At 46.1% G+C, this 106,602-nt stretch overlaps 2 protein-coding genes and 1 non-coding gene across 5 annotated transcripts; 2 read left to right on the top strand and 1 right to left on the bottom strand.

Annotated features, from left to right (window-relative positions):
* Positions 1-434: 434 nt before the first annotated feature.
* ABRAXAS2 (abraxas 2, BRISC complex subunit) lies at positions 435-34,437 on the bottom strand. Its single transcript, XM_062213984.1, has 9 exons — positions 34,339-34,437; positions 29,153-29,243; positions 23,952-23,988; positions 21,785-21,851; positions 13,207-13,397; positions 12,243-12,362; positions 9,462-9,546; positions 6,664-6,778; positions 435-3,246 (listed from the first exon to the last, which is right to left on the bottom strand). The coding sequence occupies exons 1-9, from the start codon at positions 34,435-34,437 to the stop codon at positions 2,777-2,779; spliced, it is 1,275 nt and encodes a 424-aa protein (XP_062069968.1). The 3' UTR covers positions 435-2,776.
* A 6,622-nt stretch (positions 34,438-41,059) lies between these two features.
* EEF1AKMT2 (EEF1A lysine methyltransferase 2) lies at positions 41,060-86,438 on the top strand. 3 transcript variants are annotated; one of them, XM_062215383.1, is made up of 7 exons: positions 41,060-41,201; positions 42,354-42,419; positions 43,683-43,797; positions 71,688-71,759; positions 74,803-74,910; positions 78,938-79,154; positions 86,073-86,438. In XM_062215383.1, exons 1-7 carry the CDS (start codon positions 41,095-41,097, stop codon positions 86,165-86,167), a joined length of 780 nt encoding a protein of 259 aa, XP_062071367.1. In that variant the 5' UTR covers positions 41,060-41,094; the 3' UTR covers positions 86,168-86,438. The 3 variants fall into 3 exon arrangements, with proteins under 3 accessions (XP_062071367.1, XP_062071368.1, XP_062071369.1); XM_062215384.1 differs by lacking the exon at positions 71,688-71,759 and having other exon boundaries at positions 86,073-86,434; XM_062215385.1 differs by lacking the exons at positions 41,060-41,201; positions 71,688-71,759 and having other exon boundaries at positions 43,683-43,801; positions 86,073-86,436.
* A 6,180-nt stretch (positions 86,439-92,618) lies between these two features.
* LOC133776451 (U1 spliceosomal RNA) lies at positions 92,619-92,782 on the top strand. The gene has a single exon (XR_009868397.1). It is a non-coding gene; the product is annotated as a U1 spliceosomal RNA (small nuclear RNA).
* Positions 92,783-106,602: the final 13,820 nt, after the last annotated feature.

The raw sequence follows: 106,602 nt of genomic DNA on the forward strand, positions 1-106,602 counted from the left end.
ACTGCTGGAGGGTGACCCTCTCCTGGGCTCCAGGGGTCAGAACAGCCCCAGAGAAACCAGTTTAAACACATTCAATATGCCGACACACTTGTCTTATTTGGGATGTAGCAGAAAAGGAAGATGGTTAAGTTAAAAACCCGGAACTTTCCCGGAATCTGCTTATCGTAACACCGAAAAGTAAACATTTTCCATTATTTATTAGCACCACATTTGCAGAACCATTCGCCTCCAGGCTTCCTGTCTGGCAGAATTCGTTTGTTGTGGGAAAGGATGAAGAACTTGTCAGACTGAAGATCTAGTAACTGGAATGAAACCTGCACGGCAAATCACACCCAGAACACAGTTAACCACTGTTCCTTTTTTCTATTGTATTTTAATTTTACATTCTTCCACTCTGTCTCCTTAAAATAACGGGCTCACAGACAGCCATTTACATCTGTTTATTAAAGCGGTTATTGTCACTGCCCCCATTGTGTCTGGAATTTAAAAATATATGCCCTGAATATTTGAGGACAAGATTCCATTTTTTTTTGTTTTCACTCTACTCCAGATAAAAACAATTACAATGTGTAATTAAGCATTTCCAGACTTCTACTTAGAAGTTAAAAGAATCCAGTCTCCTTTTCTCCAAATGGTTGGAGACTAAATCCTGCTTAAAATGGGTATTTTGGATGATGGGAGAGAGACATCATTCGACTGGAGCGGCTCCCACAGAATCCAGAACACTGGTGGCCAGCAGGTGCTGGTTCTAAGATGATCCCATAATTCCAAGGCGCCCTAGAAGCATCGACATCCACAACACCCCGGTGCTGGGTGCCCCCTGCTCGCGAGCCACTTCAAACAAGATCAGTTTTTCTGTAAAAGTTATCTTTAGGAGACCTTCCCAAGATCCAGTTTTATTCTTAATTCATGTTTAGTTCTTTAGGCAACTTGGTATGCAACACATCTCCCTGAAATCAACAGCAACATTTAGTAGGATGTGTTCCTGGACTTCCCCTAAACCCAGCCTGACGAGCAGTCTGTATCCAGATGGGATTTAAAGCCCTCTTTAAAAACTGTCACCTACTGCAGACTGGCAGAATGAGTATATTGAGACAAGACCTGGCCGGGTGCTGATTCAGACATTCAAACAATGGTATCATGATTAAATAAGTTTTTATTGTCACATTTAACTGCTTTGTCAGATATACATTGTAGATCTTGGTATGGCATAAAAATAAAAATATTTTCCTGAATGTCAAAATCTGAACAGAGGAGATGGCAATGGCACTTAAAAAAATTAAATTCACACTGGTGCTAAAGCTTCTAGAAGGTAGCTGATAAAAACTGGAACACAGTTGCAGATAAAGGGGTCTGCAATAACTCAAACCAAACGGCAGTGGTATAAGGCCAACAGGACCGGGACAGCAGGTAAGACAGTCTCCCAGAGAGTGGCGATCGAAGAGTGGCAGTGTTAGCATCTCATCTCAGTCCATATTATACCGTGTCACTTAGTTGGAAGTGGCGCTCAGCAAGTAAACGTTTATCCTAGAAAATGGAGCTACGTTTCTGGAACCAGATTTTAAGCCTCTCTAACAACCTCCTTATTCTTCCAGGTTTTAACTGGTCCTAGGGAAACGCAGTTGAACAGCAGGGACTAGCTTCGTGGGCTGACCTTGTCACACACAGTAGGTCCTGTCATTTCCAAACTAGGAGCCCAACATGCTCACATCCCTCTGAGTGGTTTCATACATTCTGGGCAAAACTAGAAAACAAGCAGTAATTAAATAAAAATAAGTGCATCCCAACAGTCTCTACACATTCTACAATTATCCCCTGAGGGACAACTTAAACAAATTAAGTATGGTTATTCAGATTTAAGATGAATCTTTATTCACCAAGATTCCCACACAAAAACGTCTCTCCTCCACAAATAAAGCTAACACTAGGATTTGTCGGAAGACCTAAATGAGCATGAACTCAGCGAAATCCACCGTTCCGGGACCCGCTCGCCGCAGGACTCGGGTCTGGTCCGCAGCTCCCTCTGCGACTTCAGAACAGAGACCACAAGTGTGCTCGTGCAGCACAGCTGTCGCTGTCAGCCGCCAAGAGAAAAGGAATCATCTATTTACTTTATGACATACTTATTTTGATGATTACTTACTGGTAATTAGTTTTTCTACTTTTTTTTTTAAAGGCAACCATTTTAAGTGACAATACGTATCAGGCTAGTAGAAAAAGTTGAAACAAAGCCTTCTCTTTCAATCTCACAAAGTCATGCAGATAAGAGAAGGTGCATCTGACTGTTCCAATCAGGCTTCTTGGAATTAACAAAATTTCTTTTCTGGCAAAGATGAATTTGGCTCATCATAGAAAGAAGTTCTTTGAAGGCTGCTGCTAAACTCATTTCCCTTTGAGAAAGTAAATTTCAAGGCATGATAGTGCAAGAGGTAAGTTTTTGATTTATAGAACATTTATAGACTAATTGTGCTTAGTCTCTAATTTCCAATTTATTGTAAAGAACAGAAACTATGCTGATAAGTTTTGCTTTGCCTAAATTTACCAGTACATCCATGAGTCGCACCAGAATTAGGACAATTTGATTATCTTAATGATTCTGTTGTGAAACCTGCACGCTGCATCCGAGGGCGAGGACCAGGGATGGAGGCTGAGGAGCTCTGTGCGCGAGGGCTCTCCTTGGGAGTCAGGCAGCTCTCCCCCAGAGTCAGTCCTCAAACAACTCTCTCAACAAACAATTAAGAGAAACAGTGCTACACGGAGAGCGTCTTTTGTTTAGTCAAATCTGGGAGGTCTGAGTGTTCCTGGGGTCCTCACTGGGATGTGTCCCGGGTTGCGAATCCTTTGACTGTGAATATTCGCTATGAGAGGGCTCTGCAGGGTCAATCAGGTTCTCGTAATCACTGTCGTCCGACTCCTCACCACTGTCTCCAGCTGCTCTCTGGGAAGGAGGGAGGTCCACTCCGCTTCCAGGGTACTTCAGTCCGGCACTGGTGGAAGCATGATTGGAAGAGCCCACGGCTTGAGGTCGAGGCATAAAGACACTCCTCTCCATGTGGGAATGGCTCGGAGCACTTTCTTGATTGTTGGGGTGAACATCAGAATAAGGGGGAGGAGGATCAGCGGCCTCGGTATCCCCAAGCGTACTTCTGCCTTCAGCTGCGAACCCAGAATAGGGCAGCCGAGGACTGAACCCAGGATCTGGACTCTCGGACGGCACTTGTCTGCTGAACATGGCCTGCTGCAATCCTGGGTGAAAACAGGAAGAACACTGTAACACTGTCTGGCTGGATTTCTACAGCTTTCCATCTCAGTGCACTACACAGCCCGCCTGAATGTTCTGGAAAACAGCAACAAGGCAGTGAAGCTGACTGTTAACACTTAACTGACAGTTACCACTAGTTACTGTACACCTGCGTAGGACTGTATCATTTACAGAACATTTTCCTGTTAATGTATATAAGTCTCAAAGCAATCTTCTCAAGTACTATTATCATCATCATTAATATTATTTCCATTACAGGCAGAGAAACCAGAGTTTGGAAGGCTGAGGGATCTGACTGCAGAGGCCCGGGCTGCAGAATGCAGGCCTGGTCATCCCAGGGCCTGTTCTCCTTCCACCTTACCCTCTGCTCAAAGCCTGAGGACCAAAGCGATCCCAGTCTCCGTTTTCCTGGAAAGCCTCGGAGCCTCCATCACACACGCTCATCCTTTCTCCTGGACAGTTGAAGGGCCCTGCATGGGGCTGGCACTTGGCCTAAAGGTTATACATACGCTGCTTTGGATGCCCACATTCCATGCCAGCGTGCCTGAGTTTGTGTCCCAGATCAGCCAGTGTGCTTCCTGGGAGACACTGGTGATGGCTCAAGTGGCTGAGTCCCTGCCACACACATGAGAGACCCAGTCTGAGTTCCTGGCTCCTGGCTCGGGTCTGGCCAAGCCCTGGCTTTTGCAGGTAGTGGGGAGTGAACCAGCAGATGGGAGAGTCTTTCCCTCTTTTAAATAAATGCTAGCGCTGTGGCGTAGCAGGTAAAGCTGCCGCCTGCAGTGCAGGCATCCTATATGGGCGCCGGTTCTAGTCCCGGCTGCCCCTCTTCCAATCCAGCTCTATGCTGTGGCCTGGGAAAGCAGTAGAAGATGGCCCAAGTCCTTTGGCCCCTGCACCCACGTAGGAGACCTGGAAGAAGCTCCTGGCTCCTGGCTTTGGATAGGCACAGCTCCGGCTGTTGTGGCCGTCCAGGGAGTGAACCAATGGAAGGAAGACCTTTCTCTCTGTCTCTCCCTCTCACTGTCTGTAACTCTACCTCTCAAGTAAATAAAATATTAAAAAAAAAAAAAAAAAAAAAGATCTAAATGTGAAATATCTGTCTACTTCTTGCTATCTAAGGTACCCAGTCAATTCACTAATACTTTCTGAACTTCAGCTTTATCATCTAAATTCACCTGTGTTTTTATGTATACATATATAATTTATGTGTATGTACTTTAAACATTTTAAACATAGCTGATATTATACTGTTTAAAATGTTTTACAGGGGAGAGCACTGTAGCACAGCAGGTTAAGCCTCTGCCTGTGATGCTGGCAACCCATACGGGCGCCAGTGCACTGCACTTCTGTTCCAGCTCCCTGTTAATGTGCCTGGGAAGGCAGCGGGAAATGGTCCAAGTACTTGGGTCTCCTACATGGTTGGCAGGGGCCTCTGTGGGAGACTGGGATGAAGTTCCAGGCCCCTAACTTCAGCCTGGCGCAGCTCTGGCCATTGTGAATATTTAGGGAGTGATTCAGTGAATGGAAGATCTCTCTCTTCCTCTCTTTGTTACTCTGCTTTTCAAATAATAAATTTTAAGGGGCCAACTCTGTGGCATAGTGGGTTAAGCCATTTCCTGCAGTGCCAGCATCCCATATGGGCAGCAGTTCAAGTCCCAGCTGTTCTACTTCCCATCCAGCTCCACGCTAATGTGCCTGGGAAAGCAGCGGAGGACAGCCCAAGTGCTTGGGCCCCTACATCCACGTGGGAGGCCTGGAAGAAGCTCCTGGCTCCTGGCTTTGGCCTGGTTCAGCCCTGGCCGTTATGGGCATTTGGGGAGTGACCAGCAGATGGGAGAGATCTCTCTCTCTCTGTTTCTCCTACTCACTCTAACTCTGCTTTTCAAATAAATAAAAAATAAATCTGAGGCTGGCGCTGCAGCACAGCATGTGAGGCCACTGCCTGCGGTGCTGACATTCCATATGGGTGCTGGTTCGAGTCCCAGCTGCTCCACTTCCATTCCAACTCTCTGCTGTGGCCTGGGAAAGCAGTGGAGGATGGCTCAAGTCCTTGGGCCCCTGCACCCACATGGGAGACCTGGAAGAAGCTCCTGGCTCCTGGCTTCAGATTGTCACAGCTCTGGCCATTGCAGCCATCTGGGGAGTGAACCATCAGATAGAGGACCTCTCTCTATATATATACCTCTGCGCCGTTCTGTAACTCTGACTTTCAAATAAATAAATAAATCTTAAAAATCTTTAAATGTGTATTACCCAAATTCACTTCAATGACTGTATAATATTCCATAATATATGCACCATGTATTTTTCATTTTAACTGTAAATTGACAGTTATATTGTATATATTTACAATTATGTATTTCTTATTTACATTTACATAATTTATTCAACTAATCTACTGCTGTTAATTCAACTACTCTAATTCATGTTCTGCATTTCTGTTTCCAGAAAAATATAACAGTAAAAATCAATCAGACATAATTTTCTGGGCAGGGAGAAGAACAGGGGGAGAAGAGAGAGAGAGAGGTTGGAGGGGGATCTTTCATCAGCTAGTTCATTCCCCAAGCGGCCACAATGGCCAAGTCTGAACCAGGAGCCAAAGCCAGGAGCTAGGAGCTTCGTCTGAGTCTTCCACATGGGTGGCAGGATCCCAAGCACTTGGGCCATCTTCCACTGCTTTTCGAGCCTTTAGCAGGGAGCTGGATTGGAAATGGAGCAGCCAAGACATGAATCAGTGCCCATGGGAGATGCCAGCGCCGCAGGTGGCTGCTTTACATGCTATGCCACCTTATGTCTTTTAAACGTGGTATGATTTGCCAGATACTTTATATATTTTATGTACAAATGTTAACTGTACAGATGTTACAGCAAATACGTCCATTATCTTGCTGGTATTAAATTACTGGGCCTGGTTCTCGTTCAACCAGCAATTCCTTAGTTTATTGGTATGCATTCATCCACAGCTAGCCAAAGACCACACATGTACAGCCTTTACCATGATCTTGAGGCTGAATCACACACATGCATGAAGCTAACAGAATTTTAGTGTCCTTTCTGTAGTTGTAACCAACACAGTCCTTCTGCGCAAGGGACGCCAGGCTTCACTCGGGGGTAACCATTGCTGCCACCAGAGAGGTCACACCGGCCAGCACACACACACATCTGCATCCATCATGCTTGGTGAAGCTGACTCAGTTTTTCTACTTATCCTCCTTCCCTCGGTTTCAGAGACTCGACATGGAAACTGAAAAGCAGTAACTCTCTCTAGAAAAATGTAATGACCAGAGAACTCGACCTGCGGCTGGCAGAGGGTGGGAGTCTGTTATTTAACGTGTAATTTGATGTTTTAAAAAAGACACTTCCCTGATACTGAATTGTAAAATTAGTAGGATTCTTACTTCTTTCTTGTTCCTTTTCATTTTTCCTCTGCGTGATTTGTCTTCTTAATTTGTTCACTTCTGCCTGACAGGATTCAACAACTCTCTCACTCTTCTCTACATCAGCACACACTGCCTGAGGGGAAAGATGACAGCAACAAAGGTTAGCTTCAAGTCCGAGCGCGAGGCGTGCCACAAATCCAGCGCCGATGACAACCCCGGGAGAGCCCAGGTGGCTGGCTGAGCTCAAACGCAGACACGTGAGTCAGAACAGAATCATGAAGGCCAAGAGGCCAGTGCTGCTGTTATCATTATTCACCAATCTGCTTCCTGAATCTTAAGACAATTATGCTATTTAGCTCATAGACTCTTGAAAAATAAAAGATGGGAAAATTTAATCTTACCCCTTGATTAATTCTTTTTATTGAAACGAAAAGGGAATTTTTTGATACCAGTCTAACTTACAAAGGAAGAACAAAAGATAAGACAGGAACAAAATGCTTTCAACTTTTATTTATAATCAGCCATCAAAAACCAAGATAAGATAGATTTATTTAATAGAAAATATTTATAATGAGGGAAAGTTGAAAAACAAAGTAAGTTTCAAAGTCAAGGTTTAATAAAAGATAACTGAGACTGCATCTATGTAATTTAGCCAAGAATAATCAGCACACTCTATGCGGTATCGATGTTTACAGAGCCACCAACAATGGATGTGAACAGCCACTCCGAAGGCCTTCGTCCACCAACAATGACGTGGAACAGCCACTCCGAAGGCCTTCGTCCACCAACAATGACGTGGAACGACCACTTTGAAGGCCTTCGTCCACCAACAACGACATGGAATGACCACTCTGAAGGCCTCTGGCCAGGCTACAGCCTCAAAAGGGCATGGTAACGACTTCAGAACAAAAAACTGTTTTCTGCCACACGTTCCTCCCATAGCAGAAATACCAGAAACTTCCAGAAAGTAGGCTGGTCACTTGCAAGCCTGTATCAAGCTCCCCGTACTGCTGGACGTACAGTGACCCAAATCTGGAACATTGTCACTGGCAATTGCCCTTGTATGCATTCTCTGTTTGCTTAAGGCTGACCTTGGTCTGCTTTCTGGTTTGCTAGGAGCTGCCTCCACTCCTCTATTTGTGGTTGCCTTCTTCCTTAAATCCAGGTCTGGGAGAGCTTCCTCAACTTCACCACTGTCCTCAAGGTCAAGGTCAAAGGCTCTTTTGTTCTTGGGACAGCACCTGTAGCACCCAGCTCAGTATCTGGCTCCCAGGAGACATTTCCGTAACATCTGTTGCATGAATGAACAGGCTCCACTGCAATCCTCCCACTCAACAGAGGCAGCTGGGGGCAGCGGGTGAATGGAATGAGGGAAGCAGAGCTAGATCAGGTGCACGTGACTTTTAACGTTGTCTCTACTTAGAATGTAACTGATGAAGGGGCTGGCATTGTGGCACAGCGGGTTAAACTGCCACCTGGGACCCTGGCATCCCAGATGGGTGCCGGTTCAAGTCCTGGCTGCTCCACTTCTGACCCAGCTCTCTGCTAATGTGCCTGAGAAAGCAAGGGAAGTTGGCCCAAGTACTTGGGCTGCTGGCCCCCACATGGGAGACCGGATGAAGTTCGAGGCTCCTGGCTTCAGCCTTGCCCAGCCCCCACTGCTGGGGTTATTTGGGGAGTGAACCAATGGTTGGAGGATACTTCTGTCCTCTCTCTTTTTCTCCTCCTCTCTCTGCAACTCTGCCTTTCAAATAAACAGATCTCAAAAAATAAATAAATAAATAAAAGTAACTGGTGGAAAAGGTTGTATTCTTAGCAACCCTTCTTTAAACTCAGAGTACATTTTCCTAGGAAAAAAAACACTACTACAATGGGGTCATGAGGATTAAAACAGTGTTTTTTTTTTTTTTTTTTTTTTTTGACAGGCAGAGTGGATAGTGAGAGAGAGAGAGACAGAGAGAAAGGTCTTCCTTTGCCGTTGGTTCACCCTCCAATGGCCGCCGCGGTAGGCGCGCTGCGGCCGGCGCACCACACTGATCCGATGGCAGGAGCCAGGTACTTATCCTGGTCTCCCATGGGGTGCAGGGCCCAAGCACTTGGGCCATCCTCCACTGCACTCCCTGGCCACAGCAGAGAGCTGGCCTGGAAGAGGGGCAACCGGGACAGGATCAATGCCCTGACCGGGACTAGAACCCGGTGTGCCGGCGCCGCAAGGCGGAGGATTAGCCTAGTGAGCCGTGGCGCCGGCTTAACAGTGGTATTAATAATAATGAACTTGGGGCTGGCGCTGTGGCGCAGTGGGTTAACGCCCTGGCCTGAAGCGCTGGCATGCTATATGGGCGCTGGTTTGAGACCCGGCTGCTCCACTTCCAATCCAGCTCTCTGCTGTTGGCCTGGGAAAGCAGTGAAAGATGGCCCAAGTCCTTGGGCCCCTGCACTCGCATGGGCAACCCAGAAGAAGCTCCTGGCTCCTGGCTTTGGATCGGCGCAGCTCCGGCCATTGCAGCCAATTGGTGAGTGAACCACTGGATGGAATACCTCTCTCTTTCTTTCTCTCTGCCTCCTCTCTCTGTGTAACTCTGCCTTTCAAATAAATAAATCTTGAAAAAAAAATAATAATGAACTTCAGAGTCTCTGCTCAGGCACATAATATATGAAACTGGCATGGGTACCACTACAGATCTGATACTATTTTTGGAAAGCACCTTCTGACTTTTGAGCCACAATTCATCTGGCAGTTGGAAGATGATTAAAAATTAAAGTAAAATTAAAAGCATTTAGGTCACACAAATAAGATGAAAACACAGATCCGTTACCTGCACTTTCTCCTGCAGTGCATTGTACACCTGATAAATTGCCCTGATGTCTTTCATGACTCCATCTTTATCAAAAAAGTCAGTACTAGAAGACAGGGAGAAAAAAGATATCACAAAGTTATTATAACTGCCATGAACAAAGAGCATTTCTCCTGTGACTTCTACTTTAATCTATTATTTAAATGTGATTTCAAGTGACAATGCCTATGCAACGTCCACATGACAACAATTACAGAAGAGAAATAAAAAAGAACTCATGTGTCCAAGACAACTTTAAAATCAACAAAAAGCTATATATTTTTAAGTAACTATGTTGATTTTAGAACTTCAGAAATACATATACTCTATCCACACTTTTTTTTTTAGCAACTGAAAAACAAGTTGTGGCAACTAATTTAAAAATAGGGGCAGGTGTTGTGGCACAGCAGGCAAAGTTGCTGTTTGCTACACTGGCATCTGTGTTAGTTCTGGTTTGAATTGTAGCTGCTTTGCTTCCAGCTCCCTGCTCATGTTCCTGGGAAGGCAGGGGAAGACGGCCTAGGTACCTGGGCCCTGCCACCCACATGGAAGACCAGGATGGAGTTCCTGGCTCCTGGCTTCAGCCTGGCCCAGGCTGTTGTGGCCATCTGGGCAGTGAACCAGTGGATGGAAGATCTTTCTCTGTCTCTCTCCCTCTCTCTGTGTCACTCTGACTTTCAAATAAATAAATAAATCTTTTTTTCAAAGTTTAAAAATAAGGTAAATGTAAAGTATCTTCTATTTTGTTATTTTTTCTTTTCTTAAAGATATGTTTCATTTATTTAAAAGACAGAGTGAGAGATAGAAAGAGAAAGATCTGCCACCTGCTGGTTCACTCCTCAAATGACTGTAGTGGCCAGGACTGGGCCAGGCTGAAGCCAGGAGCCAGGGCCCAAGTACCTCAGCCATCTTTCACTGCTCTCCCTGTGCATTTGTAGGGAACTGATTTGGAAGCAGAGCAGCCAGTACTCACACTGATGCTCGAGTATGGGATGTTGGCATCACAGACTGTGCGCACCACAAAGCTGCCCCTAAGCTGTTTTTAAACAAGAATGAAAGTTTGGTATATGAGGTGGTCAAGGAGCTACCTTCCTGCATTCTCCCCACTGAGTCATGTCAGTCCAAAACCTGACTTCACATTTCCCTATGCACCTTTCCGTGCTAATCTGTCCACAATAAACCTTTCACACACGTTGAATGTTATTTAATTCTATGGAGAAAACAAATTTATTACATTCCTTTTTGAAATGGGGAAAACTGTACGAGTGAGCATGACCAACCCTCTGCCAGAGCTGGTTAATTCTACTAGTTTGTTATCGCCTCGAAGCCTCTAGCGGTGTCTGAGAAGCCACGTGTGAGGTCCAGCTGCCGGAAGCAGCTCTGAAAAGGCAAGCAAGGCCGGGCAGAGGCTGCGGAGGACGTGTGGGGAGCTGGAGCTCGCTGTTTAAATCATCAGGTTGAGTCTGCAGCATCTCATTTCTTACACACCTTCCAAAGCCAAAGCCTTCCTTGGGACAGTGTTACCCATGTTTAAAGGCTTATCTGCTATGCAGTTTGAAGGCTTTCATAAATTAAGAAAGTAAAGAAATAAAGAGTGGACAGTATTGAAGGCTTAAGAGTAGGGCTATGTAAGACTCAGTACTGCTGAGTCCCCACATGAAAACACACAGCCCCGCCCACCCCAAATTCTGTATGTAGAGAAAATGCATAGCCAGAAGCATTGAAGAAGAGCATGAGGCCGTGAAGAAATCACACACTGCACAGCCTAGAAACCAAACATGCACACACACAAGCCAAGAAGCATCCACCCACCCTGTCTTAGGGTGAACAGCTCTATTCTAGTGAAATCTAAGTTATGAAAACAACTCATCTGTTTTTTTGAGTCAAAAACTGTGTTTCCCATCATGCTCCACTTTCTAGAACCTACCCCTTTTGACTAGTTGGTGTAAACAAAAAGCAAAAAAAACACATGCACGTATGCACACAGGTGCACAGGTACTCCCTAATAAGATGTGAACAATGCAAATAAGAAAGGCTGGCATTAGAAACCACTTCAGCTTTATACTTAAGAACTTATAGGGGCTGGCACTGTGAGCTGGCACTGTGGCGTAGTGAGTCAAGCTACTGCCTGCAGCACTGGCATCTCACATGGGCACCTGTTCTAGCACTGGCTGTTCCACTTCCGATCCAGCTCCCTGATAACACACCTGGGAAAGCAACAGAGGATGGCCCAAGTGCTTGAGTCCCTGCATCCATGTGGGAGACCTGGAAGACACTCCTTGCTCTTGGTTTCGGCCTGGCCCAGCTCCAGCCAAGTAGCCTTTTGGGGAGTGAACCAGTGGATCTCTCTTTCTGTCTCTCCCTCTTTCTCTTTGTAACTCTCCCTTTCAAGTAAATAAATAAAACCTTAAAAAAATTTATAGGCCCTTGATTTGTCCCCCAGAAATATTCTTCCTTATCCTCAGAACGTCCAACCACCAAAAGAAAAAAGGAAAAGATAAATGGCTGTAAATATACACATTTCAAGTCAGTGTCTTAACAGAAAAGGTAGCATTTTCTTCACATTGCCATTGTTAAAGATGCAGGCACAGAGCAGGGAATACAGACTAGCAGGAACTTCAAAACTGCCACCTCACAGAGCATGTCTCTCAGAAAAGATTTAAACTCGAACAAATACAAGTCAACACAGCTTTTAGTTGTAATAACATAAGAAATGCTATTGACAGAGAAAGGAAAACACTCTCATTTGACCGTCCAACTTACCCGTGTTCTTTAATAACTTTGGCATAACTCTGAGAAGTGTTTGGCACTGAGGACACTTTGTATTCTTGCTGGCTAGTATTGCCTAGATTGGGAATAGCAAGTGATATCCTTTGATTATACCTATAAGGAAAATGGAGAAATAGATCACATTAACAATACTTCTCTAAGATCAGGGCTCGGCAATAGGTGTTAGTCTCTGAGGATAACGCGTTGACAGAGGCACCATGGAGCATCTACCCCTACGACAACCGAAAGATGCAGAAACTGGCACTTCCTGCCCGCTTACTGAACCCAGAAGCGCAGCTGTAAACTCACGAAGGGCAGAGGCCCTGTCCTATACGTCTCTGCATCTCCCAGTGACGGACACATGGCCGGCTTGTTTTACGTGCTAAAGAAGTACCTATGGACTAATCAATGAAAGCTTCCAAAGGTCACTTAACGACTGTTGGTGATTTCCACTGATGCTGATTTGATGTGTCCCACAAGTGAATTTTCAGAGGGAAGCCTTTCTGCTATTTCCAGACAGACATGATCAGAGAATCACACTTTGTTGGCTCTAAGTTCATAATGCGAAACCCTCATTAACCAGGAGGTGGATCAAATTAGACAATTCTGTCTTCGAAATCTACATTGTAATTATAATCAGACTTCTGTAGCAATGTAACTGCCTTTCTACGTGATGGGTTATGGAGAAGCAAATGATGACTTCTAGCTATTTATTCGTAAGAATTCGTGTGTAATAAATAAGTCGTACTAATGTTGCTTGACGCAAAAATAATTTTAATTTATACAAATAAGTGAAAAGGAAAATACTTTCTCTACTTACAGAGAATCAGCTAAAAAGAATAAAACCTTTTAAAGATGCTGTAAAATACACTGTTGTGCACATTTTCAAAGTCATGAACATCATTCTCATGAACCAACATCTTTCAGTGTGTGTGAAGCTGGGGGGAGTTTGCTTTACCTTCGATTTGGTCTAAAGAGAACGTATTCTAGAGCATGAGTGGAATTGTTGGCAGTAGAGATGAAGCTGAAGAGGAGGAAGACAAGGTCGGGCACACCGAGGATGCGAGTGAGTTGCTTATGGATGACTTGCTCCCTGTATGACATCTGCTGCTGTGTGTTTCGCCGGAATCGGTACCATCCAATAACTTTCTGCAACAAAAACAGAAGAAAAGAAGCATTGTAAATTCTATAAAATCTTAGAAATTTTATTCTGGGAACGGGTGTTGTGACACTCACAACCCAAACCAGAGTGCTGGTTCAAGGTCAGGCACCCTACTTCTGATCCAGCTCCCTGATAACGCACCTGGGAAACAACAGATAATGGCCCAAGTACTTGAGTCCCTGACACCCACATAGAAGACCAGGATGGGGTTCCTGGCTCCTGGTTTTGGCCTGACCCAGCTCTGACCATTGCAGGCACTGGGGAGTGAACCAGCAATGGAAGATCTCTGTCTCACTCTCTATCATGCTGTCTTTCAAATATATACATATATACATAAATCTTTTAAAAGGTACAGTGAAATATTTTTAAGAAAAAAATTTAATTCTGAATGTATCCATAAAAACCCTTGTACACAATGTCATAGCAGCTAACTGTTCACCAACAGGTGAATAGATTAAAAAAACTGGTACATCACAGATTCCTACTCAGTAATAAAAAGAAACAAGTTTCTAATATATACCGCATGGAAGAACAGCAAAATAATTATGCTAAGGGAAAGAAACCAGACCTTTCCAAAATCAGGAGTGCCGTCATCTCTTGGTATCCACAAGGGACTGGTTCCAGGACACCCCACACCCACAGATAGAAAAATCTGCTGGTCTCAAGTCCCTTTGTACATAAGTGGACTTCAAAAAGTTCATGGAAAATGCGTAGTATGAAAAAAACTAAATGTAGATTTAAACATTTTTTATTTTTTAAATAAGTTTTTTTTTTTTTTTTTTTTTTTTTTTTAATTTGAGAGGCAGAAAGGTCTTCCATCCACTGGTTCACTTCCAAAATGGCTACAACAGCTGGAGCTGGGCCAACCTGAAGCCAGGAGCCAGGAGCTACTTCTAGGACTCCCACACCGGTGCAAGGGCTTGAGCACCTGGGCCGTCTTTGTGCAGCCAGGACATGAACTGGCACCCATGTGCGGTGCCAGCACTGCAGCAGGAAGCCTGAGCTTACTATGCCACAGCGCCAGCCCCAAAAAACTATTCACAGATCTAAACATTTTTTTTTCCACAATGAATTTATCTTTTCACTCCATTTTCCACAAACTTTTTGAAGTACCCTCAAAAAATGGGATGGCGTTTGCATATATATCTAACACACTCTCCCATATGCTTATATAATATTAATACAACATTTACAGAGCTTTTACACTGTATTATGTAGGGAAAAATGAAAGGGGGAAGCGTATATGTTCAGTACAGATGCAACCACCACAGGCCTGAGTACACAGTATATGAATGAAATGTGTGTTCACAAACAATGTCAGAGAGAAACTGAGCATCTAAGACACAGTGGAGGCCATCACAGGATGTGCCTGCATAGAGCTCCATTTGCACAAACTCGGTGTGGTGCTTGGCATGCAGCTAATTCAAGGTTTTTGGTTTTAGGTTTTTTTTTAAGATTTATTTATTTGAAAGGCAGAGTGACAAGAGAATGAGAGAGACAGAGATCTTCCATTCATTGGTTCACTCCCTTAATAGTCACAACAGACAGGGCTACAGCCAGAGACTCCATTCGGGTCCACCCTCTTGGGTGGCAGGGGCACAAGCATTGGACCATCGTCTGCTGCCTTCCCAGGAGCATTCACAGGGAGCTGGATTGCAAGCAGAGCAGTCAGGCCTTGAACCAGCGCTCCAATATGGGACGCCAGCTCCACTGCGACACAATGCTGGTTCCATAGAGGTCTGGCTTTTAGGGGCCGGTGTTGGGACACAGTGGTGAAAGCCGCTGTCTGTGACGCTGGTTTCCCATAAGGGTGCCAGTTCAAGTCCCAGCTGCTCCACTTTTGATCCAACTACCTGCTGATATGCCTGGGAAGGCAGTGGAAGATGGTCCGAGTACTTGGGTCCCTGCACCCACGTGAGAGACCTAGAAGTCCCAGGCTCTGGATTTGGCCTGGCCTAGCTGTGGCTGTTTTGGCCATCTGGGGAGTGAACCAGCAGATGGATGATCTCTCTCTCTCTCTCTCTCTCTCTCTCTGAAACTCTGCCTTTCAAATAAACAAATAAATTTTTTTCTTTTTTAAGATTTTACTTATTTTGGCCGGCGCCGCGGCTCACTAGGCTAATTCTCCGCCTGCGGCGCTGGCACCCCGGGTTCTAGTCCCGGTTGGGGCACCAGGTTCTGTCCCAGTTGCTCCTCTTCCAGTTAGCTCTCTGCTGTGGCCCAGGAAGGCAGTGGAGGATGGCCCAAGGGTTTGGGCCCTGCACCCGCATGGGAGACCAGGAGGAAGCACCTGGCTCCTGGCTTCGGATCGGCGCAGTGTGCTGACTGTAGCGGCCATTCGCAGGGTGAACCAACGGAAGGAAGACCTTTCTCTCTGTCTCTCTCTCTCTCTCTCTCTCTCACTGTCTAACTCTGCCTGTCAAAAAAATTTTTTTTTAAATTTTAAAAATATTTTATTTATTTATTTGAAAGGTAGAGTTACAGACAGAGAGAAAGGTCTTCCATCCACTGGTTCACTCTCCAAATGGCTGAGGGTTGGAGCTGGGCTGATCAGAAGCCAGGAGCCAGCAGCTTCTTTTTTTTTTTTAATTAATTAATTTTTTTTTTTGACAGGCAGAGTGGACAGTGAGAGAGAGACAGAGAGAAAGGTCTTCCTTTGCCGTTGGTTCACCCTCCAATGGCCGCCGCGGTTGGCGCGCTACAGCCAGCGCACCACGCTGATCCGATGGCAGGAGCCAGGTACTTATCCTGGTCTCCCATGTGGGTGCAGGGCCCAAGCACTTGGGCCATCCTCCACTGCACTCCCGGGCCATAGCAGAGAGCTGGCCTGGAAGAGGGGCAACCGGGACAGAATCCGGCGCCTCGACCGGGACTAGAACCTGGTGTGCCGGCGCCGCAAGGTGGAGGATTAGCCTAGTGAGCTGCGGCGCTGGCCCTTGCAGCTTCTTCTGGGTCTCCTACATGGATGCAGGGGTTCAAGGATTTGGGCCATCTTCTACTGCTTTCCCAGGCCACAGCAGAGGGATGGATAGGAAGAGGAGCAGTGGGACACAAATGTGCCTATATGGGATGCTGCTGCCACAGGTGGAGGTTTAGCCTATTATGCCACAGTGCTGCCCCAACAAATAAATCATAGAGAAAAAGAAAAAAACACAAGAAGAAAGTTTTTGCTTTTGAAACTTTCTGGAATATTTCATTTTTTTTTATTATCTTTGATGTATGCACCGATGCAGAACCCGCAGACATGAAGGGCCAATCGTGTATGTGCTACAGGATTCTATTTGTACAGAATTCGTGAAAACGGTAGCTGATCTACAGTGACATAAAGCACATCAGTGGTTGAGAAGAAGCGAGGAGGGGAGGTTGAGAAGACAGGATTGGAAAAGTGCATGAGGAAACTTCTGCAGGTGATGGATGTGTTCATTATCTTATCATGGTGATGGCTTCATGGGTACACACATATATCAAACTGATCAAAGTGCACAATCTAAATTTGTGTGGTTTATATGTCCATTATACCTAAAACAACTATTCCAAGTTTAGCTTTGTCAGCTCTAACAACAGCATAACTGAACTGTTTAAGTGAATTAAACTGCTTCATTCTCAGGAAGCATACTTCCATAATGTGATTTCACTGGACATCTGGAAGACAGACGTCATGAGAAGCTTCTGGGAGCTTGCCAAACTGTAGATTCCTGGGCCCAACCCAAACCTGCAGAGTCAGAATCTAAGGGTACAGCCAGGAATCTGAATTTAAGGTAAGTTCTTTGGGGGCAGGCGCGCTGGGTTATAGCCAATGCTTGGGATGCTGGCATCCCTTATTGGAGTGCTGGTCTGAGACCTGGCTGCTCCATTTCTCCATTCCTGCTAATAAGCCTGGGAAAGCAGCGGAAGATGGCCCAAGTGCTTGGGCCCCTGCACCCACATGGGAGATCTGGATGGAATTTGAGGCTCCTGGCTTCAGTGTGGCCCAGCTCCGGCTGTGTGGCCATTTGGAGGGTGAAACAGTCGACAGAAGAGCTCTCTCTCTATGTAACTCTGCCTTTTAAATAAATAAACAAATAAATTTTTTTTAAAAAAAGTAAAGGTGATTTAAAACTGTTAGTATCTTTTAAAAAATAACAGCCCATCTAGATAATGATCTGGTACTTTCATGTAGAAAGGGAACCAACTCCTTGCTGAGCTCCTGGGCCAGGCCTCCTGCTAGCCACATGATAAATTGCAACAACCGCCCTGGGAGGTGTGGGACACTCCCTCCACTGAGTTCCTATCACCTGCAAGAAGTACAAGGGATGAAGAAATAAGCCATGGTCTCCCGACCTCAGGGACTACTACAGAAGAGAAAGCATAACTTCCAATTAAATTAAAGAAAGTAGTTACTTTTGGTATCCTTTAAGTGGACAGAAAACGTGTCAATTGGCTGGACCTTCTGATACTTGTGAATGTGGCCCAGTTCACACCAACACTCAAAACCACAGGTAGGGCAGAAATGATCTCTGGAGGACGGGGCACGTCTCACCTCTGCCTCTGCCAGACCTGCCTGATGCCCAGCTCCATGGCTGCTTTCATGAAATACTCATTAATTCAATAACAGGATCTTTCAAATGGCTACTGGGTGAATAACAGCGTTTTTCAGTTATAATGATTCCAACAGTTTTATTCTATTTGTATTTCTGAGAAATGAGGGTGTTATCAATTTATGCCAGGTACCAAGTAACAGTAATCAACTCAGTGATCTGATAGTCATCAATAGTATCTTATACTTACTTTTTTGTTTGAGGGAGAAAGAATGAGTGAGTAAGCAAGCAACAGTGCACTCCCATCCACTGGTTCACTCCCCAAATGCCTGCAATGACCTTGGCTGGGCCAGGCAGAAACAAGGGATAACTCAATCCAGGTCTCCCACAGGGGTGGCAGGGACCCAGGTACTTGGGCCATTGCCTGCTACCTCCCAGGGTGTGCGTTAGCAGGAAGCTGGAGTCGGGAGCAGGAACTGAGACTCAAACCCAGGCACTCGGACGTGGGATCCAGGTGTCCCAAACAACATCTTACCTGCTGTGCCAATGCACACTCCTTCCCATGGTTTTAAACAGACTCCCCATCATTCTGATCAACGAAGGAAGAAATGCCGAATTAATTTGCATTAGCAATATCTAAAACCCTGCCCTTTAAAGCTAACAAGCTGGCTGTAAAGCTCCGGGGAAACTAGGTCACTGGGGTTGAAAGCACATTTGAATAGCTATGCCTGGGTGAGGGTGAATTATGGGTATCTCTCCCTGAAATCTTATCTCTGCTGAAGTTCCATAATCAATCTTTCACAGACTTTCTTCTCTGTTCTCCACGCGAGACATTCACTTCCAGAGCCAAAGCAATCACAGCACCCTGGGCACACTCATCACCTTTCATCTGTGTTCCTCTGGGCCTATGGTGATACTAGGACGGCTGGGCCTATGGCGATATTAGGGTGGCTGGGCCTATGGTGATATTAGGGCGGCTGGGCCTATGGTGATATTAGGCTGTTATGTTTGCTGTTGTCCATTTCAGAGCAGATGCTTCCAGGAGGCCGAGATCTCCCTTTGTATTTGCTTTGTGCGGCCTTAGTCTAAAACCTGAGGCCTGTGGAAACTTCATAAACACAATATGCAATATTTATTCTTCTAGAACAGTAGTTTAGCCCATATTCATGCTGTACTTCAGAAATTTGATATAAAAATTTGATATAAAATTTGATATAAAAAATGTTAGCCTCTAGCTTAAACCTAACACCTTAAATGTACCTTGGCAGGCACAGACAACCTTTAAAGCTAAAGATATATATAATCTTGTGCCTTTCTTGTATGTGTGTGTAGGGGGGCAGTTCAAATTACACTCAATTATAAAGATCTTCTTGCCTGAATATTATAAATATCATCTCTGCTTCTGTGCTAGAAAGTTGGGAGTTTAAAGAAAAAGTCCCCACAGAACTCATTTTATGTACAAGGCAGCACAGGAACACAGCCAAACATAAAACATACTTCTTGTCCTCAACAAAGATCAGGGAAAATGGAACATATTTTCCAAGTAAAGTGAAGCAACAAATTCATATCTTTAACTGCAAAGGAAAACGTTAACGTTTGCTTTAAGGCACAGTTCTGTCAAACCAAAACTACAGGTCAACTCTCACCTTTCAGACTCCAGACTTCAGGAGAAGCAACCTCAACTACAGGTAAAAACCTACGACTGGTCTACTAGATACCAAAGTGGCAAATTCTATTTTAAGATCCCAACGTTAATTCGGAAGTTTGTCCTTACCTACTGCTGAAAAGATTACATAAGTGAGTGCTCTTTTTTCAAGTTATCTCAATTACAGCTCACATGGTCATCAAAAAAAATCAACTTTTTCAAATAAAGTCCGTCTTTAGTGGTATCACCCACCCTTTATCAACTCCCTTTCTCAAGTTTGCTTGGCTTCCTTCCAGATCTTTCTGGATACATCTGAACACTCATTCAGACTTCGGTTTTAAATAAAATGGCTCAAACCACATCATTTAACTTGGAGATATTTTTATGTTATTACCTCCCTCATTCTCTTTTTAAATGTTTAAAGGTTTTCAAAATTTTTATTTATTTGAGGGGGGTGGGGAAGGACAGAGAGAAAAAGAGATTTTCTCCCACCTGTTCATTTCCCAAATGCCTATGACAGCCAGGGCCAGGGATGGGCCAGGCCAAAGCCAAGAGCCAAACTCCGTCCAAATCTCCCATGTGGGTGGCAGAGGTTCAACCACTTGAGCTGTCAGTGCTGCCTGCCAAGGTCTACAATGGCAGGAAGCTAGAATCAGGAGCCAGAGCCAGGAACCGAACCCAGGCCCAGCCCAACATGGGATGCAGGTTTAACTGCTAGGCCAAATGCCTGCTCTTATTCCACAATATGGAAGCATGAACCTAACAGAATTAAGCATTCCTGAATGCTAGACATTTGCTCTAAAAACTCTCACTATTAAACAATGAAGCAACAACTTTGTACACTGGATCAAGATGCCACATTGCTTGGCCTAAAAGTTGGGCTCCATCATTAATCGGTGTTGACTTTGGGCAAATTATTTAACCATAGTTGCTTCCACAGACTTTGAGAAATTTGCCTCGGAGGGATGCTACAAAGATTACATGTGACAGTACACTGAGTTCTGAGAACACAGCCTGGCACAGGGCTACAGTGTTCAATGACTCCAGTTTCTTGCACTTTTGTATCCAGGTTTAATTGAATTTTCAGGCTACCTGAGGTGAAACTACATATTTAAAATTTGGGGGGGGGGGGGGGGGGCCAGCGCTGTGGCATAGCAGGTAAAGCAGCCACCTACAGTGCTGGCATCCCATATGGGTACCGGTTCGAGTCCTGGCTGTTCCACTTCTGATCCAGCTCTCTGCTATGGCCAGGGAAAGCAGTGGAGGATGGCCCAAGTCCTTGGGCTTCCACCCTCGTGTGGGAGACCCAGAAGAATCTCCTGGCTCCTGCCTTTGATCAGCATGGCTCCGGCCATTGTGGCCAACTGGGGAGTGAACCAGCGGATGGAATACCTCTTTCTCTCTCTCTCTCTCACTCTGAATTTCAAATAAATAAATAAATCTTAAAAAAAATGATAAACACATAACTTTGTGGAAAATCATCTGTGTTCAACTCTGAGCTTGAAAGAGTACCACATCCGAGTATGTTTGATTACCATTTACTTTTTTTTTTTTTTAAGATTTTTATTTATTTATTTGAAAGTCAGAGTTACACAGAGAGAGGATAGGCAAAGAGAGAGAAAGGTCTTCCATCCGCTGGTTCACTCCCCAACTGGCCGCAATGGCCGAAGCCGTGCCGATCCGAAGCCAGGATCCTCTTCAAGGTCTCCCACGCGGGTGCAGAGACCCAAGGACTTGGGCCATCCTCTACTGCTTTCCCAGGTCATAACAGAGAGCTCGATTGGAAGTGGAGCAGCCAGGATTTGAACCAGTGCCCATGTGGGATGCCAGCGCGTCAGGCCACAGCACCAGCCCCTACCATTTGCTTTTTAGAAATGCTTTTTCTTATTATAAAATTAATGCATATTTATTAAACGTTTGCAAAATTTGTTTTTCAGTTACATGGTAGAAAGGCAGAACCACCCAGAGTCAACTAACCTACTATTAATTTCTCAATTATAGTTTTCTTCTAATTATTACATAATGGAATTACACTACAAATATTTAAATTGTAAACACTGTCTCAAATCTGCAATTTATTTTAAAATCCACTTAACAGAACGCTCAGAATACAAACCACAAATCTCACTTTACATTCGTTTCTGGTTTTAAATTTGGGAGGTAAAATGAGAAATGATTTCTGAATCACAAATGGGCAACAGCCAGAACATACCTTTCTCCGATCTTTAAGAATTCTGTCCAAACTCTCTTCATTAACTTTGCTTGCGTAGTCATAAAAACTGTTTTTTGGGGGAAAAGTTAAAAAAAAATCTTGTTAAAACTACAGTTTTGTGACAAGGAGGTGCTTGGCTACATGTGTCTTATGGGGCTCCTAACTCTCATGAAGATATAATTGCTTGAATAGGTAAAGGGAAAGCAGTACAAATGCTTTACTGATACAATGTATCTTTTGTATCAAAGAATACTTAAAGCCATTGCTACATTCAAAAGATATCACTTCCCCATGTGGGAGGTGCTGATAACAAGTAATTACAAAATATGTGCCTTCAAATGGCTGTGACATCTTTTCCTTGTTTCTAAGTGTCAATTGCATATGAAAAAAGATACCATAGCAATTCATTTTCTGAGAAATGAAGGGAAATAAACATTTGCTGAATGATTAATAAGACACCCAGCTGTATGTTTCCCATGTTGTTTCATGTCATTCTTGCCACAAAGCTGGAAGTATCAGTTTAGCCCAACAATTCATCAAGTTTTATTCTCAGTTTTGTACATAAAGATACTGGGGTTAAGTGACTTGGCCCAAACCATACAGCCGGTAGATAGAAGGGCTGGGATTTGAAGCCAAATCTGACTAACTTCAAACCTAATGGGCTCACCTCCAAAAAAACCAATGTGCTCAAGATCCGGGGTTGGCTCTCCAGGTCTAAGTACACGCTGGCCTTTCCACCAATCGTGCCATTCCCTTGCCCTTCTCCCACCATCATAAGCCCAGGCCTTGTAAAGCAGGGAAGAGTTCAAGGTACAGCAAAAATATACCAAACTGGTAATCAGAAGATTCCAGCTCCAGCCCCAGTTCCGCTTCTCACGGTATGTTCTCAGGCAAGTCACTTTACCTATCTGGTCTCCATTGCCTTCTTTAGCAGAACAAGAAGTCTGGAGCAGACAGCTCATTTCTAAGGCTTCGAGTCTGTTACTTAAGGCCAGTTCATTCTTGTCTGGTTCTGTGCTTCTGACCATGTCCTAAGGAATCCCTCCGAAAGGTGAGGCAGGGCGCGTCCAACAAAGCTTTGGACGATCAGGGCCAGTCGGGCTCTTTCACAGACCAAACACAGGCAACGTGTGCGCCAGGCCCTGAATCGCTTCATGCGCTCTGAGACTCTTTCCAAGTGAACTGCCAGCAGTCTGTCCGACTCCCCTGATTCCTTTTCAGTTATATGTGAACCTACAACAGACCAGTTCTCAGCTCCTTCAGGGCTTCATTTGCAGGCAACCACCATGAAGGATGGCGATCCTCTGAAATAACCAATAGGCAGGGGTGTGTGTGTAGGGGCGAATACATGAATCCACAGGGATTCCCGGGTGCAGGGGAGGTGGATGTTTGGGCCAGGTGACAATGAGAGAGTGGTCAGAGTGAAAGTTGCAAGGAAAATACAGCAGGAGGAGCCACGGGCTTGGCAGGTGTGAGGAAGGAAAGGCAGTGATGAGCAAGAACACTGGCTTGTTCCCATGGGGCAGCACAGGGAAGGCACTGCCCTTGTGACTGGGAAGGGGGCAGAAGTAGGGCTTCAGGGACTCTTACCAGAGTTGAAATCAGACCAGCCAGCAGGTGGAAGGTCTGGGGTTGAGAAAGAAGGCAAAGGGCTGGGCGGTGGTTTGAGCGAAGTCCAGTGAGTAACTCTGATGCTGGACTTCGTCTCCCTCATCCTTTTGTCTTCCAGAATGTTTCTCAGCCATGTGCTTTCTCCCTCCTCAATGTTTCTCCTCCCACTTTTCTCTCTGTCCCTGGATTGGTCATAATATAGAGCTGGTATATATTAATTTAAATAAACACAAGGAGCAAGTTGAACAAGGAACCCTTTTTACTCCTCTTTGGAGTGTTTTATTTGCAGGCAATCCTCACTTAACTTTCTTCTCTATGGCTGGGCAGCTCTTCACAGGGAGGATGAGGGGACGCGTACACTCTAAGTCGTCCAGGCCACAATCCACACCACCTACCACAGTGCCACACACACACTTAGAGCTCAACAAACGCATGAATTTAGGAAGAGCATTTGTGCTTTTGTAGCCATGATCAGCTGTAGGCCTAAATATATTAGCCTTCAATCAATCAATCTTTTTAATAAGGACTAAAAGCTACAAAGAAGGATGTGGCTTACCTAAAAAGTTTTGAACAAGGCTGATGGTTGTGGATTTCTGCAGTTAGAAAGAGGAGATGAATCTTAGTTAATCATGTCAAGACACAGGCAACTACAAAACAGCTCGTGGCTTTTGTAATCTAAACTCTCTGACAATAAGACGATGGTTTCCTTGAAGCAGGTGCTGCATGTACCCCAGTGCAGGCAGTGGCATTCTAATGCTTCTCTCTGGGACCCACCCTCAGAACAAGGCAGACCACAGATCGAAAGTTGTTTCCGGTTGTCCATGTAGGAAGTGAGCCGTCTGGAAGCTTTTATTCAGGAGCATGGAGCTATCGTGTGCCTTATTCAACCCAACCTGCTTAAATAAAGCATAGCGGGGAAAACCACGGACTGGAAGCACTGAATCAAGCTGGAGAGAAGCTATGGGGACAGCTTGGGAACGGACGGCCTAAGCCACCCTGCCCTCAGTACCCAACTAACAACTTATCACAGTACGAGCCAGGTATGTAGAAAGGACAGGAACTCTAGAAATCTACTAACCCTGTCAAAGATGCTCAGTACTGAGGGAAACATTGATAAGGCAAATCCTAACGCGTTCTGAAAAGTGGCTGTGATTAGCACAGTGACCACTTCTTTATGCTCATCTGCAGGGCTTACAGCCTGGGTGTTTCTTTATCAGACCATGAGACTGATCATTCAATTCTGCTAATCACATTCTCCCAGAGTCACCTATCACCTGCTGTTGAAAATGTCACAGCCTGGAGTCTGGCACTGTGGCACAGTATGTTAAGCCTGAGCCTGCAGAGCCAGCATCCCATGTGGCTGCTCCATTTATACCCCAGCTCCCTGCTAATTCACCTGGGAAAACAGCTGAAGATGGGCCCAGTGCTCGGGCCCCTGTACCCACGTGGGAGACCCAGATGAAGCTCCTGGTTCCTGGCTCCAGCCTGGCCCTGCACCAGATGTTGTGGCCATTTAAGAAGTGAACCAGCTATGGAAGACCTGTCTCTCTCTTTCTCTCCCTCTCTTTGTAACTGTGCCTTTCAAATAAATAAAATTAAAATTAAAAAAAGCTACAGTTTTCCATCACAGTTATTTCAGAGATACTCTTAATAATTAAGATGTGGAACATTTGTAACTAAAACAGTAGCAGGAGTTCAGGGGAGAGAAAAACTCATCTTCTATTTTAAAGGAAAGAAATTTTTTTTTTTTTTTTTTTTTTTTTTGGCCAGGCAGAGTTAGACAGTGAGAGAGAGAGACAGAGAGAGAGTTATAGACAGTGAGAGAGAGAGACAGAGAGAAAGGTCTTCCTTTTCCGTTGGTTCACTCCCCAAATGGCCACTACGGCCGGTGCGCTGTGCCGATCTGAAGCCAGGAGCCAGGTGCTTCCTCCCAGTCTCCCATACAGCAGGTGCAGGGCCCAAGCACTTGGGCCATCCTCCACTGCCTTCCCGAACCACAGCAGAGAGCTGGACTGGAAGAGGAGCAACCAAAACAGAATCCGGTGCCCCAACTGGGACTAGAACCTGGGGTACTGGCGCTGCAGGCAGAGGATTAGCCTAGTGAGCTGCAGTGCCGGCCAGGAAATAATTTTTTTTTTTTTGAAGATTTATTTATTTGAGGCCAGTGCCGTGGCACAACAAGCTAATCCTCCGCCTTGTGGCGCCGGCACACCAGATTCTAGTCCCGGTCGGGGGCACCGGATTCTGTCCCAGTTGCCCCTCTTCCAGGCCAGCTCTCTGCTGTGGCCCGGGAGTGCAGTGGAGAATGGCCCAAGTGCTTGGGCCCTGCACCCCATGGGAGACCAGGAGAAGCACCTGGTTCCTGCCATCGGATCAGCGCGGTGCGCTGGCCGCAGCGCGCCAGCCGCGGCAGCCATTGGAGGGTGAACCAACGGCAAAGGAAGACCTTTCTCTCTGTCTCTCTCTCTCACTGTCCACTCTGCCTGTCAAAAAAAGTTAAAAAAAAAAAAAAACACTATTAAGTGACAATATCCAAATCTGCCTTCTTTATTTTCTGAAGGAAGTTGGAATTTTCTCAGATTTTTCGCAATTCTAAGCAAAAAATCACCACGGAGAGCACAGGGTGATGGTCTGGAAACTGAGAAGCTGCAGAGGAGGATGGCGTTGGGACGCTCGTTAACTGACAGGTGGATCTCTGCAGGCAAGCAGCCTTGCCTGGGAAGTCCAGAGATTCCATGCCCTGCAGCTCATCGGCAGGCCGACTTCCAGCACGTGGCCTCTCGGGACACGTTTCTTTAAAACTTCCCATCCTGTGGTGTGGTTGTTCCTGCTTCTCTTCCTAACAGGTGGGCTGAACACTTGCTGTCCTGCTGGGGCCCTTCCACTCTTTCCAACAACTCTTTCTGCATTTCCTCCCCAGTCTGTGGCTGCCTCCTCCCTCCCACTCCAAGAAACAAAGGTGGACAGCTCTGCTAAAATGAGTTAGCACAGGGGCCAGCACGGTGGCGCAGAGGGTTAATCCTCCGCCTGCAGTGCCAGCATCCCATATGGGCACCGGTTTGAGTCCCGGCTGCTCCTCTTCCAATCCAGCTCTCTGCTGTGGCCTGGGAAAGCAGCAGAAGATGGCCCAAGTCCCTGGGCCCCTGTACCTGCATGGGAGACCCGGAAGAAGCTCCTGGCTCCTGGCTTCGGATCGGCGCGGCTCTGGCCATTGCGGCCATTTAGGGAGTGAACCAATGGAAGGAAGACCTTTCTCTCTGTCTCTCCCTCTCATTGTCTGTAACTCTACCTCCCAAGTAAATAATCTTTAAAAAAAATGAGTTAGCACATGGATTAAACATCCAAAACATCAAAAGATACAGATGATAGTACTTAAATCTTAAATAAAGACTTAAGTAGCAAAAAAAAAGTTAACACAGCCCTTTAAATGAATATGTAATCAAAACAAGATGCCAACATTTTGTTTTCAAAATATATATTCTATATAAAAGTCCTTCAAAGTATAAGAGTAAGATACAGGTGCTTGTGCATGAATTCAGACATTGTCAACAAATAATAAATTTGGCCACTTTATTAAAACATCTTATTCTGGAGGTCAAGCAGAAATCTCCACATTACTAGCAGGGAACACTCCTCGGGGACTTGACCTAACCTTTGATCTCTGACTCAGGTTTTTCGGAGTCCCCGGTTTACATTTTTCAATATCTATTTTTTAAAAAGAAATATGTCCCAATGGTAACACATTTAAAATGACACTAGCAAACATGTGGTCCATGAGATCCACAATCATTCCACCAATGAGCTGTGTAGAGCTAATATGAAACACCGCACAGCCAACGATGGCTGTCATGGCTCTGGATTAACCACACTATCAACTGGCACCTCCCCGTATCTACAAAAGCTGGGAAGCTGATACTCACTGACAGAACCAGAAGGTTTATGAATCAAAAGAAATGACACACTACGCTATGCAGAATTTTAATTATCATCCTATTTCTTTACAAATAAACAGCCAGAATATTCATCAGTAATGCTGTTTTTATAATGCCAGGTAACAGAGCTCCTTCTTTGCTGTTACTTAACTGTATCTGGCAACTTCACTTTTATCTACCAGATAATTCTGAAAGTTCAGGTGCAAATAATGAATAACTGCACAGATGTCCCATGAAACAGAATTCTGTTAGAATTGTAGAGTTCAGCAACATAAAAACAAAGCTTCTCAGTAAAAGATGAGCTACACACTGTACACATATCAGTCTTTACCTGGTCTGTCAACATTGCGGTGAGTGGGTTTGAAGGTTTTGCCCTTTTAGGAGACAGTTTAGTCTCTCCAGTCCTAAGCCTACCTGAATCTTCACTCTTGCACCCAGTCCTCGGAGTGGGAGGTAACCAGCACATGCTTGAATAATTGATGAGTTGGTCCCAACATGACGTAACAGCCAGCAGGGTTTCAAATTGCAAGCAACTCACCTCCCATTCTGTATCCTGGTGGCACAGAAACACGCTCCCCGCAGGGCTCGGGCACTCCTTGCCTTGTGCCTCCTGATGCACTAAGTCCCCCTCCTGCCTGACATCTTACTGATCTCCCCACTAGTCGATTTTCTGTTCCTTTCTACAGGTGCTCATCCGGCACCGTCTGATATTTCTGTGTATCTGTTGGATCCTATCCCCTCCAGGGTTCTGGTGGACAGAAATGTATCTGGGCACACCTCCCTCAACCTAGCACACGTGCCTCACACATGGAAATTCTTCAGTGTTCGCTACATAATAAATGAAACACCCTTTGTACTGTCCTGATGCTCTGTTCTGTGATCTGCGAAAGTGAACCTGAAAGGCCTATTACCCATATTGATCAAAGGGAGACTGATTAAAAGTGGCAGCGTCTACAAGCTCTCCCGTCTTCCTCAGGAAGCTCCCTGGAAGTGACTGGATTATTCCTCAGAGGGCCAGGTGGATTTAGCAAATACCTCATGCAAACAAACGTGAACATCTTCGCCAGAATCCTCTAGGAAGGACCGGCCCAAGCCACCCATTCATTTGAATATGAGGTGACACTGGCAATGGGGAGAGCAAAATCTGCAAATCTGAGGTTCACTGTGGTTTTGAGGGGACTATCACGTGGTGACTCAGTGACAGCGATAGCAGAGGGCAGACCCGCTGGTGGGTGAGGCGGCTTTAGGAACAGCCACCCTCACAGCTGGTGGGTGAGGGGGCTTCACAGAACAGCCACCCTCACGGCTAGGCACTGTAAGTTCACACTGACTTTAAAAAAAAAAAATCTCAGGCCAGTGCCGCAGCTCAATAGGGTAATCCTCTGCCTGTGGCGCCGGCACACCGGGTTCTAGTCCCGGTCAGAACTCCGGATTCTGTCCCGGTTGCTCCTCTTCTAGTCCAGCTCTCTGCTGTAGCCCAGGAAGGCAGTGGAGGATGGCCCAAGTGTTTGGGCCCTGCACCTGCATGGGAGACCAGGAGGAAGCACCTGGCTCCTGGCTTCAGCTTGGCGTGCTGGCTGTAGCGGCCATTTGCGGGGTGAACCAACGGAAGGAAGACCTTTCTCTCTGTCTCTCTCTCTCTCTGTCTAACTCTGCTTGTCAAAAAAATAAATAAATAAAAAATTTTTAAAAAATGTCTTATCATTCATTAGTTTGGATCATTTTATCTATGCACTTGTAATCCTTTAAAATCAGCTAAGAAGCGTGGAACAAAACAAACAGTAAGTACATATACTAAAAGGATACTTCTAAGGTAATAACTTACCAATTATTTGCAGAAATTCTGTGTTGCTGATCTGTGAGTCACTGATGCTGAAGGTTTCTTCTTGTCTTACCTCTCCCAGCAAAAATCCTTCCTAAAAGTAACAAAGGAAAATAGTTGCAGACTAAAAATAAAGGTAATTTTTACTGAAATTAGGAGACATTGGGAATATTTATTGTTATTATTTATAATAATTTTAACAGTAATCCAAATAAGCTTATCAGTGTAAACTACTATTCTATAAACACACAAGTAGACTAAAGCAATCTATTAACTACAGTGTTTGAATAAAGGATTCTGTAATAAGATAAAATATTATATTGATCCCTTCAAGTCTTCCCTGTTTTTATTTTAATATGTATTTCTTTATTTGAAAGTCAGAGTCACAGCGAAAGAGGGAGAGACACAGAGAGAGAGGCCTTCCTTTCGCTGGTTCACCCCCCAGATGGCCACAATGGCTGGAGCTGGGCCAGTCCAAAGCCAGAAAGCCAGGAGCTTCCTCTGGGTCGCCCATGTGGGTGCAGGGGCCCAAGGACTTGAGCCGTCTTCCACTGCTTTCCTAGGCACATTAGCAGGGAACTGGATCAGAAGTGTAGCAGCTGAGACTCCAACCAGCGCCCACATGGGATGCCGGCACTGCAGGAGGCAGCTGTACCTGCTGTGCCACAGCGCTGACCCATCTTTCCTGCCTTTAGAATTCATCACCTCAATCCTACTAAGTCCCACAGCCAATGTCAAGTGCTCAGGAAGCAGAAATATCCCAAGGTTGTTTTCTTGACACAGCATAGAATGTGTCCCACTGTTTTAAAAAACATCACTAATGATGAAGGGGTAAAGAAGGTAACACAGAGAGCCAGGTTCCCTTCCCTGAGGTCTCTATTCAAATAGCACCTTGCCACAGATGCCTTGCCTGACCAACATAATGCAAACAGCACCTGCTAGGCACTCTGGCCCCAGGAACTATGTCTTTGCACCATTCTTCCTCTTAAGCATTCTCCCTAGCTACTGCAATACAGATTTATATAGAAAAATAAGTGCCTACACCCTGCTAAAATGTAAGCTTCATGATGGCAGAGATTCTGTGCTTCCTCACTGCTGGATGAGCTCAGCCCCCAAGCTCCGTGCCGAACACACACTGTAGCAGCAGTCAATAAATACTGGCTGAAAAAAAAGAATAAAAGAAATACCAGTTGAACAATTTGTTGAAACAATGCCCTTGGACTACACACCCTTCTATTTTGGGCTGATTTGTCAAATCAGCTAAAAAAGCTTCCTAGTTTAGAAAAACTTTCCAAAGAGGCCAGCATTGTGGTATAGCGAGTTAAGCTGTTGCCAGCAGCACCAGCATCCCATATGGGCACCAGTTCAAGTCCTGGCTGCTCCACTTCTGATCCAGCTCCCTGCTAATGCACCTTGGAAAGCAGTGCAGAATGGCCCAAGTCTTTGGGCCCCGATACCTACATGGGAGACCTGGAAGGCACTCCTGGTTCCTGACTTCAGCCTGACCCAGTGCTGGCCGTTGTGGCCATTTGGAGAGTGAATCAGCAGATGAAGGACCTCTCTCTCTCTCTCTCTCTGTTTCTCTCTCTAACTCTGCCTTTCAAATACATGAAATCTCTTAAAAAGATAAAAATGTCTCCAGGAGTGATATCCGGTGCATCAGTTGAACCCCTGCTTAGCATGTCTGCACCCCTGTCAGCGCGCCTGGTCCGCGTCCTGGCTTCTTTTGCTTCTGATCAAGCTTCCTCTGATGCGTGCCCTGTGCCCTGGGAGGCAGCAAGTGCTTGAGTTCCTGCCACCCATGCTGGGCGCACTGGATTCTGGGCTCCTGCTACGGCCTCACCCTCCTGTGGTTGCTGCAGATATGTGGGGAGTGGACCAGCGGAGGGAGGATCGCTCTGACTCCGTCTCTGCCTTTCAAATAAAATGAGAATAATTAAAACATGAAAAAAGTTTCCAAATTCTGCAAGGTTGAAGGGAGAGAGAAGGCCACTTTACAATCTAGCTCTGTATTTGATTTGGGAAGAGGACCTAAAATCCCAAATCATCAAGTGTAGGTCATTTCCCAAACCAGTAAGATATAGATTCCCTAAACAAACAAACAAACAAAAAACTGCATCCCAAAAGAACGTCCAAGACTACCAGCTTGAAAAACACTAACTAAATAAGCTTGTCTTACCCTATGAAAGCCTTTCCATGACGAATCCTCATTAGAAGAGAAGGACTGTCTTGTAACAAGCAGGGAAAAAAAAACTTTTAAACTAGACTAAAAAAGCAATTTAATATTCCCACAGAGCATTAGACCTTAGGAACACAGCTAGAGATTCCTAGTATTTCACAGTCTAGGGTTGTCAGATTTAGCAAAAAAGGTAACAGAACACCAGTTCAATCTGCATTTCAGATAAACAACAAAGTAATTTTTATGTAAGTTTTAGGAATATACTTAACAACTAAAAAATCATTTGCTCTCTCTCTCAAGTTCAAATTGAACTGGATGTCCTGTATCTCATCTGGCAACACCCTACAGCACCACTCAGTCTGAGAAACAATGATATAAATCAACAGCAACATCAAGACATTTTAAAGCCAAGTACAAAATGACTGTTTAATCATCAGGTGGTCTGGATGATCTGAGCCACTGCTACTTGGAACAGGAGTAGATGGACTGCTAGGTGCAGTCCAACGTCTGTCAATGTGTGGCCTGCAAACTAAGAATGGCTTTTCTACACAACATCAAGCTTCTGTATGTGGTAAGGTTATTGTAAGACTGAGCAGTGGGGCCAGCACTGTGGTGCAGCAGGGTTAGTGCCTGGCCTGAAGCACCAGCATCCCATATGGGCACCGACTTCTAGTCCCAGCTACTCCTCTTCTGATCCAGCTCCCTGCTAATGGCCTGGGAAGGCAGTAGAAGATGGCCCAAGTCCTTGGGCCCCTGCACCCACGTGGGAGACCTGGAAGAAGATCCTGGCTCCTGGCTTCAGGTCAGCTCAGCTCCGGCTGTTGTGGCCATCTGGGGAGTGAACGAGCAGACAGAAGACCTCTCTGTCTCTACCTCTCTCTGTAACTCTGTCTTTCAAATAAACAAAAAGAGAGAATGACTAAGCAGCTACTTGCTGAAAAATAGTTGTTCTACTAACTACAGTGAGGTCGACCTGTTATTTATACTGTTAACTTAATTCAAGAAATATCTAGGGCATGGATACCTCTTGAAATATTTATTTTTATTTTAAAAAAACAGGAGTATTTCACAAAATGTGTGAATTATAGGAAACCCAAATCTCAATGTGTAAAACCAGTTTTATTGGAACACAGTCACCCTCAATGATGTATTACCTGGGGCTACTTCCTCGCTGCAACAGCAGGGTTGGGCAGTTGCTTTGGAGACCCACCTACCTCACAAAACTCAAAAACACATACTATCCCAGCTGTTTACAGAAAAAGTTTGCTATTCTCAGCTCTAAAGAATAATTAATGATCTAAAAATTAATTTCTTGCCTGGACATAAGAAGTATGTACTACAAAAGTAAATTCTTCAACTTTAAAATTATTTTCAAGTATTCTTTATCTGTAAATGCAGCAAGGGTGATATAAGTAGGCAGGGTCCGATAAAACACAGTTGCAAAACACTGGCACTGGTAAAAATTTACATCAACTCCAGCACCATGCTGGGAACAGGGTAGATAGTAAGGGGGTAGTTCTTAAAGTAATAATCCGATCTAAGTAACACAACCATTTCACTACAGGTCATAGAAAAGCTATCCATTTTTCAGAGCCAGTGCTGTAGCTCAGTGGGTTAAGCTGCCACCAGCATCCCACACGAGTACCGGTTTGTATCCTGGTTGCTCCACTTCCAATCCAGCCCCCTGCTAATGCACCTGGAAAAGCAGCGGAAAAGCCCAAGTGCTTGGGCCCCTGCACCCACTTGAGAGGTCTGGACATGGCCATTTGGGGAGTGAACCAGAGGATGGAAGATCTCTGTCTCTCCCTCTCTCTGTGAACTCTTTCAAACACATAAATAAATCTTTAAAAACTTACAAATGAAACTATCCATTTTTCAACAGCATCACTGAACTCATATTACAGTCCAGGGGCAGTATGAGTATCACAAACCGCTAACACACAGAACCACCCTGCATTAAACAGCTGGCCAAGAGCGGTAGCAAAGGCCAGTGTCCAGCGTCGCTCCGGAAAAACCCACGCTCTGCGTACGCCCATCACCAATGTCTACTACCAACACTGACAGATGAGAGGCACGCTAGCTTATTTCCATTCAGTTTGCAGCTGGAACCATCTCTCTGCGAGGTCAGTTTTTATAAATGGAGGCTAAGAATGCTGACAGCAAACCAAATCCAGCTCCTCCGGCGGTGTGACCATTCTGCTTTGTAATGACAACCACAGAGAGCCCCACACACGTATGTCATGGATTTTAATCATTCACTATTCGGATCACTTCAAACAATCCCCCCAGTTTGGCGGGCGAGCTGAAAACCTCCTGATCAAGCGAAATTACCTAGTTTCTCAAAGAACTTCCAAGTGGAGGCCAGCGACACTGAAAGACAACCCGTAAAATAAAGACACTGACAGGCTCCGCTCCCCCTCCGGGCACCAGAGCCCACGCCTCTCTGATCACTCAGACGCGGGCCTGACCCGAACCCGGGTTCGCTGTGGTTTCCGAACCTTCGCCAACCAACTCAACGCGCAGCTGGAAGGAGACGCAGACCCTGCCCCTGGCACTCCTGTTTACGTCTCTGTGTGTGTGAAAGCGCACAACGAGTACGAATCCGGACAGCACCCCCACGAGACCTGCGAGGCCGGCGGGCGGAGCTGGGGTCTCGCCTCTTTCCCGACCCCAGGCGCCCCTCAAAGATCCAGACCCCAGACTCTCGGGGAGGGGCAGGCGCCCGGTGTCCACCAGGCGACCCCTGACACAGCGGCCGGCCGGGACGGACCTGGGGGACTGGAGACGGCTGTCCCCGGGACGGCCGAGCTGGGGGTGGGCAGCGAGCGAGGGCGCCCGGCCCGGGGGTGGGGGAGCCCCAGTCGCGGGCAGGAGCTGATCGGGTCAGCTCCGGCCCGCCCCGGAGCCCGAGGGGCGAGCCACGAGCGGCCCCTGGTTGGCCGCGGGCGCCGGCCCGAGGCGGAGGCTGAAGGCCCCCCCCAGCGGCTGCGGCAGGGGGCCCGGCACCTACGTGGTCCGCGTTGCTGTTGGCGCTGTGGAAACACACAGCGCTGAAGGTGTAGCCCGAAATGGAAGCCGCCATGATGGAAATCTCCAGCTCCCCCATCATGCCCCGCGCCGGGCGCACAGCCTTCCGGCCGGCGCCGCCCCGCAGCATCCTGGGAAATGTAGTCGCCGGCGGCGAGGGCTTGAGGGTGCGGGTTCTCGTGGTGGAAAGGCCCCTGCCCTGTGGGCTCCGCGGGGCCGCGTCTGTAGACCCGCGAGAGTTTTCCCTCGGCAGACGAAACTCTTCATGCCAGAAGCCGAGGACGGAGGGACGCCGTGTGTGGCAGCTGGCCGCTTTGGGAGTGGACATGGCGGGACTTGACGTGGTTTCCATGTTAATGGGGCCGCGCTGGTTGTGGGGCGGCAGGGCCCGGCGGGGGCGGAGGGAAGGCGGAGTATTACAGTAACCCAGGCCCACGAAGCTACTGGGTTCTGGGCACGACGGCACACGCGAAGTCGCGGGAAGAGGATAAAACAACACAAGAAGTTAACAGGGGAAGTAAACTGTCAACAGGAGGAAGACAAACCCAGAGACAGGGCCAACAGCGTCATTGTTTCCGGTCAGTTCAGGCTTTCCTGTCGAGAGCTGGTGGCCGAGTCCGCACAGCGTCCTTGCCAGGCCCAGCGAGCGGAAGTGCTCTGCCAGCTGAACCCGCCGACGCCTCCCGTCTCTCACCCTGCACTGAGCAGGCTCGAGGCCTGGGGTCCAGCGCCAGCCCACCGGCCGCTCGGTCCAGGCGCCCGGATGGCCGCGCCAGCCCCTCACTCGGGAAGCCTGAGTGGGCGGGATTGTGGCCCCAGCAAGGATTCAGTCCCACAGTCCAGTCACCCCGTGTTCCCGCGTCTGCCTTTAACCGCTTTCTTGCCGAGCCTACTCTGAACCTCGCAGCTCCGAGTCCTGTCAGCGTTTAAATATAAAACTTCAGTCATGCTGCTTCTTGGCCAGAGCGCCAAGCTCACAGTGACCTGGTCTGACTTCATTTCCTCCTGCTGTCCCTCGGGTTTCCTGGGCTGCAGCTACACTCCTCTCTCTGTGTCCTGCATTCCCTCAGGGCCTTTGCCCTTGCTCTCCTTCCAGACAGCTGCCTGGCGTCCTTTCTCTCTGGTCAGACCCCCTTCCAGGATTTGCTGGCTTCTACCCTTGCTGCTGGGCAGGTGGTCAGCTCAGCCTAATGGAATTCTCCCCAGGGGAAGACGGTCTCCTGGCCTACAGTCACTGCTCCTTTTCTGGGCAACCAGTGTTCCGTCCCTGGTCATTGCTCCAACTTGGGATAATTCCATAGGGCCATCCCATCTTTAGAGTGCCCCGAGTGGGGCAGGGGGTGCTGGAACTCTGCTGTAGTGGTACCCAAGCCCAATACTTCCTCCACACACTCCTACTTCTTCTCCTTCCCAACAAGTGTTGACCCTGGAGCCTGCCTTGTCCAGCTCAGTCTCAGAGATCCTTCCCACCCCCAGAGCATCCTCCTCTGGTGGCCTACCCAGGATCACAATCCTACCCCACACTCTCAGTACCACTTCCCTGCTTTGCTTGTCCTGTCACTGTGTATTATCATTTAGCACCACGTCTATTTTATTCACTTTCCCCATCTGTTGTCTTTCTCCCTCCACCAACATGTTCTGAACTTCCTGAAGACAGGGACTCCTGTTTCATTGGCTTACTTGTTGTATCTCCACTATCTGGAATAGTGGCTGCATGTAGCTGTTGCCCAATACAAGACTGTTGAGTGACTGTCACATGAGAGTGCGAGGGGCCTGTGTTCTCCTGCAGCCATTAAACTGCCGCTTCTGATGCTGGTATCCCATACCAGAGTGCTGGCTTGTGTCCTGGCTGCTCTGCTTCTGGTCCAGCTTCCTTCTAATGTGCCTGGGAAAGCAGCAGAGGATGGCCCGAGTGCTTGGGCCCTGCCACTAATGTGGGAGACCAGGATGGAGTTTCTGGCTCTTGGCTTCAGCCTGGTCTGGCTTTGGGTATTGCGGGCCCTTGAAGAGGGAACCAGTAGACGGAGAATATTTTCTCTCTCTCTCTCTCTCTTTCTCTCTCTCTCCCCCACCTCCTGCCTTTCAAATAAATAAATAAATCTGAAAAGAAAATTAGAGAGGATCCCAGGGAAAATGGCTGTGCTTTATCAGCAGGGTACAGGAGGGGGGTGAAAACAGAAGTCAACAAGAAGGTATTGGTTTGCTAATAAGGACGTTCCTAGGATGGCACCAGAAGAAATTATTTAGGATGCAGGATATGAGAGAGGAAAGAGAGTCGTGGACTGGCAGTGTTTGATCAGAGAGGAGAAAGAGAAGAAGAAATCAGTAACTGTAGTGGAATTCTGAACTTTGGGGACACAGGGCTGAGTATGAAGAATTTTTAGGGGTTGGCATTGTGGTGCAGCAGGTTAAACTGCTGTTTGGGGTGCGACACGCCATATCAGAGTGCTTGAGATCCGGCTCCCTGCTAATGCACCTGGGAAGGCAGCAGATGATGGCCCATGTGCTTGGGCCCCTGCCACCAACTTGGGGGACCCAGATGGAGTTCCAGGCTCCTCGCTTTAGTCTGGCTTAGCCCTGGCTGTTGCAGGCATTTGGGGGAGTGAATCAGTGGATGGAAGATCTATCCCTCCCTCTGTTGCTCTGCCTTTCAAGCAGATAAATCTTTTTTTAAAAATAATTTTTAGTCTTTTAGTATTGTTGTGTGATGCAGTACCTCTTCTCATGAAAACCTTCAGCAAAGTGTCCATTTTGTGCGAGCACACCCATGATGCAGGTAATGGTTAAGCTGTGAAGTAGTAAGCTCTAGCAGTTACTCTGCAACTTTGGGCAACTTCTACGCGCACTGGTTCGTTCACCTGTGAAATGAGAATGCCAGCGTGCACCTTGTGTGGCTATCTTTAGTAGTGACTGAGGTAGTATATTGCATGTGCTTAACACAGTCCCTTGGCACTCAGTAGCAGCTGCATAATTACTAGCCATCATTTTTTAAAATAATCACAGAGTAGTTTTTTTTTTAAAGATTCATTTATTTATTTGAAAGGCAGAGTTACAGAGAGGCAGAGGCACAGAGAGAGAGAGAGAGAGAGAAGTCTTCCGTCTGCTGGTTCATTCCCCAGATGGCTGTAACGGCCGGAATTGCGCCAGTCTGAAGCCAGGATTCCGGGTCTCCCATGTGGGTGCAGGGGACCAAGGACTTAGGCCATCTTCTACTGCTTTCCCAGGCCATAGCAGAGAGCTGGAGTGGAAGTGGAGCAGCTGGGACTCAATCCTGCACCCACAGCACCAGCCCCAATGAAGTAGTTTAAAAGAAATCTATCAAGAAAAGATCTCCAAGTATGTCCAATATTATTAAATGATGGTGTAAGTTGTGAACATTGCAGATAGTAAGACCCCAATTATATAAGTCATAACAACACTTTTTTTTTTTTTTTTTGACAGGCAGAGTGGATAGTGAGAGAGAGAGACAGAGAGAAAGGTCTTCCTTTTTGCTGTTGGTTCACCCTCCAATGGCCGCTGCAGCCGGTACACTGCGCTGATCCGAAGCCAGGAGCCAGGTGCTTCTCCTGGGCTCCCATGCAGGTGCAGGGCCCAAGCACTTGGGCCATCCTCCACTGCCTTCCCGGGCCATGGCAGAGAGCTGGCCTGGAAGAGGGGCAAGCGGGATAGAATCCGGCGCCCCAACCGGGACTAGAACCCGGTGTGCCGGAGCCGCAAGGCGGAGGATTAGCCTGTTAAGCCACGGCGCCGGCCAACACATTTCTGCATGTGTAAAAAATGCAGGTTAATGTCACACTATGATAGTTTTGAAAGCGGGAACAAGAAAATCCAGTTTCACTTGGATTCTGCCCGTTTTGTAGCTGAGAAAACAGACAGACGAAAGAGGTTTAAATTAACTAACTTGCCCAAGGTCATACCTGCACGGACTAAGCTGCGATTGAAGTTCGAGTCTTCTTGATTCCACAGTCCATGATTAGACAGGAAAATACAAAGAAAAAGACTGAGTGGTACCAGGGGCCGGGAGAAGAAAGGCCGTGCAGTCTTGAACATGTCTAGGTTAAAATAACAAGGGACATCTGGGCAGCCGCAGTCAGTAGAAGCCGGGGCAAGAGGTTGGAACTGGAAGTCGCTCATAGTAAGAGCGATAGCCAACCTGTTCCTAGCACTGAGAACACTACGTCAGGCTCGGGTCAAAGCTCTATATAGGTACAGTGCATTAACTTGTTTACTCCTCCTAACAACTCTCTGAAGTAGACTCAGTCTCCATTTTACAGGTGAAGAAATGAATGTTTACTGAACATTTACCATGTGCTAGGCAGACAGGATTTTACAGGGATGCCCCCCCTTTCTCTCCAGCTGCCCTATGTGATAAGTGCTATTTTCATCCATGTTGTAAGGATGGGCACACTGAAGCCATGCGAAGATAAGGAACTTGCCCACAGCCACACACAGTAAGGCCAGGGTTCAAACAGCGGGACTCAAATTCCAGAGGCAGGTGCTTCGCTCCCCTTTTCAATGTCTCATTTACAGAGCAGACAGACGGCAGTGGGAGCACAAGGACTCGCTCTCAGAGGGTGTGCTCAGCAGGGCTGACTTCTGCAGAGGATCGAGGGGGAGAGAGTCTGGAACTTGACCCTTGGGTTTGCCAACGGGCAAGTGTTTGAGAACTCCTGGAGGCACCACTTCAGACGAGTTGCAGGTGAGTGGGTGCCAGGCTGCAGCGGTTGGAAGGGAAGGAGCCAGGCAACCCACTCAAAGTCCCCTCCTGTGTCACTGTCCTGGCTCCCAGGGGGAGGGATCCTGTTCCTGGCATCTTCCTGTTTCTCCTTGGAGATGGGCATCTCTGCTGGGATTGAGCTTCCCCACCACCTACCGTCGCCCTGGGTGACCAGAGGTGGTGCCTTACACAGCAGCCTTCAGGACTAAACAGCCAGAGTAATCCTGCCTGGGGCCAGAAAAGGAACTGAATAAACCATGGGTTTTTCCAGGGCTCCATACCAGCAACTGTTTACAGCTTTCATCACACACAGCAAAAACGTCTTTAGCACTGGCAAGGTACCAGGTTGAGATGGGCTTATCTTCCACTGGTGCTTAATTAGAATGTACAATTTTTTAAGATCCATTCAGTCACAGTCTAGTTTGCTTTCTGTGGCATCTAGAGTCTAGAGAAAGTCAGAACCACACACCAGGGCAGCTCTACTTGGCTGTGGCATCCAGCGGTTTTATTGCTCTGTGATAAGGTTACTTACGCTCTCTTTTGAGTTCTTTAGTCACTACGCACGTGGATTTCCATCTGCCTTTTACTTTATTCCATCACCAACAGTTGCTTGAAGACCTCAGAATATCACGTACAAGAAGAGACGCACAATCGGCCCTCAGGGTTTCTGTGAGCTGGAAAGGTGACTGTTGGTGCTCTGTACCTCTGGGGATTTGTGACCGGGCTTCTACCTGCCATGGCAACAGAAATGTGTCATAGGAAACATTGCAAAGCAGCCTTGATGGGGCCTTTGAGGACCTTGTGTAGACACTGCACCATGAACCCAACTGCTGCTACAGAGCATACCTCAGATCTTCGCCCCGTAAGATCACTTGCATTAAATCATTTATTTAGATTTAATTTGAAAGGCAGAGAGACAGAGATCTTCCATTCATTGGTTCACTCCTCAAATGCCTCCAACAGCCAGGGCTGGGCCAACCGAAGCCAAGAGTCTGGGACTCCTTCTGGGTCTCCTGCGTGGGTGGTATGGCTCCAGGCACTGTTAGCAAGAAGCTAGAACTGGAGGGGAGCTGGGACTGCAACCCAGGCAACTCCCATGTAGCACGAGGGCGTCTCAAAGGGCATGGAGGCCACTGTGCCCTACCTCCGCCCCATCTCCTCCATTACACCGCACCACTGTCAGAGTCACGCAGAATCTCAGGTTCAGGAGCCAGGGGCCATACTGTGGAACAAGCCGTGCGGCTGCATAGGCAGCGAGGGAGCTGCGACATGCAGAAGGCTGAATTGGACACGGGCAGGTGTCTCACTAGCAGGGCAGACTTACCAAGGCCACTGACCCTGACTTTGCACACCGAACCCAGTGGGGGCTCCTAGGGTGGAGAAGCTGGCATCAATTCCCATGACTGGGGGCGGGGGGCAGAATCCCAGCCCGTGAAAGCAGCCTTCTAATGGGGCAGACAGCAGGGCCAGGAGCCCGTGCCCCGCACTTCTCCGGCCACACCACCACTCGCAGGGAAGAGGTTGTTTGCACTAGGGCTTTTTTCTGTTTTCAGATTTATTTATTTATTTGAAAGCCAGAGTTACATAGAAGGAGAGAGATCTTCCATCCGCTGGTGCACTTCCCTCAAGGCCTCCCACGTGGGTGGCAGGGGTGCTTTAGCAGGGAGCAGCCGGGGTCCCAACCGGGCTACCCTCTGTGCCACAACTCCACAACCCCGGGCCCAGTTCTAGGGACTGCGCCGCGGCTTCTCCACCGTAAGCCGTTTTCCCTGCATAGTCCCGGGCACACGGTCGTCCCTAAGGGATGCACACATCCGACGCGCGCCGGCGGGCTCAGCGCTGGGGACCCCCAAGCAGCACAGAAGGGGCGGAGCCTCTCGCGCCCCACCCACCACCCGCGCTGGGGCTGGAGCAGTAGAGAGGGAGGCCTCCCGCAGCCTAGAGGCGCCCGTGGCTGGCGTCCGCTCTACCCGCGTCCCATCTCTATGGCGGCCTCAACTGCCGTCCGGAACGCCGAGCGAGATGAGTTCGGGCGCTGACGGCGGCGGCGGTGTGGCCGCGGCGCCGTCCCGAGGGGGCAGTCCGGCGGAGGATGGCTTCGTGCCGTCGGCTCTGGGGACCCGAGAGCAGTGAGTGTGGCGCGGGGCAGGGGCGGGCGGGCGGCGCTGGCCGTCCGGGCCGGGGAGGCCGCGGCGGGTCTGGGGGCCGTGACGGGAGGCGGCGAGGCCGCGGCGGGTCTGGGGGCCGTGACGGGAGGCGGCGAGGCCGCGGCGGGTCTGGGGGCCGTGACGGGAGGCGGCGAGTCTGGGGCCGTGACGGGAGGCGGCGGGTCTGGGGGCCGTGACGGGAGGCGGCGGGTCTGGGGGCCGTGACGGGAGGCCGTGGCGGGTCTGGGGGCGTGACGGGAGGCGGCGAGGCAGCGGCGGGTCTGGGGGCCGTGACGGGAGGCGGCGAGTCTGGGGCCGTGACGGGAGGCGGCGGGTCGGGGGCCGTGACGGGAGGCGGCGAGGCCGCGGCGGGTCTGGGGGCCGTGACGGGAGGCGGCGGGTCTGGGGGCCGTGACGGGAGGCGGCGAGGCCGCGGCGGGTCTGGGGGCCGTGACGGGAGGCGGCGGGTCTGGGGGCCGTGGCGGGAGGCCGTGGCGGGTCTGGGGGCCGTGACGGGAGGCGGCGAGGCCGCCCTGGGCGCTCAGCCGGGTTTGCGGAGTTGGCGCTTCAGGGGCGCGCGGGGGAGGCCCGGGGAGGCGTCCTGGGGTCCTGAGCCGGCCCGAGGGTCTCGGTGGGCGGCTTGGGGAGGAGGGGGCGCTCGAGGGGCAGAGGCGAACCGGAGCGGAGCCGCTGCGGGCGGCGTCGGTTAGGGTGAGCGGGAGCTGGGGGCGACCGCGGGAGCCGGGACAGGAGGGGGGGCGCCGAGGCCCGCGCGCGCCTGCGGGAGCCAGCGCGAGCGGAAGGCTGGGGGAGGACGCGGCGGCGGAGGCGCGGGTTCTTCCTCGGGGAGCCCCGTGTCCCACGGGTGGCGGTCAGCCCTGCTCCCAGTCGCGTTTTTGGGGGTGAGCCTGGGGCTGGGCACCCCTGGACACGCAGCAGCTGTTGTTGTTCCAAGTGCTTTGCAGGTGCAAACTTGTTCTGTTCGTCCATTCTTGTAGAGAGACCGAGCTGTGTGCGTTTTATCGATAATGCTAGTAATGGTCTAAGCTCTGCAATTTAATAGAAACGTTTAATTAACTAATTAATTGAATTAATTAATTCAAGAGTCTGCTTTACATTTCACTGTCTGTGTAGTTGGGATGCTGTCTATGAGAGAGAACTACAGACTTTCCAGGAATATGGAGACACAGGAGAAATCTGGTGAGTCGGGTAAAAAACTTGTTATGGTCCAGAAGGTTGTGTATATGTTATAGACACAGACAGACACGTCAGTTAATGTAAGGCCTGAGTCAAAGCATAAAAGTTTTGGGAGCCCTGGATTGACTCTGGCTTCAGTGGTCAGATTTAAGGTATCTCTTCCCACTTTTAAAGACTCATTTAAATTTGATCGGAGTATTAGGACATTGCTTTCATTTTATAGTTGTCTTTTTAAAATATTCAGTGCAATTTTGAGCCACCAACGTCTACAGGTGTTACTGCTGATGCCGAGAGGCATCGATACTGATCTTAACTATTTGCTATTTTTGGAGGTATTTTCTCCTCGATAACAATGGAGACAAAGATGAACTCACTGTAAACACTACCTCTTGTTTTCAAAAAAACATGGAGTGAGACGTTAGCTGGCAATTAGGGCGCCGTGTCCCACATGCAGGTGCCTTGGGTCTGCTCTCCATCCCGGCTTCCTGCTGATGCTCAGCCTGGAAGGCGGCAGGGGGTGACTCAGGCAGTTGGGTCCCTTCCACCCACGTGAGAAATTTCAATTAAATTCCTGGCTTTACGTCCGTGATGAGCCGGTTTACTTGACCGGGACCGGGCCTTGCCAAAGCACCTGAGCGATCATGGCTGCCTGGCCCCTGGTGAGGGGCTGGGGCGTGACTGTGTCTTTGCGATTTGTGCTCCTGATCTTGGAATTCTTTTTGTTGAACATCTCCAAAAAAAAAAAAAAAAAAAAAAAAAAAAAAAAAATTCCTGGCTTCAGCCTGTCTAGCTTGATCATTGCCGGCATTTGAGGAGTGGACCAGTATGTGGGAGATCTCTGTCTCTCTGCCTCTCAAAAAAAAAATTTATGGGGCCGACATGGCATAGCAGGTTGAGCCACCTCCTGCAGTGCCAGCATCCCATGTGGGCACTGGTTTGAGCCCTGGCTTCCCCACTTCGAATCCAGCTCCCGGCTAATGCACCTGGGAAAGCAGCTGAAGATGACCCAGATCCTTGGGCCCTGCACCCATGTGGGAGACCTGATGAAGCTGCTGGCTCCAGCCCGAGCCACTGTGGTCATTTGGGGAGTGATCCAGCAGATGGAAGATTGATCTCTTTCCTTCCCTCCCTCTCTGTAACTCTACCTTTCAAATAAATAAAATAAATCTTAAAATTTTTTTTTAATTGGCCATGTGGTATAAACCAGTGGGGTATGGTTGTAACTTTTGCTATTACTTGATTTGGCTGATTTTTTGTTTGCAACAGGTTTGGAGAAGAGAGTATGAGCCGACTAATACGGTGGATGCAGAAGCAGAAGATTCCACTGGATGCTTCAGTTCTTGATATTGGAACTGGAAATGGTGTTTTCCTGGTTGAACTTGTTGGTACTTTTTGTATTCATGTGTTTGAGCCAAATTTTAAACTGTGACTTTAAAAGTCTCGGTAGTTGAGGAGTTTAGCCATCTGAAGATAGAATAGTGAGGCAGTCATACCTTTACTTTGGGAATCTCCATGGTACTGAAGGGAGGCTTCGTGCCCTGTGAGGAACCACAGTGAGTGGTGTTGGTCAGGATCCTGAAAGCTGTGATTCTGAATGTTGAAATCCCAGGAGATCAGAATTTTTAGTCCAGATGCTTAAAGTGTAAAATCCTGAAAATCATAATCCCAAAAGATTAAAATCCTGAATGCTGAAATTCTGAAAAATCTCAATTCCTATTGAGGGGAAAAAAACAGCAGAAGACAGCTATATAAAATTGGTAGAAGGCTAAATTCTGGGGAAGGGATTAGTGCGTTTTCAGTTATACACAGGGTGCTGGCATCATGTTAGGTGGAATGAAGGCCTGGAAACCTCATTTTGGGTGTGTGTGTGAGGGTTTGTCCAGTGACTTTATGTGTGTGTCTTAGTGGGGTGGGGGAGGGGAGTTCAGCCCTCAGTGTAGACGACACCCTCCTGTGGAGTGGTGGCCTGAAGAAAGTGAGTGCAGAAGGCAGGCCGGGCCGTTTCTGAGCCTGGGGCAGTTTTCTTCTGTGCCTTGGGCATCAGAACCCCAGGCCCACTGGTCTTTGGGCTCCAGAGTCCTCAGCATCTGAGCCTTGGGCCAAGAGCTCTGCCATTGGCTTCCCTTGTTCTGATGCCCTGGACTTGTCCTGTGCCGTGGACTGGCATCCTGGGTCTGCTGCTTGCAGATGACCTGTCACGGGGCTTCTCAGCCACCAGAGTGTGAGCCAGTTCCTCTGGTAAATCCCTTTTCTTCATATCTATTCTGTATCTCTGGAGAACCCTAATTAATATAGATTTATTGGGGCCGGCGCTGTGGTGCAGTCGGTTAACGCCCTGGCCTGAAGCACCGGCATCCCATATGGGTGCCGGTTCGAGTCCCGGCTGCTCCACTTCTGTTCCAGCTCTATACTATGGCCTGGGAAGGCAGTAGAAGATGGCCCAAGTCCTTGGGCCCCTGCACCCACGTGGGAGACCTGGAAGAAACTCCTGGCTCCTGGCTTCGGATTGGCGCAGCTCTGGCTGTTGCAGCCATCTGGGGAGTGAACCAGTGGATGGAAGATCTCTCTCTACCTCTGTGGCTCTTTTTTTTTTTTTTTTTTAAAGACTGATTTATTTATTTGAAAGGCAGAGAGACGGAGGGAGACTGAGATCTGGTTTTTTTTGTTTGTTTTGTTTTTTTAAAGACTTATTTATTTACTCTAGAGGCAGAGATAGGCAGAGAGGGAGAGACAGAGTGAGAGGTCTTCCATCTGCTGGAGGTGCGTGATCTGAAACCAGGAGTCAGGAGCTTCTTCTGAGTCTCTTCTTCTAGTCTCCCTTCACAGGCCAGGGGCCCAAGGCACTTTGGCCATCTTCTACTGCTTTTCCAGGCCATTAGCAGGGAGCTGGATTGGAAGTGGAGCAACCGGGACTTGAACCAGTGTCCGTATGGGATGCTGGTGCTGCAGGCAGGTGCTTAACCTATGCTACAGCGCTGGCCCCGAGAGACAGAGGTCTTCCACCTGCTGCTTCACTCCTGAAATGGTGGCAACATCCGAGGCTGGGCCGGGCTGAAGCCAGGAACTGGAAGCTCCATCTGGGTCTTTGTGGGTGGCAGGGGCGCAGGCGCTTTGGCTATCTTCCACTGTTTTCTCAGGTGTATTAGCAGAGAAGTGGAGCAACTAGGACTTGAACCAGTGCCCATATAGAATACAGGAGTTCAGGTGGCAGCTTACCCCACTATGCCATAGTGCTCTCCCCATGTTTTTCAAAAAAAGATTATTTGGAGGAGCATCAGAGAAAGAGAGAGAGAGAGAGAGAGAGAGAGATCTGTTCTATCCACTGATCCCATATGGCTGCAACATCCCAGGAACTGTAGACTAGTCTCCCACACGGATGGCAGGGACTCACATACTTAGGCCATCTAATGGTGCCTTCATTAGCAGGAAGCTGGACCAGAGGCAGAGTAGCTGGGACTCTGACCAGCACCCTGATGTGGGATGGCTTACCACAGGTGCAACCTAACCTGCTGTTGTTAAGCCACATCACTGACCATCACCCAGATTTGGTACTGGGGAAACGAGGTGCTCTTCTTTCTTCTGTATTTTTTACAACATAATGGAAGGGATTTATGAAATTTTTTCATCACAGAAAGGTTGTGACAAGTGGATGAGACTACTTAATGGTGAAAGATAAAAGCTTAAAAGCTAATTATTGGTGCTGTATAAATAAGCTTGCTTAATTGCAATGGCTAAGCTATAATCAGATTTTCAAATGGATAGCAGATACTTAGGAAATACGTAGACTACAGCCATTCTCTAAATACACGTGCAGTAAATGTTTTGAAGAACTTAGGCATGAAAGTGCAGACAAAAATAACAAGAAATCTCCCCTGCCAAATTATTAAGTGTGTGCTGCCTTTGTGTCTTCATACAGTGTGCCATGTTTGCTCTCAAAAATACTCTTCATCAGAGAATGGAAGGGACTTCACAAGCTTTGTACTTTCTTTTTTATTTTTTTGACAGGCAGAGTGGACAGTGAGAGAAGAGAGAGAGACAGAGAGAAAGGTCTTCCTTTTACCGTTGGTTCACCCTCCAGTGGCCGCTGTGGCTGGCGTGCTGCGACCGGCACATTGCACTGATCCGAAGCCAGGAGCCAGGTGCTTCTCCTGGTCTCCCATGCGGGTGCAGGGCCCAAGCACTTGGGCCATCCTCCACTGCCTTCCTGGGCCACAGCAGAGAGCTGGCCTGGAAGAGGGGCAACTGGGACAGAATCTGGTGCCCCAACCGGGACTAGAACCCGGTGTGCCGGCGCCGCAGGTGGAGGATTAGCCTATTGAGCCGTGGCGCCGGCCATGCTTCGTGACTTTCTAAAACAAACACACCTTTTGCTCAACTAGTTCTTCTGGTGTTACAACATGCATTATAGGAGGACTGTTCTTGGTTAGGGACTTGAGTGTGGAAGATGAGCTCCTTGTGTTTTCTTCTAAATCCAGCAGAAAAACTAACTCCTGCTTAGGCTAATGGATAGTACGTTGAAAACTGCCCCCAGAGTTTCTATCAACTATATATGATTCATGCTCTTCTTTAGATAAAAAAAAATTCTAGAACTTGTCTACTCATTTATGTATCGATGACTGGGAAAAGTGAAGCAGTTTATAAATGCTTATTTGGAGATTTGTTGAACATTGTAGAGAAAATAGATTTCAAATGAATTTCTAAATTGTAATGATAGAATTGGAATTAGGGGAGATCAAGGCTACCGTTTTTTTTTTTTTTGGAAGGCAGAGTCAGGGAGAGACAGAACTTCCATCCACTGGTTCATTCCCCCCAAGTAGCCAGGGCTGGGCTTAACTGGTGAGGTGCATTGAATGCTATCTGGGTCTACTATATGAATGGTTAGGGGCCCAAGCACTTGGGCTATCTCCTGCTGCTTTCCCGAGAGCATTAGCAAGGAACTGATCAGAAGTAGAACAGCCAAGATTTGAACCAGTACTGTATGGGATGCTGGCACTGCACTTGACAGTTTAACCTGCTGTGCCACAGTTCTGTCCTCATCAAGGCTTCCAAGAGTGAATTGCAGGCCGTTACCAGTGAAGTTCTTTCCATTGAACTCCTTGCATCTGACAGAAAATGCAGAAGCCTGGATTAGCAGATGAAACATTAGTCTAAAAATGTGGCACTTGTCGGCATTGGCCTTCCTTTCAGTTGATGAAATTCTGGGAGTTGGTGTTTTTTTTTTTTTCTTTGACCAGGCAGAGTGGACAGTGAGAGAGACAGAGAGAAAGGTCTTCCTTTGCCGTTGGTTCACCCCCCAGTGGCCGCTGCAGCTGGCGTGCTGCGGCCCACGCACCGTGCTGATCCAAAGCCAGTAGCCAGGTGCTTCTGGTCTCCCATGCAGGTGCAGGGCCCAAGGACTTGGGCCATCCTCCACTGCACTCCCGGGCCATAGCAGAGAGTTGGACTGGAAGAGGAGCATCCGGGACAGAATCTGGCGCCCCGACTGGGACTAGAACCCAGTGTGCTGGCGCTACAGGTGGAGGATTAGCCTAGTGAGCTGCGGCGCTGGCCTCTGGGAGCTTTTAATGCCTAAGAAGCCAGTGAAATTACCGATTGATTGGTATGATAGGATGAGAAGACATGCAATGGTGTAATTGTTTGATCTCTAGTACTGTTTTTTTCAAGTGTGTGGTCTGTATAGGATGTGTGGCATGGATTTCTGCATACTGGAAGCCTTGTTGCAGAGGTGGGGAATCTGGAATGCTTATATTGGTGTATACAGAATACTTTCAAAGAGCAGCATCACATAGAAAATGAGTGAAGTATTCTCTGAGGAGAGCCATGTCCTAAAAGGAAAAAAAAAAGCTATTCATCTTGATGCAACACTTCAAAATAGAGTTAGTGATTATGAAAGCCAGCCAGCTGTTGAGGACTACCTCTGTGCAGCTGCCCAAAATTTACCCATAGGATACTTTTTTCATATGTAAAATGTTTGCTTATTTGGGTGGCTAATCCTCCGCCTGTGGCGCCGGCACCCCAGGTTCTAGTCCCAGTCAGGGCGCCAGATTCTGTCCTGGTTGCCCCTCTTCCAGTCCAGCTCTCTGCTGTGGCCCGGGAGGGCATTGGAAGATGGCCCAAGTGCTTGGGCCCTGCACCCGCATGGGAGACCAGGAGGAAGCACCTGGCTCCTGGCTTTAGATCGGCGTAGCTTGCCAGCCATAGTGGCCTTTGGGAGGTGAACCAATGGAAAAAGGAAGACTTTTCTCTCCCTCTCTCTCTCTCACTGTCTAACTGCCTGTCCAAAAAAAAAAAAAAAAAAGTTTGCTTATTTGTTTTTCTCTTGTTGTCAGCATAGTTTTGCATAATTTACTATGGTACATATTTCATCTTTGCATAATTTCCAATATTAGAGGTATATGTTGTATAAAGACTTTTATAGTTCTCATTCATTTCATGCCTTTTTTTTTTTTTTTGCAAATTTGACTTAGTGAAAGTATTATCACAGTGTTGATTTGTGTGTACGCAACGTGTGATATGTGAAAATGTTGGAGCTTCTTAGTAAGTACTGAGGTGTTCTTTTTGTCCATCTGTTTTTGTGAAGGATGTAATTTCTCCAGGTCTTGGGTCTTTAGCTGAGTGCAGTGGTGACCTGTGACAGGCTGTGATTGCTCTTGTCGAGACAGAGGCTGTCTTCCCAGTATTTCAGGGGCCTGCACCTGATAACCATCTGCAGCGATGAGCATTTGTGCATTGTGCTTTGTGACCTATTTATGAATACAGTGTATCTCGTAATTTATAGTATAACTTGGATATTAATGCTTACAAAAATAAGTATGTTGGGGCCCACGTTGTGGTGTAGCAGGTTATACTGCCACCTGCAACACCAGCATCCCATTTTGGAGGGCCAGTTTGAGACTTGGCTGCTCTGGTGTAACTCCTTGCTCATCTGCCTGGAAAGGCAGCAAATAATGGCTTAAATGTTTGGGCCCCTGTCACCCTGGAGGGAGACCGGATGGCTTCTTGGCTTCTAGTTTCTGCCAGGGTTGCTGTTGTGGCCTTTGAGGGAAGTGAACCAGTGGATAGAAGGTAATTCCCTCTTTCTCTGTCATTCTGCCTTTCAAATAAATAGTTTCAAAAATGTATGTTTTTGCCTATTTTATTTTATTTTTTTTTCTTTTTCTTTTTGACAGGCAGAGTGGACAGTGAGAGAGAGAGAGACAGAGAGAAAGGTCTTCCTTTTGCTGTTGGTTCACCCTCCAATGGCCGCCGCGGCCGGCGCGCTGCGGCCGGCGCACTGCGCCGATCCGATGGCAGGAGCCAGGTGCTTCTCCTGGTCTCCCATGCGGGTGCAGGGCCCAAGCACTTGGGCCATCCTCCACTGCACTCCCTGGCCACAGCAGAGAGCTGGCCTGGTCTTAGGGGCAACTGGGACAGAATCTGGCGCCCCAACCGGGACTAGAACCCGGTGTGCCAGTGCCGCTAGGCGGAGGATTAGCCTAGTGAGGCGCGGCGCCGGCCTGCCTGTTTTATTTTGTAAAGTAGCCTAAGACATGTTCTGTATGTTTTTATGTTTCTCAGATAAATCCACTTTTAAAAATGTAATAGTTTTAATATTTTAAAAATATTTCTTTCAGAGTCATAGTTTTTGTATTTTTTCATCTTTGGAGGTATTTTTTTTAAAAGATTTATTTATTTATTTGAAAGTCAGAGTTACATACACAGAGAGAGGAGAGGCTGGGGGAGGGGAGGGCGGGGAGGTGTCTTCCATCCGGTGGTTCTCTCCCCAGTTGGCCGCAATGGCCGGAGCTGCACCAATCTGAAGCCAGGAGCCAGGAGCTTCTTCTGGGCCTCCCATGCGGGTACTTTATTCCACTGCTTTCCCAGGCCATAGCAGACAGCTGGATCAGAAGTGGAGCAGCTGGGTCTCAAACCAGCACCCATATGGATGCTGGCGCTTCAGGCCAGGGTGTTAACCTGCTGCACCACAGCGCAGGCCCCATCTTTGGAGGTTTTAGCTTTTAAAGATTTTGATATTTCAGGATTCCACATTTGGTATTGTGATGTTCAGGATCGTGTCTTTTGGGATTATGGCCCAAATCCCTAAATGAGAAGCTGGAGAATCTGAGACGTGGTTCTGGTGTTTCTGACTGTGGCCTTGAGCAAGCCCTTTGATTTTTCTAAGCTTCAGTTTTTTTCCTAAGAGTTTTGACTAGGTGATCTATAATATTTTTCTTCTAGCTTGAAACTCTGGAGATGTGTGTGTGTATATGGAAGATGACCTTTTGTGATTCAGTAGGGCATGTATACCTTATTTTAGAAGAACATATGGTTTGAAATGAGCATTTGATTCCTAGAAATGAGATTTGGCCCAGGTCTCTAGTAGCTAAATCATCACTGTTATGTGCCTCTGGTACTCTGTGCTGTGTTACATGCTTTGGAGGAATTGTAAGATGTAGTCTTCATACCAGATGGTTTTGTAGTCTGATTTGTAGTCTAGATGTGAATGAAATTTATTGAGTGAATACCTCTTGGCAAGCCTTGTGCCAGGCACTGGCAACCGAAAAATCTAGATGTTAGACTTGAATTGCTCATAGCATAATAGATGATAGATGGACATAGAGAGATTTATTCTATAGCTTGATGTGTTGGATAATAGATACGCACTGAACATGGAAAAGGGAGAGAATGACTTTGGAAAAGGGGAATAGGGAGGGTTTTGCAGTTAATATCCAAGTTGGGTAGAAATTGCGGGAGTGTGAGTGGCTCCTGCTCTTGGCTGCCTGGAGGTTAGGAGCCACAACATCCTGGCCCTCATTGGCAGGCGGAGTGGGGACGTGGAAGTGGACCTGTTCCAACACAGTTCTAGTCAGGCACTGTAGCATTTGGCTTGGGTTGCCTCAGGATGCACAGGAACACTGGAGTGACTTCTAGCTCTGCTGGTTCTGCCCTGTACCAGTTTGCTGAGTTAGTGTCTGCCAGGCTCCCAGGTGTGAGGAGGGAACCTTTTGCTTACAAGGTTTAAGGTAGGAACCATAGCTTCTTTTGCCAGGTTTAGAACGTAGAGTTGCTTTTAGATTTGGGGGATCCATTAACATTTTTTTTTTTTAAGATTTATTTATTTACTTGAAAGAGTCACACAGAGAAAAGGAGAGGCAGAGAGAGAGGTCTTCATCCACTGGTTAACTCCCTAGTTGGCCACAATAGCCGGAGCTGCGTTGATCTGAAACCAGGAACCAGGAGCTTCTTCCATGTCTCCCATGTGGGTGTAGGGGCCCAAGCACTTGGACCATCTTCCACTGCTTTCCTGGGCCATAGCAGAGAGCTGGATCGAAGTGGAGCAGCTGGGACTCAAACCGGCGCCCATATGGGATGCCGGCACTGCAGGTGGCAGCTTTACCTGCTACGCCACAGCGCTGGCCCCTAAATTATTACTTTTTGAATGCTTTTATCTACTTGAAAGGCAGAGCAAAAGAGAGATACTGAGATCTTCTTACCAGCTGGTTCACTACCAAAATGCCTGCAACATCCCGGGCTAGGCTTGGCTGAGGCCAAGAGTTGGGAACTCCACCAGGTCTTGCACAGGTGTGGAAGGGGCCAGAGTTCTCGAGTTAAGTCAGTCCAGTAAGAAGCTGGGTAGCTGACTCCCGCCAGCACTGCAGTGTGGGATGTGGGTGTCCCAAGTGCTGCCTTAACCCACTGCTCCATGGAACCCACCTCGTTTTTTTTTTTTTTTTTTTTTTTTAAAGGTAGGGTTACAGAGAGAGAGAGGGAGAGACACAGAGAGAGGTGTTCCATTTGCTGGTTCACTCCCCAAATACCACTATGGCTAGAGCTGGGCTAGTCCGGAACCAGGAACCAGGAGCTTCTTCCATGTCTCCCAGGTGGATGTAGGGGCTTAAGTACATGGGCCACCTTCTCTCTTTACTTTTGTCTATGACTTCCCATAGAATATTGAAAGAGAACATCAGGGGCTGGTGCTGTGGCGCAGCAGGTTAATGCCCTGGCCTGAAGCTCCGGCATCCCATATGGGTGCTAGTTCGAATCCCAGCTGCTCCACTTCCGATCCAGCTCTCTGCTGTGGCCTGGGAAAGCAGTAGAAGATGGCCCAAGTCCTTGGACCCCTGCACCCATGTGGGAGACCTGGAAGAAGCTCCTGGCTCCTGGCTTTGGATCGGCACTGCTCTGGCCATTGCGGCCAATTGGGGAGTGAACCAGTGGATGAAGACCTCTCTTCTCTCTCTCTGCCTCTCCTCTCTCTGTGTAACTCTGACTTTCAAATAAATAAATAAATCTTAAAAAAAAAAAGAGCATCAGTGTGATTCCGCTTTTCAAAGAGTGCTTTTAGTATTTCACTATTAGGTGTGATGTTACTCTTTGTTTTATAGATAATCCCATATCAGATTGAAGACGTTTTTTCTATTCCTGCTTTGCCAACAGGGTATGTGTCTGGTTGTTTGTGTTAAGAATCTTGTGTACCAGATGTTTTTCCTACATTGAAATATTGAGATCATTTTTCTCTTTTAGTCTGGTGATGTCAGTGAATTACAGTGAAACTAACTTTATATATCATTGGATTCAGTTTAATATTCTGTTTAGGATTTTTGCAGCTTTGTCCCTGATAGAGATTGTCCAGTAATTTTCTTTTCTTTGTCCTTGACAAATTTTGGTTATACTGGCATCATTGAGTTCTGTTTTCTGATAGTGTTTATTTTATTTTATTTTTTAAGATTTATTAATTTGAAAAGTAGAGTTACAGAAAGGCATCTGCTGGTTCACTTCCCAAATGGCCAGAATAGCTGCAGCTGGGCTGATCAAAAGCCGGGAGCCAGGAGCTTATTCCTGGTATTCCATGTGGGTGCAGGGGCCCAAGGACTTGGACCATCCTTCCCTGCTTTCCCAGGGGCATTAGAAGGGAGCTGGATTGGAAGTGGAGCAGCCAGAACTAACTGGCACCCGTAAGGGATGCTGGTGCTGCATTTGGTAGCTTCACCCACAATGCCATGGCGCTGGCCCCTGATAGTGTTTATTTAATGTTGGTGTTATTTCTTCCTTAAATATGGGATGCTGGCACTGTAGGTGGCAGCTTTACCCACTATGCCACAGCGCCAGCTCCTGCAGGCACCTACTACCACCTGTATGTCTTCTTGAGTGGAATGGCTATTCACATATGATTTTTTTTTTAAGATTTATTTATTCATTTGAAAGAGTTACAGAGAGAGGCAGAGAGAGAGAGAAAGAACTTCTATCCATTGGTTCATTCCCCAAATGTCTGCAGCAGCCAGGTTTGGGCCAGGCTGAAACCAGGAGTCAGGAGCTCCATCCTGGTTTTCCACATTGGTGGCAGGAGTCCAAGTACTTGATGTTGGTTGCCTTTCTTGGTGCATTAGCAGAAAACTGGATTGGAAACAGAGGTAGTAGGACTCAAACTGGTACTCCCATATGGGATGGTAGCATCAGAAGCAGTGGTGTAATGTCTTGTTCCACAATACTGGCCCCTGAAATTCTTAATATTGATGAAGTCCAGTTTATTAATTTTTTTCTCTTATAGATTGTGCTTTTGTTGTCATATTGAAGAACTATTAGTCCAACCCAGGATCAGGATCAGGTAGAATCTTCGTTTTATCTTTTACATTTATTTTATTTTTATTCTGCCTTTTTTTTTTTTTTAAGATTTATTTTTATTTATTTGAAAGACAGAGGTAGAGACAGAGAGGTCTTCCATCCACTGGTTCACTCCCCAGATGGCCGCAACAGTCGGAGCTTCTTCCAGGTCTCCCACATGAGTGCAGGGCCCCCATGACTGAAGGCCATTTTCTACTGCTTTCCCAGGCCATAGCAGAGAGCTATATCGGAAGAGAAGCAGCTGGGACTAGAACTGGCGCCCATATAGTATGCCGGCGCTTCAGGCCAAGGTGTTAACCCACTGCACCACAGAGCCAGCTATTTTATTTTTAAAAAATGTTTGTTTATTATTTGAAAGGCAGAGTGACATGGCTGCATTAGCTGAGGCTTGATCAGAGGAAGCTAGGAGACAAGAGCTTCATCGGGGCCTTCACATGGGTGGCAGGGACTCAAGTGTTTGAGCTATTATCTGCTCCCTCTCAGGATGCATTAGCAGACAGCTGGATGGGAGATGGAGTGGCTGGGGCTGGAACTGGTACTCTGAAAGGAGATTTGGGTGTTGCAAGTGGCAGTTTAATCTGCTGTGCCACAATGCTTGCCCGATTAGCTTATTTCATTGTGGGATAGAATTCTGTTATATACTACAGCACAATCTGTTACTTACTCATTCTGCTGCTGTTGGACATTGGGCTGGATTACTGCGAATACTGCGAAACACTTTTCCAGAATGGTTGAAATAATTTACATTTTTGCTGGCGGTGTGTGAGAATTTCAGTTGCTCCACACCCTTACAATTCCTGGTCTTTTCAGTTTATACAGTTTCAGCAATTCTGATAAGTATGTAGTAGTATCTCATGGTTTTATTCTCATTTTTCTTAGTAATAATGTTAAGCATATTTTCTTATGCATTTTGAGTATTTAGCTATTCTTTTATTCAAATAGTCATTCAGTTTTTTTGCACACTTAAAGATTGGATTGCCTTTCTTTCTTCCTGGTTGTAGAATTATCAGTAGATTCTGAGTACATGACATTTATTCTGCACCTTGCCTTTTCACTTTTGTAATAGAATCATTTATGAGCAAAAATTTTCTAACTTGGGGACTGGTGCTATGGTGCAGCATTTTTTTTTTATTTTTTTAAAGATTTATTTATTTACTTGAAAGAGTTACACAGAGAGAGTAGGAGAGGCAGAGAGAGAGAGGTCTTTCATCCACTGGTTCATCAGTTAGCCACAACAGCCGGAGCTGCGCAGATCTGAAGCCAGGAGCCAGGAGCAGCATTTTAAGCCATGGTCTGCAATGCTGACATCCCATATGAATGCTGGTTCGAGTCATAGCTGCTGCACTTTCAGTCTAGCTCCCTGCTAATGAGGCTGGGAAAGCAGTGGAAGATGGCCCAATCCCTGAACCCCTGCATTCACGTGGGAGACCTGAAAGAAGCTCTTGGCTTTGGCCTGGCACTCCCATAGCTGTTGTGGACATGCAGGGGATGGAAGATCTCTGTCTGTCCCTGTCTCTACTTCTCTCTCTCTGTAATATACCTTTCAAATAAATAAATAAATCTTTAGGAGCTGGCACTGTGGCTTAGTGGGTAAAGCTGCTGCTTGCAGTGCCATTATCCCATATGGGCGCTGGTTCAAGTCCCGGCTGCTATGCTTCCAATCCAGCTCTCTGCTGTGGCCTGAGAAAGCAGTAGAAGATGGCCTTCAGTCATTGGGCCCGTGCACCCACGTGGGAGACCTGGAGGAAGCTCCTGGCTCCTGGCTTTGGATGGGCAGAGCTCTGGACGTTGTGGCCAATTGGAGGGTGAACCAGCGGATGGAAGACTTCTCTCTCTAGTCTCTCCTTCTTTCTCTGTGTAACTCTGACTTTCAAATAAATCTTAAAATCTTGAGGGGCTGGCACCATGGCTCACTTGGTTAATCCTCTGCCTGCGGCACTGGCATCCGTGTGGGCTCCTGGTTCTAGTCGCGGTTGTCCCTCTTCCAGGCCAGCTCTCTGCTGTGGCCCGGGAGGGCAGTGGAAGATGGCCCAAGTCCTTGGGCCCTGCACCCGCATGGGAGACCAGGAAGAAACACCTGGCTCCTGGCTTTGGATTGGTGCAGCGCTGACTATAGCGGCCATAGCAGTCAAATAAATAAATAAAATCAATTAACTGTAAAAAGAAAATCTTGAAAATTCTCTACTGAAGTTCAAAATACATTTTTCTGTAATTAGTGCTTTTGAATATAACTTAGGAAATCTTTGCCTACTGAGTTATGAAGTTATTTTCCTATACTTATTTCTAGAAGCTTTATTTTCCTTTTCACATTTAGGTGCCTGTTAATTGTTATATATGGTATGAGGTTTATTTTTCCTGACGAATATCCAAATAACTCAGCGTACTTACTGAAGCATCCTCCCTTCTGCCACTGCAGTGTGGCACCTGTGTCACAGGTCAGGTGGTGGTATGTGCTTGATGCTCTGGTCTGTTCCTTTGGGGGTCTGTTTATACTTACGTCAGTGCTGTGTTTGGTTAAGGTTATGTTCTCCAGTATTGATCTCTTTTTTATTGTTGTCTTGGCTATTAGCTTGGTAATTAATTCTTTCAGTGTTTATTTAAACTTTAGAATAGCTTACCAGTCTCCAGAAAAAAACATCTTGGACTTGATAGGGATTATATTGAATCTATAGATCAATTTGTGGGGGATTTCTATGTTTTTAGTATTAAGTCTCTGAATCCAGGAACTTGATACATTTCTCTATTTATTTAAGTCTCATTTTCTGTCAGTACTATTTTGTAGTTTTCTCTGTAGAGATATTACATATCTTTTATTAGATTTGACAGGTGTTTGCTTTATTTTGTTGCAATTGTTATGCTTTCAAAAAATTTGTATTTTAATTTTATTTGAAAGAGAGGGTGAGGTGGAGAGTTCTGCAACACCTGCAGTAACGAGGGCTGGGCCAGGCCAAAGGCAGGAGCCCAAACTCTATTTGGGTTTCTCTCATGAAGCGGGGACCCAAGCACTTGAGCCATCACCTGCTTTCTCCCAGGGTGTGCATTAGTGGGGAACTGAAGCAGAAGTGAAGTAGCCTGTGCTTGAATCAGACACTTGGGACGCGAAACAGGCACTGATCTGGGATGTCTCAAGTGGTGACTTACACTAGCATTTCAGATGCCTGCCCCTGTTAGTGCTTTTTACATTTTTGTTTTCTAAATACTTTTATTACTAGTATGTAGAAGTATAATAGTTTTATATTGATCTTGTATCTAGTAAGTTATACATTTGTTGTAATAGTTTACTTACAGATTCTTTTGGGTTTTATATGTATACATACTGGTGTCATTTACAAGTAATAGATTTATTTCTCCTTGTTTTAATCAGTGTCTGATATATTAAACTACTGTGACCGGGTAGGCTAGGAGTTAAAATGCCTGTGTCCTATATTGCAGAGCTTGGTTTCAAGTCTTGCCTCTGCTCTTTATTTGTAGTTTCCTCCTAATGCACACCCTGGTATGCAAGAAGTGATGGCTCAAATAGCTGGGTCCCTGCCACCCACATGGGAGATGTGGTTTGGAATTCCTGGCCTCAGCCTAGCCCAGCACTGTCTGTTCAGGCATATCTGGGGAGTGAACCAGTGGCTAGGAGTTCTCTGTCTCTCTGCCTCAAATAAATTAGATAAAACAAATGCTGTGTATCTTTTAGTACACTATTGAATAGAAATTATGAAGTCAAATGGTATTATTTATAACTAAATTTGGAGTTTTACAATTATATTTATGATCCTTTTAAATTTATTTTTTTAAGATTTATTTTTATTTATTTGAAAGGCAGACTTATTGGGGGGGGGGGAAACCTGGAAGGGGGAGTAAAGGATGTATATATAAGAGGATTTCTTTTGATATTTTGTTAGTGATGTTAGCTGTAGACTTTTTTTTTTTTTTGACAGGCAGAGTGGATAGTGAGAGAGAGAGAGAGAAAGGTCTTCCTTTTTGCCGCTGGTTCACCCTCCAATGGCCGCTGCGGCCGGCGCATCTCGCTGATCCGAAGCCAGGAGCCAGGTGCTTCTCCTGGTCTCCCATGCGGGTGCGGGGCCCAAGGACTTGGGCCATCCTCCACTGCAATCCCGGGCCACAGCAGAGAGCTGGCCTGGAAGAGGAGCAACCGGGAAAGAATCCGGTGCCCCAACTGGGACTAGAACCTGGTGTGCTGGCGCTGCAAGGCGGAGGATTAGCCTGTTAAGCCACGGTGCTGGCCCAGCTGTAGACTTTTTTTTAAGAGTCACATTGTATTTTTCATTTTTATTTACTTGTTTACTTTGACTTAAAAGGCAGAGGCAGAGAGAGCAAGTGCTTGCATTTGTGGATTCATTCCTCAAATGCCTGAAGCAGGTGGGGCTGGGCCAGACTGAAGCCAGGAGACCAGAACTCCATCCAGGTCTCTAGAGAACCAAGTTCTTGAGCCGTCACTTGCTGCTTCCCAGGGTGTGAATTAGTAGGAAGCTGGAATTGGAAGAGCCAGGACTTGAACCCAAGTGTTCCAATCTGGGATATGGGCATCCTAAGCATCTTAACAGCAGCACCAAACACCTGAGAAACATTATTTTAAGGATATGTCACAGTTTACCTTTTCATTTACCTGTTGAAGGACATTTTGTTGTCAGTTTTTGGCAATTATGAATAAAGCTGTTATAAACATTTTTTTATGAATAGCTTTTTATGTGAACATAAGTTTAATTTCCCTTGTGTAAATATGTGTTTAACTATAGTAGAAACTGCCAAATAATTTACTTGAGTAGTTGGACTGTTTTGCATGCCTTTGTTTTTTAAAAATTTACTAATTTATTTATTTTGAAAGATTTATTTATTTGATAGGCAGAGTTACACAGGGAGAAAGAGAAAGAGATCTTCCATCTTCCATCTGCTAGTTCACTCCCAAAATGATCACAACAACCAGGTCTGACTCAAGCCAGGAGCCAGGAGCTTTTTCTGGGTCTCCCACATGGGTATAGGGGCCCAAGCACTTTGGCCATCTTCTGCTGCCTTTCCCAGGCTATAGCAGGGAGCTGGATTGGAAGTGGAGCAGCTGGGACTCAAATAGGCACCACGTGGGATGCCAGCACTGTAGGCGGCAGCTTTACCTGCTGTGTCACAGCGCGGGTTCCACTTAATTATTTTGAAAGAGTTATAGAAAGAGATCTTCCATCTCCTGGTTCACTCCCTAGATGGTCGCAGTGGCCAGCACTGGGCCAGGACGAAGCCAGGAGCTCAGGGCTTTATCTAAGTCTTCCATGTGGGTGGCAGGGACCCAAACACTTGGGCCATCTTCTGCAGCTTTTCCCAGGCCACTAGCAGGGAGCTGTATAGGAAGTGGAGCAGCTGGTACTTGAACCAATACCCATATAGGATGCTGGCTTCGCAGGTGATGGCTTTACTTGCTATATACCACAACGCCAACGCTTTGCATTCCTGTTTTTTACATATGTTAGCAATGGTTCCAATTTGCGTCCTTGCTGGTACTTAGAATTGTCAATATTTTTCTGTTTTAGACATTGTAATATGTATATAGTTGTACCTAATCATAGTTTTAATTTGTATTTCCTTGATAGCTGCTTGTTTGCTATTTAAATATCCTCTTCGGTGAAATTTTTTTTCAAGTCTTTTGTCTGTTTTAAAATTGATTATTTTCTTACTGTTACATTTTGGATTTTTAAAAAAAAATATATTTTGGGTACAAGTCCTTTCTCAGAAATGTGATTACTAATATTTTCTTTCAGCCTGCAGTTTTTTTTTTCCATACTCAGACTGTTATGAACAAAGGTTCATAATGTTGATGAAGTACAATTTATTGTATTTGTCTTTTACTGGTTGTATTTTTGGTATCATGTCTGATAATTCTTTGGTTAATCCCCTTTGTGTTTTTTTTCTGAAAGCTTTAGCTTTATAACTAAATTTGGAGTTTTACAATTATATTTATGATCCTTTAGAATTTATTTTTTTTAAGATTTATTTTTATTTATTTGAAAGGCAGACTTATGGAGGGGGACCTGGGAGGGGGAATAAAGGATATATATATATATATATATATATATATATATATATATATGTATCTGTTTCACTACCCAAATGGTCACAACAGCCAGAGTTAGTCTAGGCCAGAAACTCTATCCTGGTTTCCCACTTGGGTGACAGAGACCCAAGTACTTGAGCCATCTTCTGCTGCTTTCCCAGGCCCATTAGCAGGGAGCTGGGTTGAACATGAAGCAGCCAAATGTGAACCAGTATTTATATGGGATGCCAGCGTTTCATGCATTGGCTTACCTTGCTGGGCTACAGTGCCGGCCCCTGATTTTATTTTTATATAAGATGTGAAGGTTAGATTGAGATCTTTTTTTGGAAACAGATGTCCAAAATACCATTTGTTGAAAAGTCTGTGGTGGGTTAAGCTTCCACTTGGGGCACCTGCATGCCTTGTTGGAGTGCCTGGGAATATGTCTTTGTGTCTGCCTCCGATTCCACCTTCCTGCTGTTGGGCACACTTGGAAGCAACAGGTGATGATCCAAGTGTTTGGATCCCTGTAACCCAGGTGAGAGACCTGAATGGAATTTCTGGCTCCTAGCTTTGGCCTGGCCCAGTCTCCGCTGTTGTGAGCCACTTAGTAAGCTGTTGGATAGAAGACCCTTCACTCTTTGTTGTTCTGCCTTTCAAAACAAACGAACACCCAAAAAGACTGTTTGTTCTTCATTGAATTGCCTTTCACCTTGGTCAAAGGTGAATTGGCCATATCTGTGCAGATGTTTTTCTGAACTCTACATTTTGCTTCCTTGCTGTGTCTCTTCCTTTCCTAATACCATACTTGATTAATGTAGTTTTTTCAGTTTATCTTAAAGTTGGGTAGTATGATTCTCCCATCTTTATTCTTTTTCAATATTTAAGATTTATTTATTTATTTGAAAGGCAGAGTTACAGAGAGGTAGAGAGAGGGAGAGAGAGAGAGAGAGAGAGGTATCTTTCATCTGGTTCACTCCCCAAATGGCCACAACAGCCGGAGCTGAGCTGATCTGAAGCCAGGAGCAGGAGCTTCTTCTGGGTCTCCCACGTGGGTACAGGAGCTCAAGGACTTGTTCCACCCTCCACTGCTTTCCCAGACCATAGCAGAGAGCTGGATTGGAAGTGGAGCAGCTGGGACTCAAACCAGCATCCATATGGATGCTGGCACTGCAGGTGACAGCTTTACCCACTGTGCCATAGTGCCAGCCCCAATATTGCTTTGACTATTATAGTTCCTTTCCAATAAATTTTATATCTATATCTACGAAAGAATCCATGTTGAGAATTTGATTGGGATTGAGCTAAATCTATAACTTGAGAATTGACATTTTTAAAAAAGATTACTTGAAAAACTGAGTTATAGATTGAGAGAGAGAGAAAAATCCTCTTTTGGCTGGTTCACTTTCCTCATGGCCCAGGCTGAAACCAACAGCTTCCTTCGGTTTCTCCCACATGGTTGGCAGGGGCCCAAGTACTTGGGCCATCTTCCACTGCTTTTCTTAGGCCATCATCAGGGAGCTGAATCCAAACTGGAGCAGCTGGGTCTTGAGCTGGCACGTCAGGCAGCAGCTTTACCCTCTATGGCACAATGCCATCCTCGATTTCCCATTTTTGTAGTTTTTAGCATACAGATCCTATACTTTTTTTTTTTTTTTTTTTTTTTTTTTTTTTTTTTTTTTTTTACTTATACCTGTGTATTTCATTCTGGAAAGGTTATTTTAAGTAGTATTTTTTTTTTTTAAATTCACTTTTCAATTGTTTATTGCCAGAAATATGGTGAATTTTTGTGTCAGCCGTTTTTGTCTGATTGATACTTATGTGTTGATCTTGTATCCTGCTACCTTGCATTTGTTAGTTCTAGAAGATTTTGGGATTATTTCTTGGGGTTTTCTATGTAGACAATCATGTTGTTTGTGAAATAGGGGTGGTTTTATTTCTTCCATTCCAGTTTTAGGGAATTCTAATTACTCTAGAAGGCTTCTAGTATATTGTCCGTGAGGGGACATTCTTGCTTTGTTCCAGTCTTACTGGAAAAGTCTTCAGTTTTTCACAATTAACTGTGATATTGCCTGTGGGATTGTTTTTAGATGTCCTTTTCAAGTTGGAGAAGTTTCCTTTTGTTTTCAGAGTAGATGTTGAATTTTGTGTATGTGCTGCCGAAGCGAGCACGGATGTTGACTTTTGTAAAAAAAATTTTTTTCTTTAGCATCAATATAATTATGAGGTTTTTTTCCTTAGGTATTTTTATTTTTTATTTTTTATTTTTGACAGGCAGAGTGGACAGTGAGAGAGAGACAGAGAGAAAGGTCTTCCTTTTGCCGTTGGTTCACCCTCCAATGGCCGCCGCGGCCAGCGCACTGTGCTGATCCGATGGCAGGAGCCAGGTGCTTATCCTGGTCTCCCATGGGGTGCAGGGCCCAAGTACTTGGGTCATCCTCCACTGCACTCCCTGGCCACAGCAGAGAGCTGGCCTGGAAGAGGGGCAACTGGGACAGAATCTGGCTCCCCGACCGGGACTAGAACCTGGTGTGCCGGCGCCGCAAGGTGGAGGATTAGCCTATTGAGCCGCGGCACCGGCCTCCTTAGGTATTAATATGGTAGATTATATTGATTAATTTTCAAATGCTGAAGCAACACTGCATTCCTAGGATATGCCCCCTTTGGTCATAGTGTATTGTTGGATCTAGTTTATTTCTATTTTGTTGAGAATTTTTCATCTGTGCGCATCAAAGATAGTTGATCTATAATTTTCCTTCCTTGCTCTCTTTTATTTGACTTTGCTGTCAGGGCAATACTGGCCTCATGAAATGATTTGGGGAATATTCCTCCCTTTTATTTTACTTTTTAACATTTTTATTTTTATTTGCATTTGAGAGGCAGAGAGAGAAACACAGAGTCAGGGGGTGGGGCTGGTGGGGAGCACAACCACCAACCAAGACCAAACGACAGACACAGAGAGCTCCATCTGTAGGTCACTCTCCAGAGCCCTGTCGTGGCGTTTGTTTCTACTTTTCAGCCATGATGAACAGCGGTGCTGTGACAGTTTGTGTGTAAGTTATGGAGTGGATGTGTTTTCACTTCTCTTGGGTGTATGGGGAACTTTTAAAAGTTTGTGGAGAAACAGTTGAAAGTGTAAGTTTGGGGCTGGTATTGTGGCACAGTGGGTTAAGCTGATGCTTGATGCCAGTGTCCCATATTGGAGTGCTGGTTTGAGCTCTAGCTGTTATGCTTTTAATCCAGCTTCCTACTCATGCGTCTGGGAAACAGTAGAAGATGGCCCAAATGCTTGGGCCCCAGCCACCCATGTGGGAGACCTGGATAGAGTTCCAGGCCCCTGACTTCTGTCTGGCCCAGTCCCACTGCTTGCAGCTACTTGGGGAGTGAACCAGCAGATGAAAATTTTTGTGTGTGTGTCTCTCTCACTCTCTCTCTTTTTTTAAGATTTTTAGTTTATTTATTTGAAAGAGAGGTAGAGACGGAGAGAGAGGTCTTCCATCCACTGGTTTACTCCCCAAATGGCTGCAACAGCCAGAGCTGAGCTGATCTGAAGCCAGGAGCCTCTTCGGGGTTTCCCACGCGGTTGCAGGGGCCCAAGCAGTCGGGCCACTCTCCACTACTTCCTCAGGTACATTAACAGGGAGCTGGACTGGGAGTGGAGCAACGAGGACTGGAACCAGCGCCCACGTGGGAGGCTGCCGCTGTGCCACAGTGCCAGCTCCTCTTCCCTCTGTCTGCCTTTCAAATAAATAAGAATAGATGTTTAAATCAAATAAATCTTTAAGAAGATTAGTTTGTTTCCAGGGTAAAAATTGATATCCAAGGGACTGGTTCTGTGGCACAACAGGTTAAGCTGCCTCCTGTGATGCCAGCATCCTGTATCGATGCCTCAAGTTCTTACTGTTCTAATTCTGATCCAGCTCTCTGCTATGGCCTGGGAAAGCAGTGGAGTATGGCCCAAGCCCTTGGGCCCCTGCATGCATGTGGGAAACCCAGAAGAGGCTTCTGGCTCCTGGTTTGGCCTGACCCAGCCCCGGCTGTTGCCACCCTCTGGGAGTCAACCAGCAGATGGAAGACTTCTCTATGTGTCTCCCTCAGCAACTCTGCCTTTCAAGTAAATAACTATTAAAAAAAAATTGATATCTATGCATAGTTTTTTTTTCAAAGATTTATTTATTTATTTGAAAGTCAGAGTTACACAGCAAGGAGAGGTGTGGGGGTGGGGTAGGATTTTTTGTCCATTGGTTCACTCCCTAAATGGCCGCAATGGCTGGAGCTGCACTGATCTGAAGCCAGGAGCCAGGAGCTTCCTCCAGGTCTCCCACGTGGGTACAGGGGCCCAAGAAATTGGGTCATCTTCTACTGCTTTCCCAGGCCTTAGCAGAGAACTGGATCAGAAGTGGAGCAGCTGGGTTTTGAACTGATGCCCATATGGGATGCTGGCACTGCAGGCGGCAGCTTTACCCACTACGCCACAGCACTGGCCCCTATATGCTGATTTTGAGGAACTGCTACACCGTTTTTCACAGTGACTTTACCACTTCACTTTTCTACATGCAGTTTAGAAACTTTTATTTCTGTTTTATATGTACTTTAAAAAAAAAAAAAAAGTGGGACTGACATTGTAGCATAGTAGGTAAAGCTGTTGCCTGAGGTGCCGGCATCCTATATGGATGCCTGGCTGCTCCACTTACGATCCATCTCCCTGCTAATGTGCCTGGGAAGGCAGCAGAAGATGGCTCAAGTACCTGGGCCCCTGCAACCTACACAGGAGACTAAGAAGAAGATCCTCCTCCTGGCTTTAGCCTGGCACAGCTCCAGCCATTCTGGCCATTTGGGAAGTGAACTAGTAGATGGAAGATCTATCTTAAAAAATTTTTTTTGAAAGGTAGTGTGAACAGGGAGATAAAGGGTGACACCCACTCACACACATGGACCAAATTGATGTCTTCCATGTGCTGTACATAGCTTTTACTGTTCTTCATGATCTGGTCCTGGGTTCACCTCATCACTCACTCACCTCCAGCACAGGCAAGCCTGGGAGGGCACTGAGCTTTCTCCCACCCCTAATTCCTTGTGCACATTGCCATTTCTTCCTTTTTTTCAGCTACATCCTGTGGCTCTTCAAGAGTAGTCCAGAGCATCCTTGCGCTGGGAGACTGTCTCCCTATTTAGCCTAAATCTCACGGACTCCTAGGGCTTTGACCACCACTAGCATACAAGCCATCACTCCCCACTGGCCTTATGCACAGCAGTATTTTCCATTAGAGAAAGATCTTCTATCCGCTACTTGAATCCCCAAGCGCCTGCAACAGCTGCGGCTAGGCCAAGGAGAAACTAGAAAACCAGACTTCATCCAGGGCTCATGTGAGTGGCAGGGACATCAGCTGTTTCCTTCCCGGGTGCAGTAGCAGGAAGTTGGAGGGGAAGTGGAGTAGCCAGGACTCAAAACAGGCACAACAGGGGATGTGGGCCCTGAGGTGGCGGCTCAGTCTGCTGCACAGTGATGTCCACCACACCTCACTAGACCTGAAGTGACATGTTTGGGTTCTGCTTTTTATCCATTCTCATAATCTCTATCCTTCAGTGGTGTATTTAGATGTTAATGCCTAATGTAATTATATGGGTGCTTTCATTTAGGGTTACCTTTTACCTCTCATTGTTATGTCTTTTTTTTCATTCTTTTGTTCCTGCTTTATGTGCATCTCCTTGTATGTAAGTGCACTTCAGAAAGCTTTTGGGTAGATGGAATTAAAATACAAATTTATTTTGGTACAGCATATTTTGAAATTCACATTTATGGGCTGATGTAATGTGTACAGCCAGGTAAGCCACTGCAGCCTGTGATGCTGCCATCCCATAATGAAGCAGTCTTTTGAGTCCCAGCTGCTCCGCTTTCTGTCCAGTATCCTGCTAATGCCCATGGGAAAGCAATGTACTTGGGAGACTTGGATGGAGTTCCATGCTCCTGGCTTTGGCCTTCCCAGCCCTGGCCATTGCGTCCATTTGGGGAGTTAAACCTGCAGATGAAGATCTCTTTCTCTCTCTGTCTCTCCTTCTCTCTCTGCCTTATAAATAAATGAAATAAATCTTAAAAAAAAAAATCACACACAGTCTTTCATAGTACATGTTATCCATGAATTTTTTTTTTTTTAAGTACTGTTTCATCTCTCTGTCTTTAAAGATTTGCTTATTTATTTGAAAGTCAGTTACATAGAGAGAGGTAGAGAATCAATCTTGTATCTGCTGGTTTACTCCCCCGGTGTCTGCAATGGCCAGCATTAGTCCAGGCAGAAGCCAGGAGCATCATTGGGTCTCCCAAGTGGGTAGCAAGGCCCAAATACTTGGGCCATCCTCCACTACATTTCTCAAGCCATTAAGTAGGGAGCTAGATTGCAAGTGGAGCAGCCAAGAAGCGAATCAGCATCCACATGGGCTGACAACATCGCAGGTGACATGGCTTTACCTGCTATGCCACAACGCTGGCCCGTGTTTCATATCTGTATACCTTTTTTTAGTGATTGCTGAACAGATTACAATACGTATACTTCATACAACCTACTTAGAATTAATATTTTACCACTTTACATGGAATGTCAAAACCTTGCAGTGTATTGGTTCATCTTCCCCCTTTATGTTGTGGTTGTCTTAAATATTACCTTATGTTCATTAAAATCTAATCAGATAATATTATAGTTTTTCCTTTCAAATTAAACATATATTAAAGAGCTAAGCAGGCAAATAGTTCATTATGTTCATCCAGATACTTATTTCTATTGGTCTTCTTTAATTTGAACCTTCGAGTTTATTTTAATTTATTTATTTCTTGTAGTTTTCTTTCTGTCTAAAGAACTTCCTTGAGAAATCATTTGGAGAGGATTTTTCTGCCAACAAATTTTTTTAGTTTAACAATCTGAGAATGTCTTTATTTCATCTTCATTCCTGTGGGATGTTTTTGCTGAAAATAGAATTATGAGCTAATTGTTCATTTATTTCAGTATATTTGAATGTTATGTAATTTCTTTCTGACCCTCATGGTTTCTGATGAGACATCTGCAGCCTTTATTTTAAAAAAATTTTATTAAGGGGTGCAGGGTCTGGTGCAGTGGGTTACAGCCCCGGCTCGCAGCATTGGCATTTCATGTGGGCTCTCGTTTGAGTTCCAGCTGTTCCACTTCTGATGGAGCTCCCTGCTAATGGCCTAGGAGAGCAGCAGAGGATGGCCTGGGTACTTGGGCCCCTGCACCCACGTGTGGGACCCAGAGGAAACTCCTGGCTCCTGGCTTTGGCCTGGCCCAGCCCTGGTTGTTGTGGCCATTGGAGGAGTGAACCAACAGAAGGAAGAACTCCCTCTCTCACTCTTTGTCTCTCTCTTAACTCTTTACATTTTTTTTTTATTAAGATTTATTTATTTATCTGAAAGCCAGAGTTGCACTCACATACACAGAAAGAGAGAGAGAAGAGAAGAGACAGATCTTCCCTCTGCTGATTCACTCCCCCAAATGGCCACAGTAGCATAGCTGGGTCAAGCTGAAGCCAGGAGCCAGGAACTTCTTTCACGTCTTGCACGTGAGTGCAGGGGCCCAACCACTTGGGCCATTCTCTGCTGCTTTCCCAAGCACATTAGCAGGGAGCTGGATTGGAAGTGAGCAAGTGGGACTTGAACCAGTAACCATATGGGATACTAGAGCTGCAGACTATGGCTTAAGCCACTGAACCACAGCCTCAGCCTTGCAGTTTTTCTTAATTGTTGTGTTCTATAAGTAATGCATCGTTTTTCTGGACACCTTAAGGTCCTTGTAAGTATTTTGTTTTCAGCAGTTTGCTTATGATGTGCCATGGCTTGGATTTCTTTGTATTTATCCTATCTTGGTGTTATTGAACTTTCTGAATCTGTTTAAGTCTTTTGCCAAGTTTGGGATGTTTCCAGTCTGTTTGGTTCATTTTTTTCTATATCTATCACAGTCTTTTTTTCCTTTTGGGAGTCAGTAAATATGAATATCACTATTTTCTCACTGTTGGTCAGATTTCATAATTTGTTGATATTGTTTTCAAGCTATCTTTTTAATCTCCATTTTTTAAAAAGATTTATTTATGTATATGAAAGAGAGAGGAAGAGACACACACAGAGAGAAATCTTCCATCTGCTGGTTCACTCCCCAGATGGCCTTACTGGCCAAGGCAGGGCCAGGCCAGGCTGAAGCCAGGAACCTCTTTTGATTCTCTTCTGGGGCCCAGGCTTTTCCCAGGCCATTATTAGGGAGCAGGATCTGAAGTAGAGCAGCTGAGACTTGCACCCGTGCCCATGTGGCATGTGCTGGCAGCTTTACCTGCAATGTTGGCCTCATCGTCTTGTTCTTTTATTGAGACGTTTGCAACTGGTTGATGATTCTTAAGGCTCTTTTAAGTTCTCCCTTCATCTTTCCTTTGTGTAACTTTGCAGTCTGTTGTAGAAGCTAGTTTGTGCATTTTTTCCTAATTGCATCTTTTTTTTTTTTGACAGGCAGAGTGGATAGAGAGAGAGAGAGAGAGAGACAGAGAGAAAGGTCTTCCTTTGCCGTTGGTTCACCCTCCAATGGCTGCCGCGGCTGGCGTGCTGCGGCTGGCGCACCGTGCTGATCCGAAGTCAGGAGCCAGGTGCTTCTCCTGGTCTCCCATGGGGTGCAGGGCCCAAGGACTTGGGCCATCCTCCACTGCCTTCCTGGGCCACAGCAGAGAGCTGGCCTGGAAGAGGGGCAATCGGGACAGAATCCGGCGCCCCGACCGGGACTAGAACCTGATGTGCCGGCGCCGCAGGCGGAGGATTAGCCTGTTGAGCTGCGGCGCCGGTCCTAATTGCATCTTAATAGTAACATTTAATCTTTTTTTCTGTTCCCTGTATTGCCTGATATTGGAACTTAAATCCAAAATGAGAGTTAGTGGCTGGCGCCCGTGGTGTAGCAAGTAAAGCCGCCACCTGCAGTGCCAGCATCCCATATGGGCACTAGTGCAAGTCCTGACTGCTCCACTTCTGATCCAGCCCTCTGCTGTGGCCTAGGAGAGCAGTAGATGATGGCCAAGTCCTTGGGCCTCTGCACCCGTGTGGGAAGACCTGGAGGAAGCTCCTGGCTCCTGGCTTCGGATTAGCACAGCTCCTGCTGTTGCAGCCAATTGGGGAGTGAACCAGCAGATGGAAGACCTCTCTCTGTCTCTGCCTCTCCTCTGTCTGTGTAGCTCTTTCAAATAAATAAAATAATTCTTTAAAAAAAATACAATAGGAGTTAACAAGCTACAGTCTGTAGGTCAAATCTGGGTTTCCCTTGTGTTATAATTATTTATTGGAATACAGCCACATCCAATCTTTTATTGTCTCTGGCTGTTTAGGTGCTGTGTTGGGATAGTTGGGTAGTTGTAATAGAGAATAGAAGGCTGACAAAGCCTGAAATATTTACCCTGTTCTTTTATGGAAAGTTTTCTGGCCACTGATCCAGGGATTTTTATTAAAATCATGTTTTTAGCAGGTAACCTTAATGGTTGTGCATATTTGCATATGTGGCATGTGATGTTCGGTTGTCTTTCTGTTCAGTTCATAGCCACTGATGACCATTGCTTATATTTAGTAATTTTTCATAAATCACCTGTATATTTTTTTAAAGGTTCATTTATTTTTTTGCAAGTCAGAGTTTTATTGAGAGAGAGAATCTTCCATCTGCTGGTTCACTCCCCAGATGAACATAATGGCCAAGGCTGGACCAGGCCAAAGCCAGGAGCCAGAAACTTCTAGGTCTCCCACATGAGTGGCAGGAGTCTAAACCTTGAGCTATCTTCTGTTGCCTTTCCCAAGCCATTAGCAGAAAGCTGAATCAGAAGTGGAGCAGCAGGGACTTGAACCGGCACCCATAAGGGATCCAGTGTTGAAGGCAGCAACTTTACCTGCTATGCCACAATGCCAGCCCCAATTGTCTTTATTTTTGATTGCTGTTTTTACTACATTTTTTGATAGATGTTTTCGCTGTTTAATTTATTCTTTCATTATTTTCTGACTTCAGTTCTTTTTATTGTAAGCTGTAAACCCTATTGTTGACCTTTTGAAGATAATCTGTCCTTTGTGCCCCTGCCCCCATACTCCATGGATTCTTTTTTTTTTCTTTTTGACAGGCAGAGTGGACAGCGAGAGAGAGACAGAGAGAAAGGTCTTCCTTTTGCCATTGGTTCACCCTCCAATGGCTGCCGCGACCGCGGCCGGCGCACCGCGCTGATCTGAAGTCAGGAGCCAGGTGCTTCTCCTGATCTCCCATGGGGTGCAGGGCCCAAGCACTTGGGCCATCCTCCACTGCACTCCCTGGCCACAGCAGAGAGCTGGCCTGGAAGAGGGGCAACCGGGACAGGATCGGTGCCCTGACCGGGACTAGAACCTGGTGTGCCGGCGCCGCAAGGTGGAGGATTAGCCTAGTGAGCTGCGGCGCTGGCCTACTCCATGGATTCTTTTGAGAAGTTTCCTTTTTTTTTTTTTTTAAAGATTTACATATTTCTTTGAGAGGCAGAGTTACAGACAGAGAGTTAGTGAGAGGTATTTGAGAGCTCTTCCATCTGCTGGTTCGCTCCCCAAATGGCCAAAATAGCCAGAGCTGAGCTGAATCAAAGCCAGGAGCCAGGAGCTTTTTCAGGGCCTCCCACGTGGGTGCAGCAACCAAAGCACTTGGGCCATCTTCTACTGCTTTCCCAGGCCACAGCAGAGAGCTGGATTGGAAGTGGAGCAGCTGGGACACAATTGGTGTCCATAGGGGATGCTGGTGCAGCAGGTGGAGTCTTAACCTACCACAGTGCTGGCCCCAAGAGTTTCTTGGTCTTTTAATCAAATAAACTGTAATGTGCTTGGGTGTGGGTATTTGTTTTATCTTCTTTTGGGTTTATATAGTGCTTTTTGAATTTGTGGCTTGGGAATCTTGGTTACTATTGGAAAACTCATAAATCATTTTCTCTTTTCGCTGTAGTCTCATTTCTTCTTAGATTCTGCATATATAAAAGGTTCATAAAGTTCATAGAAGATGCATATCATGAAAACCTATACATGCGGCCGGCGCCATGGCTCAACAGGTTAATCCTCCACCAGCGGCGCTGGCACACCGGGTTCTAGTCCCTGTCAGGGCGCTGGATTCTGTCCTGGTTGCCCCTCTTCCAGGCCAGCTCTCTGCTGTGGCCCGGCAGTGCAGTGGAGGATGGCCCAAGTCCTTGGGCCCTGCACCCGCATGGGAGACCAGGAAAAGCACCTGGCTCCTGGCTTCAGATTGGAGGGTGAACCAACGGCAAAAGGAAGACCTTTCTCTCTGTCTCTCTCTCGCTGTCCACTCTGCCTGTCAAAAGAAAAAAAGAAAACCTATACATGTATTCCTTTCCACAAAAATAATTTTTAATGCCGTTTTCCACAAATTTTTTGAAGTATGTTCCTGTATCTATTTCTGTGATAGATCTGTGCCATGTCTTTTATGTTCTTTTGTTATTAAATCTTCATTTTTTCTTTCTATGTTTCACAGGAATAGTTTCTTCTGACTTCAATTCACTAATTCTTTCTCCCCGTGTGTCTAATGTGTTGTGAAGTCTATCTTTGAATTTCTTAGTTTAGTTACTGTTTTTCAGTTGTTTAGTTTTTCTCATTGTCATAGTTTTCAGGTCTCTGCCAGAATTCTCCAACTCTTCGTTGTCATTCACTTTGGAAGTTTGAAAATCTGTTTCTGGTAATTTTTTTGTTTGGTTTTCTTATAGGGTCTATTTCTTTCTTTTTTTTTTTTTTTTTTTTGACAGGCAGAGTGGACAGTGAGAGAGAGAGAGAGAGAAAGGTCTTCCTTTTCTGTTGGTTCATCCCCCAGTGGCCGCTGCGGCCAGCGCACTGCGCTGATCCGAAGCCAGGAGCCAGGTGCTTCTCCTGGTCTCCCATGCGGGTGCAGGGCCCAAACAGTTGAGCCATCCTCCACTGCACTCCCGGGCCACAGCAGAGAGCTGGACTGGAAGAATGGCAACCAGGACAGATTCTGGCACCCCAACCGGGACTAGAACCCAACATGCTGGCGCCACAGGCAGAGGATTAGCCTATTGAGCCGTGGCGCCGGCCTTTATAGGGTCTATTTCTAATGTCAGTTTTCCCCTTGGGTTTTGATTATTTATTGTTTCTTTGAATGTGTGCTTATTTTTTACTGGGTGCCAGAAATTGAATGTGAAAAATAGAACTCGCACATGAATGGCAGGGACCCAACTACTTCAGCCTTCGCTGCTGCCTCCCACAGTGCACATTGGTAGGTAATCGGAATTAAGGAGTGGAACCAGGACTCCAACCCAGGCACTCTAGTATGGGATGTGGATGTCCCGAACATTTTATTTTTTGAAGATTTATTTATTTCATTTGAAAGGCAGAGTTACAGAGAGGAAGGGAGGGAGAGACAGACAAAAGAGAGAGATCTTCATTCACTTGTTCACTCCCAAGATGGCCTTAATGGTCGGTCAGGGCCAGGCTGAAGTCAGGAGCTTCTTCCTGGTTTCCATGTGAGTGGAGAGGCCCAAGCACTTGGCCATTTTCCTCTGCCCTCCCAGGTGCATTAACAGGGTGCTGGATTGGAAGTGGAGCTGCTGGGACACTAACTGGTACCCATATGGGATGCTGGTGCTGCAAGTGGCAGCTTGACCGCTGTGCCACAGCACTGGCCCCCAACAGTGTTTTTTTTTAATTTTTTTTCTTCCCCCTCACCAGCAGTATCTTTACAGCTGTGTCAGATACCTGCCCCATATGTGATTTTTTTTTTTTTTTAATATAGGTTGCACTGGAAGAATAAACAGGCATGGGAAGGAACTGAAAGTAAGCAGTTAATAGCATCATCCTGGGTTCTAGGTTTCATATAAAAGAAACTGAGGCAAATAAGGAAATGAAGATCTTGAAGGGTGTGGAGGGAGACGACTGAAGGGCTGGGAGGTAGAAGTCAGATCAGAGGTTGTTAGAGCTAAGGTTAGAATAAAAACACAGGAAGCAGATGCTCTGTTGGAAAGTAACTGGGGTATGTATGACTTGAGTATTGAATAGGAATTGGGATTGAAAAGTCTATGTAAGGAGAAGGCCTTGTGCTTAAGCTGGCCTTGAGATGCTCACATCCCAAGTCAGAGTGGTGGTTTGTGTCCAGGCTTCTCTGTTCTGGAGCCAGCTTCCTGCCAGTGCGCCTGGGAGGCAGCAGATGATGGCTCTTGGCTTTGGTCTGGCCCAGCCCCAGATATTTGGCTATCTGGGAAGTGTTTGGAAGCTGTTTCTGCATCTCCCACTCTCTGTCACCCTGCCTTTCAAATAAATTATTTATTTTTATTTTTTAAAAAAGTTTCATAAAGTTACATAAAGTTTCAATGTGTGTGTGTGGAAGTTGGTTAAGTTATTTTTAATTTTTTAAAATGTGTTTCTTTTATGAATTTGAGTAATAGAAAGAAACAGAGAGACCTCCCATCCTCTTGTTTACTTCCTGGGAAACTGGGAGCTGGGAGCTACAGCTCCTGTGTGGGTGCCTACTTCAGCTGTCCCCCACCCCTATCCCTCAGTGTGTGGGTGCAGGGACCTGCCTACTTCAGCTGTACTCCACCCCTGTCCCCCAGTGTGTGGGTGCAGGGACCTGCCTACTTCAGCTGTCCCCCACCCCTATCCCCCAGTGTGTAGGTGCAAGGACCTGCCTACTTCAGCTGTACCCCACCCCTGTCCCCCAGTGTGTGGGTGCAGGGACCTGCCTGCTTTAGCTGTCCCCCATCCCCCATCCCCCAGTGTGTGGGTGCAGGGACCTGCCTACTTCAGCTCTCCCCCCTGGCCCTTAGAGTGTGTGTTTGCAGGAAGCTGGCATCAGGAGCAAGCTGGGGCTCCAGCCTGTATGGAGTGGCGTGTCCTGACCTCTAGGCCTATGGCTGCCTCGATGTGTGAAGGAGGTGACCATTTAGTAAATGATGAAGAGCACCAAAGGAATTTTAGGCCACACTGTACTTTCTATCTTCTTTTGTCTTTTGTATTTCCCTTGAAGTTATTTTTAGTTTTATCGGTCCAGAAATGTTAAACAAGGTTAAGGATGAGGTCGAGAGCAGAAGCCACCAACCAAGCTTTTGCTGCAAGCTCCACAGACCCTAGCTGGATTTGTGACTAGCACAGAGCATAATTCTTAAGTCCAACAGCATTCTCAGCACCTTGGAGATAATAATAATACCTACCCAGCCAACCTTATAGGTTTGTGTTTTTGAAAAAGATCTAATGGAATCTATGGAATATTTCAAAATGAAAAGGTACTGTGCATACGCAAAGTGGTCAATAATCATGTGGCTGGAAGAGAATTAAAAAATTCACAGTTCCACTGCAGGAAGATTTTTACAATCAACATGTTATTTATATTTGCATTTAATTTATTAATGTACTTTAATTGGATAGAGTAAAATCTGTGACAAATTTATGTGTCAGAAGTTAATACTACGTGTTCCTGACTGCTTATGCATATATTTCATTGACTTTGAGAAAAAGAATTTTCTTTTGAAAAATGAGTGAAATACTATAAAAGCAAATTAATTGTCACATTTTATAAATTTAAAATTTTGGCTTCTGTTTGGATTCTACAATAAAATTTAAACATTATTGCTTATTGAATATTATATGTTATTTGAACCATAACAAAAATAAAACAACCCCAGTTCTTAAGGGATATTATAACTCACGGGCAAAACGTAATATTAAAAACTTTTTATAATTAAAGTATAAAATTATTTCTCTGTCTCTAGGCAAAATTTGGTTTCAATAACATTACCGGAATTGATTACTCTCCTTCAGCAATTCAGCTTTCTGAAAGGATCCTAGAGAAAGAAGGGTTATCTAACATTAAATTGAAGGTAAATATTTATATTACTATAATTTCATTTATAATAGAAGTTATGAAGTTTAAGTGTTTCTAAGGTATATTAATTTTCTGACATCTTTTGAATTCATAAACTAACGGTTAACCATAAATAATCCAAACTGAGCCGGCGCCGCGGCTCACTAGGCTAATCCTCTGCCTGCGGCGCCGGCACACCAGGTTCTAGTCCCAGTTGGGGCATCAGATTCTGTCCCAGATGCTCCTCTTCCAGTCGAGCTCTCTGCTGTGGCCCGGGAGTGCAGTGGAGGATGACCCAAGTCCTTGGGCCGTGCACCTACATGGGAGACCAGGAGAAAGCACCTGGCTCCTGACTTCGGATCAGCATGGTGCCCCAGCTGCAGCGCGCCGGCCGTAGTGGCCACGTGGGGGGTGAACCAACGGAAAATGGAAGACCTTTCTGTCTGTCTGTCTGTCTCTCTCTCTCTCTAACTCTGCCTGTCAAAAAAAAAAAAAAAAAAAAAAAAAAAGATCCAAACTGAAGCATTTTTAAGAAACTGTATTTAGGGAGCCAGCGTTGTGGCACAGCGCGTTAATGCCCTGGCCTGAAGCGCCGGTATCCCGTGTGGGCGAGGGTTGGAGACCCGGCTGCTCCACTTCCGATCCAGCTCTCTGCTGTGGCCTGGGAAAGCAGTAGAAGATTTGCCCAGGTCCTTGGACCCCTGCACCTGCATAGGAGACCCGGAAAGATCTTCTGGCTCCTGGCTTCAGATCGGCACAGCTCCTGCCTTTGCAGCCAACTGGGGAGTGAACCATCCGATGGAAGACTCTCTCTCTGCCTCTCCTCTCTATATGTAACTCTGACTTTCAAATAAAGAAATAATTTTTTTTTTTTAAAAGAGAGAGACTGTATTTAACATTTATTCTAGTTGATTTGGGGAAATTATTTTCTCTTCTACCTTTTGTGCATGTGTGTTCATACACTACATCCCCAACCCTTGTTTACAAAAAACACAAATAATACTTAGCTATGAATTAATCAGACTAAAAAGTTGTAGACATGAAGAGTAGTATACTCAGCAAAGATCATTTAGTTTATTTTTGTGTTCTATAGTCTCTGTGATAATGACTCCCAAATTTATATTTCTAGCCTAGGTCTCTCCTTTGAGCTCTAGAATTACTTAAAGGCTGCCTACTCTAAAGTTCCACTTGAATAGCTAACAGTTTCCTAATTTAATTAGTTCAAAATGCAACTCTTGTTTTTTTTCCTCAAACCTTTTTTTTTTTTTAAGCATTTATTTATTTATTTATTTAAAAGAGTTACACAGAGAGGAGAGAGGCAGAGAGAGAGAGAGAGAGAGGTCTTCCATCCACTGGTTCACTCCCCAGTTGGCTGCAACGGCCAGAACTGGGCCGATCTGAAGCCAGGAGCCAGGAACTTCTTCTGGGTCTCCCATGTGATGTGGGTGCAGGGGCCCAAGCACTTGGACCACCCTCTGCTATTTTCTCAGGCCATAGCATGCAGGGTCTTAATCCACCCATACAGGATGGACTGGGTCCAAGGAAAGGTGAGGAAAGGCCCATTCCCCAGCCTCCTGATCCCGGAGACAATCAGACGCAGCGGGGAGCCAAGTCTAGTAGCAAGAACTCATTTACTTTGTGCATAATAGTACCTTTTATAGCACAAAACTGCAGAGTCATTGGGGTAGGGCTAAGGACCAACCAATCACTTAAAAAATCACCTTATGGGGGGATTTCTATAGGACTAGCCCTATGTCTATACACTTGTCACTAGTTTTGTTACCTCCCCTGATGTTGCGCAGCCAATTAGTTTTAGTGGTAAACAACTTTGGATTCCGCCCATCTTACTTCCTCTGGGCGCCATCTTACTCGGCTCCGTGTGGCTCCGTTCCACGCAGCTCGGGTGGGGGCACCTGGGGGCAGCTGCGCATGCGGAGCCCCCGGGCCGGGCCTGGCCTGGCTGCGCCATGGCTGCGATCATGCCCTGCAATAGCAGAGAGCTGGATTGGAAGTGGAACAGCCGGGGCTTGAACGGGTGCCCGTATGGGATGCTGGCACTGCAGGTGGTGGCTTTACTCCCTATGCCACAGCGCTGGCCCCACTTTCTTGGTACTTATATTGCTGTCTGTTAAGTTCAAACTGCCATCATCTCTTTCAGAGATGACTACAAGAGCCATTTCATTGGCCTCCTCCTGTCCACTCTTGCTGTCCTGGTCCATTTACCACAGGTGGTGAGGGTGACCTTTGAAAAGGTCAGTTCCTTTGATTTCCTTGCTGGGAATGGAATCTGAACCCCGCATCCAGCCTTACGAAGTCCCACGTTTTTTACCTCTCCCTCTGGTGCTGATGTCCTGCAAGTCACCCTGGCTTGCTCTCTGTTCCTGAAACATGCCAAGTGTGTTCTTCCTATATCGTCTTTACACCTGCTGCCCTCTGCCCTGATGTTAACACACTGGGCTCCTTCTTATGATTCAGATCCCTGCTCCAAATTCACCTGAGAAATGCTTTTCCAGACTACTTTTTCCAAAATACCTCTCTCCCAGTCACTCAGCGTCTTACTACTCTGTTTTTGTTCTCTTGATATCATTTTATCTTAACTTACCTGTGGAGCTTATGTCTTAGTCTGTTTTCTGTACTATAATTGAATAGCACAAAATGGTAATTTATAAAGAACAGATGTTTCTTCAGCTCATGGTCTGGAGGCCTGAAGTCCAAGAGCATGGCGTCAGTGTCTGGGGAAGGCCTTCTTGTGCATCAGAACATGGCAGTGAGACAGACCAGGTGTGCCACAGGTCCCTGCTTTTGTCCCAGAGCAGTTCCCTCAGGAACCCGTCACTCACTCACGAGGGCAGAGCCCTCATAACCCATCACCCCCAAATGTCATGAACGTATGGCTTTGGGGGTTACCTTTCCCCCCTTGAATTCTGGAGGACACATGCAAACCACAGTGGCTTATTTATTGTTTCTCTCTCCCTTTACAGACTGTAAGGTATATTTGAATGCAAGGATCTCTTCTGTTTTATTTACTGTTATATCCACTGTCTAAAAAGTACTGGCACAACAGATGTCCACAATATGTTTGTTGAATAAATGAATACTTTTTTGAGGCATTTAGGATGAGGAAGCTTCTCAGTTCTTGAGAGTGGTATTTATTATTTTGCTTTGAGTACAATGAATACTGTACTTTGGACATGAGGGAGGGAAACTCACCTGAAATATAAGTAAACATTCACATTTTTAAGTCAATAGGAGTCTCAGACAAAATACTACTTAAAATTACTTTATTAAATTTTTATGAATAATCACTAGCTAATTGCTTAATTATTTTCCATACTAGCTTTTCAGATTCAGGCTCATTGGCAGGTATTTGTGGATGTTTTATAAAATTGAGGCAGATCTCTATTTCACATCCTTAAAAAGTACTGTTATTGACAATGAGATGCTTATGTACGACTTTAAATATCTAAAATGCATTATATTTACCAAGTTAAGTATTACAGTTTAGAATAGTCATTTAATTTCTCAAGCTTCGTGCCGTTCATTATATCCACTAGTAGTTTTACAAAGTTGCTCATTCAAAGCATAAGGACGTCTCATTCATCATGTTTACTGTGGGTTACACAGCCAAGAGCATAAGCTAAAAATCTTACTTCCAGTGACCTGAGTTCCAAGTAAGTTTTGTCATTTTGGTAAATACATCAAATTTTCTGCTTTTCAAAAGAAACAGCTTTTTCATAAACCAGCTTATGAGCTCTATAATGTGTGGTATTATGAGTCAGAGTACCTGGCTTTGATTTGTTTCCAAATTTGTAGAGATTTGGAATGTCTGGGAAGCACTATCAGCTCCTCTTACTACTCGACTTTAATGATCTTGGAATGAGGCTCATAAAAGTTTGCTTTAATGTTGAAAATATGTTTATTATATGTAAAATGCTATCATAACTAATGGGCCCTTTTATCTATAACTTTTTACATGTTTTCACCGGAATTCTGTAAAGCTTGTGTGTTAATTGTTCTCATGCACACGTTGATTTTTAATATAGGTAGAAGACTTTTTGAATCTTTCCACAAAGCTGTCTGGATTTCACATTTGTATTGACAAAGGGACTTTTGATGCCATAAGCCTTAATCCTGACAATGCAATTGAGAAGAGGAAGCAATATGTGAAATCTCTCTCCAGGGTGTTGAAAGTAAAAGGCTTTTTTCTAATAACCTCATGTAATTGGACCAAGGAAGAGTTGCTAAATGAATTCAGTGAAGGTAAATGGCTATGTGGTGTTTAAATATGGGCTTACCTCAGGTTTCATGTATTTAAGTAGGTTCTTTTCCCCCTGGTGTTACAGTGTTTTACTTTTCTATTTGTGGGAATTGCCTGCTTTTCCTCTCTGTTAATGATCTTGGTAATAACCTTTAACTGTATATACAAAGCACGGAGAAATAACGTTGGTGAGGTCCAGAGACCTTTTTAAACATTTTCCAAGAAATCCTGGCAGTTAAGTACTGAAGTTTATGAGCCTGTAAATTCAGGTTCTTTGTTTGAGCTACACAATCTGTTATTTAGAAAATAAAAAAGGCACATATCAATAAATAACTGCTTCTGACTCCAGTGCACTGATTTCACTGGCAAATCTCCAGTCATGCAAATGATAGTGATTTTTGAAGTCTTTCATGATGAGTGTTTTTATCTTCAGGACTTTGTATGTCTTGCTCTAGTTGTCATTTAGGTATTTAGATGTTATCATCTAGTTTTCAGTATCTATAAAAAAATTATTTTGAACATTACACAGAAACAAAATGGAGGGAGTTGACAGAAGGTACTGTCCACTAATTCTTGAATAAATCTTCTGTGCCTTTTTGAAGATTTGGGTGCCAAGGAAGGAGCTTCTTTGCCATGTTAGAAAAGTTTAGTTAGTGACCTGGGTCTACTAAGTGGGGATTCTGTGGGAACTGAAAATCTGTAAGCTGTACACAAGGTATTTTGAGTTCTCTGGCAGATTATTCCTTGAATGTTTTAAGGAATATTTTATCTGTCAGTTCATTTATGCAGTGTACAGGCATTTCTGTGAAATTATTTTGGGACTCGTTAGATATTTGCCTGTTTTTCCTAAGGGTCCTTTTCAGATTAGTATTAATTTTTAGAAGAGAAATTTCTACAGTGAGGACTTTAAGTAAATGCTACTGCGTTAAATTCTGAACCTCAATTTCAAATTAATGGGAGATCAGACACTTTGAGAAGGCAGTTTTACTGTGTAGTGTTATTTATGACCAAATGTCATATACTTTATTTTTTTAAGATTTATTTTATTTGTTTGAAAGATTTACAAAGAGAGAGGTAGAGACAGAGAGAAAGAGGTCTTTCATTCACTGGTTCACTCGCCAAATGGCTGCAATGGTTGGAGCTGGACCAATCCGAAGCCAGGAGTCAGGAGCTTCTTCCAGGTCTCCCACATGAGTGCAGGGGCCCAAGGACTTGGGACATCCTCTGCTGCTTTCCCAGGCACATTAGCAGGGAGCTTTGTTGGAAGTGGAGCAGCCGGGGCTTGAGCTAATGCCATAAGGATGCTGGCACTGCAGGCCCGGGCTTTAACCCACTGTGTCCAAAGTGCCAGCCCCCAAGTGACATACTTTATCTCAGATTTTGTTTTCTTTTGGTATTAAAGGAATAATCAGGGAGATGTTAACACATGTCCCTTTGTGTGCTTTCAGTGACTTTGACAGGTTGTATCACTGAAAACCTGAAGTGTTTGAGGTGGAATTGGGAGCTTATGGTTTAGTTACCACTGCCTCTGGAAAACAGGAGTCCTATAGGTTTATTGTCTTGTAATTCATGGCATTCATTTTATTATCTTCTATGTTAAATTTGTTTCTTTTAGAATTCTTAAGGCTCTGTAGCAGTAGTCTTTCATTTTTCCTGAATTTTGACAGTTTTAATAAATGCTCAGTGTCAGTGTGAAGGGCAAGTTCCTTTTTCGGGTTTTAAATACAGGTGTTCTCTTTTACCCATGGAACCAGCAGACAAAAACATATTTGTCTGTCTTTGATAATGAAGAACAGACTTCATTTGCTATAAAGTGCTGAAAAATGAGTCTGCGTCTGAGACCTACTGAGTAAACTTTTTATGTTCAGTTTTAGAACTAAATACAGAATTTAAATAAATAAAATATTGTAACAGGAAATGTTAAATAATTATATACAAGTAAAGATTTTTTTAGCCATGCATTTTAGAAAATGGTGTTCAGAGTTAGATATGGGAGAGTAATCAGATGCACTACTGTGCTTCACTGCCGGAGGTCTTGTTAGAGCTTCTTGGTTTGGATGTCATGGTCCCTCTGCATCTAATGAAGCTTGTCTCCCCAGTCTTTAAAGGTTCTTTGCTTTTTCCCTTGTTTGAAAAGTAAATATTCACAAAAGTCTTGGAACTTGCGTTTTTCACTTCGTAATCCTGTTTATAAATAGAATTTAGAATACCCCAGTCCAAAACCCTGGATCCAGAATGCCACTGAGTGTGCTGCAGAGTCCAGAACGATAAGCGCTACAGTGACATTGCCGATAGAAAATTCTACACTTGGCCTCATGTTTAGTTGTGGTCAAAGTGTACATACAATAAAAATATTATATAAAATACCTTCAGGCTATGTGTCTAAAGATTGTATGTAACATCAACTTCAGTCCCATCCTCAAGATATCTCATAATATATATGAAAATATTCCAACATTTGAAAAAAAACCTAAAATTTGAAATACTTGTGGTCCCAAGCATTTTGAATAGGGGTTACTCAATCTGTATAAACATTTTGTGATGGCCGGCGCCGCAGCTCAATAGGCTAATCCTGCACCTGTGGTGCTGGCACACCGGGTTCTAGTCCCGGTCGGGGCGTCGGATTCTGTCCCAGATGCTCCTCTTCCAGTCCAGCTCTCTGCTGTGGCCCAGGAGTGCAGTGGAGGATGGCCCAAGTGCTTGGGTCCTGCACCCACATGGGAGACCAGGAGAAGCACCTGGCTCCTGGCTTCGGATCAGCGTGGTGTGCTGACTGCAGTGCGCTGGCCACAGTGCCCATTGGGGTAAAGGAAGACCTTTCTCTCTGTCTCTCTCTCTCTCACTGTCCACTCTGCCTATCAAAAAAAATTTTTTTTGTGTGTGTTGTCATTTGTTTTGGAGAAGATTAACTTGAATCAGTTGACAGATACTAGTATGTTCTAATTTGATGTGCACTAATTTAACTTTTTTGTTTTAGTTTTTATTATTTATTTCATTTTTACTTGAAAGGCAGAGAGAGGAAGATCTTCCATCTGCTAGTTCATTCCTCAAATGCCCACCGCAGCTGGGGCTCAAAAGCGGGAGTGTGCCAGAGCAAAGCCATGGGCTTGGAGCTCAGTCTGGGCCTCACTGTGGGTAGCAAGGGTCAGATTCCTTGAGCCATCACTGGCTACCTCTGAGGGTGCAGACCAGCAGAAAACTAAAATTGGAAGTGGAGCTAGGACTCAAATCTAGACACTCTGCTGTCATATGCAGACATCCCAGGCAACATCTTAACTCCTATGCCATACCAAACACCCTCCCCGCAATTTTACTTTGTTCTAACTCCCTAATTAAAACAACGAGGGGTGGGTGTTTGGCACGCAGTGGTTATGGGGCCATATGGGAGTGCTTGGATTCATTGGCTCCGCCCTGGAGTCCAGCCTCCTGCTAGTGGGCACCCTGGAAAGCAGCAGGTGGAGGCTCAGGTTAGTGAGGTTCTTGCCACCTATCAGGGAGATCCAGAGGGAGTTCTGGACTTGTAGCTTTGGCCTGACCCAGCCCTGGCTGTTGCAGGTGTTTGCGGAATGAACCAGTAGATGGGAAGTCTTTGTCTCTACTTTTTAAATAAGTAAAAATAAATTTTAAAAATCCAGTAACTAATAACTACCACCTATTTTACTGTAAAAGTAATTGGATTCCTTATAAAAAAGTTAAAAAATACAAATAACTCCAAGACATAGCATATAGATTAAAGTAATTAAAGTCATTCATTAACCATCAGTAGAGTATAACCATGATTAATATTTTGGTAAATTATATATTGAGATACACTTATTTTGTAGTGTTAATGCAGGGAATGAAAAAATTTAGTGTAGGTGTTAGCATTTAGTACTGCAGTTCAGGTGCCTACAGAAAGCCTGGGTTCAAGTCCTGGCTGTGTTCCCCATTCCAGCCTTCTGCGGATGCACACCCTCAAAGGCAATGGGTGATGGTTCAAGCCCCTGGGTTCCTGCCACCTCGGTGGGAGACCTGGACTGAGATCCCAGCTGCTGGCCTTGACTCGACTTGGTCATTGCCACTGTGGGCATTTGGGATGTGAACCACCAAATGGGAGATCTGTCTTTTTGCCTTAAATTAAAAAAAAAAAAAAAAAAAAAAAGTCGTGGAAAATCGACATAGACGGGTACATTTTCCCTTGAAATATTTAAGCATATGTAAAATTGCTGAAAATACAGGTGTGTACATCTGAAAAATTGGCTCACATTAAAATATGTCATGCTTTTTTTTTTTTTCCTAAAGATTTATTTATTTCCTTGAAAGAGTTACACAGAGAGGAGAGGCAGAGAGAGAGGGAGAGGAAGAGGAAGGTCTTCCATCCGTTGATTCACTCCCCAGATGGCTGCAACGGCCAGATCTGCGCTTCTCTGAAGCCAGGAGCCAGGAGCTTCTTCCGGGTCTCCCACATGGGACTTGGGCCATCTTCTACTGCTTTCCCAGGCCATAGCAGGGAGCTGGATCGGAAGAGAAACAGCTGGGACTCGAACTGGCGCCCATATGGGATGCCAGCACTACAGGCGGTGGCTTTACCCACTATGCCACAGTGCCAGCCACATGCTTTTTTTTTTTTTAAAGATATTTTGGGGCCAGTGCTGTGAGTGTAGCTGGTTAATCCACCATCTGCACTGCCAACATCTCATATAGGTGTCAGTTTGAGTCCCTGCTACTCCATTTCCAATCCATCTCCCTGTAATGTGTCTGGGAAAGCAACAGAGGATGGCCCATGTCCTTGGGCCCCTGCACCCATGTGAGAGACTCAGATGAAACTGCTGGTTCTGTTCTGGCCCATCCCTGGCCGTTAGCAGTCAGTCATCTGGGGAATGAAGCAGCGGATGTAAACTCTCTCTCAGTAGCTCTGACTTTAAAATAAATTAAATAAAGCAAAATGCTAGTTAGGATACCCCAGTCTCGGGTCAGAGTGCCTTTGTTGATTCCTGGTTCTGGTTAGTATTCCAGCTTCCTGCTAATGCAGACCCTAGAAAATGGTAGTTGTGTTCCTGGCTCCTGGCTTCAGCTTGGTCTTTGCAGGAATTTAAAGAGTGAACCAGCAGTGGGAACTCCCTCTGTCTTGTCTATTTGTCCAAAAAAAAAAAACAACTTCGAAGTCCTGTCCCTTGGAAAAGGTTTCCTTTCCCTCCCCTCCCCTCACCTCCGATGCAAAAAATCTTGAAATCTGCATAGTTTTAAAAACATTTTTTTAAAAAGATTTTTAAAAGATTTTATTTATTTATTTGAGAAGTAGAGTTACAGACGGAGGGAGACAAGAAAGGTCTACCATCTGTTGGTTCACTCCCCAAATGGCTGCAATAGCTGGAGCTGGGCCAGTCCAGAGCCAGGAGCTTCTTCCAGGTTTCCCACATGGTTCAGGGGCCCAAGCACTTGGGCCATCTTCTACTGCTTTCCCAGACTATTAGCAGGGAACTGGATCAGAAGACGAGCAGCTGGACATGAACTCGTGACTTCACAGGCGGAGGCTTAGCCTACTATAATACAGCACCGGCCCCATAGTTTTTCTTCCTAATATGCAGTTTTTTTTTTTTTTTTGTTTTTGTTTTTTTTAAGATTTATCTGTTTATTTGAAAGGCAGAGTTACAGAGAGAAAGGAGAGACAAACAAAAAGATATCTCCATCTGTTGGTTCACTCCTCAAATGGCCGCAACTGTCAGGAAGCTGAAGCCAGGATCCAGGAGTTTCTTTCTGGTTTCCCACGTGGGTGTAAAGGGCCCAAGGACTTGGGTTATCTTCCGCTGCACTCCCAGGCGTGATAGCAGGGAGCTGCATTAGAAGTGGAGCAGCTGGGATTCAAATTGGTGTCCATATCGGATGCCAGGGTCCCAGGTGGCAGCTTAACCTGCTACCCACAGCACTGGCCCATAGTATGCATTTTTATAACGCATATTTTGGTGCAAAAGATTTTGAAATCCACATTGAGTTAATAAAATGCATTTTCTGTGAACTTTTTGAGGATCTCTCATGATAAGATGTGTATAGAAGATCAACAATACAATAGTATGTGTCTTTTATACATTTTCTAATATTTAAAAGAGTTCTTTTAGCTCAAAACAAGGAAGTGAAGGAAATGCAGAAACCAGTTACTCGAAGGGAAAAAACTCTTCCCAAACTAATAGTCCAATCACTGAAGGAAAACCTTGGTTAACATTTTAGTGAGTAACCTTTCCCCTTTATTTATTTTTTAAATACCAAATAGTAAACTTTTCCATTTTGAACAAGGAACGGACAAGACCAGAAACAAATTGCAGAAAAGAGGCTTTCCTTCAGATCCTAATCCCTGCTCCTGTTCACCAGCTCTGCCAGCCACTTCCCTGCAGCCCAGCTCACCACCTCGCCTGTAGGAGTAGCCAGCACGTGCTGAGTTCTCGCCACATGCTGTACCACTACTTGGAACCAATCTGTAGCATGCATGTGAAAATACTTAATACAGAAAGGTTAAATAACTTGATTAGTAGAAGGTGGAAAAATTGTGGAAATGGACAGTGGAGATGTTTGCAGCATGTGGTAAGAACTCAGCACGTGCCGGCTACTTCTGCAGGCTAGGTGGTGAGCCAGGCTAGCAGGCAAGTGGCTGGCAGAGCTGGTAAACAGGAAGTGGAAGGATCTGGATGAGTAGCAAAGTCTCTTTTCTGCAATTTGTTTCTGGTCGTGTCTGTTCCTTGTTCATTTTAAAGTGTTTTTTGGGTGTATACGCACATATGCCATGCAGGCACAGTAAAAATGAAAAAAATCATAAAATGAAATTCAGTCACTAATTAAAGTTTGGCATCACATGGTTTCATAAAGGATTTAAAAGTACATAGATACACAAACTTCTCCTTAACCGTGGAGTCAGTCCTTAATAAAAGTATTTTGATTTTGTCTGACAGGATTTGAACTTTTTGAAGAGCTGCCAACACCCATGTTCAGCTTTGGTGGCAAATCTGGAAACAGTGTAGCAGCATTGGTTTTCCAAAAATCCTGAGACTTTTCCACGAACAGATTCAGGTAGCTTTTTAAGAAGCTACACAGCAAAGCAAACCTGATACAGAGCATGAAAGTATAAATAAAGGCTTAGTAAGTACCAGTGATGCACATGTTGAGTAGATAGATTGAGTTGGTTAAAAAAAAAAAAAAAAATCCATGATCATGTAAGTGATTGGTTTTTAGAGATCAAGAATAGTTTTTAATTTTCTTTTGTATTTGTAAATATTTTCTCTGATTTAAAAAATTTTTCTGTAATTGCTAAAGTTTAAAACTTTAAAATAGTAAATGAATTTACAAAAAGCATGTATTCTTGATTTTTATGCCTTGGTAAAGTTGAATTGACTGTGGTTAGCTATGAAGATTTGATCAAACTATTTCAGAAACAGAATAATAAGTGAAACAACTTTTTTGGTATTTTACTTGAATATTTATGAAACATAATAAGAAATAGTATTTCGTATTGAATAGAGATTGTTTTTAAAATTACTTAATAGCTGGGAAAACCCCCTGGGCTTCATCTATATAATCAAACAAAGTCAGAGCAGTATATTGATTGATAAAGAATTATTTATTGAGCCTGTATTTTCTAACTGATGAGTCTTCTACACGCTGATGGATAAGCAGGTAAGAGAAAGGAAGAGAACTAAGGGACATTATTTGCTAGCACTATGTTATATGAGAGGACGTCACCAAGTTTGTGAAAAAATGGAACAAAAAGATTTGTGAAAAAAATTTTTTTTAAGATTTATTTATTTGAAAGGGAGAGTTATACATAGAGAGATCTCCCATCTGCTGGTTCACTCCCCAAATGGCTGCCTCGGCTGGAGCTGGGCAGGTTAGAAGCCAGGAGCTTCTTGCCTGTCTCCCACGTGAGTGCTGGGGCCCAAGCACTTCAGCCCTCTTCCACTGCTTTCCCAGGGACATTAGTGCAGAGTTGGATCTGAAGTGGAGCTGCCAGGACTTGAATCCTTACCCATCTGGGGTGGCACCACCCGCTATACCACAGTGCCAGCCCCAGTGCAAAAATTTTGAAATCCACACATAGGGTTTTTTATAATATGCATTTTCCACAACCTTTTTTTGAAGACTCCTTGTAATTATTAACTTGTTGAAACTTCCCTGAATAGTCTTTTTAAATACTTTCTTAAATTATTATTATTTTCTAGTATCTACATGATGTATGTATTGCTTATTCTTGCTTCTATGTGTAAGAAAACTGCAATTGAGAGTCGTTCTGTGAGGTCGAAGGACAAGTATAGGATGGAGCCAGGGTTCCTAACTGGGTGGGTCTGGCTCTCATGTGTTCTGCCTCCCAGCTGCTCAATCTCTGCCTTTATAGCTTGTCCAGTTTAGTTGAGAACCAGGACTGATAAAGTGTGTATGAGAATTCAGTGAGATGTTGGGCAATTACTTCTAACAGCTCTGTTGCTCCTTGTTGGTGTCGATCACCGACAATTGGTTAGTGCTGGTCTGTGGACTCTCGAGCTCTCAAGCTTGCCTCTGTCAGAACTGAGTTTGTCATCTTCTGTGCAGGGGGGTCGGTATACGGTATAAGTCATAGGTTGTCATTCTTCTGTGCAGGGTGGTCGGTATAAGTTATGCAAATCTCAGGGATGTTGGGATAAAAGATGTTGTAGATAGCAAGGAAAACAGTTTATGTATTCATGTTTTTGAAGAGATAAGGTATATTACAATACTTAAGGCCACTTTGTATTAATATGGGTTTTTAAAATGTTATCTAGGTGTTTATGATTTGCAGCTTTGGGGATCCATTGAGTTACAAATAGAGCAATTTTTGTTTATTTGGCAAATGTTGCTCCAGTATTAAGTCTAGCTTGACATCCGATTTTTTCCTTTGAGGGATTGTGGTGAGGGAGGGGTGAGTCTTTGATGTAGATCAGCATTATTCATTAAGATCACTGTATGCCTTCCACAAGGTAGCTGAAGATGTTTACATGGACTTTTAACAAAAATCACATTTTCTGAATAGGTCTTGTTTTCAACATGTAAAAAGTGAGAAATTATTTCAGAATATGTACAATTTAAACTTTAAAAAAATATTATGTTGTTTTTCGAGATGTGGGATCTTAAGCCAAAGAAGCATGCAGTTTTATAATTTCTTGAGGAGGTCTGGCCTTGCTGCTGCTTTAACGTTGGCGGTCTTTCATTTCCAATGTAGTAATAGATAAGTGGTCTCAGAATTTGGAGTGTGAAGTGTATGTGATTTTAAAGCATGAATCCAACAACATGGGCTTTGTGTGTGACTAGACAACAACATTTTCAATTCACAGAAAGCTTGGAGTGAGTCTTTGTTGAGCAGCTCCTTGAGTTGCCATGCGGGGTTTGTTCCATTTGCAGAGGGAAAGGCATTTTGTTTTGAATCTCCCGAGCTGTTGATAAGGTCAGCCCCCTTATCACTTTAATCCTGCTGGAAGCCAGCCTCTTGGGGACTGACATCCGAACAAATGAAAGGTCCAAAAATGCTAACAAGAAATTAATTTCAAATAATATCAAACTGTTAAAAAACCAGGCCAGTGAATGTCCCCAAGTTACTGAGACACATTTTAAATACATTATTATTAAACTCAGTATTGTTAAATCATAATTATATAGTAAGTTATGTAGTAAATGCTGTTTTCTGTGGATAAGAAGTTGGAATTGTTTTTTTTAATCAAAAGACACTTATTTTGAGGAAACTTGTTTGAAATGCAAACGAGATTTCTCAGTGGAGCCTGCACAGAATTGTTGCTTTTCATTATGATGTTATTGCTGCATAACAGGCCACTTGTGTGTGCAGGAAGTGCGTATGCAAGTCCAATGGGAATTGAGGCCTGAATGGGCAGTTACACCAATTAACAAATAGAAGGTTTTCAGAACATTTTGTTTTAAGCCAGGTGCACAGTTAGAGTTGCTTTTTGGGACTGGCATTTAAGTGTGAGAATCAAACCTGACACCACTCTTGGCAGCTTGACTAAAGCATTTTAAAGTCAGTACAAACTGTCTTTGCATGATTTTTTATCCTATTGTAGTAGCAAGGAGCTTGCTTTTCTTCTTCTCTGATACGCATGTAATCTGTTTATTTTGAAGGAAAAACGGAGCTAAACATACACAGTAGACTTAGGTTTTTAATGAATACTGTGCTTTTAAAATTTCTGTGATATTGTAATGCAGTACTTTATGATTCACATTCATCCAGGATATAACAGAAACCTGAATTGTTAAGAAACTGAAGTTACTAAGTTTCTCATGTACTTGAAATAATTTACCTTAAATTACTATGTAGAGGAAGAGTATCTCCACCCATGTTCACATGCTTTCCATTTCAGTTTATGTTCTCTTAAATAATTGTACTGTGTGTGTGTGTGTGTGGCTGTCTGTCTGTGTGCTTGTCTTTTTGTCTGCTGGCCTACAATGAGATAGTACAAATGTGAACAGTTTGTCTTTAGGGGAGGGACCTGGGTGTTGAATACTGTTTTTGGCTTTGTGAGCTAGCATCTGTGTGCTCCAGAGATAGTCCTCTGTTTTGAGAGCAAGAGACCAAGTGTCCTGAGTTCCATGTAGTAACCTCTTCAGCTGATTTTGAGTGGGAATTCCTGCTGGGCTTTGAAGGGAGTCTTGTCTAATACACTCCACTGGGAAAGGGCTGCCTGCCTGTGGGAGGCTGAGCAGTGCACCAAGTAGAAAGATGGTTGCATAGTGGGAAAAATTAGGAAATTCTCATCATTTCTTTCCATAAGGCAGGCAAACAGAGATGTCCTTAGAAGAAGGGGGAGTACATGAGCATGCTTTATTAACAGTTAATGGAAGAAAATTAATGCTAATTTATTCTTCATACACACCATGCAGTTTGTTAGAAAAGTAAAAGAATAGTTTGAAATTCTTTGGTCAATTGAAGGATTCATGTTTTAGGTGCATAGAAATGAAACTCAACATTAAGCAGACAAATACTCAAGCCTACAGGCTACATAAATGCTGAATAAAACCAGCTCTACAATGGAACTCTGAAAAGCAATGGGTAAGAAGCCTAATGAATGATTGAATATGACCTTAGCAAAATCCCTGGAGTGTTGTTGAAAGATCATTCATTTCCAGCTTAGATGTCAAGATGGGCTCCAGTAACCTGGAAAAAAAAAAGTGAAAAAAAGGGAAGGAAAAAAACAAGAGCCTGAGTCAGTGTTTACTGAGTTTTAAAAATCTCTGCCACACACTGTATTAGACCAATGATTAAAAGGGCTTCTCTAGCTGAATGTTGAGCTGTCACTGTGAGGACCTGTAGTTTAGGCCCAGGGAAACCAAATTAAAAAATTAGGAATAATTCTCAAGACATCCATCTATCAATATCCTGCTTTTATGGAGAACTTCAAAAATGGGTGTGTAGGCTGGCAGAATGTGTTTTTGTCATGCTGATATTGTTCCTAAGCAAGACTTAGAGACCAGTTGTGCTTTAAAATACTTGCAAATTACTTGCCTAGCTTATTAAAGGAAGGTAGAAAAAAACCAAAATCTACATTTTTTTATTTTTCAGAAGAAATGATCATATTTAAGTTTTACACATGTGTTGTTATTCTTTCATCAGCAAATCAGTTTCTTAGTGAGCTTTATTGTGCATGCTTATCCAGAAGCTTCTTAAGAGAATCTGATCCATCTGTTTTCCCAAATATGTAAACATTTGCACATCATCTAGCAATTAGCATATCCTGGATGATAGCAGAATAACTTAGAAAGAAATGAAAGAATACTCTGGTAGAATAAAGGGACTCTGAACTGTGTCAGTGTTCATTAACGTGTGTGCAGATGAGGAGTTTATCATCCAGTCCGTGAGGAGGGCAGGCTAGCGATGGGCGTGGAGCAGTTGTACTTGCCCTGCAGTTGGCTTCTTGGGAGGAAGAGGCTGACTGCAGGAGAGTGTGGGTGTGCCAGTTCCCATTTGCCTTCTAACCCCTCTGCTCATATGAAAATGTCAGTGCTTTGTTCCCATCTAATTTTAGTACATCCTGACTGAAAAACATGCTAAGATGAAAAAATGTTAGGATAATTTCCAACCATGGAACTTTGAGCTGCAGGGTGGGGGAGAGGAAGAGTGGAGGAAAGAGCAGTTTATGCTGCATATCCGCCGGCTTTTCTGGGGCAGCATCTAGCCCCTGCTCTGCTGATTTTGGGAATGAGATAAATTTGGCTGCACTGATAATTAGATTTTCCTTCCGTGTTTTCAGTAAGAAGCCTACTTGGAGTCTGATATGTTGTTTAATCAAATGTACTGGGTTGAATTAGAGAGCTGTATGCAAGCTTTGGAAGAAAGGCCTGAAATTGTGAGTGAAAACCACATATTGTGTTATTTATAAGTAGAACCTTTGAGGGCTGTTTGTGTTTCAGTGAAACTGCCTTTTGACTGTCACATTGGATGACAGTAATATTTGTCAATTTTTGAGAAGCAGTCAGAGGCAAGGCATGCATGTCTGAGCTGTGTGTCTGCCCTGTAAGCTCAGCAGACCTAGCAGGGAAGATTCTGTGAAGACAGTTGGGTTAAATAACGGATAATATAGCTTGTTCATGATAGGACACAATTCTGCTGGCTCTGTAGTTGGAAGTGTCAATTAATGTGGTTTTTTAATTAAACAATAATTAGATTAAAAGGGTGAAGCCAGGAGCCAGGAGCTTCCTCCGGGTCTCCTACGCGAGCTCAGGAGCCCAAGGACTTGGGCCATCCTCCACCACCTTCCCAGGCCATAGCAGAGAGCTGGATCGGAAGTGGAGCAGCCGGGACTCAAACCGGTTCCCATATGGGATGCCGGCGCTTTAGGCCAGGGCATTAACCTGCTGCACCACAGTGCCTGCCCCTCTGGTCACTGTTTTTCAAAAGCTTTGGGCAGTGTGTATGTGTGTGTCTGTGTGGTGTTTAATTAAAAAATAAAAGGGGTGGGCTTAAACCCAAACACCAGTTTTGGAGAAAACTGTTGGACCTGGGCAAGTCACTTTCCTTCTTGGGTTTTCAGTTGTTCTCTCTGTAAAACCAGGTATACAGGAGCTGAAATTTAAAGTTCTCCATTCTTATCAGATCAGTGTGCCATAATTAGATACCAGAGATCAGGTGACTTAAACTGTAGACATTTACTACTTAATTCTGGAGGCTGGGATTCAGGTGCTGGCAAGACATGTGCAAACTGCCATCATCCTCCCTGCGTGCAGGGGAGCCCTTCTAGGGGCACGGATCCTACTCATGGCCATTCCCTCACTGTGACCCCATCAACAAATCCCGCTGTGGGTTAGGTCTTTATGATAGAGCCTGAAATCAATCAGAGGATAGACGAAGAAAGTCCACAAAATAGGTTTCTAGTGTCTTGGGGGATTAAATACTCTGTTAAATATCAGTTGCTAAGTAACTTGATGATTCAAACCATTGTATCTGTTTTTACATATGCAAAAATATATGTACATAAAATAGTTGAAGCATACTTACCTGGCAGGGGAGATACCATGATCACGAAGGTGGTTTTCCCAGGGCGAGGCTCATCCATTGCACTCCGGATGTGCTGACCCCTGCGATTTCCCCAAATGTGGGAAACTCAACTGCATAATTTGTGGTAGTGGGGGACTGTGTTCGCGCTCTCCCCTACAAAAATAAAAAATAAAAAAAAAAAAAAAGAAAAAAAATAGTTGAAGCAAATATTTCCATCTAAAACTAAACTTTAGATTTAAATATTGTCTGTGATTCATATTTGATAATTCAGTTTGTAATCATTTCACCATAGAGATGGTTTACCAAGAAACTCAGAATTTACATCTTCTTGTCCATTCCACTTCCATTTTATATATAGAAAGATTGAGATTACGACTGGGCCTATGGAAAATCATGACATCTGAAGCGATCCCTGATTGGGTTCTTCTCTGCCCTAAACATGCAAACTACACGCTCATCCATGACCTAATTTACCATGCTAAAGTGCCAGGCTTTGAGATGTCTGCCCTCATATGCTGTGCAGAAGTTAAGCTTGAGAGTAGTATCGGGGCCAGCACTGTGGCACAGTGGGTTAATGCCCTGGCCTGAAGCACCGGCATCCCATATGGGCACCAGTTCTGGCCCCAGCTGCTCCTCTTTTGACCCAGCTCCCTGCCATGGCCTGGGATAGCAGTGGAAGATGGCCCAAGTCCTTGGACCCCTGCACTCACGTGGGAGACCCGGAAAAAGCTCTTGGCTCCTGGCCTCGGATCAGTGCAGCTCCGGCCGTTGCAGCCATCTGGGGAGTGAACCAGTGGATGGAAGACCTCTCTCTCTGTCTCTACCTCTCTCTGTAACTCTGACTTTCAAAAAAAAAAGTAGTATCAGTTTATCCCTGTGACTGCTTATCCCTGCAGTGAAACTGAAGTTGTTAAAGGCTAACGAAGTGCCTAATATGTAGTAGATAAGTTCTTTTTTTTTTTTTTTTAAAGATTGATTTATTTATTTTAAAGTCAGCTACACAGAGAGAGGAGAAGCAGAGAGGGAGAGAGAGAGAGGGAGAGGTATTCCATCGGCTGGTTCACTTCCCAATTGGCTGCAACGGCTGGATCTGTGCCGATCTGAAGCCAGGAGCCAGGAGCTTCTTCCAGGTCTCCCGTGTGCATGCAGGGGCCCAAGGACTTGGGCCATCCTCCACTGCTTTCCCAGGCCATAGCAGAGAGCTGGATCGGAAGTGGAGCAGCTGGGTCTCGAACCGGTGCACATATGGGATGCCGGTGCTTCAGGCCAGGGCGCTAACCTGCTGCACCACAACGCTGGCCCCCGCTAACAGTCCTTATTTAAGGTTGGGTTCCCTTCAGTCCATTTCTTTGAAGCAACTTGCTAGAGTGGGGAGAGAAGCAGTTGTGGTAGACCTTACCTCAAAGGGGGGGTCTCGGGACAGTCGATGAGCAGCTCCAGTAAATACTCTTTCCCTGAGGACCTTTCTTCCATTGGAACTGGAATTGTACACCTTGTGCACTGCGGCCTGTGTTCTGAGGTGACAAGGGTGAGGAGAGGAGGAGGAGTCCAGAACAGGTGAGCCATTCAAAACTGCTTAGAAGTCTTTATGTGCAGTTCCTTCTTCCTTAGCCTTTGTGCAGGGCTGGTGCCGAAGCATTTTTTTATGCAGTTCGGAAAAGAGGACTAATATCATAGTGTGAGATTTTCAGGAATGTCCTGTATGATGTGTTTCAGTAGAGGCTAAGACTACCTTTCAGGTTTAGATCCTTATCTCTTAAGTTGTAATTATTCAGCAATAAATGTAGGTGTGAGGGAAAACATATTCATTCTTTTATTTATTTATTTATTTGAGAGAGAACACTCCTCAAATATCAGTGACAGCTTGGCCAAGCCAGGGGCCAGGAATGCAATCAGTGTCTCTTATCTGGGTGTCAGGAACCCAATTTCTTGAGCCTTCACTGCTGCCTCTGAAGGTGTTCTTCAGCGGAAAACTGGGATTGGGAGCAAACCCAGGCATGTGGGCAAATGCCTGCCCCTTTTTATTTCCTTCCTTGTCTGTCTGTCTAAGAGGAAAATATTAACGTAACTACACTTGAAAACAAACGGACAAAAATGTAGTGCGCTTCCCATATTAGAAAGCTCTGAATGCCAAGGCAAACTAGGGAACTAAGCTTAGGTCCCCAGCTGACCTTGGATTAGGAAGTTGATAGCTTTGGAGTCAATGAAAATTGTTGAGTTGGATTTGAGTCTTTCACTGACTGTTTAGGAGGCAGTGGGCTGAGATTTTTACGATTGGTCTCTACCTTGCATCATGCATATTTGATTTATTTGATCAGTGTATCATGTTTCTGCCATTCATCACAGCGGCATTTTAAAATTTGGAGGTGAGTAATATCTTGGTTTGTCTTATTTGTCCTTAGTTTATACAGGAACTAGCAATATTGTATGTAGAAGTATATTGACTCTGTTTTTATGCTAGTTTAGAATACTTTTGATTTCAGTTGTTTATTTCTTTAACCTTTTTATTGGTGTAGGAGTGAGTATCTCAAGAGTGCTTAGTATGACTATAGAAATGTTAGCTAGAGTCATGTTGCTGTCTTAGTTGACTTTTCCCTTGTGAAAGTTAAGAGAGCTGTAAGCTATTTAAAAACAGACAGCTTCTCATTATTAGAAATTCTTTTAAATTTCAGGTATAGTTAACCTATAGCTGCAGGGTATGCACACACAAAGGAGGCAAGGCTAGTCTTTCATAACAGTAATGGGTATGAACTAAAACAGAAGATCTTTGCTTTTGGTTAACGTAACAGAGTGACAAGCTGCTGAGGAGCGCTGGGAGATTCACAGGCTGATCTGTAGGCCAAATGTTCCTTTCCTGCTGCTCCCAGCAATATTCTTCCCATTAGAACCAGAGATTCATTTTTTTTCCCCCTCAGTATTTTAAATCCGAAATGATTCAGTCTTTAGACTAGATATTTAAGCTCTGTGAAATCACAAACTATCTAGTTTCATAATTTCCTCTCTAATGAGAGTGAAATTTTACTCAGTTTAATTTTAGGGGAGTAGACAGGATAGCCATGACTTTGAGCAGATCATTGGGGAAGATGAGACAATGACTTACATGGACAGAAGAGAAAAAAATAAAGTTTGGGCTTGTATCTCAAATACTAAATATGAATTCTATTAAAGAATCTTTTAGAAAAAAAAAGTTGAAATGGTTTGCATTTGAAGATGATAACAAACATTTATTAGTCTGGATGTACAGTTGAAGTCCATTTTTTTTTAAAATACATAAGTCAGAATTACAGAGATGGAGAGTCAGAGAGAGAGATCTTCCATCCCTGGGTTCATTTCCCAGATAGCTGCAATTAGCCAGTGCTGGGCCAGGCCAAGCCAGGAGCCAGGAGCTTCATCTGGGTCTCCCACATGGGATGCAGGGGCCCAAACACTTGGGCCATCTTTTGCTGCTTTTCCCAGGCCATTTGCAGGGAGCTAAATCGGAAATAGAGCAGCCAGGTCATGAACTGGTACCCATATGGGATGCTGGTGTCATAGCCAGCGGCTTTACCTGCTACACCACAGTTCTAGCCCCAGTTGAAATAATTTCTAAATTAAGTTCAACATACATAGCAATGTGAAAATATTCTCACTTATTGTTTAGCTACTTTTTGTGGAGTAACTGAGGCAAAATAAATTATATATGAATTAACCATGTGATAATAACGAGTATACTTCACCTAAGATCATAAATAGATCAAGGCTTATGCTTTTGAATTTTATTATTAGAATAGTAAAATAGATTTAGTAAGTTTCATATATGCCAGGAACTTTAAGTGTAGTGTATGAAAAGCCATTATTATAGTTCTAGGTGTTTTTTTTTTCTTTTTTCTTTTTATTTACTCTGCATAAACTCCAGTCTGCTTTTCATGCCTGTGTTTTCTTTAGCACATAAGACCAGTGGCCACTATTAACCACGCAAAAAGAAAGAAAAAACCAGTACTATCAAATTGAAATAAGTTTAACTGTTGCTGTGTTCTTTTTGGCTTACTTTACCCAGAACTTTCCCTTTTAGTGAGTTGCAAGCGTGACATTTGCTATGTTTTCAGCACCTGCCAACTTGGAAACCAGGGTTTGTGCTCAGGACCTAGGCTTGCAACCCACACTCTGTGGTGCACAATGCCGCCCCAGCTGGCGTGCTTTCGTACCTCAATGGTGCTAGACGTTCAGTTACAAAGCTGTGTGGCTTCGCATGCTCTGATTTCAATAGGCGTTCCTCTCCAGGCTGCTTTGCGCTCTCACTCTACATCAAAGGAATGAGATCGGTGTCATCAGATTCACTGCTCTGCTTACTTCTCAGTGAAGATAAGTAAATTTGTTTTATTTAGTTATTGGATCAAAAAGTAATTTTGTCTCCAAGAACCAAAGTATTTCTTTGAAAAGGATAAGGTGTGTGTGTGAGAGAGAGAGAGAGAGAGAGAGAGAGATTGCATCCAGTGGTATGACGCATTTCATTGGTGGGCAAAGAGAAGAGAAAGGGAGGAGCAGAGGATGCGTGTGCTGTAATGTGCTCAGCAGGCGGTGCTGTTGGTTCAGAGGGACAGAGATGTGGGCACGATTACAGAACTTATTTTTCTGAATAAGATCCACATATGTAAATTGTCCCTTTGTAGAGTCAGTATTTTGGTTTCGATCTATAACCAGGAATTTTGCATATTTTCCAAAGAAGTATATTTTGCTAACTTGTTTTCAGTAGCCAGTCTCTCTAAAAGTGCTTCAGGTAGGTTTCGTGATGTCTGTCTTCTCGTAATGTATTATAAGCAATTTTAAAAGGTTCTGCTTTAAAAAAAGATCTTTTCAGATGTAGAAATAACAGTGTGAAATGTGAATGACTGGCCTTTAATACACGTTGTGACAGAGGCAGTGGCTTTTGGAAACCGAACAAAGGGGTTAGTACACATGCATCTGCATTCTGCTGTGGGCCAGTGTATGACACGTTTGACATTGGTTTAGCTCACTTTGTTAGTCCAAGAAGAATAGCATGTTATTCTGTCAACCCAGTTTATAATTGTTTAGTGTTGAGCTCTTTTTGCAACCATAGGCACAGATAGATTTGATGGGAAAAACTGGACAACATTTACTGGCTCAAACTTCAAAGCTTTGCTCTTTGTTGTCTGAACATCACGTTTATCTAGTTCTAAAAGCACAAAAGTAAAACACCCCCTAACTACCCACGACACTCCTTGTGTGTATCAAAACCCAACCTTTAGGCCGGCGCTGTGGCTTAACAGGCTAATCCTCCACCTTGCGGCGCCAGCACACCGGGTTCTAGTCCCGGTTGGGGCGCTGGATTCTATCCTGGTTGCCCCTCTTCCAGGCCAGCTCTCTGCTATGGCCCGGGAAGGCAGTGGAGGATGGCCCAAGTCCTTGGGCCCTGCACCCACATGGGAGACCAGGAGAAGCACCTGGCTCCTGGCTTCAGATCAGCGCGATTAGCCGTCCGCAGCGGCCATTGGAGGGTGAACCAACGGCAAAAAGGAAGACCTTTCTCTCTGTCTCTCTCTCTCTCACTATCAACTCTGCCTGTCAAAAAACAAAACAAAACAAAACAAAAAACCAACCTTTAGCCTCCTCTGCACAGTGTGCTTGGGCGAGTACTTTTATTAGCTTGTTGATACAAGTTACAGGTGGGTACACCCTTTCTTAATGAAGCACACCTTTATTGTCTCCTGTTGCTTAAGACTTGCAGCTTGGAATGGAGGAGCTGTAGCGTAGAGTGGTACTCAGTTTAAACCCCAGTTTGGAGTAGATGCATGAAACATACTAAACACTCAAGCATCCCTCTGTTTGGCAGTCCTTTTTAGGGGGAGCCAGGGGACCCACATGGCTGAGCCTTATCCCTGGGTTTTACATATTGGATGTGGAGTAATCGACTCTTAAGTAACCCCTGCGTTTTGTATTTCTAGAGGTGTTCTTTGACTTAGGTTCATGTTGGTCGATGCCAATGGGAAAGTTACAAGTGATTGTTTTTAGGTTATTTATGGATTTATTCCTAAACTGGCCTATGAATTTGTGTTTAGATGTCTGGTTGTACTCTTAAATCTGGTTTTGATTTGGTTGACCGTTTAAGATTGAACAAAGGTAGACAGTTTAGCTCCCCTCCCCCCAGTTGTAGCTTGCAGAGCTTTGAATCCTGAGTTGCACTGAGTTTATAACTGCTGTTCTGATTTTTGCAAAACTAATCCAACAGTCTTTTGGACAGGAGTTTTTATAATAAAGAACTATAGAGATTGACACTAAGAAGTAAGTCCTTACCTTGCATCAGGTGGGAAGCAACTGTATTATGGAAGCTTAAGCTGGCACAGGCCTTGATGTATATTTTTAACGTTTCAAAGTTCAAATTTAGAAAATGAGAAATAGTTATTCATTGCTAGCAGCACAACTTTTTAAGCTGGTATTTCAGTTCTGTGCACTCTCAAGAAGGCCTCAGAACCAGAAAAACAGGCTGCTTCAGATGGGAAAGGAGGTGTTACAGCAAAGGAGCTGCCGTAACTACCCTCCTTGGAATTTTGTGAGACTAAAGTCATCCTGAGAGCAACAAGAATAATGGCTGCAATAATTGCTTCCAGGCTTTGGACCCTGCATCTTGTTTTCTAAGTTGACCTGATGAACTAGTAATAGCAGGGAGAGACTGAGTGCTTGCCAGCAGGAGTCACTCTAGGCCTCCTCATAAACAGTAAGTTAAACCATGCCCTCGCAGCTCTGCAAGGCCGAGGTGATAGCGGGATGGGAGGGCCTGGGGACCCGGTGGTGTTTTTCTTTAGGTGTAGTAGCAATCTCAGATTACCCCCCTGCCTGCTTTGTTCCAGCTAGGCGCTTGGTACTGCTCCTTTCAAAACTGGCCCTTAGTAACATAAAAAAATATCCACTGGTACAAATGTCAGTGTCTTAGTCTAATATATATGGGGGCATTTTGGCTTTCTTAGTTGAAGCACATACTCACATATCCCACATCATGTACTAGATAAACTCCCGTCCTTTTATTCTGAGTGTTGTCCATCCTGATCTTGCAGCAGGAATCCCTGGAGTAAGCTGTAGTTTGTGTGAAAGGAGATGTTAGCTCATACTGTTCTGAAAAGAATGGGCCCAGTGTGGTGACAAGCTGAAATATTTCAGCAATAGTCATGAAATGTAATAGTTTCCCCAGTACACACAAGCTCAAGGAGTTAATTGTTCATTTATGTTTGATACTGGGATTGAAACATTGGATTAAAACCAATTAAATGTTCCTAGAAGCAACAGAAAAAGTTTCCTGATTTATGAATGGAAGCATTCAAATGGTGCAGACACAATCCGTGTAAAGTAATGAGGTGTTTTGTTTTTTTGGCAAAGGAGAACACAAAACATGCATAGGGAGTTCTTTCTTGAAACTTTCTCTTTAAATTTCTCTTTTTGGATGCAAGGCCAGTAACATAACATACATCAGGAGGAACGAGAAACGGGGGACTCGGGCTTCCCTGGACCAGGGAGACAGCGCCCTCCTCCCCCAGGTGAGCCGCACAGTGCAGACTGCTCACTCTATCAGGGTTACATTCCTGAACTTAAGTCAACATCCTCCGCTACAGAACCAAACACGCTCTGCCTCTGCCTAGCAACCGCAGATCCGTCCCTCGCCGGGTGCATGTATTTTGGATGCAGCTCCTGAAGTACACATTCCTTTATTTCGGTCAGTGCCCCGAGTGAGCGAGCCAGCGCTGTGACAACACTCAGGTCCCTGCCCCCCGCCTGCCGCCCTGCGCGCCGCTGGAATGCTCGGCTCTTTTAAACCTCCCGACACCTAACAACCCGGAAGCCGGACGCCTGAAGCCCACGCGGCCAGGGCTTCCACCCAGCCTGTGCGGGGGGCGGGGGAGAAGCCCGCGGGGTCCCTGGCCCAGGGCCCGGGCAGCCGCAGTGGAGGAGGCGGCGCGGGCCGGGCCGGGGCCCCTTCCCTCGCCCCGGGGCCTCGCAGGCGCGGGCTAGGCCCGCGGCGCGCGCGGCTCCACTCGCAGGACGCCCTCTAGCCCCGCCGGCGGCGCGCCGCGACCCCCCCACTCCCCGCCCACCGGCGGCTGCGCGCACTGCACGCTCGGCCGCCGCCGCCGCACGCCGCCCGGCTCCTGCACGCCGCCGCCGCCGCCGCGCCGAGCGCCCAGGCCCGCGACGCCGCCCGCACAGCGCGGGGCCCAGTGCACGCAGCCGCGGTCGGGCGGCCCCGCGGCGGCGGCGGGCGCGGGCGGCCTGGCCGGGGCGGGTTAAAGGGACGAGTTGCAAACAGTTCAGGAAGTGACAAGCCGATTTCCTCCTCCCCGGGAGTCGCTCGCTACAAAGCGCTCGGCGCCGGCAGGAGAGCGTGCGCGCGGCGGACGCGCGGCGGGCAGCCCGGACGACTTGGCGAGCGCCGGCGGTGACGGCACGGGGCCCGCGCCCAGAGCACCCCGCCGCGCACAGTAAGCGGGGCCGGGCCGGTTGGCGGCGGCGGCGACAGCAGCGGCCGGGGGGTGACTCCAGCGGAGGTCCCTTCGTGTGCGCCCCGGCCCCAGTCTGGAGGGAGCCCGGCTGGCGTGCGCGTTGGGCTCGCCTTTTCTCCCTTTACCCTTCATACTGCCGGTTCTCTTCTTTCCGCCTGCTCTCGGCGTTGGCGTTGGATCGGGCGGTTCTGGGGGCGCCGAGTTCGCCCCGGTGCGGGCGTGGGACTTGTCAGCGAGCGAGCGGGGCTGCTGCGGGCAGTGAGCGCTCGGACTGGAGGGGGCGCGGGGCGGCTGCGCCGGGGGTGTCTTCTACGTCTCAGCTTAAGCCCTGATTCGCCACCGCGGCGAAGGCACCGAGCCCGGGAGCCTGGCGGCTCTGCGCGCCCCGAAGTTCCCGCATCGTTTGCAGACAACTCTTTTGTTCGTGGAAGTTTGCACCCGCCGGCCCCGGGATGCGGGCGCGCAGCAGCGGGCTCCGCGGTGCCGGGAGCGGCCGGGGCGGCCGCGCTGGGGGCCAGGGGGCGTCCTTTCATGAGCTGGGGAGCCCGCGGGTGGCCACGGCTGGGCTGGCAGAGTGGGGGCGCCCGCGCCGGCGTGGCGTCTGCACATGGCGAGAAGGGCCGTCCGGCCCAGGCACGCTGGCGAGCCTGCTTTTGGCTGATCCTGGGTTTGCAAACCCGTGGGAGTCGGGTGCCCTCCGTGGGGTTTCTTTGGGGCGGAGAGGCAGGCGGCGAGGACACCCAGAGCCTGAGGAGGGTGCGCGGCTGGCGTTGCCCCGAGGGCCTCTTCGAGTGTCCCCAGCCCCCACGCGCCCGCGAGCCGCGGACAATGCGCGTGGAGCCGGCCGGGGCGCTGGGGCAGCGGCGGCCGCGCGGACGCCCGCGGATGCCGGGCTGCCTTCGTCGCGGCGCGCGGGTCCGTTCACACGTCCTGTACTTAGAACCACGGTGAACAAAGAAAAGCTTCTTGCAGCATTTGATGAATGGGATTCTGCCTCCTATAGGCCACACTCCGAGTCTCCCGTACGGTACAATGTCCGCGCTCGGCGGTGTCGGGGAAGCGGCCCCCGCGGTGCGCCGCGTTCCGGCCGGGGATCCTGGGTAGGGCGTCGGGGCCGCCGCCTCGCCGGAGCGGGGTGCGGACCGCGGTTCAGCGGGGACCACGTTTGCTGAATCGTCGGATGGTGGAGGAAGGGGACTGTGTCCTGCTGACTGCCGCAGGAGTCGGAACGGCATTGTTTGTTGGCCCGGGAAGCCCAGCGAGCGTCCTGTGCCGCTTACAGCATCTGAGCAGGCTTGCATAGGACACGCCAGCTCCGTGTCCCCGGCGGACCCCACCGGCGGGGAGGCTGCAGATCCTGGGCTCCACCTGGCTGGAGGACCCGGAGGGGATGCAGGCAGCCCCCCGCCGCCCCCTTACCCGCACTTCCTGACCCGGCCGGGTTTTGGTTTCATTTTAATTTATCCACTTGACAGTAGCTTGCCTCGGTTACAGTTTGGATACTGAATTGCGGCTATGCAGGTTCCCACCGCTCCTTAGCTGCGGACTGAGGTCCAGTTGGTAGGTCCCTCCGAGTGGGATGTGGGCTGTCCTTGGCTCCGCAGGTGCGCTTACCGGGGTCTGGTGGCTGTCCCTCAGCCTTGCAGACCTGGAGGGAGCTGAGCCAGATTCCGCAGGGCTCACGCAGGCTGCTTCTCCGGAATGCTCCTTCAGAGAGCAAGGTGATTTCAAAACCAGTTGGAATACTTTTGCCTCCGGAGTTTTTATTTGACCCCCTCACCCCCGCCCTGGAAGATGAGCTTGATGTGCAGTCATTTTAACCTCGAGGACAAGTTGTAAGGAGAAGCCAGCGGTGCCACCGCCACAGAAGTGAATTTGGACGTCGTTCCAGCCCTGTCCGGGCACTGTTTTGAATGGTAATGTTTTTAATCAGGGCTCCCTTCTGTTTTCAGCTTAGGGTATATTGTACATCATGGCCTTCCGGAAGTACATACTGCTCTTTTTGGAAGAGCTGTAAGACACATTGTGGTGGTGGTGGCCACACTGAAGCTGACATCTCGCCGGAAGCTCCGGTGTTGTTTCCTAGGCTCTTTCTCATGGCATCTTTCAGTCTTGTCTTCTCCCTTCACTATCCCACAGCCTCCCCAACTCTCTGGTTCTGTAGAAGCCTGGTGGGCTGGGTGTCCCGCACGTGGGCCCAGTGAGCAGGCGCCTGGCCCTGGAGTGGAGCTAAGAAAGGCCGGCCAGCTGTCCTCCCCTTCAGGAGGGAGGCTGAAGAGGAGGGGGCCTTGGATGAACGCGGGGAGTTGGCAGCAGGGGACGCTGGGGAGCTCCTTGCAGAAGCACACCCTTCTCCCCCACTGCACGGAGCTGGGCCCTGCTGCGTGCTGGGCCCACCTTCTGGGCGCTCTGTTGATGTTCTCTCCAGACAGTGTGACTTTGTGTGTGGAAAACTTTTTGTTCTCGCCCTTAAAAGAAGACTGAAACCAGCAGGTACTGAGATCAGCACCACCCCCATCATTACCACCACCATGCTCACCTCTCTGATGTGTAATAAAAGAACCTGCAGGCATAATTTGTTATGTAATATGCTGATAACACAAGTTTCGGGTTTAGATGGAGAGCAGATGTGGGGGGGGCAGCCTTTAATTGATCCAGCCAGGGGGAGACTTTCATAGATTAACTAGTCCTTGCAAACCCCCAAGGGGATTTGTTTTTCTTTCTTTCTTTTTTTTTAACTTGAGGGGAGAATCCCAACCTCCGGGCTTTCGCTAGACTGTGCCCCTCGGCTTCTGCTTTGCTGCAGCTGTCCTTTTTGTCCGACTTCCTCTCTTGAAAGAACCGGTTTGTTGCCAACACGGAGCACATGGCTGGGTCTGGCTGGGCCCAGTGCAGCTTAGCTCAGCTGGGCCCAGCTCCTCCTCCTCCTCGCCTGGTCCAGCTGCTGCCCCGTGCTGCACCCTGCAAAGCAGGGCCAGGCCAGGGGACGTGGGTGCTGTGAGGAATGTTGACTGGTCTCCCTCGGCTCCTTTCTTAAACGTCTCATCATCCAGGGAGAGTTTCTGTCTAAACTTGTTCAGTGCACACACTTTCCAGAATCACTGACCTGCTTCACTGGTTAATTTCTGCGTCTGTTGCCTGCCTAACTCCAGGAAGTCTTTCTGCCGGGCTGCTATGTCACCTTTATTGTGACTTAGAGTTGGGGACTGAACCACCGCGTGACGGCTGACCCCCCTTCACAGTAGTTTCCTCGCATGCTGGGATGTGAACTTTGGAAAGTAACCCAGAGGCTTAGATATGCTGATGTGCCCTGAGACTTGCTTAGAGAATTTCTGTTTTAGTGCAGTTTACATGAACATGATTAATGGCCCCCCTGCCACGGAAAAGTCTATATTCAAAAGCAAGTTACTGTTCCCTAGGGTTCTTCTTACGGTGAAGTAATTTTCTTTGCCCAACAACTTCGTTTTAAGGTACCTTCTTTGATACTTAATGCAAACCTCCTGTGCACACGGGTTTGGGTCAAAGTTTGGGCCTTGTAAATCATAGGCTGTGGTTTCGGTGGTGCCTGTCTGAACCCTCCCGAACTTGGGTCTGAGGAAGTTCTGCGGGGTCATCCTGAGCAGCAGAATTGGTGAGGGGCTCGTCGGGGCGGAAGCAGAGCCTGCTGGGGAGGCCATCGGTTCAGGCTGCCATGGAGGGACGGCGAGGCTGGGGCTCAGGACGAGACGTTTGTTCCCTGCAGCACCGGGAAATGCTTGAGCTTTCTGACAAATAGAGACGTCCTTGGTGTTTTCTTCTTCTTCTTTTTTTTTTTTTTTTTTGTTAAATGTGGGTTGATTGAGAGGGGAACTGCTGATGGGTGGGTCTGAAAGCAGCCTCTCGAACCCAAGAAAATAAAAACACATTTGAAGGACTCTGGGCGATTTTGCATTTCAAAGAGTCTACCTTGTAGAATTTCACATCACGTCAGGGGTTACAGAGAAGTGTGACAGGCACCCCTGCTTCTGTAACGGTTGTCCCTCTCTTCTGTGGGGGGCCACACGGGGAGCTGCCTTTTGCATGGTGTGTGTGTCTGGGGTGGGGGTGGCGGCAGCGTGGCCAGACCACGCAGCCTCCTGCACATCATGGAAACAACGGCACCTCTTAGGCATCTGTGAGTCCCCGGAGGGACTTTGTCCACAGTGCCACTCTCGGGGGACTGAAAGGGAATCGTGTTGGTAAACAGCCCGCCTGACCCCGGGCTGCGGTGGCTGGCTGACTGCTGCCTGCCCTGCTGCTCTTTTCCTTCTCCCAGTAAACAAAGGGACAGCTTCTTCCCCGTGCTGGTGTAACCGGCTTCCCAAAGATTTAGCCAGAGTGTGTGCTGGTGGTTCAAAGGCAAAAACAGCAGCCCTGCCGGCTGGTTGTTCAGGGCCCGCCCTGAGCCCCGGGGCTTTCTTTGCACACACTATCTAGTTCTCCAAGCAAGCCTGCAGTTTGAACTGCAGAAGTGGAGGCCCAGAGAGGCCCAGCGACCGGCCCAGGGCTGCACAGCTGCAAGGCCGGGAAACCAGCAGCAGGAGCAGGGGGTCTGGCTTTTCAGAGCCTGCTTGTAGCACACAGGCTGCTGGTGTGTTCGTAAGATAGAGGCGCTAGGTTCTGTTTTATCTCAAAGCATAAATTTTGTTTAGTCTCGTTAACACCGCAGGGAAACTTAGAAATTTTAACTGCCTCTTCTCCACCCCTTCCCTTTCCTGTGACTATTTTGGGGTAGGGAGAGAGTGGTGGGGTGCTGACTGGATTCTGTAGGACCAGAGGCTGTGCCTGAATTGGGGAGCCGGAAATGTTTTGCTTTGCCCTTACAAAAGACAGCTTCATGAGCAAATGTAATTATTCCCAGTGACCTTCTGGGGGAAACAGGAGATAAGTCTGGCAGCTTGCTGGAAGCATCCCCGTTGATTTGGATTCCATTTTCCATTCAGAGAGATTGCTAAGAGCGATGCCCAGGATCACCCGCCTCCCCCTCACCGTTTGCATTTGTAATTCAGACGTCTCAAAGTAAGTTAGGCTGTGGTGCTTGCTCTCCCAGGTTCCCAGGTTCCTACTTTTGTTGTTGACATGCCTAAAGTCCTAGACCAACGCGGGGACACTGGGCACATGGCAGCGTGGGCTGGGCAGGGACCTGCCTTCGTGGCGGCCTTTGTAGGGGAGCCGGGACCCCTCTCCAGCAAGGCAGGCCTGACTGGCTCTGTTGTCCTCATTTATGGGAGAGGGCTGGGGCCCTGGTGACCCCTGTTTCCAAAAGCCACAGCATGCTTCTCAACCTTGGCTGCACAGTCGAGTTGCCTGTGGAGGTTTAAAAAAAAGATGCATCCGTCGTGGGTGTAGGACCCCAGCCTTGGTGTTTTCCAAGTACCCAAGTTGGTTCTGTGCTGCATCCGGGACTGAGAGAGGAGGCCTGGGCTGGACCCGTGAGTTTCTGGCTTTGCTCAGCAGGGGCCTGGGGACCTT

The sequence above is a fragment of the Lepus europaeus genome, chromosome 17 (assembly GCF_033115175.1).
Source record: "Lepus europaeus isolate LE1 chromosome 17, mLepTim1.pri, whole genome shotgun sequence".
Classification (NCBI taxonomy): Eukaryota; Metazoa; Chordata; class Mammalia; order Lagomorpha; family Leporidae; genus Lepus; species Lepus europaeus.

Bases quoted from the DNA above. Each gene is read 5' to 3' on its own strand.
- EEF1AKMT2 (XM_062215383.1), top strand. From the start codon at position 41,095: ATGAGTTCGGGCGCTGACGGCGGCGGCGGTGTGGCCGCGGCGCCGTCC. The intron at 43,798-71,687 runs GTTGGTACTTTT...TCATTGTCATAG, and splicing joins GTGTTTTCCTGGTTGAACTT to TTTTCAGGTCTCTGCCAGAA. The intron at 74,911-78,937 runs GTAAATATTTAT...TTTTTAATATAG, and splicing joins TATCTAACATTAAATTGAAG to GTAGAAGACTTTTTGAATCT.
- ABRAXAS2 (XM_062213984.1), bottom strand. From the start codon at position 34,437: ATGATGGGGGAGCTGGAGATTTCCATCATGGCGGCTTCCATTTCGGGC. The intron at 21,852-23,951 runs GTAAGCCACATC...CCCAAAAAACAG, and splicing joins CCTTGTTCAAAACTTTTTAG to TTTTTATGACTACGCAAGCA. The intron at 9,547-12,242 runs GTAAGTTGGACG...CCTGTCTTCTAG, and splicing joins AAAGTTATTAAAGAACACGG to TACTGACTTTTTTGATAAAG.